Source organism: Dendrobates tinctorius, unplaced genomic scaffold, assembly GCF_039654945.1.
Source record: "Dendrobates tinctorius isolate UK_male_01 unplaced genomic scaffold, ASM3965494v1 ptg000008l, whole genome shotgun sequence".
In the NCBI taxonomy this organism is placed as follows: Eukaryota; Metazoa; Chordata; class Amphibia; order Anura; family Dendrobatidae; genus Dendrobates; species Dendrobates tinctorius.
The window spans coordinates 69,059,799-69,203,977 of record NW_027361676.1 but is presented as its reverse complement, the minus strand read 5'-3'; the positions used below and the strand labels follow the sequence as shown (position 1 = coordinate 69,203,977).

Below are 144,179 nucleotides of genomic sequence, written 5' to 3'. Positions count from 1 at the left end.
CAAACTGACAGTGTCATTTAAATGGCGCTTCCATCAATTGCGCTGGAAATACGCCCACTGGTAACCCCCGTCACGTGATCGTGGGTCACCGGTGTGTCGGCATGACCACAGGAGGTCTTCTGAAGACCTGTATGGTTGTCAGTGCCGGATTACTGTGAGCGCCACCCAGTGGTCGGCACTCATAGCAAGTCAGCAATTTTACTACATAGAGGCGATCTGACCATCGCCTCTATGTAGCAGAGCCGATCGGGCTATGGAAGCTTCTAGACTCCTATGGGGACTATTAAAGCATGCCAAAAGATAAAGAAAGATTTTTTTAAAAATATAAGAAATAAAAAAAATAAAAGTTCAAACCAATCCCTGTTTGCCCCATTTGAAACAAAGCAATAAAAATAAAATCAAACATACACATATTTGGTATCGCCGCATTCAGAATCGTCCGATCTATCAATAAAAAAGGATTAACCCGATCGCTGAACAGCGTGTTGAGAAAAAAGGTCAAAACGCCAGAATTACGTTTTTTTGGTCGCTGCGACATTGCATTAAAATGCAATAACGGGTGATCAAAAGATAGTATATGCACCAAAATGGTATCATTAAAAACCTCAGCCTGACACGCAAAAAATAAGCCCTCACCCAACCCGAGATCACGAAAAATGGAGATGCTACGGATATTGGAAAATAGCACAATTTTTTTTCTTTTTTTGCAAAGTTTGGAAATTTTTTTTCACCACTTAGATAAAAAAGAACCTAGACATGTTTGGTGTCTATGAACTCGCAATGACCTGGAGAATCTATGTAAACTTTTGACTTTGCAGTAAGTAATAAAAATGCCTTAAAATATTCTCTCTCATTATCCCGGCATTTGGCAAAAATTAATAATTATGGTAATCCTAATTGATCTAAACGGGAAAGGTTTATTCTGATTTCATGTCAGATATTGAGAAAAACATGCATATGTATCTTTATATAGTGTATGTAAACTTCTAGTTTCAACGGTACAATATATATATATAAAAAAAAAAAAATCCCACACATATTCACCTTGCTCCCATGTCCCAGCGCTCTGCTTCAGCTTTTGTTGTGTGCAATGATGCTCTGCACAGCAGACACGATTTAGTAATGTCATCACATTGCTGTCTCACATGTTGAATAGTGGAAGAAGGAGCTGGTGGCCCTCTCATCTACCAGTGTACTCACTGCTATCATTAACATGGGGATGCACATAAGAGAGACATCGGGACAGTGGGCGGGGGATGACGAACGCATGGTGTGGCCCATAGGCTATTGTGTTCATCTCATAAGCTTTCTAGGTCCGAACTTTGCACAGGACTGCCATAGAATATGTAGAGATCGGCGAACCCGAACAGTAAAGTTCCGTGTCCGTACAGAACACCTACTGTTCGCTCACGAACACCGAACATGGACTTCAGTGTTACTGTTTGGGTTCGGCTGCCCGACCATGGGGTGTTTGTCATGCTGTCGTGTGCATGACAGCGTGGCAAACACTGCTTCTGATCAGCGGTGAAATTATCTCTACCGGTCAGAGAGCCGCAGTTTCCACACTGTCAAAAGACAGTGTGAGCACTCAGCTGTGATCAGAGATGTAAATTATACCTCTGGTCATTGGTGTCAGCAGATGGGACTACAACTCCCATCATCCGACACCTACTGCCATTAATAACAGCGAGAGCATGAGCAGCTGATGGGTATATTCATTAGCCGGCTACTGCGTTGTAAATAAATAATTAAAAAAAGACAGATATAGGTTCTCCTGTATTTTTGATAACCAGCTAGGCAAAACTCACTGGGGGCTGCAACCCTCAGCTGTCAGCTTCAACAAGGCCGGTTATCAAGAATAGAGGGGTCCCCACGCCGTATTTTTTAATTATTTAAGTAAATAATTTAAAAAAATAGCGTGGGGTCCCCCCCATTTTTGACAACCAGCCTTGCTAAAGCAGACAGCTGGGAGCTGGTATTCTCAGGCTGGTAAGAGGCTGAGGATATTGCCCCCCCAGCCTAAAAATAGCAGCCCATAGCTGCCCAGAAAAGAAACATCTATTAAATGCACCAATTCTGGGCAGCTCGGAGAGATCCACGCTAGCACCGCAAGAGTTTTTCTCATGGTGCTAGCAAGGTCACTTCAGTTCAGCCCGGCTGGGAATGCAGCCTCAGTGACCAGAGGAAACCTCAATGGCATCACCGCTGGTCACTGAGTCTGCTCTCGCAGCAGTTCAATCAGCAGTGGTTCTTAGCCTGGATGGACGCATTTTTGCACCGTTCAGGTTGAAAACAGTTTTTCCCCCAGAAATGGATTATTGCGTGGGACAGAACGACTGACAGGTGAGGGATATTCTTGTTTTTTATTTTTGTTCTCTTACAGAAGACGAGAGCTTCGGTGTAATTAGGTGTTAGGTGAGTATAACTGTGCTTGTTATTTTTAAATAGAAATGTAAAAGTGTGTTTTGTTTTATTTCTAATAAAGGACTTTATTCTTGCTGTGTCTTTACCACATATAGCTATAGAATTAGTAATAGATAGGTGTCTTATAGATGCCTCTCCATTACTAAGTCTTGGGCTTGATGTCACCTGACAATACAAAGGTGACATCAATTCCACAATATTAACCCCACTTGCCACCGCTAGAGGGCAAGTGGGAAGAGCTGGGCAAAGCGCCAGAATTGGCGCATCTAATAAATGTGCCTTTTCTGGGCATTTGTGGGCTGCTATTTTTAGGCTGAGGGGGGCCAATATCCATGGCCCCTTGCCAGCCTGAGAATACCAGCCCCTAGCTGTCTGCTTTAGCAAGGCTGGTTGTCAAAAATGGGGTGAACACATCCCATTTTTTAATTATTTATTTAAATAATTAAAAATATGGCGTGGGGACCCCTCTATTCTTGATAACCACCCTTGTTGAAGCTGACAGCCGAAGGCTGCATCCCCCAGCTGTGAGTTTTGACTGGCTGGTTATCAAAAATACAGGGGAACCCTTGCCGTTTTTTTTTAAATTATTTATCTATAGCGCATGAGCCAGCTAATGAATACACCCATCAGCGGCTCCTGCTCTCTCTGCTATTAGCAGCAGCATGTGTCGGATGATGGGAGCTGTAGTCCCACTTTCATGCACATGACAGCGTGACAAACACTGCATGTTCGGGCCCCCCATTCAAATGAATGGGGTCCAGGTACTCTTTTGGTACCCGAACCCGAACTTTTTGTAACTGTTTGGCCGAACCCGCCGGACGCGAACATCCAGGTGTCCACCCATCTCTAATTATATAACATGCTAAAAGAAACTCAGAGAACATGAATGGCAAACATGGACATGTGAATAAAGCTTTACAGAATGTCATACTTGTATGAATAAACAGATAGAAATCATATATTAGCGCTATTACTTTTAGGTTCCACACGTTACTATATACATTCACTGTAAGAGGTTTACATGTAGCCTGACAAAAGAACAGGGCTTCATTTCTTGTTCAGGACTGGATGAGGAATTGAAGACTGTAATTTTATAGCAAACAGCTAAATGTAGAAGTTTTGTAATAAACTAAAGTCAATGATGGGCACAGCCTTCGGTTAGACTGGATGATTGCCCTCATCTTGTACTCGTCTGCATTTTACCTCAGGGCTGAAGCAGACGAAGATGCAATGATTTTCTGTCAAGAAGCTGCTATAATTGACAACTCAGTTAGGACTTTGCTAAAGGGGGAAACCGTGAATACCGAGTGTTGAGTAACGCCATACTCAGCTTTCCTCACCAGCATCCACCTTTCAGATGTCTTCTCTGCCTAGTGAAAGGACAGCAAACATATCTTCTATCTCATAAAGTGTCATCTCTTATTAAGTGGTTATCTGCCCCAGGGAGTAATGGACACTCGACATCGTAGATGCAATTGTTAAGGAAATGTAGCAACTTTCATACTAGAGCATTAGCTAGACTTATATACATGCAACCAAATCTACAATGGTTTTACCAAATATATATTTTCCATTTTCTTTAAAGGGGTATTTCCATCTTACAAAGTGATGTCATATCACTAGGATGCACCAATAATTTGTGATTAGTGGGGTTTCGGACTTGTTACCCGCACAATCCTATGAGTGAAGAAGATTCAGGCAATTCTCCTGACCGCCTTCTGTGCAAGAAATTAGAGTTGACCCAATACAGACACAATCAAAATTATTCATCTCCCATAGCAAAATACGTTCATTGGCAAATGGAACTTTTCTGCTGTTTGTAATAAACCAATGAAACAAGAACAATGTGATTAGCTGTACACATCTATTTATATAATTGCCTTGTAATGTTTTTATTTCCCGTTCAGTCCAGATGTCACCTTATGCCAGAATTCCAAGAGGAGGAAGTTCACCGACCACCATATTGGGACACCCAAGTGATGGGTGTCTCAATATGGAAACTGCTGCTGGTACCAACTTATTGCGCGGTACCACCAGCGGAACACCGTCACACTACACACACACTCACGCACTCTTAGGGTGTGTGCACACGTTGCGTTTTTTTCTGCGGCTTTTTCTGCAGATAAACCGCATCTCTTGGTAGAAACCGCAGGGTACAATATTCCTGCGGATTCCTAGTATTTGTTAAGCGGATTTGATGCAGGTTCTAGTGCGTTTTAGCTGTGCGGATTGTGGAGAGAGAGAGGGAGAGGGAAAGGGAGAGAGAGATATTTTATTTGTATGTCCCGAAACGTAGAATGCAGCTGCGGCTCCGCATAAAGAAGTGACATGCTGCGGAAAATAAACCACAGCGAATCTGCGCGGAATTTTCCGCAGCATGTGCACAGCGAATTTGGTTTTCCATAGGTTTACCAGGAGGTCCCTTCCAACTCTACCATTCTATGATTCTATGATATTACTGTAAACCACATGGAAACTGCTGCAGATCCGCAGGACCAAATCCGCTGCGGATCCGCAGCAAAAACCGCAACGTGTGCACACACCCTTACACTCACACTCTCACACACTCACGCACTCACAGTCACATACACTCACACACTCTCACACACATACTCACTCTCACACACCCTCACACTCACACACTCATGCAGCCTCTTGTGCGGTACCACCAGCGGATCACCATCGTCCTGCGCCTGTGCGAATTCCACGCAAGTGCATTGAATCATTCGGCTGATCCCGGTGACAGATGCGCGACGTGGCTACAGGCAGAGGAAGCCCGTCACATTAAAGGAGTTTTCCCACGAACGAAAGTTCATTTTAAAAATTGTCTGTGTCTGACCGTGTACGGAGCATACCACATCTCCTGGGCAGGGGAGGATGCAAAAGACAATACTGACATTACAGCAGGGGGATCACAGAGGATTCATTTTGTGAGGTAAAATATTTCACTGACTGTTTTTAAACAATCTTTCACCTCACAAAATGTATCCTCTGCGATCTCCTGCTGTAATTTCAGTATTGTCTTTAGCTTCCTCCCCTGTCCAGGAGCAGTGGTATGTTCTGTACATGGTCAGACACAGGGGTGAGACAGAGCACAGGGGGGACACAGCTCAAACAGGACAGCACATGATGGGAGAACACAGCACAGGAAGGAGAGAGACAGCAGACTAGGGGGATAGCACATGGGGTAGACAGGTCAAAGAAGAGAGCACAGACGAGAGAAGTCAGCACATGGGGAAAGAGAGAGTGGATAGGTGGGTGAGCACATGGGGGAGAGAGATTCTCAACACTGCAAAGCCTGCCCCCATCTAGTTTAATATGAATGGTTTCTCCAAATTTATGACCAAATGACACTTTGACCCTTTTAAAGCAATATACCGTACAGGTAAGTGATTGCTGGGGTGCCTGACTATGGAGAGGACCATTAATGTGTTATACAATAATTCAGAAAGCTGATAAATTAGAAAAAATGTGCCATATATTGAGGAATTTTGATGCAAGTGTTTCATTATTAGCATCAGGTGTGTACATACACCCAGAGCAGCCAGGGGTTTGCTGCCCGTATATTGTTTATTGGTGCCATACACACAATGCATTCTAATAAAAACTGGGAAATCCTAGCATCAAATGCAGCCTTTTAGGCCACTTTCAGTCTGTATTTATAAGCCAAAAACAGGAGTGGGTGATAAATACAGAAGTAGTGATGTGTTTCTATTAGACTTTTCCTCTATTAGACTTTACCTTAAATAATGCTAAGAAAACAAGTTCATAATAATTTAGAAACAACCATACTAATGTTTTAACTCAGGAAGAGTTCAGAAATCAATATTTTGTGGAATAACCATGATTTTTAAAAACAGCTTTCATGCGTCTTGGCATGCTTGCCACCAGTCTTTCACACTGCTTCTGGCACAAAAATGTAAGCAGTTCTTCTTTGTTTGATGGCTTGTGACTATCCATCATCCTCTTGATTACATTCCAGAGGTTTTTAGTGGGGTTCAGGTCTGGAGAATGGGCTGCCCATGACAGGGTTTTGATGTTGTGGTCTCTTAATTTTTGCCAGAGCTGTATATACACACACAAGTGCTTCTCACTAAATTAGAATATCATCAAAAAGTTAATTTATTTCAGTATAAAAAGTGACACTCATATTATATAGAGTCATTACAAACAGTGTGATCTATTTCAAGTGTTTATTTCTGATAATGTTGATGATTATGGCTTACAGCCAATGAAAAGCCAAAAGTCATATCTTAGTAAATTAGAATAATTAACAAAAAACACCTGCAAAGGGTTCCTAAGTGTTTAAAAAGGTGCCTTAGTCTGTTTCAGTAAGCTCCACAATCAAGGGGAAGACTGCTGATTTGACAGATGTCTAGAAGGCAGTCATTGACACACTTCCCGAGGAAGGTAAGCCACAAAAGGTCATTGTTAAGAAGCTGGCTATTCTCAGAGCGCTGTATCCAAGCATATTAATGGATAGTTGAGTGGAAGGAAAAGGAGTTGTAGAAAACGGTGCACAAGCAACTGGGATAACCGCAACCAAAGGCTGGTGTTTGGGGCAGGCAAACAAGGCAGATTCCTAGGGTCCCCACCCACAAAGGAGACTCCCTGCATCTGCAGCCCCTTTATGAAGTTACCAGAGGGTGTACAGCAGTGAATAACGCTGTGCATCCTCTGTAGTCCTGGAGTGTCTCTCCCAAACACCCCTCTAGCCCCCTCTGTCTTTCTCCCTGCAGTGTCAGGTTAGAAGTTGAAAATGAGGGGGAGGGGCCCAATTACAGCACAGCAGAGATTAGAGCCGATCCAGGAAGATGCCTGCAGCTCTGTCTGTGTCCTCTCTTCCTGAGTCATCATCATGGCTGCTCGTAAAGCAGTCCTGGGAATGGATCTGTACAAGTGAAGCCGCAGAACCTGGTAAGTATACATATATATGTGTATCTACATGTGTACATGTGCAGCATAAAGTGTGTGTATATGTGTATATAATATGTGTGCATATATACAGTATATAGTATGATTGTGTATATCTGTGGTGCATGTGAGTATATATATATACATGTACATACAGTATATAGTATGTGTCTATATATTATATTTGTATACTTCATGTGTGCATTTTATTGTGTAAATATATAAAACTGTATATGTATGTGATCATACTGTATATACTGTATATAAACTGAATGTTTCTGTGTGTATATACTTTATATATGTGCTTATACACACTGTATGCATCTGTATACTGTATATACTTTATATATGTGCTTGTACACACTGTATGAGTCTGTATACTGTATATGCATTATATATGTGCTTGTACACACTGTTTGCATCTGTATACTGTATATATGTTGTATATGTACTTGTACACACTGTATGCGTCTCTATAATGTATATACTTTATATATGTGCTTGTACACACTGTATGCTTCTGTATACTGTATATACAATATATAGTGTATGTTTCTATATTTATAGAGTATATATAATGTGTGAACATGTATAGTGTATACTGTATCTGTGCATATGTGCTACATATATAGTTCTGTAATTGTAGTGTCACCATAACAGGGATCAGTAGTTTACCATATGTCTAATGCCTGTGTCTCACTTTAGGGCCTGTTCACACTGTCTTTCTTTACTGAGCCCCGGTGTGTTCTGCCTGAATCCCCTATAGAACCATAGATTGCAATGACAGGAATGGAGTTCACATGAATCCCACATGTGATGTTTTTTTTTGAACGTGTCCATCTGTTCAAACAGCCACAGAAAAGTGAACACTTTTAGACAAAAAAACACAAACAGACTCTGAGGGTAGGTGCACACGATCAGTAGTCGCTACCGGTTGGACGCTGTGTACTTGTGCAGCGTCCAGATGTAACAGCATAGTGGATGGGATCTCAAGAAATCCCATGCCCACTATGCGTTCACATATGCCCGTGGATCACCCGCGGAGACGGACATGAGGCGCGTCTTTCCAGATCGCAGGATGTCTATTTATCTTGCGGAGACGCGATAAATCTCACCCGTACAATGTACTGGACGCGGTGAATCCGCACGGTTCAGTGATCACATGTGGAGTCACCTGCGATTAATATCCGGCAGCGGACATGTACTGCGTCCAAAGAGCTGCCAATTACTGATCGCATGCACCTACCCTAAGAAAATAAATCAGTCAATTTCAGAAAAAAAAACAAATTCATTTGACCTCTGCTGGTGTCAGTGTCGTCTGTGGCCCTGTCGAGAATTTACGTGAATCCTATTTTAGGGTATATGCACATGTTGCGGATTCTGCTGCGGATTTTTCCGCGCGGATTTACCTGCGGATTTAGTGCGGATTAGCCTGCGGATTTCCTCTGCGTTTTGACACGTGCGGATTTCTATAATGGAGCAGGTGTCAAACCGCTGTGGATTCTGCACAAAGAATTGACATGCTGCAGATTTCAATCCGCAGCTAATCCACACGGAAAAATCTGCAGCATGTGCACTGCATTTTTCGATTTCCATAGACATTAAAGGTACTGTACAACGCAGCTAAAACTGCTGCAGATCCGCAGGGCCAAATCTGCTGTGGATTCGCAGTAGAATCTGCAACGTGTGCACATACCCTTAGGGGGATTCAGGCAGAGCCCCCAGACGCACTGTAGAAGCGCAGTGTGAACAGGACTTAATATACTATTGTATGGAATAGTGCAGATTACTAAACTATGTTTCAGTACAGCAGCCAGACATGGACACCGTCCACAAGACACTGTTTTCTTTAGAAATCTGTTGCTGTCATATTTCAGCAGCGTTTTTTTCCCTATTCAAATGAATGGGACACGAAAAAGCTACAATAACGCTGAATATTTACTACCAACACTATAGATCAATCCGCAGCAAAAATGGTGCATGTGAACAGTCTCTTAATGAGTTTTCTGAGAATGTAAAAGTAAGTAGCATGAAATGATAAACACCTGCAGCTCCAGCACTGATGCTCCGGGGGTCTCCGCCAGTCTCAGCACTGGGTTGCAGGGGTCTTGTGGCTATGGGGGTCTCTGCCAGACTTAGCACTGGGCTGCAGTGGTCTTGTGGCTCCAGGGATCTCTGATAGTCTCGGCACTGGGCTGCAAGGGTCTTGTGGCTCCTGGGGTCTCTGCCAAGCTTAGCACAGGGCTACAGGGGACTTGTGGCTCCGGGGTCTTCGCCAGTCTCAGCACTGGGCTGCAAGGATCTTGTTGCTCCAGGGGTCTCTGCCAGTCTCGGCACTGAGCTGCAGTGTTCTTGTGGCTCCGGGGGTCCCTGCCAGTCTCGGCACTGGGCTGCAGTGTTCTTGTGGCTCCGGGGGTCCCTGCCAGTCTCGGCACTGGGCTGCAGTGTTCTTGTGGCTCCGGGGGTCTCTGCCAGTCTCGGCACTGGGCTGCAGTGGTCTTGTGGCTTCACCTTATATTATAGTTGCAACGTGAATAATAACCATCAGGGACCCCAAGCCATCGGTCACGGAGCCAGAGGGGATTTAGGAGAGTAGTTTGGGGGACATGTAGGACTTTTTTTAATCGCTTTATATTCTGCTGTTTGTGAGGTAGGATGTAGAAAAAGACAATTCTGCTAATGTTTTCTATTACGTGACTGTACGGCCCCCTTCACACGACCTATGTCTATGTTTTTCACAGATGCCACGTTTCCCCTATTTGACCTACGGTGCTGCTCTTACGTCCATGTTTTCCAAGCAGTACAGATAACAAGGGCCAATACAAGTCTATGGGTCCATGTAAACATGTCGCCTGTGTGCCGTCCAGTGTTTAACATGGAAAGTGTATGAGAAGCTTTGTAATTTCATTTCCATTAATCATACCGGAAAAACACGGATGGCACATGGATGGCACGCTGTTTGAAAACGCTGGTGACACCAATAATCGGTGTAACATGTACGTATTTTATATGGACATGGGGGCCCCATTTTGAATTTTGCCTAGGGCCCCAATTTGTCTAAAACCGGCCCTGCCACAGCCTTGAAAGGATTGTTAAGAAAAGGTCATTCAAAAATTTAGGGGAGATTCTCAAGGAGGGAACTGCTGCTTGATGGAGTCATTGCTTCAAGAGCCACCACACACAGTGGTATCCAGGACATGGACTACAAGTGTTGCCTTCCTTGTGTCAAGCCACTCATGACCAATAGACAACGCCAGAAGCGTCTTACCTGGGCCAAGGAGAAAAAGAACTGGACTGTTGCTTAATGGTCCAAGGTGTTGTTTTCAGATGAAAGTAAATGTTGCATTTCATTTGGAAATCACTGTCCCAGAGTCTGGGGGAAGAGTGGAGAGGCCACAATCCAAGCTGCTTGAGGTCTAGTGTGAAGTTTCCACATTCAGTGATGGTTTGAGAGCCATGTCATCTGCTGTGTTTTATCAAGACCAATTCAGCGCAGTCATCTACCTGGAAATTTTAGAGCACTTCATGCTTCCCTCTGCCGACAAGCTTTTTGGAGATGGGAATTTCATTCTCCAGCAGGACTTGGCACCTGTCCACACTGAATGAAAAGAAGAAAGTAATTCAGCTCACCCTTATGATGGTGTCCTCACAGCCATGAGAAGCTTTATCCGAGCAAAGAAACGTCTCTGCCTGACGTCAAATACTTGAGTATGAAGAAAAAAGGTGTCCAGCTCAGGAAATAAAATCATATATCTTTATTAGAATAGATTTAAAAAGTAAGCTGCTTTGTTAGACCAGTACATACTGGGGGAAGGAATATCCGGAAAAAGATGCGTTTCGAACACGTGTAGTGCTCTTAGTCCTCAGTTTTACAATGAGCAGTCTTGCAGAAGCTAAAATACGCCCCAAACAGGTGGGAAACAAGGTTGAGAATGATTGCTCCACAGAAAAAAGTTTTTTAACACTTAAATGACATCACAAAGAATACATACAATATAATCTAAATTACAAAAATACACAACATGTACAAATAATATAAAAAATAATCAATAATGCAACATAATTTCTCTTTTCAAATTCAGACCCAGAGGTACTCGAGTATTTAATAATTAAATCCAGAAAGCCTCTCTGTCTCGCAATTTCTTTTCTCTATCACCCTCGCGTACATTACTGTGCACCTGTTCTATTGCAAAAACACTAAAATGTGTGATTTGTCTATTGTGTAAGTTTATGAAGTGGTTAGATGCATTAGATACATGACGGCTAGTAGGCTGAGTGATATCATAAAGATGCTCCCTAATCCTGTCTTTTAATCTCCTAATGGTGGAACCTACATAAAGTAATCTGCATGCTAAGCATTCTATTATATATACAACATGATCTGAGTTGCAATTAAGAAAGCTTATTATTATGTACTTCTTTTCATTTTTTGAACAGGAAAAAAACGAAGTTTTTTTGGAACGTGAACAGGTTTTGCAGGGCAATTGCCCACATCTAAAAAACCCTGTAGTAGACAGTCAGGTAGAAGGATTTTTTGTTTTAACAGTGCCATAAAAGCTGGGAGATAATGAATTAGCTAAAGTTGGAGCCCGTCTGGACACAATCCTGATACCATTTTTTAATATGGTGTCCATAATCTCATCATCCCTCAAAATATGTAAATTTCGATATACAATGTCAGAGATTGACCTAACATGAGTGCTATATGTAAGAACCAAAACTGGTTGTTCTGAATGAGAATTATATTTATGGATTTTAGTACAATTCTGGCATTTGAGATCTGGATTGGCAACCGGTGTAATAAGTGTAGTTCTAGGTTTATTATCGACTATGCTAAAGGCACGATTCACAATCCAATCTGGATATTTTCTGTTTTTAAGACGTTCTCTGATGTTACTTTTTTTTTTATCAAAAGTTATAATATCGCTGCAGTTTCTCTTTGCTCTGGTGACCTCACCTACTAGGATTGAAGAGATCGTATGTGGTGGATGAAAGCTGCGTGCATGGAGTATGGTATTTCCTGCGGTTTTCTTATGATAGGTACAACTACTGATGGTATTAGAAGAGGTACCAATCAGACATAAATCCAAAAAATTAATATTTTTTTTATCAAAAGTATAAGTAAATTTAAGATTGAAAGGATTGTTATTGATGTAAAATTACTTTCTTTTTTTCATTCAGTGATCTGCTTTTTCATGCTCCCCTTTCTACCAATGACTGTGAAACATACAGCCACATACTAAGTAAGCTGCTATCTTTGTTAATCACAAAGAGAACATTTACCGAATTGATTTTGGGAAGGATGTCTTGGTTCTGGTCTTAAAATCTGACATATTTTTATTATCATCTTTGTTTGCTCCAGTACTTTACCTTTCCCGACCCCACTTTATCTTCCACATGGAGACACTGATCGATCCGTCTCGAAGAGAACGTGCTGCACAGGTGCTTAACTCGGTGGCAGCATCAAGTAAAAATGCAAACACCTCTCCTAATATATTAAACACTGTGTTTGCAATAGAGAAACTTTCTTTAAATGAGATACGCATATGGTGGGATCAAACTACGCTTGAAAATTACATCTCATAGAATATTATACCAAGGGGACTAAGAATAAGGAAAATTCCAACTACGGTCTATAATGATGCTTTTGTGTCTGATTGGAACACCATATTATCTGAGTGCTCCACGAAATTAATGCAACTTATAGTGAAATATGAAAATGAGGAATTGTCTACTATTAAGACTAATCTTTACAAGGATCTGTTGTCCTTAAAATCCAGTGTCAATGTGGAGGAATACGAAAATTTTCAAAAAGACTTAAAGTCTAAAATACATTCCCTAGAAGACTCTATTATTTCAATAAAGAAAAAAAAATTTAGTAGGGATGTATTTGATTACACAAATGAGTCGCCCCCGCGGGCTTCACCCAGGGCAGTGGGGTACTCGGTACCGGGCCGGTGTCAAGGCGGGAATGTGTCACAGCAGCGGTGACCCGGTCCGTGGCCCTGGGCGCCCAATATCAATGGCGGTGATGTTAATGGTGTTAGAGTTTATATGAATAGTTCGTGACGCCACCCGTGGTGTTTGGCAAGTAAGATGGTAAGCCAACGCTGCATACAGATCCGCTGGGACTGATGGTGTGGAGCAGCAGAGATGGTATAGCTCCCCACAGGTAGAGCTGTAGTCCCAGGGCAGTGTAGGTGCAATGGATGAGGAGAGGCGCAGAATGGTATGGAGGCTGGTACCCAGGTGTAGTGGTGCGGGAATAACTGGAGGACACCAGAGTATGCAGTTCCAAAGCTTTACTCACTGTTTGCAGTTCACACAACTGCCTGCCTCCGTACTGTGTTCTCCAGGTCAGGGCTCCAACCAACCTCCAGGCAGGATAGAATTCTCCCCTCCACACTCCGCCAACATGTACCTTCCTGAACGACTCCTCCAATGCGCCTTAGGTGCGAAGCACTCCAGTACTTAGTTACCCTGGAATGCCTCTCTTTAGGTGTTCCTAGTCTTTACTTGTATGACAGACAGCTGTAGCCTGCTCGGGGACTCCTCACTGCATCCCGGCTCTCTATTCAGTTGCTGTTGTGTCCCAAGTCTATGATGGGAGCAAGGCGTTAGCGGCTCACTACTCCTCCGGTATCTGTTGCCGGACATAAAGTTCCAATCAAGCTCGGGGACCGGGCCCCGGCCTTTGCGCTCTCTGGACTGGAAGGGTTCTCTTTCTCAACCTGCTTCCCATCGTCCTTCTATTCTCCTTCGTCCCGATCTGTTCTATCTCTCTCTTATGGAATCTGTAGTCTTCAGTCTACGTCTCTTTCTCCTTCTCTTCCTTCCCCGAGGAGCTCGTTCCACTAAGACCAGTCCTCAGCCTCTCCTGACTGACTGCCTTCCTCCGCCTTGAGCTCCTCTCAGGCTGACCTGCTGTCAGCCTGCTCTCTCTCTGGGACTCACCCCAGACTGACCTTCTGTCAGACTGACTTGAAATCCTACACCTTCCCTCTCTTTTATATCTAACTCCACCCGCCTCCCCAGCACCTCTCGTGTTACGAAGCCAGGGACCACAAAGGCACCCTATGACCTTTCCAGCATAAAGCATGGATGGGTCCCTGCTGAACTATCCTGTGTGTGGGGTGCAGGTGTGGAGCGTGGTCAGGAGTTCCCACCTTACCTGGATGGTGGGGCACTACACCTTAGGAGAAGGTGCATTACCTCTGTGGCGACTGAAGCCTCAGGGGTGCCACATACCCTCCCGTTAAACACAGCACGTCCGAGGGCTGTAAGACAACAAAAGGTACAATACAGGAACACACAAAAATTTTTAAATGCTATTCAACAATACTTATCTAATCTTCCCAATATAGGAGGCACATTTCTTAAGCGCTACAAACAAGCTAACTTCCTATCTTAATATCAAAAATTTACTTAAGTGCAATTCTTAATTCAAAGTGCTATACTCAACACATTTTCTTTATTACATTTTCTATCAATTATTCTCTTTTTCTTTCTTTCTTCTACTGGATGCAAGACACTGACCATCTACTCTTGGCCTGTCACCTGTCACTTTCAATTCTTCAGTCTTTATTCAATTCTCACATTCTATCTCAAAACTTGTCTAATTCTCTGTATCAAATATTCTCATAAAACATTCAAAATTCTTGTAAGGTGCTGAACACTGCTCCCAGCCGGGATTTCTTGCAGTGTCCCTTGAGGTAGACATCATTCTTCGAAAAGTGTCCATGCAGAAACATTATCTTCGCAAAGAGTCTTTCTATATATAAAAACCAAGAGAGAGCACCCAAAGGGGTGCAAGCTATTTACAAGAAAGTTTTGGATCACACAGCGTTCATGATCTCCACAGTTCCATTTGTAGAAACAGGCAACAAAAGTGCTACCGGAAAAACATGATAGCAAAAGCAACAAAGGACAACTGGTGCAACAAACCCTCCTGGGTAACGAGATTTAGTAAATGTAAATTTCAATTGTGGTCCCCTCCTGGGGTTCTGGAAGCTGAACTGGAACTGTCCTCATCTTGATTCCGGTTCCTTACTATGGGGTCTTGTCTGGTACGAGGTCTAGCACCTAGGGCTTCTGCAGTGTGTTGGTGCTGATGAGCAACTGCCTGGGGACTTGGCAGTAAAGGGATCCCAAGATCACCATCCCAAAACGATCCAGATCCCCTCTGACCTGTCCTCTCCATTCTTGAGATTGGGTCAGAGCCTTCAGCCATGGCGCCAGGGAGATTCAGTTCCCCGCGCTCCGCAGGCCTCCTTCCCTCACTCTCCAAAATGGCGTTCTGGTGTTCTTCTTCTTGCTCCGCCCTTCTGCTCGCCACTGGCTTTCTCTGCCCCTCCTTCCGGGGGCGGCGTCTTCTTCCCGCGCCTCCATACCAAGCCAGTATATGAACCCCTCAGGGGGTGGGCCATGCATCGGTCACATAGTAATTGAGGCAAGGACGGCCCAAGACTCTTCGCGGTCTTTTCTTAGGACCTCCCATCTCTTCACGCCCTTCTCCGCGCCAGTAGCCATTTCTAATGTCCATTTTACAGTCTATTAAATTTGGTCTTCTGCACATTTTCAAAAGTTGTAAATCCAAGGCACACAGAACCTGGCATCGGGTCTCATCATCCTGTTCGTGACGCCAAAATTGGGTCGCCCCCGCGGGCTTCACCCAGGGCAGCTGAGTACTCAGTACTGGGCCGGTGTCAAGGCGGGAATGTGTCACAGCAGCGGTGACCCGGTCCGTGGCCCTGGGCGCCTAATATCAATGGCGGTGATGTTAATGGTGTTAGAGTTTATATGATTAGTTTGTGACGCCACCCGTGGTGTTTGGCAAGTAAGATGGTAAGCCAACGCTGCATACAGATCCGCTGGGACTGATGGTGTGGTGCAGCAGAGATGGTATAGCTCCCGACAGGTGGAGCTGTAGTCCCAGGGCAGTGTAGGTGCAATGGATGAGGAAAGGCGCAGAATGGTATGGAGGCTGGTACCCAGGTGTAGTGGTGCGGGAATAACTGGAGGACACCAGAGTATGCGGTTCCAAAGCTTTACTCACTGTTTGCAGTTCACACAACTGCCTGCCTCCGTACTGTGTTCTCCAGGTCAGGGCTCCAGCCAACCTCCAGGCAGGATAGGATTCTCCCCTCCACACTCCGGCAACATGTACCTTCCTGAACGACTCCTCCAATGCGCCTTTAGGTGCGAAGAACTCCAGTACTTAGTTACCCTGGAATGCCTCTCTCTAGGTGTTCCTAGTCTTTACTTGTATGACAGACAGCTGTAGCCTGCTCGGGGACTCCTCACTGCGTCCCGGCTCTCTATTCAGTTGCTGTTGTGTCCCAAGTCTATGATGGGAGCAAGGCGTTAGCGGCTCACTACTCCTCCGGTGTCTGTTGCCGGACATAAAGTTCCAATCAAGCTCGGGGACCAGGCCCTGGCCTTTGCGCTCTCTGGACTGGAAGGGTTCTCTCTCTTTCTCAACCTGCTTCCTACCGTCCTTCTATTCTCCTTCGTTCCGATCTGTTCTATCTCTCTCTTATGGAATCTGTAGTCTTCAGTCTACGTCTCTTTCTCCTTCTCTTCCTTCCCCGAGGAGCTCGTTCCACTAAGACCAGTCCTCAGCCTCTCCTGACTGACTGCCTTCCTCCGCCTTGAGCTCCTCTCAGGCTGACCTGCTGTCAGCCTGCTCTCTCTCTGGGACTCACCCCAGACTGACCTTCTGTCAGACTGACTTGAAATCCTACACCTTCCCTCTCTTTTATATCTAACTCCACCCGCCTCCCCAGCACCTCTCGTGTTACGAAGCCAGGGACCACAAAAGGCACCCTATGACCTTTCCAGCATAAAGCATGGATGGGTCCCTGCTGAACTATCCTGTGTGTGGGGTGCAGGTGTGGAGCGTGGTCAGGAGTTCCCACCTTACCTGGATGGTGGGGCACTACACCTTAGGAGAAGGTGCAGTACCTCTGTGGCGACTGAAGCCTCAGTGGCGCCACACAAACAATCAAGTATATAAATGGGGCAGATGGGAAAGACAACCTACTCCACCCAGATCAATACTAAAGAAGCACACTCGCTCTTTTTTTTCTTCTGCACATCGAAATCAAGTAACTTTTTCCTCTTCAGATTTAGAATCAGATGTCTCTGTAGAGTCTTCTCATAACCCTGACAATAATACACATCAAGCAACTCAGGGTAATAAATCTCAAGTGAGTTATTATCATAAACAAAAAAGGTCATATAATGTTTCAAAAAACGCACCAGGAGAAGCGGTAGGAAACACCGCAAACATTCCTTCTATATTCAAGAACAGACTGAGAAGTCAGTCCAAGACATCTCGGTAGACGTAATCAACTTATCTTCTGTTGTGCTTTCGGAAGTTGAGACTACAGTGTTATCATTGGGTTTGAATTTTTCTCCCACAAATACCGATTTAAATATTTTCTCCATTTTTAAAGACATAAATAAATTTGTCAGGGATCTGACAGTGAAAAAAACATTTTTTTTTGGGAAGAGAGGACACAGGTACTTACACTGGTTTGTGAAATCAATGAGTTTGCTGGCAAATGTTTTTTTGGAACAGAATGGATTGTTATCCCTTTTGGATTTGGACTCGGATCCCACTGATATGATCACGAAAGACATCAATGTGATATCCACTTTTAAGACAAGAAATCCTTTTTTTTATCCGATACATAACAGGACAGAATCCAAGGAACGTTTTTTGGACAATATTGAATGAGATTTGCGTAGCCTTGTGGCAGAGGCTCCTTCTCGTTCTTATAAATACAATTTATCGAAAAAAGAACAAAATGCTTTAACTAAATTAAAAACTAATACTGATATTATTATTAAGATGTCGGATAAAGGTGGATCGGTGGTGGTCATTAATAAATCGGATTATGCTAATGCCATCCATAATATGTTATTAGACAGTGATATTTATCACTTTCTTGAATTGGATCCCTCAGCAGAGTTCTCAAAAATCTGTAAATGTTTAATTGATGAGGGACTCAACCAAGGTTTTCTCACTGAAAATCAAGCTGAATATTTGCACATACAAAACCCGGTTGTCCCGATTTTTCATGCATTACCAAAAACGCATAAAAATATCTTTCCACCTCCCATGCGTCCTAATGTATCGGGAATAGGATCTTTCAGTGAACATCTAGGGGAATGGCTAGACACAATTTTACAACCAGTAGTTCAGAGAACACCTGGTTACCTAAAGGATTCCAGAGATGTATTAAGTATGTTTAATGGGGTTACCTGGGATTCTGAATGGTTATGGCTAACTTGTGACGTTGTTGCTTTATATATGTCCATCCCGCATAAAATTGCTTTGCATGCCGTCCAATTCCATTTACACAAATACAGTTCATATAATTATGAGCTGCAATTGTACATTATTTCAGTTCTTGCTTTTCTTTTATCTCATAATTTTTTTGTTTGATTGTTTTGCTTTTTCTCCAAAGAAGTGGAGTTTCTATGGGAGCTAAATTCTCCCCGTCAGTAGCGTATCTGGTCATGGCATGGTGGGAGGAACAGTACATTTTCTGTGCAGGAAATCCATTCTTTACCAACATCAAATGGTATTCTAGGTATATACAGTAGATGACCTGCTACTAGTATGGTAGGGAGACTTGGTTTATTTAGAATCATTCCAATTTTACATCAATAACAATCCTTTCAATCTTAAATTTACTTATACTTTTGATAAAAAAAATATTAATTTTTTGAATTTATGTCTGATTGGTACCTCTTCTAATACCATCAGTAGTTGTACCTATCGTAAGAAAACCGCAGGAAATACCATACTCCATGCACGCAGCTTTCATCCACCACATACGATCTCTTCAATCCTAGTAGGTGAGGTCACCAGAGCAAAGAGAAACTGCAGCGATATTATAACTTTTGATAAAGAAAAAAGTAACATCAGAGAACGTCTTAAAAACAGAAAATATCCAGATTGGATTGTGAATCGTGCCTTTAGCATAGTCGATAATAAACCTAGAACTACACTTATTACACCGGTTGCCAATCCAGATCTCAAATGCCAGAATTGTACTAAAAACCATAAATATAATTCTCATTCAGAACAACCAGTTTTGGTTCTCACATATAGCACTCATGTTAGGTCAATCTCTGACATTGTATATAGAAATTTACATATTTTGAGGGATGATGAGATTATGGACACCATATTAAAATATGGTATCAGGATTGTGTCCAGACGGGCTCCAACTTTAGCTAATTCATTATCTCCCAGCTTTTATGGCACTGTTAAAACGAAAAATCCTTCTACCTGACTGTCTACTACAGGGTGTTTTAGATGTGGGCAATTGCCCTGCAAAACCTGTTCACGTTCCAAAAAAACTTCGTTTTTTTCCTGTTCAAAAAATGAAAAGAAGTACATAATGATAAGCTTTCTTAATTGCAACTCAGATCATGTTTTATATATAATAGAATGCTTAGCATGCAGATTACTTTATGTAGGTTCCACCATTAGGAGATTAAAAGACAGGATTAGGCCTGTTTCACACATCCGTTTGTCACCATCAGTCAAGATCCGCCGATTTGCAAAAAAACCGGATCCACCATTTTGCTTGGCGGATCCGTTTTTTTTCCCATTGAGTTGCATTACCGGCGGATCTTGACGGATGGCCATCCGTTGGATCCGTTTTTTTGCGGATCCGCCAAAATTTTGGCATCCGCCAACATGCCTGGACAGACCATGCAACGTTTTTTCGGGCGGCCAGATCCGCATTTTACGTTGCGCATGCCCGGAGGACTTGCCTCGGCCGCAAATTTAACCCTAAACTCTGTTCTGGCGGCTGAAAATTCTCTCTCTCTCTCTTTCCTTTAAGTTTCTTCCTTCGCCAGATCCGTTAAAACAACGGTCCGGTGGCAAACGTTGAGGTCAGTACTGGAACGGATCCGCTTTCCGCCATTTTAGCGGATTTGAATGACACAAAAAAACTGATATGTGAAACAGGCCTTAGGGAGCATCTTTATGATATCACTCAGCCTACTACTCGTCATGTATCTAATGCATCTAAGCACTTCATAAACTTACACAATAGACAAATCACACATTTTAGTGTTTTTGCAATAGAACAGGTGCACAGTAATGTACGTGGGGGTGATAGAGAAAAGAAATTGCGAGACAGAGAGGCTTTCTGGATTTATTTATGAAATACTCGAGTACCTCTGGGTCTGAATTTAAAAAGAGAAATTATGTTGCATTACTGATTATTTTTTATATTATTTGTACATGTTGTGTATTTTTGTAATTTAGATTATATTGTATGTATTCTTTGTGATGCCATTTAAGTGTTAAAAAACTTTTTTCTATGGAGCAATCATTCTCAACCTTGTTTCCCACCTGTTTGGGGCGTATTTTAACTTCTGCAAGACTGCTCATTGCAAAACTGAGGACTAAGAGCACTACACGTGTTCGAAACGCGTCCAGTTTTTCCGGACATTCCTTCCCCCAGTATGTGCTGGTCTAACAAAGCAGCTTACTTTTTAAATCTATTCTAATAAAGATATATGATTTTATTTCCTGAGCTGGACACCTTTTTTCTTCATACCTGTCCACACTGCCAAAAGTACCAATACCTGATTTAAAACAACAGTATCACTGTGCTTGATTGTCCAGCAAACTCGCCTCACCTTAACTCCGTAGAGAATCTATGGTGTATTGTCAAGAGGAAGATGAGAGACACCAGACCCCACAATGCAGACAAGCTGAAGGCTGCTATCAAAGCAACCTGGGCTTCCATAACACCTCAGCAGTGCCACAGGCTGATCGCCTCCATGCTACGCCGCATGTATGCAAAAAGAGCCATGACCAAGTTTTGAGTGCATTAACTGAACATACATTTCAGTAGGAGAACATTTTGGATTTTAAAATCATTTTTCAAGCTGGTGTTATAAAGTATTCTAATTTACTGAGATAATGACTTTTGGATTTTCATTGGCTGTAAGCCATAACCATCAACATTAACAGAAATAAACACTTGAAATAGATCACTCTGTTTGTAATAACTCTATATAATATAGGAATTCCACTGTTTGTATTGAAGAACTGATATAAATTAACTTTTTGATATTCTAATTTAAAAGCACTTGTATATTACATATATACAGAGACATACAGTATATAGAGAGAGGAAATCCAAGGCATATGCGTATTTCACACTTTGCAATGCAGGTGGGAAAATGTCATGCAAGCCTACTCGCAGGGTTTTCACAATATCCGCAGTGGAAAGACACGGTTGGAAATGTACATCATGTATGTAAGGTGCAAGCAAAAATCACAGGTGTATAGTTGAAAATACAGTGCAGTTGAGTCTTGTAATTCATCATTTGCATTACAAAGGGTTAAATCTGCAGTGACATCCGCGGAATGAATTAACATGCTGTGGATTAATTAAACCTCATTCACACTACTATAAGAGTATGTTCACACGAGTGTATAAAAAAAATCAAAGTCTCATCCAGAAAAACTCAAGACGACTTTTTTCTCACTTGTCAACAGTGTGCATCCATGTTTTTAACAGCAGCAGCCATTAATTATCTATAGGGCCTTTTATACTTTCCCATGTTACAGAATTGCAATGTATCTGTAAATATCAGATGCTATACTGTGGCTCCGTTTCTGATTTTATTTTGCACACCCTTAAACTTGAATGGGCGAGTCTCACCCGATTTACGGAAATAACTAGTGCATGCTGCTATTTTTTCACACGCTGATTCGATCAGTGACAAAAAATCTCTCATCTGCACGGCCCTATTGAATAACATTGGTTCGAGTTCTGTCCATTTTTTCACGGGCAGCACTCGGACTGAAAATACAGGCATATGCGCGAATCCTAATACAAAGTGGATTTTCCATATGCAACTCTGCTGCGTATTCACTCTGTCAAACAAATTATAGATAATAATGACCATAATACTAATGACCATACACAATTGGTGTCTGTGTGTAAAGTTCAGTATTTCACAGTTTCATGTAGGAGTATTGCTTTCCATAAAACATAGTGTCATTTCTTGGAGCTTTCTCTTCTCTTTGAAGTAATTTGTTAGACAAGTTGTGCCTAGTTTTTCTGCACTATTGGGCTTCAGGCCCCGCAGGCTCCCGTAATGTAAAAGGTATGTCCCTTGTTACAGCACAGACCCCATTAGTTTATTGTAATTGCACTTTCTGGTCAGTGCTCCCGTGTCTCCACCCAATGACCTAAGCTAATAATGTGGAACAAATCATCTTAATGGCACACATTTCAGGATCTACCTATGGTGGCGGCACATAAGAGCTAACAATCCTGTATGCTGGAGTAATCTGGGTGCAGGATCATCAGTCATAACCAAACTGAAAGGCATTCTCTGCATTGTAACTACAGGGAAAGTAATCTTCAGATGACTGAAAAATCTCAGCAGTTTCTTACGTCTGACCCATGCTGCCTGCTTTGTGGTGTCTCTCAGGAGTAGAGATGAGTGAATATCTTCAGCTCCCTCCTTATTCGACAAGCTATAGCGCTTACCGAAGAAGCTGCAGCAGGAACCCGGACACCTGGAGCGCTCCCGATGACCAGCTGTCCGGCGCAGCAGCTGCACGTGTCACGGCTGTGTGACAGTCACAACACATGCATGGAGAGCCTGTGTATTGTTACTGTCACACAGCAACGACACATGCAGCTGCGGCACCGGACAGCTGGTCATCGGAGCGCTCCAGGTATCGGAGTTCCCTCTGCAGCTTCCTCAGTAAGATAGCCAGTAACCAAAAGAAAAAGAGGAGCTGGTTGCCTAGAGGGAAAAATGCACACAGATAAGGCTTGCATAGGATATCAGTCACACAGTGCGGTGCAAAGTGTCTGAACAGCCTATTGATCACGCCCATAGTATTAGCAGGCAGGCTGTTCTGCTGTGGCGCCCCTGAGGGTCCAGTCGCCACAGAGATGCTGCACCTCACCCAGAGGTGTGGTATCCCACAACCAGGTAAGGTGGAGACACCCGATCATCATTCCATCCCACACATACACAAGTAGTGTAGCAGAGCACTCTTTATGGCCCCTGCTTGGAACACGAAGAGTGCTGGGAGGTGGGCGGAGCTTAGCTTAGAGAGGGAACAGGATAGAAAGCAAGGTTGAGATTCCTCTGAGGGAGGGAAGGACATGTCTGCAGCAGCTCTACAGATTAGAGGCTGCTGGACAGATTGGATTACAAAGGAAGCTCCCTAGGAAAGAAGGTTCTTCTGGGACACAGTTGGAGCGTACTCCCTGTGGGTCCCTTCTCCATGCTGACTACAGGACAGGTGGAGGAAGAAATTGGTCGCAAAGGGAACGGCCCCTAGCCTAGTTCACGTACCTCAGGGCGCTACTAGCAAGCCGATAGCTTTGGTTACTTTATGGACCATCGCCCCTACCACGGTTAGTCCGACTGGAAAGGCAGCTATATAGGAACACAGAAATGGTGAGGTGTTGTCTGACAGGATTCGCAGCAGCTGGCCTAGAACGATAAGGCTGCGTTCACACGTTGCGTTTTTTTCGCGGCGGTTTTAAACGTGTGATTTTGCCACGAAAACAAGCATCCCATGCAATCCTATGGGATTCCGCAATGCTGTGCTAATGCTGCGTTTTTTTCCACGGCGGAATTGCTTCACGGTAAAAATGCAGCATGCTCATTAATTTAGCGGAATCGCGGCGATTCCGCCCACATAGGAATGCATTGTTCTGCTTACTTTCTGCATGTGGCTATGCACACCATGCAAAAAGTGAGCAGAACATGTGCGGATGGTACCCACGGTCCGGAGGAGAGGGGACTGTCCTCCGGGCTGTGGGTACCATATCCCAGTAAAAATAGAATTAAAATAAAAAATATTGTTATTCTCACCTTCCGGCGTCCCGCGCAGCCTTCCTACCTCTCTCCACGCTCCTGGCATCTTCCGGTCCCAGTATTCCTTTGCGAGAATGACCGCGATGACGTCGTGGTCTTGCGGGAGTGCGACGTCTCGCAGTCATTCGCGATGATGTCGCGGGAGCCCGTTGTCTCGTGGTCATTCACGCAAAGGATTACTGGGACCGGAAGATGCCGGGCGTGTGGAGAGAGGCGGGAAGGCTGCGCGGGATGCTGGAAGGTGAGAATAATAATATTTTTTATTTTTTTTAATTATTTTTTACATCCTATCTTTTACTACTGATGCTGCATAGGCAGCATCAGTAGTAAAAAATTGGTCACACTTGTCAAACACTGTGTTTGACGAGTGTGACCAACCTGTCAATCAGTTCTCCAAGCGATGCTCCAGATCGCTTGGAAAACGCTAGCATTCTGCAAGCTAATTACGCTTGCAAATCGCTAGTTTTTCCACAGGAAAATCGCGGGAATTTAAAATGCGATTTTCCCACGGAATGGAATTCCGGAATTCTCTTGGTAACTTCTGCGGGAATTCCGCTGCGTGTGAACTTACCCTAACTGTGAAGTGCTGGAGAGGAAGGAAGGAGTTAAAGCAGCATATTGTGTGGAAGTTGTCTGGACCCCTTACCTGGAGAACGCAGCATTGAAGCGGGCATCTGTGTGCACCAGACTGTGAGTAAAGCCTTTGGAACTACATGCAATTGTGTCATCTGCATTATTCCTGCGTCTTCAACTCAGCACTGCTACATCCTCCACTCCACACTACCTCACCAGCTACAAACTCATCTCAACTGCCCTGGGACTATAGCTCTACCTGTGGAGAGCTTTTACAACTCTGCTGCATCATAACATCTGTCCCAGAGAAGCAACACTGCAGCACTGGTCACTCTGACCAGAAACCACAGGTGGCGTCACAAATTTCTACATATAAACTTTATTCTCATCTAATTACATCCATTTTACATGACCGCCTGGGGCCACAGACCGGGTCACCACCACTGTGACACATCCCTTTAAGGACGACCGGCCCGGTACAGAGTATCCCATGGCCCCTGGGGCGCGTCACTGCACTATATACATGCATCACAGGAAAAAACCAAGCCAACATAAAGAGGTCTAGCTGCATCCTGCAAAAATGATAAAAAGTGCAAAAAGATAAAAAGACATGGAGTATTAGTTACTATTTTGGCCAAGACAGATAAGCTCGCAATCCAAACGTCAAGGATCCCCAGATGATAATGCATCCTGCCATAGAGCAAAAACTGTGCAAACATTCCTTGAACAAAGACACAAAGGGTCAAGGTCATGGCCTGCAAATAGTCAGGATCTCAATCCAATTGAAAATCTTTGGTGGAAGTTGAAGAAAATGGTCCATGACAAGGCTCCAACCTGCAAAGCTGATCTGGCAACAGCAATCAGAGAAAGTTGGAGCCAGATTGATGAAGAGTACTGACACTCATTGAGTCCATGCCTCAGAGACTGCAAGCTGTTATAAAAGCCAGGGTGGTGCAACAAAATACTACTGATGTGTTGGAGTTGGAGTTTTTTTTGTTTGTTTTTCACGATTCCATAATTTTTTTCCCATAGAATTGAGTGATTCCATAATTTTTCCCCTCTGCTTGGTCTAAAAAGTAACCATTACTGACTACCACATTTTTTTGATCTTGATTTCTTTTAGTGTTTCTTAAAGCCAGAAAGTTGCCATTTGAAATGACTTTAGTTTCGTGCCATGTCTGTGATCTGCTTTTTTTTCTACAAAATTAAACAACTGAATGAACATCCTCCAAGGCCGGTGATTCCATCATTTTTGCCAGGGTTTGTATGATCCTTTCACCAATCTCAGCCAGACAATGGTTTACAGAGAGGTTTATCCCCGCATTAGACAAAGCTATTGTTACTCTGGTGAGGGGAGATAACATCCATCAGCACTATGTGCCTTTTCCATGCTGCCAGGCAGTTGGTAGGATTTACTGCTCCATGTCTTTCATCCAGGGAGGATGTGGATGGGCCATACCGATCACAATGCCACTGTAAGGCTGGGTTCACATCGCGTTAGGGGGATGCGTTTAACGCATCCGTTACAAAGGGGCACTAACGCTATGTAACGGATTCGTTAACGCATCCATTGGCCGCCAGCAAAGTAACCCAACGCATCCTAATGCATGTTGAAATTGGCATGCGTTAGCAATGATGCGTTACTTTGTGACGCACCTTCGAACGCGGTCTACCATGTTTTCCAGCGCACTAGGCCTAACGACCTGTATGGCTAACGCATGGTAGCGAAATGCTACCATGTTTTAGCGCATACATTAGCACTAGGGGTAAAAAAATATGTAAAAAATGACATCAGTGTTAGCGCATCTGTTTAACGGATCCGTTAAACGGATGCCCCTAACGCAATGTGAACCTAGCCAAAGGGTATGTGCAAATGGTCAGTATTTGCAGCAGATTTTTCTGTTGCAAGTAGAGTCCTCGGTAAAATATACGTGTTTTCAATGTGTATTTTGCATACATTTTTTCCCCAATTCATTTGAATGGGTGAAAAACGCTACAAAAACAAAATGACATGCTGCAGCTTATGAAACGGCTTCAAATCTGCAAGAAAAAAATGAGCAACGTGAGCATGTGATTTCAGAATTAACTTTACTGGTACAGTAAAATGCTGCCTTTTTTTTCCAGCAAAAATGCAACATCTGAGGCTACGTTGATGAGATTTAGGTGAGTTTTCAAAATTGCAGAGTTTTTGCAGCATTTTTGCACCCATTAGGTAAAAAAGGTTACTTGCTTTTTATTTTTTTAAGAAAATACTGAGTGTATAAGCTCATTATCTGAATATTTTTGTTTATTTTACTCATTTATAAAGCACCATTAATTCCACAGTGCTTTACAGATATTATTAGCACTGTCCCCGATGGGGCTCACAATCTATCAGTATGTGGCTGTGTTCACACGTAGCTTTTTTTTTTGCGTTTTCACGGCAATTTTAAACGCGCGATTTTGCCTCGAAAACACAAAAAAAAAGCATCCCATGCAATCCTATGGGATTCCGCAATGCTCTGCTAATGCTGCAGATTTTCCCGCGGCGGAATTGCATAGCGGAAAAATACGCAGCATGCTCATTAATTTTGCGGAATCGCGGCGACTCTGCACCCATAGGAATGCACTGTTCTGCTTACTTTCCGCATGTGGCTGTGCCCACCATGCGAAAAGTAAGCAGAACCTTTGCGGAAGGTACCCAGGGGGAGGAGGAGAGGAGACTGTCCTCCGGGCTCTAGGTACCATATCCCTGTAAAAAAATAGAATTAAAATAAAAAAATCGTTATATTCTCACCTACCGATGTCCCTCGCAGCGTCACCAGGCTTCAGCGATGCTGCCGGCAGGTCCCGTTCCCAGTGATGCATTGCGCCAATCACCTTTGATAAAGTCGCGGTCTCGCGAGACCGTGACGTCATCAAGGGTCATTGGCGCAATGCATCACTGGGAACAGGACTTGCCGGGAGCATTGTGAGGATTGGGAACGCTGCGTGGGACGTCGGAAGGTAAGAAAAAACACCATTTTTTATTATTTTTAACATTAGATCTTTTTACTACTGATGCTGCATAGGCAGCCCCAATAGTGTAAAGTTGGTCACACTCGTCAAACACTGCCGATTATGACATGCGTTAGCGATGCGCTACGTTATGGCAGTCTATGGGTGTGTTAACGGATGCGTTACATCGCGTTAATGCCGCTTTGTAACGCAATCCATTAAACGGACTGCCATAACACAATGTGAACCACCCCTTAGGGATAGTATAGGATTTAGCCCACTATGGGGGGCACAATAGAGTAAGCTAGGAGTAGGTTAGACCAATAGGATTTAGTTAGTTAGGAGTGGCCAACTTAGGGTAGTTTGGGGAGCTTCCTGGGTTCAGGCAGAAGGGACTGGGAGACTGGACAGGACAGTTAAGTTCCGTAACGTTTAAGGAGAAGAGCTCAGTTGTCCAGGGCCTATGGGCTGACTGTCATGCGGTGGTGGAGGAATACAGGGCAGCATCAATTTGGTAGCAGCTAACTTCATGGGAACAACTCTAAACGTACAAGGCGAAGCAGACAGAGAACTTCTGAAGCAGGTTAGTCTGACCAGTCATGAAGCTGCGGTACTGAAAGCGATGGTACGACCCTGTGAAATTCCTGGAGGAGTGATGGACAGTACAGGAAACGGAATGATGTTATTTTGTGAAGAACCTCGTGCTGTTTCTGTGACTAAACTGGGCGAGCTGAGTAAACTTGTTTTGTTAAAACTGGAGTTGGACTCTGCCTTTCATTACATGTGCTTAAAGGAAAGAAGCCCCAGCAGACTGAGGTGGACCCTGATGTACATGTAAGTGGACCACCAAGTGCACCACAGAAGGGAAAATGTGTTTATGTGGCGGGAGGCCAGGGTATGCCAGAGCAGCCACCGTTAGCCACGACTACCCTCCTGGCCCATGTTACACTTGGCGTATTATGACAGGATCCATAAACCTTGCAATGTGAAGATGCCTTTACTGTGACAAAGAAACATGCCCTGAATGTGACAGATGCCCTGAATGTGACAAAGATGGCAGAAAATGGCACGTAGACTAAGCACAACTTCAACCCCACCCCTTGTGGGCATCCTAACATGAAAATGGCGCAAAATTCCGTTTGACAGAGACAGTGGCCCAGGGCCGAGATGCATCACCTGGTGAATGGTGCCCGCCCATGGTGGTCACGGAGCGGTGAGTGGTCTCCAGTCCCAAACCCTGGAGCGTGGGCCCTTTCTCCGTCCCTTGGCCCAAGAAGCAGCAGGAGAAGACGATCTGAGCCAAGCTGCGCTGACCAGGGCGCAATGGCCGGACAACGGAACAGGGAACTGCTGGTACATACCAACCTGTCGCAAGGGTACGGCTTTATCCGCGAGGTGGACACCGACAATAAGGTGTTTGTCAACGCCAGTTCGGTGAAATTTCAAAGGCCCCTGAGGGAAGGAGACTGGGTCACTTTATTCAAAGAGGATGGCCCTCAGGGATACTATGCCATGGCGGTTGATTTACTCCAGGAGGACGATTTAGAGCTGCATGCGGGCCTGGAACAGGCACAGTCGGCCCCCTGTTCACCTGGTCGTTGAACGATCAAGGTCTGCCCATCCCGTCACTGCAGATGGGGAACATGACACCTGCGGCAGCGGAGCTACCGTCACGCCTTAGAGCACGGGCACTGAGTCTGCTGTGGGACAGAGTAGTACAGGACCACCGGGAAAATGACTGGTAAAGGCCCTTTAAGAAATAAAGGTAGTGTTTGTTGAACTTAAATGGAAAAAAAAACAGGACTCTTCCGCATCCTTATGGGCAGAGGAACCCTATAATACTGAGATCGGGTGCAGTTGTCAAACCTAAATGGAAAACGGGACTGTTCCGCGTCCCTGTGGGCTGTGGTGCCCTGTAACCCTAGTTGGGTGCAGTATGGCCGGTAGGGGCCACGGTTGAACGTTGAACCTTGTTTTTCTTCCCCTCCCCCAAGTTTTGTTGCGCTTGTGACGCCTCCCCTGCTTGATTGTAGGATCCTAACCCTGAGGGGTTATGTGCCTTTGGACTGAAAACGAACTGTACGTGGCTGCTGCAAAGGACTGTGTTTTAGCTTGCTTAACCTGAACTTTATTCCTAGGTAAGAGCAGCACTTGTCCGTTAAAGGGCCATACTCTGTACAAAGGAGGGAGGGGGAAGAACTATGGACTGTGTCTGCAAGGACTGTGGTGAGTCCTAACTGTGTACAGTTAATGATAAGTTTCATGAAAAATAAATGGACTCCGTGAGAGCAAAGACACTCATATTTAGACTGGTGGTGCTAGCTGGAGGACTGTAACTGGGCACGTGTTTAAAGCCACTATAAAAAAAAAGCAAAAAATAAAAAAGGACTCTTGCGTAGAACCAAAGAACTTTTTCTGGATGTAAAAGATTTTATAGAACATAAATGTGTTTTAATATTACCATATACCTTTTGTATTTGGACTGTGAATTCCTCATTTAATCGTTTGTGTACCTGCGTTGAGTATTAAAAGTAGTATTTTGCCAGCACTGTATGGTCAGGGATGACGATATTTCAAGGAGGGAGGAGTGTAAGGGATATGGGGCCAGTTCAATGCCCTGCACTCCTTGCACACATTCCTGACGTGTAAATATGTCCTGACAGAAACAGTATATTCCAGGTGTTGTGTAATGTGTGTGTGTGTATGTATATATATATATATATATATAGAGAGAGAGAGAGAGAGAGAGAAAATGGAAATGGTTGGTGATATCAACTTCCTGTTTGTGGCACATTAGTATATGGGAGGGGGAAAACTTTTCCAGATGGATGGTGACCATGGCGGCCATTTTGAAGTCAGCCATTTTGGATCCAACTTTTTTTTTTCCAAAGGGAAGAGGGTCATGTGACACATCAAACTTAGAGAATTTCACAAGAAAAACAATGGTGTGCTTGGTTTTAACGTAGCATTATTCTTTCATGCGTTATTTACAAGTTTCTCTTTGTTTACAACCATTGACATGTCTCAGAGGTTAACACGTGAAGAGCGGATAGAAATTGTGTTGATGTCTGGTGAACGCAGTACCCGGGTCATTGCAGATTTCAATGCAAGACACCCTACGCAAGAAAACTGTCACCATTCCCATTTATTTAGGTGAATCCATATAAATGGCCCACCCAAACGGGTTTACCTCATCACTGAACATAATGTTCTGTGTAAACTGTGGGTCCTGTTCCAATTTTTTTTGCCCATTCTGCAAATTCAGCGTGTCGATCTGGGTCATCCTCGTTGAGATGCTGCAGCAGCTGGATTTTGTAAGGGTACCATTTTTGAGTAGCTAATATCTGCCAAAGGGATGTTCGACTGATGCCAGATCGGTGTGCTGAATGTCATAAAGTTCATGGGATATGAATACTTTTTCAAGTTACACAAGGTAAATTAAGATAGTGTTATTACTGCGGCAGCATTTTGAGGCGGATGGCCAGAACATGGGACACCAGGCCTTAGTATGGGCCGGACTGCCACGGGGAACTCTACAGGAGCCCTCCCAGCCCACCCTCCTTCCTTGCTTCTTGCAGTGACCCTTGGATGGTGCGCTTCGGCTGACCAGCTTCAGGTTAGTGTTAGGAGTCAGGTTTCTGCGGTCGCTATGCAGGAATCCAGACCCTCACATTCTGCAGTCTCCTGCTCTTTATGCACTGCAGAAGAGATTGCCTTGCAGCAAATCTCTCCTGAGGCTAAATCCTATTCTCCGCTTAATGAGCATGCTCATGGGAGTCATGTGCTCAGGTCCTGCTCCAAATCTCATTTGTCCATCTCAGAGATCTGGAGGCGTGCGGAAGGTCCCAGCTGTGATAAAAGGCGCACATGGCTGTTCCGCCATGCGCTAGTATAGACATACTTGCTGCTGAGTGAATGGTTGATGGATGCATGATCTGGTAAATGACTCATTTGAAACCCCTTCCCTTTGATAATACGCTTGTGTGAGGGATTTAATTACTACCAGTGCGCTATTGCTCCTTACTCAGCTGCTAGCGTCCGACATTGCGCCTGCGCCATAGCAGTGTCGTTGAGCGGCAGTATTCACGCTGCAGTAGCAGCCCACTTGAGCATTCGCGGCTGCGACGATATATACTCTGACACACACGGTAGGTCTAGAAGGACTTAGTGACGCCATATTGGGCTATTCCTGTGACCGCTTACTGTGTGTGTTATTGCTCTGAGCTCCTGTGACCCTAACAGGCTCAGTACTTTGTTTTTGCCAGCTCTGTGACTAAACAGCGATTGCTTTGCACACCAGGGTGAAGGCTAACCCAGTGCGCACCTCCGCCATATTGCTCTGCCACCGTCTAGCAGCGGTTATACCATCTACCGCACGGTGGACCCCGAGCAGCGAACACACTTTATTTATATTTTTATTTAGTGCTTTCCGCCGTTCCTAACAGGTTAGAGGGGAGGGGGGGCTGCGTAAAGGACGGTGCAGGCAACCTAACTCCATCTTTCCCTCCGAGGGATGAGGAGAGGGACCGTCCGCCACTTTCCATCACCGCAGTCTAGCATTGGTGATGCAGTGGGGGCCGCACGGACTGTACCTAGGCCTCTGTACAGCCTAGGGTTTCAATACCTTAGGGTGATCAGGGCTGAGTCAGGCATCTTGTCCCACGTTGCGAGAGAGGATACGTGGAGGTGACACTCCATGTGCTCGTCCGTTGTTGCTTTGGGGAGATCGGACCCTCTCATTAGGGTCCGTCGCCCCTGTCTCATCTTCATGGAAAAAATAAAAAATGAAGAGTCTGAAAAAAGACCAGACGTGTGTGCCTCCTAGGACACTAAGCATGAACTGGTTTCGCCTTTGGCCAGCGTGAGGGTGTATACTGCGGAGGAGGAGCTAACCTTTTTTTGCATTCACTTAGTGTCAGCCTCCTGGCGACAGTAGCATACACCCACAGTCCTGTGTCCCCCCAATGAGGCGAAGGAGAAAAGGGGTTATATAGAAAATAAAAATATAGATTACAATGAATTGGACATTATATGTAGGCAGAATGTGTTTTCTGATAAATTTATATGAAAAGAAAAAACAATTTGTAGCCTTCTTAAAGAGAACCTCTCAGGTCCAATAACGCAATCAACCTGCAGATATAGGGTTATAGGGTTAATATATATGGTTAATACCATTATGAAGGTGCCCAGCAACCGTACCGAAAGTGCGGCACCTGGAAGAAAATGAACTTTATTCCTCGTGAGAGCTGCCAGCTTTCAGTCATGTAGGTGTGCTCGGAACAGTTACTGTAATTTCTCACGGCACTGAGCTATCAGGACTACCTAGCACTGACTGACAGCCGGCTCTGGTACGCAACCTGCCAGTCAGTTCCAGGGCATGAGCAATGACTGAAATTGCTTCGAGCATGCCTATATGTATGACTAAAAGCAGGTCACACCCGGGAGAAATAAAATTAATTTTCTTCGCGGCAGCACCTTCATAATGCATTTATATGTAAAAAAAAAAAAACCCAAAACAGTGGCATTCATATAAAAAAGAGTTATAGTATATGAAACAATAAGGCTTCGTTCACATTTTCATTACTTTCTTTCAGTCAGCAGTTCTAGTTTTTAAGCATAGAAATACTGTAGTCTACAACACTATTCAAAAATGCCACCACCCCAACAAATACCAGAGAAACCCACATCAATGAGGTCAATTAGAAAATAGGGCCATTATAAAGGTAATTGTAATGAAGCTCTCTGAGGCCTTCTTTGTAGCAGTACAAGTTGTTTTTTTTTTCTAGGCACAGTTATAGGTAAGTCAGAAATGGTCAGGTTTTTATTACATGGGACATGCAGATTTTGTATACATTTTTATTGCACACAATTCACTATTATTGTTGTGCTGGCAGGTAGTTATGGGGATAGCACAGACACCATGCTTCTGCTATTACTATTTTGTGGCGATAATTCAGTAGCTTTGTCTTGTATACATTTATATAAACTTTAAGACATTTATAAAACAACCCTCCAGTCCCCAAAAAATGAAAAATATGACTATAAATGGAAAATGTGTACCGTATATGGTGATCCATCAAATGTGTCCCGCTGTTCCCCAGTCCCCAACTCCCCTATACAGCTCACACAGCAAATCCCAATGACCCGTCACCTACATGCGCATGTGAACTTTTGTGTGTTTAGACTGGTAAGTCGCTACCAGACACCTGCACTCTTGGGATAATGAAAAAAAACAGGTGTTGAAAGTTAACAAGTTAGATCTTTCTCTCCCCTTGAAATTACTTGACAGGTGGAGTCAGGAGGTTCCTATACACATTGGCTGTCCTCTCCATAATGGGTGGATTTGGCTGCATTTTATGTAATGTGTACGGGGACCTTGATAGTCACAGACATGCATCCTGCTTCCTCTGAGGACATCTGTGTTGAATAGATCCTTCTGTGGCCTCGGTGTTGGCTGATCTGAGGGCATTAGAGGGAAGGTGCCTCTGACTTTGAAGGATCCTCTCCTTTGTAAATGGAGTGGCTGAAGGTTGGTTCAAAAGTAGGAGACCAGGAATGATGGCTATGCCATGTACTGTAAGACTTTCACTTTGGACTGAAAGTTCACTTTAAAATGCATAAATGTTGGGGTAAATGATATTTGCACATTAAGAGCCAATTTCTTAAATTGTTCAAATGGCATTATATATTCCGTGCATTTCACTGGACACTTCATTCTTACAGCACTGCACAGCTGTACATGTACCCAAAAATGTGCTCTAAAAATTGTGTTCCTTTAATACAATTACAATTTACAGTTCATTTACAATTTAATACCTTTAATATAATACAATTTGTTATTCTTTTTAGGAACATCCCTTTCTCTTTACATCTCTTAGCATTTTCAAAGATGGCATAAAAGTTTTTAAAAATATATATTTGTTGCACCCTATGTAATTGTCTGGTGTAATGCCCAGACAATCTCCAAGATAATGAGCCACTCCTTATAGCCGCTTATGTCTTTTACTTGGTGAAGCTCTAAATGAAGAACCTCACCATACGGACTCTGGAGTCTCTATAAGAACATGCTAAGACGACTCCTGTTTTCTATGGACCAGCTAACATGCAGTAGGTAGCTGGTCAGCAGACATAATACTTGGCGGCCAACATGCAAGTTGTGCATGGAATATGACATCTACATCAAAAGTGCGTTCACTTATTTGATCTGTATAAAAAAAAATCAAAAGGAAAGGAAATCACGATTATAAAGATTAGTCATAATTGATAAAACAGTTCCAAAACCTCTAAATGGTTTGTCCAATACTTTATACTGATGGCCTATCTGTAGGATAGGCCATCAATACCAGGCCGGTGGGGCTGCGTACTGCACAGCCGACCACATTTAAATGAATAGGCGCAAATCTGCAATTGTCCACCATACCCACTATACAGTTGACAGAACTGTGTAATTCTGCCCCCGCAACTTGAGCACCAAGAACACCTTAATTGGTGGAAGTGCCAAGTGTCGCACCCCCATTGACCTGATATAGATGACCTATCCTACGGGTAAGGCAATCAATGTAAAACAATAGACAAATCCTTTAAATAGTTCACATACCACCCAATAATAACTTGGACAAGTGCCACAGAATCACATGGTTCTTTATTTACATATGATTTACAGCGGAAAATGTGAACCTGCCCAAACCCAAAATCAGAAACTTTACACCCTCGCATCTGCATCAGCCTTTCTAACCTTAGCGATGATGTGATGGATGAGATGTCTTGCAATACGCATAGGCTTAGAGTTTTGCAGGACATTACTGCTTCCATATTGGTTATGTAAATCAATGGGCTTTGACTTCTTAGCTTATTGTTATATCTACATAAGCAAATTTCTGCCTTCTCCATTCCAGCTCCTGAGGCATAGGTTACCGTATATATTTGCTGACAACTTTAACGCTCTCACTCGGTTAAGTAAATGTTTGGTTGCCATTTAATATAGATATACAGCCATTATATCCGCCTCAGGTTAAACAGTGTTAACCCCACAACAAGCCGTGTGTGCTGTACAGTATGGGACTGGTTATAATACAAGGTACTTAGTTCACGGCTTTTCCATAGACGACACAGATATTAACCGATCAATACTGCAATACCTTGTATTCTACATTTGTACTTAGGGAAATATTGGCCTGAACTGGAATGTATAGATAAAAGCCAAGTCTTCATTAGATGTCCCAGTAGATCCTGTAAGGAACAAATACTAAAAAAAACTTTTCTTTGTTTTACGCAATAAAATATATTGCAGTGAGAAAATAATTCATATGTGGATTGAGCAGATGCAGATCAGGGATTCTTCTTCTCATGCGGCTTCAATGGAGTCATCGTCCACGCGACGTCCTTGGGGCTGAAGGAAAAAGCGAAATAAACAATCTGTGAGTTCCTTTGGTGAAATGACATGTTCATGATTGAGTTTATAAACTTCCCAGCAGCTCAAGATTGAGGGAATGCTGGCAGAATATTTTAAAAAGCTTTTAATGTTTGAAACCTATTTGGCCAAAACATTTCCATGCTCATTCGTGAGTCCAGCAATGATACAACCAGCGGGCATCAGGCAATGCTGCCAAATCAAATACCAGCTGGAGAAGCAATATAAGACAGCCACGAGCACAGACTGAAGACTTGTCTGCTATGGAGCAGAATATACAAGAACCCACCTTCACAAACACATGAGTAGGTAAGAAACGCTTCAGCATGTGACTGGTGTAGTTGGGGAATCTCAGCACGTTGATGTTGAGAGATGGAAGCTGCTGGTATCCTGCCATCAAAGGGTAAAAGTTATACAGCATCTCTTGCTCTGTGCCAGGTAGGATCTGTAATCGAATCTACAATAGGGGAAAACTAGCATTTAATGTGTGTAAAACACAAATCAAAAAAGGTGAAAATTTTAAAAAGCAGAAAACAGCCATTTTCAATTTTGCAACCATCCTTTATTTGCTACAGCACACCTCTGTGATAATTCTTGCTTTTAAAATATTTTTCCTCCACAGTTCCTATGCAGATCTATGTGAACCAGGTTATCGCTGCTCCAGACTAGCTAAAAATGTGGTCTATACTGACCCCGCAGTCACAAACTCATCTTTGGCTCTTGGTAACCCAGATTCTGAGCACCGTAGAGGCGCTGGTGGCCACAAAGGGTTAATACTGCACACATGGCTTATTATGTATGCTTAAGGAAACTTCTGAGCTGGATTTTCTTACATTGCCTGCTGCTGGTTAAAGAGAGGTAGGAGGTTGGGGGCAGGGTGGCTAACCGTCCAGAAATTCCTGGATCGTCTGTGACAACAGGCACTTCTCCCCGCCCACGAACTGTGAACATTTGTTATGCCTCTGTGATTATTTTAGAACTAGAGAAACATGATGATAATAAACTGCATATTTTCCAGTTCACAATGAATACAGCAGATATCTTCATATCAAAATTATTGGCTGTAATCATCCATCACTTCAAATCTTAATGATTTATAATAAATGTCTCTCAATGTGTTTGTAAAACATTGACTTTTTTTATAAGCTTAGTGAGCAGAAAACCAAACAAGTTTGCACCTAGGGGGCGAGGTGTCACAGGTTACAACAAAAGAAAAGAGACAAAGGGCCCCGTCACACATAGCAATCTCGCTAGCGAGATCGCTGCCGAGTCACAACTTTTGTGACACAACAGCGATTTCACCAGCGAGATCGCTGTGTGTGACAGCAATCAGCGACCGGCCCCCCTGCCGGTATCGCTGATCGCTGCAAGAAACCTCTGGACATTTTTTTTCGTCGCTGATCTCCCGCTGGCCAGCACGCATCGCTGCGTGTGACAGGCGGGAGACCAGCGATCAGCTGTAAAATAATAAAAAAATTTAAAAATATCACCTTCCAGCGTCCCGCGCAGTCTTCCCGCCTCTCTCCACGCTCCCGGTCCCAGTAATCCTTTGCAAGAATGACTGCGAGACTTCACGATCCCGCGAGAACGGACGTCATCACGGTAATTCTCGCAAAGGATTACTGGGACTGGAGCGTGGAGAGAGGCGGGAAGGCTGCGCGGGACGTCGGAAGGTGAGAATAACAATATTTTTTATTTTAATTCTATTTTTGACATGAATATGGCATCAGCGCTAACGAACACAGCGATGCCGCAGGCGCGGCGTCGCTGTGCTAGTCGCTGGTGAAGCTGTCTGTTTGACAGCTAACCAGCGATCACATAGCGACTTACCAGCGATCCTGACACGTTGATATCGTTGTCGGGATCGCTGGCAAGTCGCTATGTGTGACTCCAGCTAAAGAGTTTGCATGTTTCCCAGGTAAGAGCAACTAAGGTTTTAAAAGAGTCTAAAAGTAATCCTCTATCCATATGATAAGGGTTAGCTTCCCTACTGCCAGGGTCCAGTTGCTAAGACCCCCAACAATCGCAAGAACCAGACCTCTGTAAGGTGCGGTGGTTGATAAGCCTTAACGGAGCCGTGGGAGATAGTGGTCACTGCACTCGGCTGGTCTTCAGCACTCCCATAAGAATGAATCGGCAGTGTGTTTGATCGACCACAGCTCCATTTGTAAAGGGCCCTGATTCTCAGGATCGGCGGAGGTCCTAGTGAACGTGAAGTTGTCTACTATCCCATGGATAAACAATAACTTGAAATCCCACAATCAAGCATGTCTGAGAATACCAGGCTTTATATAACTACCTGTTTGAGTCCAGAAAACATAAATGCGTCGCTTGGCTCCACTGCAATTTCTATGTCCTGAACCAAATTGGTCTTATTCTGTAGATGATACTTAACCGGCAGAGATTCTCTCACCCGGCCAAAGGATGGCAGATCTGCTCGAGGTGGAACGATAAAACACTGTTGTCATGGTAAATACAGGCAAATAAGTGTTCGTCTCTTTCACGTTCTTGTAACTGTATATACTTTTTATATCGAAGGGCGCTTATTGTAACATACTTTAATCTATGTGTACTCTTTAACAATTAATAAAGTCAGACCCTTTTTAGAAAAAAATGACTACATATGAATCCTCATTTTGGGAAGTTGGCTTAAACAATAGAAGCAGGCAATAGATCCATTTAGCAATATTTTTCTAAGGGAGGAGAACGTTTAGATTCTTTAGTACACAATGTTCAGATGAACATGTTGTCGGTTCTGTAGGTAAGGGAGCACTGAACAGATTAACCCCTTAGTGATGGAGCCAAATTTTTTAAATCTAACCAGTATCACTTTATCTGGTAATAACTCTGGAACGCTTAAATCACAATGATTTTAAGATTGTTTTTTCGTGACACATTATACTTTATGATAATGGTAAATTTTGGTTGGTATGTTTTGTGTTCATAAAAAAATATCAGAAATTTGAGAAAAATGTTAAAAAATTAGCACTTATCAAACTTTGAATGATTATCCCTTTAATCCAGATAGTCATACCACAGCAAAACATTAATAAATAACATTTCCCTCCTGTCTGCTTTACATCAGCACCATTTGTAAAATGTTATTTTATTTTGTTAGCCTTTTAGGAGGTTTAAAAATGTAGCAGGAATTTTTCTTTTTTTCCAAGGAAATTTACAAAATTTATTTTTTTGAGGGACCTATCCAGGTTTGAAGTGACTTTGAGGATCATATATATATTGGAAAACCCCAAAAGTGATACCATTTTAAAAACAGCACCCCCCTGACATATTGAAAACTGCAGTCAGGTAGTTTATTAACTCTTCAGGTGATTTTCAGGAATTAATGCAAAGTGGCATGACGGAAATGAAAATGGGTATTTTTACCACCTAAATGCCGCTAACTTCTGAATAGGTTACAACAGCTGTCAGACTCTAAGGCCGCTATTTGGTCGTGAATTGCATGGAAAATATCAGGACCACACAATCATGATCTAAGGGTGCTGATGGGGATAAAGAAGGAGCCCCCACACTCTGTTAACCATTTATATCATCTAGTCACTATTGACAGCAGCATCTAAAGGGTTAAACAGATTTGGAAGGTGCAAACACTGATCGTGGCTGATGCAGCAATTTGTCAGCTACAGTGTACAGCAGACAGCTGCTGGATTATCACCTGCATGAGGATGCTAGTCTCTTATATCTCAGGTCAATTAAAAGACATATTGGCAGTCATTAAGGGGTTAATATACAGTTTTTCAGCATAATTAATGATCTAGATGTCTGTGCACCCTAGGCTTAGGAGTCCAGTGGGTGGACGTATCGAGGAGCTAATGGAAACACTCACAGGGATAGCAGTCAATCATTGAGTGAGATTGTCTACTGGACTCTTAATCCCAGCATGGAAGAATATTAAGACCAAGAAATTAAGTAATGCTGACTCTTTTCCCATAAACTGGTCTCCCTGTTTTACATACAACATGCTGCCTGCACAATAAGACTACATTTTCAAAGTGAAAGGTTCCCTATAATTCTGATATTTATAGGATCTGATTGGTGCTGGCTCTCACATAACCTGGAATGTAATTAAAAGGGCAATATAAAAGCTCAAGTAAGAAAGAGGGCAGCAAGCGGCTTATATGTGGACTAGCATCTCTTGGATACAGGGCAGTGTTCTCAAACTTGGGGCTCTACAGCTGCAGTGAATCTGGCACGATGCTGATAACTTGCATAGTTTCTGGGCTTTTATGTTGATTACATCTATAACTGTACTGTAAGCAGTGTCCATAGAGGAACCTATTCTTCAGAGCTCCATTCATTGACATTTACTGAACATCAGAAATATTCTAATATCAACCGATTACAATAACCTCATTGGACATCACTGACTTACCGGCTTGGATGTGGAGTGGAATACTCTCCACCATAACATGGGGTAATGTAACCACTGTGTTCACAACAGGGACATTTTCTGCAGCCGAACTCCTTACAAGAAGCAGAGAAAAAGGAAGAAACAGGAAAATTAAGTACAGTATACTCTGTTCTATTGAAGTATAAAAAAAAAGTTTTAAAAATTAAATAAAAAAAATGAAAAAATATAAAGGTTCAAATCACACCCCTTTTGTCCCATTCAAAATGACACAATAAAAAAAATACACAAATTTGACATCAGTGCGTTCAGAAATGCCCGATCTATCAAAACATAAAAATAATTAATCCGATCGATTAACGGCGTAACGAGAACAAAAAAATGAAAAAGCCAGAATTAGGTTTTTTTGGTTGCCGCAACATTGCAATAAAATGCAATAATGGGTGGTCCTCACCCAGCCCCAGATCCCATAACATGGAGACACTATGGATTTTTTTTCATGACTTAAAAAAGAACCTATACATGTCTGGTATCTACGAACACATAATGGCCTGGAGAATCATAATGGCAGGTCAGTTTTAGCCTTTAGTAAACTTGGTAAAAAAACAAAAAACAAAAAAAAAAACAAATGGTGGAATTGCACTTTTTTTTTTTCACAATTTCACTGCACATGGATTTTTTTTTTTCCTTTTTTCCAGTACACTATATGGTAAAATCAACGGTGTCACTCAAAAGGATAACTCGTCCTGCAAAAAACAAGCCCTCACATTGTCATATTGATGGGGAAAAAAAAAAAAGTTGTGAAGGGGTTAAGTTTTCATCTGTGCACTGTTCCCTGAGATCTGTCCATTGCATTGGATGAACTGAAAAGTTTTTTCTCTCTCACAATTTAGTTTGCATAAAGTACATCTTCAGTATACAGCTGATGGGTACTATGCAACAACTGAATGGTGCGACTATGAAATATTAATCTGTGGATGATTACACCATGTAGGGAAAATCCTGCAGATTGCTGCGCTGTGTAGGAAATCCGTAACTAATCAGATATAGAGATCTATATATTTTAATCTATATAGAGCTGGGCTTCCCTTGTGACCTACTCTTACCTCTTCCAAGAAATGATATAGCTGCCAGTGGCCACACCAGTTTGAGGGTCCGCTATGGGTGGGCAATGAAGACAGAAGCATTCGCTGGCACTCTCTCCAGTCTGTAACACAACTGGTGTAGAAACACAACAGGTCATTATTTGTTCATTATGTTTTGCTTATATAGGGCCACCATACTCCTCAGCGCTTTACAGATATTATCATTGCTGTCCCCATTGGGGCTCACAATCTAGATTCCCTATCAGTATGTCTTAGGAGAGTGGGAGGAAATCGGAGAACTCTGAGGAAACCCACACAAACACGGGGAGAACATACAAACTCCTTGAAGATGTTGTCCTTCATAAGGTTTGACCCCAGCGCTGCAAAGCAACAGTGCTGCTAACCACTGAGCCACAGTGTTAGCCGTGTATCATGTGACTCATATGTGCAAAGTATAACATTGCTATCAATAACACAAGTGTAAGCATTTATTATCATAAAATAGAAAATAACTGGTTTTGGGCTGATTTTAGGTAGATATGGAAGCTTGCATGCTTTCGCTTGGAACCAATGCCTTCAATCTTCTTCACACATTCAGTATGTTGTTGTGTGGCAAGTGGATTATAGGGGGTATCTGAAGCGGGTTTTTAGAGTAACTCCAGGCCCCTTGCTCATTTCCACTGCAGACTTGTATACCACTATATGCCAATGAAACCAGGGGAGCATCTATTCACAGCAATAGACTACATCCTCCAAAATGACTTAAGCTCCATGGGGCCTCTCTAATAGAGAGGAGCTTAAACACTCTGAAAGGGCGCCTGACCTGGAACTCTCTAATTAAGAATAAGCCCAAGGATGGGGGGGGTTTGGCACTTCCGAACCCTTGGATCTATTATTTAGCTGCGCAGGGTCAACCTATGAGGGGCTGAAGGGAAGTAGATGGTATGCGTTCAACACAAAGGATTCTGGTTCATATTTTGGGCAGGTATCCATTGGTTCAGGGTTTGGAAGCAGATAGTTTTAGGAAGTTTGGGGTGGTTTACCCCACTCTGATACTGATCCATAGGGTGTGGGAAGCAATTAAGAGGATTAGGGGTGTGGAACATTTGACTAATTTCTCACTGATATGGCAAAATGATAATCTACTGGAGTTTGTTAAAATGGTGGACTTCAAAATTTGGAAGAGATTGGGAATACATTACATTGGCCAGATGTTGGATGCGCAGAATCTGTTATCCTTTGAGAAATTACAGGAGACCTATGGGCTACCGGAGGTCTGTAGGTTTCAGTATAGACACTTTCATCATGCTTACATGACAAAGCAAAATGGTCAGTAGGATGGTTCAGACGGATATCCTGTGGATTATATATGTGCAAAAGGGGGGACAAGAGGAGTTGTGTCAGATATTTACAGGGACCTACTGTTTTCCTTCCTAGTTACCCGATCAAAGCAAAAGAGAAATGGGAGGAAGAGGTGGGAAGGATAGAGGAGGATAAAAGGGAAGAAATATTGGAATATATGCCCAAACTGTCACTAAGCGAACCGGCCAGACTCTCACAAGTATATGTACTCCATAGAGTATATAGGACTGCAGACAGATTGTACAAAGCTGGATTGAGACAGACTTTGGAATGTCCTAGGTGTCGGGCTGAAGGGGCCGGAATTTTGCATATACTATGGCAGTGTCCAAAATTGAATACATTTTGGTTAGAAGTGAGTGCTGCAATTGGAAGGGTATTTATAACTGCAGAATTAAGAGGGATCCTGTGGTGTGTATTTTGTGATACGTGGAGGAGATCCGGGCACTTAATTGTCATAAGCTGGCAATAGCCAGGTAATTGTATATTGCGAGAAAATTGATTGCCAGATATTGGATAAATGAAGAACCACCGACGTTGCAGGAATTTTATAGACAGTCTGACATTATTGTAGGCATAGAAAAGAGTATTTATGTCAAAAGGAAAAAGGGTAGTACTTTTGAAATATTATGGGAACTCTGGGTAGAGAGGTGATGACCCTCAAAAATCTATGGTACTGTATATTCATTTATATTATTGTTAAAATGCTGTTTGCGTACATTAAAAGGACGGGGGGGGGGGGTGATACTTTGTAATATTTGTACTTGTTCACTTTTGACAAATTGACTTTGTCTGCTGTTTTGCATTTTGATAGATTTTTATTAATTATCTGATTTAAAAAAAAAAAAGATGGTAGAACAAAGGTGACTTACCATTTCCCACATGTGACTCTAGCTGATCCACAGGGCTGACGAAAGATGAGAGCTGCAGTTGGCTGGATATGATGGTGAGAGCCCACGGAGAGGCACTTAGGATATCCGTCATTAACAAAAATGGGATGTCGATGTAGACACGGTCTAGGTTTTGGAACTGTCAGGGCACAAAGCTGCTATTAGGCCAGCGCACGATGGATTTATTTCTCTTATATAAGCTTGACATATAGAAAATGTAAAATGACACTAGTCTAGGGATATTCAGTGACCTGTGGCTGTGCAACATAATATTGCTATGCTGCGCTACCTCATCTCCAATAATACTGAATGAAAATGTTGTTAAACATTCTCTTTCTCTAACAAGACTAATAAGTGCATCTAATGTGTGGTAACGTGTATTACAGATCATACAGACCTTTATAGAGACAAACTTTGCTGCAACATCAAAGGGATACACAGTCTCAATGGTTACAGTCTCATCCTGTAAGGGAAATAAAGAGACAATATGGCAACCATCCAAAATTCCAACAACTTAACGGAGACTATACTTTCCATTAACTTTTCAAAACAATGTAATGTATTTTCACTTGAAGAAGAACTCTGTATCTGGTAACTATCTACCTTGAATCCTGCATTTTGAATAGTCTCCCCCTCTTTGGGCTTTTACTCATCCTGCTCTTTTCCCCCTTTGGTAGCCCATTGACAGAAGCAACAGCAGCAGTATGGATGACTATATTCAGCAATACTGATCAGTGTAGCTGTGAACCCAGCTCTGACGTGATAAAAATTACTTGCTAAAGAAGCTTTAAAATGAATATATTTCTTTACAATGACACTCTCTCTGCTCTATACTATCCCCTCTTCATTGGGTGAAATTGGAGATGTAACCAGACACCTCGCTGTCAGTCTTTCCTTGACCAAAATGGATTTGAGCTGTTCTTTTTTTTTTTTCCAATCTGTATTATGACATTAGAAGCCAGTGGGAGGGGTTTTTATTCTTGTAAAGTTCCCATTTATAACTTCAGAATAGCCAGCATATAAACATGTATGACGATTCTTAACATCTGTGCAGATTGACAACAGAGAAGGCAGAGATCGCAATTAGTAAGGCAAGGATGGTAATAAACTCTGTGAGTGCTGTGCAAACATTTCAGGAAGCGGCACCAAATTGCCCATGGCAGGGAAACTGCCACTGCAGAAACCGACAGTATATATATAAAAAAAAAGAAATTATGCAACATTGAAATATCCTTTCAAGATCTCCTGTGACTTTACGGGGCACAATGGATATAAAGAATACAAAATAAACTGCAAAAAAATAAATAAATTTCTAGACTTCCGGTACTCCCTGTTCCTCTTTTCACTGTGAATGAAAATGGCTGGATGTTTGGGGTTGTTGTGCTGCTGCCAAAAACATTTGGAGCCAATCAAAGGCCTCCATGATGGATAAGTATCTGTCTGTATCTTTCAGCATTTAATATCAATACATTGCAACACTGAGAACTGTGAAAGCAGCGGTCGGACAAGAAAACTTACTGCAGCTAATGACAGACACATCATGTTTACTTTACTTTGGAAAATGTCAAGCAGTGCCATCAGCTCAGAACTGACAGCAACCAGTGGGAGCCAGCTACACCCATCTATTGTTCAGAAAAGTCTGGCCAGAATAGACTTCATAGAGAATTGGGGCCAAAAAACAAACCTGAAAACAAACTACATGAAAACATATGAGCTGGGGTTTAGAAAAATGGCAGCAGGACCTCTGGACTAAGGAATTAAAATGTGTAATATTTGACTAACAGAAGGCAGGCTGTTTGCCGATAATGAGTTTCTGCAGGCAACAGTGAAGCATGACGGAGGGTCCTTGTAAGGTTTGGGACTACATTACAGCAAATGGCGATGGGGATTTGGTCAGGATTAATGGTGTCCTCAATGTTGAGAAATTCAGGCAGAAAAGTATCCATCATCTATTACCATCAGAGTGGCATCTGATTGGATTGGCTCCAAATTTATTCTTCAGTATGACAACAACCCTAAACATACAGCAAATGTCATTAAGAACAATCTTCAGCGTAAAGAAGTACAAGGCGTCCTGTAAGAGATAATATGGCCTCCACACAGCCCTGATCCCAAGATCATTGCGTCTGCCTGGAAAGACAAAGAAACAGAAGCATTTGTAAAAAAACACTACATTCACCCCTTCTGATGAAACGTGCGCCAAGGGGAACTTAGTGACACATGATTGACTGTGGGTCTGCATGATATATATTTTCTAGCTGCGGTTTGAGAAACCTTGATTTGATGATATATGACTACAACAATGCACTGTGCACTTTATTTCTTTGATTTCAAGTGATCATATAGATAATTATGTTCCCTAAAATGAACCATTATTACATAGGTCCATGACCTATATGCACTAGGCATCTTATATATCAATAATGATCTATATATATGGGTCCCACCACCATAGATGAGGTTTATATATTTTCTATTTTTGTGACATGTAGATTTGATTCCTTTTTGGTAAATGTATATGCACTCTACTATTATTATTGCATAAACTTCCCTTGGCATTTTTTTGTGTTTTGCTACCTCACAACCCTGAATTTCACAGGTTTTTTGAGGGTTTGCATCAGTTCATGTAACGAGCAAGTCTACACATTAACATTTGGGTTCCTTTTTATTATGAAGAAAACAAATAATAGGACAAAATTACTGAAAACTTAAGTGTGCATAACTATTCACCCCCCTAAAGTCAGTACTTTGTAGAAACTCCTTTTGTGACAATTACAGCTGCAAATCGCTTTCTATAAGTCTCTATGAGGTTTCCACATCTTGCCACTGAGATTTTTGCCCATTTCTCAAGGCAAAGCTGCTCCAGCTCTTTCAAGTTAGATAGTTTCCTCTGGTGAACATCAGGGTAAGTGCACACATAGTTTTTAGGGTGTGCGGATTTTGTTGGAAAATACGCAGGACAAAAGTCCTGCGGTTTATCTGCGGATTAGCCTGTGGTTTTGCCCTGCGGTTTCACACCTCATAATGGATAGGTGTGAAACCGCAGCAGAAACCGCACAAAGAATTGACATGCTGTGGATTGTAACCCGCGGAAAAATATGCAGCGTTTTTTTTTTCCCCATAAGAAATAAAGGTACTGTACAACGCAGCAGAATCTGCTGCGGACCCGCAGAGCCAAAACCCCTGCGGATCAGCAGCAGAATCCACAGTGTGTGCACATACCCTCAGTCTTCAAGTCTGACCACAGACTATTAATTGGATTAAGGTCTAGGCCACACCAAAACATTTACACGTTTCCCCTTAAACCACTTGAGAGTTGCTTTGGGTCATTGTCCTGTTGGAAGGTGAACCTCTGTCCCAGTCTCAAATCAGTGACAGACTGAAACAGGTTTCGCTCAAGAATATAACTGTATTCACACAATCCATCTTCCCTACATCTCGGACAATTTTTCATGTCTCTGCTGCTGAAAAACATCCCCACTGACACGGAGATACCACGACAGAGAGGGGCCAGAAGATTGCAGCGTCTGGTTACACGAAATCCTGCACTGATAAGAACTGCTTCACCATCCTATTAAACAGTGCAGTTTTTCCTTGTTTTGTCATTGCGAGGGTTAATCAGTTCAGCTGATCTATTGGCACGCTCCATCCTGAATTGTCCTGTGGCTGTTCTGTGTTGGCCATTTCCCTCTGGTATCTATGCTCGCTACTGGCACTTGGGAGTAGCCAGTGATAGTTACAACTTCCTGGTTTGGTGGTGGAGAGTTCTGAATTAGTAGCAGTCGGTTGGCATTGTTTACACGAGATATCTGAGTAGATTTGGTATTTTTGTATTTATCTTAATCGTCTCCCATTTGATTTACCCCTCTTCTGTTCCCTTGATTTCCACTCGGTTGTTTGGCGAGTGCATTTGTATGATTGCAGTTTTCTTGTCTATCAGGTTTGTGTTTTCCTATACACTTCTGTTCCATACCTTCCTGGGTGGGGGATAAAACAGATCAGTGTGCATATGGGAGCATAGCAAGGTAAGAGAACCAAGCTTCACCATTTTCAGGGGTAATAAGGGCCATGGAGTTGGAGTCGGAGACCATTTTGGTTGAGTCGCAGTAGAAGCCAGAGTCGGTGTCATGGAAATTGAGGAGTCGGAATCAGAGTCGGAGGTTTGGCTTACCGACTCCACAGCCCTGGTATGAGAGAGTTGAAGTCGAAGTTGGTGTCATGGAAATTGAGGAGTCGGAGTTGGAGGTTTGGCTTACTGACTCCACAGCCCTGGGGTTAATCTGGTGTAAAGGGATAGCCTAGGGTCCTCCTAGGTTGAGGGACAGGGAAAAGGCCAATTGGCCAGGGGAAATCCTGCTACAGTATCGTGACACCTTCAGCATGATGCTGGCACCGCATTTCACTGTGGAGAAGGTGTTCTTGGGGTGATAAGCGGTGTTAGTTTGGCGACAGACATAGCGCTTACCTTTGTGGCCAAAAAGGTCAATTTTAATCTCATCTGACCACAGTACCTTCCTCCATACATTTGGGAAGACTCCCACATGTCTTTTGGCAAACTGAAAATGAGCCTTACAATTTTTGTGTGTAAGTAAAGGCTTTTTTTCTGCCAACTCTTCTATAAAGGCCTCTATGAAGTCTATGACTTATTACGGTCATATGGACTGATACTCCAGTCTCTGCTTGGGAACTCTGCATCTCCTTCAGGGTTACCTTTGTTCTCTGTTCTGCGACTCTGATTAATGCCCTCCTTACCCAGAAGGAGAGTTTTGGTGGAAATACCAGGGGTCCTAAGGTAAGTAGAGGCTGCCCACACTGCTATTTACCTATCTGATCTAATATTGAAGATACCAGGAGTGCTGGGGTAAGAGGATGCTGTCTTTCTGATCAAATACTGGAGATACCTGGGGTATAGGTATAGCCAAGTCATAGCTGCAGTGCTTCCTACTGCACATGCTAACAAGCTTCTGTCCTATTAACAGCCTAAGAAAGTCAGTGTAACAAGACAGTGGACAAAGGAATTAGGTCTTGCATTAACAAGGGAAAATAGTCTTGAATTAGAGAAGAGGCATTTAATTTACATTACGAGAACTTACCCTGTGACATCTGCAGACAATCTCTTTGCCATCAACAGAGGCGTCTATCAGGTATGAAACATAAACTAGGAATACTCGTGTTCCCACAGTGCTACAGCGGATGTACAAGGGCAAATCCATCTACATAGTAACAGAACAGTTATTACATTGATGTATAGAAAATACAGAATTAGTCAAGTTACTAAGCCCCAATAAAGTTCCTTTTCCGCTATTGCTGTCAGTGAATAGAAGTTACTAAGCCTGAATATCTGCAGTTCTGTGTAATGTAATATTGAGGACTGTATATTTAATAAATAGAAATTAAATGATAAAAATTAATCAATATTAAAGAGGCTGTCCACTACTTCATCACTGATGACCCAGCCTCAGGATAGGTCATCAATATCTGATCGGTCGGGGTCCAACACCCGGCACCTGTGACGATCAGCTGTTCTCTGTGTCGGTGGCCTCCGGAACTGCTCAATTGTGGAGCTGCTACGCCTCTTGATAGTGTCCGCTGCAGGGTGCACATCCGACTCCTATTGATCTGCATAGGAGGCGGATGTACAATACCAAGCTGTGCTCAGAAGACGGAGCAGCACCACAGTTATTTCCAGCCGGCAGCTGCTGCTGCTGACACAGAGAGCACCTGATCGGTCGGGTTTCAGGGTGTTGGACCCCGACCGATCAATGAAAAGTAGTGGACAACCTCTTTAAGAATACAAGAAACTGATATCTAGTGAATATATAGAGCATAGTGCCTCCTAGTGGTTACATCACAGGAATGTAGATAATACTACATATGTAAATGATAAAGTAGAGATATCTATGTGTACTGTGTGCATTTTGCTGGGGCAGTCACTATCTAAGGCTAGGTTCACATTTGCAGATGGACGAGCTGGGGACTTTCTCCGTGAAGCTCCGCCCACTGCCGCACCTGCTCCGGTCAGCTCCGCCTACGTCTGTATGCGGCCTGCGTACCTATCTTTAACATTGGGTACGCAGGCAGTGCGGATGTATGCAGATGCCTCCGTATGCGTCGTTTTGACGATGTGGCGACCGCATCAAAACTGCAACATGTTGCGTTCAACGCGGGTCGCAGCACCATCAAAACGACTCATGCAGAGGCATCTACTTACATCCGCACGGTCTGCATACCCAATGTTAAAGATAGGTATGCAGGCCGCATGCATACATAGGCGGAGCTGACCGGAGGAGGTGTGGCAGTGGGCGGAGGTTCACAGAGGAAGTCCGCAGCCCTCCACAGCTCGGCTATCCGCAAATGTGAACCTAGCCTAATATACATAACGCAGCACAGATTTAATACAGATTAATACACATCAGAGCCAAGTTACAATAAAGCTCCACTTTAGCTGTTCTTTATATATTTTCGGTAGGGATTGATAATGGTTACCAAGCCCTTTATAAAACATTTGAACTGTACACAGCAACCACATGGCTTAATCTGCCTTCAATCCCTATATAAATATGTGTACTCCATTACATGAGTATATAGCTGGTGAGACGGGTCCATGTTTGCCTTCCTATTACAGAGCGGCAGGTTTAGCAGATTATTATTTCCGCAGCACACAATGGCTCAGTTCTCATTAGAAAGGTCACACAGGCACCTTTTCTCCAGGTTGCAGGTTTCCTATAGGGATGTCAGTGAGCAAAGCCGGACTTGAGTCATCGCACATTTCTGTTCCCTGAAGCGTAACCAGAGTCTTCTGGGTGAGATTGGCGTCCTGCCCTGTGAGAGACATTGTTTTCCTGGGTTACTGTACAATACAGTCTATGTTGTGGGGTCAGATAAGGTGACAGAACAGCAGTAATGAAGCAGCGCTTGACAGGACTAAATTCCTATTTATAGGGAAGCTATCATCAGAAAATGACTTTTTGTTTTTTAATCAGAGTTTTTGTTACATATATTTTTAAAAACATCTTTTGCAATTTTTCTTTTCATATCACAATCTGTGGCTTTGTACATGTGTTGTTTCCTTAAACAATAGAAAGATAGAGTCTAAAAATCCCCAATGACCAGTATTTTTTACTTTTAATACACATTACGACATGTAAAAAGAATTAAACAGTGCCTCTTGTACATTTAAAATACAAGAACCTGATTTAAAATGAATAGGGCATTTCCTGACAATAGCTACCTGGTAACATTTAGATTGTCATTAATATGAAATCTAAGCATTACCACATGTGATAGTTGTGATATGTGATTACTGACTTATACTTAGATCAGATCCACAAACCGCAATTATGTTTGGTTTTTTTTCTCTCCTTTAAAAATCCGAACCACGATTAGAACAAGAAAAATAAACAGGCATAATTACTTTTTATTAATTTTGTGTTGACAGCAACAAAAAAAAATACAATAAAATACAGAGAGTTAATACAAGAAGTTTGTCTGTACTTGGTTTGTAGAGGGGTCAGTATTTTGGTTGTAAGGAAATCGCTAGTGAACAAAGAGCGCAATTGGAGGTCATCCTGACTATCGCGGTGATCAAAAGGCAGTTCCGCTTACCTGATATGATTTTGTGACATAACTCTGAAAAGGCACATGGTTCCAGCTGCTGCAGCCCTTCAGGTTGGTAAAACCAATGTGGTATTGATAGTAGTAGGGAAATGGGTGTTCTGTGCTGCCGTGGTACGTCCGATCAAGGAGTGAGAATTAGACAAAGTTATTGACATTGCAATTTATTCTCTATGCATTTCAAAGTGTTACAACTTCTTCAAGAGAACCACTCTGTGAAGTGATTCTTAAGGCCCCGTCACACAAAGCGATCTTGCTGTCGAGATCGCTGTGTGTGACGGGGATCAGCAACCGCCCCCCCTGCCGGGTATCGCTGATCGTGCTCGATCGGCCTGGGCCATTTTTTGATCGCTGGTCTCTAATGTAAACAGCGGGTATCCAGGAGCCGCGGCTCCTGGATACCCGCTGTTACCTTGGAAACCGACGTACACGCTGGTTTCCAAGGTAAAAAGCGGGTATCCAGGAGCTGCGCGGCTCTTAGATACCCGATGTGTACGCCGGTTTCCAAGGTAAACATCGGGTATCCAAAAGCCGCGGCTCCTGGATACCCGATGTTTACATTAGAAACCAGCTTGCTCGCTGGTCCTGATCACTGGAGGGGCTGTCTATGTGACAGCTCACAAGCAATCAGCCTAACTATGCCCCAGCGACCCCATCCATGTCGGATCGTTGGTGGGATCGCTGGGACATCGTTATGTGTAACGGGAGCTTTATTCTGAAGAAATTTTAATACTTTGAAACGCGTAGATAAATTGCAATGTCAATAACTGTGTCTAATTCTCACTCCTTGATCAGTCGTACACCACCAGCGCAGATCACCTGCTATTTCACTTCTACCACCAGTATTCTGGTTGGTGTATACAGTGGCGGGGGAATAAGTATTTGATCCCTTGCTGATTTTGTAAGTTTACCTGCTGACAAAGACATGAACAGTATAATTTTAAGGGTAGGTTAATTTTAACATTGAGAGAAAGAATATCAAAAATAAAATCCAGAAAATCACATTGTATAAATTCACATTTTGCAGTGAGAAATAATTATTTGATCCCTCTGGAAAACAAGACTTAATACTTGGTGGCAAAACCCTTGTTGGAAAGCACAGCATTCAGACGTTTTTTGTAGTTGATGATGAGGTTTGCACACATGTCAGGAGGAATTTTGATCCACTCCTCTTTCCGGAGCATCTCTAAATCATTAAGATTTTGAGGCTGTCCTTGGCAACTCAGAGCTTCAACTCCCTTCATAAGTTTTCTAAGGGATTAAGCTCTGGAGACTGGCTAGGCCACTCCATTACCTTAATGTGATTCTTTTTGAGCCACTCCTTAATTATCTTGGCTGTATGTTTTGGGTAATTGTCTTGCTGGAAGACCCAACCACAAACCATTTTCAATGTCCTGGTGGAGCGAAGGAAGTTGTCATTCAGGATTTTACGGTACATGGCTCCATCCATTCTCACATTGATGCGGTGAAGAAGTCCTGTGCCCTTAGCAAAGAAAGACCCCAAACCATAATGTTTCCACCTCCATGCTTGAAAGTGGGGACGGTGTTCTTGATTTCTCTTCCTCCAAACACGGCGAGTTGAGTTAATGCCAAAGACCTCAATTTTTGTCTCATCTGACCACAGCACCTTCTCCTAATCACTCACAGAATCATCCAGGTGTTCACTGGCAAGCTTCAAAACAGGCCTGCACATGTGCCTTTTTGCATAGGAGGACCTTGCGGGCACTGCAGGATTTTAAATCTTTATGGTGTAATGTGTGATCAATGGTTTTCTTGGTGATTGTGGTCCCAACTACCTTGAGATCATTAACAAGTTCCCCCCGTGTAGTTTTGGGCTGATATCTAATCTTCCTCATGATCAAGGTTACCCCACGAGGTGAGATTTTGCATGGTGACCCAGATCGATGTTGATTGACAATCATTTTGTATTTCTTCATTTTCTTATTATTGTACCAACAGTTTTCTTCTTCTTACCTAGTGTCTTACTAATGGTTGTGTAGCCCATTCCAACTTTGTCCAGGTCTATGATCTTGGCCCTGACATCCTTATACAGCTCTTTGGTCTTGCCCATGTTGTAGAGGTTAGAGTCTGACTGATTAATGGAGTCTGTGGACAGGAGTCTTTTATAAAGGTGACTATGTAAGACAGCTGTCTTGCTGTGTTTAATGAAGGTAACAAGTTGATTAGGAGCATCTAACTGGTCTGTAGGAGCCAGATGTTATGATCCAGTCTGAGGTTTGTTTTCTGCTATCCTCTCCCTGGACTGGTCATGCGGGGGTTAATCCCCTGTGCCTTGTTTCAAATCTGTTTTTGCTATTTCAGTTCGCTTCGGCCTGCAGGCGACTGATTGTTCTTGCTTCCAGGCTAGAGCAGCTGACCCGTATACCCTAGTATCCTTCTGCCTCTGACTTCCCGTATTAGTGTCTGACCCGTTCCCTATCCCTGACTTTGTGTACATTTGGTGGTTTCCTTACAGTTTATGACTCTGCTAGAACTCTGAACCCCGCTTCCTGTTTTTCTGTCTCTGATACCACGTTACCGACCGGCTTATACCCCCGACTCCCCTTTCCGTCTCACATCTTGGACACCGCGTTCCCATCTGGCTCTGACTTCTCTGTACTTCGTCTTCCTGTTTGTTGCTGACCCTGCCTGTCTGACTACTGTCGCCTCCTAGTGGTGGCCTGCACGTCTGCGCTGTGGTGATACAAGGTGAGTGCCACCCTTTTTCCCTTACCAGCGCCCCCTGGTGAAGGTTGTGCACAACTGCTCCGCAGTTGCATTACGCTAGAATGGTTGGTAGGGGATCAAATACTTACTTCTCACTGCAAAATGCAAATAAATTTATATAATTTATACAATGTGATTTTCTGGATTTTATTTTTTTATATTCTACCACTTAATGTTAAAATTAACCTACCCTTAAATTTATAGCACACCAGAGAAGTATTAGTCCGCACAGTGAAAAATCCAAGCCTCAGCACATTTGTCTACGAATTAAGGCATATTCAGATATACAACAGCTATTGCTCCAGCAGAATCCGGGTGCCTCTCCAATAAGACGAGACATACAATTCCAGGTAGAGAAGAAGTGGATAGCACTCACCAATAAAAATCACTGTTTATTCCAACGATTAAAACATTGACGATGGGAGCGGGAGTGCAAGAGACGACGGCCGTTTCGCGCTGAGGTTGCGCTTCTATGGGTCACACATGTCTAACCGTGGCACCCCTTTTCCCATGCTAACAGAATTATAATGTTCTCTGAACCTCATTTAGAGAGGACGTATAGTTTTTCCAATATAAAAGGATTTGCAGGAACAAAAAACTATATATACCACATGGGTTGTTTTACAAGTGATGAAATCACAAACGGTATGAGATATAGCCCCAACCTGCAGAGTACGACCCACTACATGGTAACAGCAATAAAAACACTGACCACACTTGAAATTACCTTGAGGGACATAAGTTTTTAACCAATTATCACGTTCCTTCACCATCTGTTTTTTCACGACAATGTCCCCCAAATTGGTACTGCGCCAATTTGAAATAATTGGACCCTTGACACCACGTCTGCAATATCTCCATCTCGCTCCAAGATATGCCAATTTTTACGGATAGCAGACCGTATTATGCCATCCATTGGTCCAAATTTAAAACATAAAACAAATCTTTTACCTTGTTTATGAACCCTTATTCCACCGCATTTCCCCAACTGAACTTGATTAACCCTTCCCAAAGCCTCATTCAAGAGTCTATTAGGATAACCCCTGCAGCGGAATCTATCATACAACTCCCCAGATTGTTGTACAAAACACTCTGGGGTATTGTTAATCCTTTTTAGCCTCAGCACTTGGCTGTATGGTAGAGAGAGCTTAACCGTGAGATGGATGGTAACTATCAAAATGAAGCACCGAATTTGTTGCAGATGGCTTACGATAAACCCTTCTACAGATGTCACCATCAACAATCTTTACCTGAACATCTAAAAAATCCAAAGATAAACTGCAAAACTTAGAAGTGAACGACATATTCATGGAGTTAGAAGTATTTAGATATTCCACAAAATTGTCAAAGGACTCACAAGTTCCATCCCATATCATGAATATGTCGTCCACATAGTGGATACACAATTTAATATGCCTCAAATAATTATTTCCCACAGAAGCACAACCTCAGTGCGAAACGGCCGTCGTCTTCTGCACTCCCGCTCCCATCCTCCCGACGTTAATGTTTTAATCGTTGGAATAAAGAGTGATTTTTATTGGCGAGTGCCATCTGCTTCTTCTCTACCTGGCCTTAAATTTATAGACTGTTCATGTCTTGGTCAGTGGGCAAAGTTACAAAATCAGAAAGGGATCAAATAATTATACTTATTTATGATGCAGATAAACATTCAGTGTGAGGCCATAACATTGTCTGTTGCTGAAATTCATGCATTACCTACATAATAACAATTCTGAAAAAAATTAAGTATTTCTTAGATCTTCGAGTCATTGTGTCGCTCCCTTAATGTTCCTCCAGCAAATTTAGGTATAAACTAAGAACTATTAATAGGTCTCTGATCTTGTGCAACAATTGCTGACAATGATAACAGATTGTGTCCCAACACAATGTTAACAGTAAAATGACTTAGTTTAAATAACGCTAACTGTACTTTTTTTTTTTTTTTTTAAAAAAGGTACCAATATTTATGAAAGCCACCCACCAAAAACCTGGTCACAGATTCCCTTTAACAACATCAAGATTGTGAAGATTTGGGGTCTCTTCAGTGAATGTGCAAGGGGATTGCAAGTATCAGGAATTAACATTGTATCTATTGAACTTTATATTTTTTAGTAGGTATTGTGTATCTAAGTGTTTGCTTGGGTCAATTTTGCCACAAATATATAATTTTTTTATGCATTTTATTAAAAAAATAATACGCTCTAAAGTGAAGTGCTGGATGGTAAAATTGACATCCAGCACTTTACTTCAACGCATATTATTTTGCAATAAAATGCAATCCTTCCTGTCGCAGCCAATTTTCACCTTTCCAACCAGGATAGATTTTTTAAATCTGACCAGTGTCACTTTAAATGACAATACCTCTGGAATGCTTCTTCATATCCCAATGATTATGACAATGTTTTTCATGACACATTGTATTTTATGTTAAGCCCCTCATACACAATAGATATCTGCTGACGGGACCATTGTTTACCGGATAACCGTCTCCTATGCACATAAGAGCTTAGACTCGCCAGGCGGTCCTGTGACTCCTCTGGCGGCGACTCAGCTCAAGTAAAAAGTATCAGCAGTTTAAAAACAGACATGCCGTATCCTTATCTCCCCCAGACCACCATCTGTAAGGGTAGAGTCAGGAGGCACCCATACACATTAAACTATCTCCAGATTCAGACAACGTTATTCTAAATTGTATGGCGGCCATTTGTAGTTAATTTAGGTTGACATGATTTGAGTAGAGATGGGCGAGCACGAAGAGTAAAGTTTGGCGTCCGTACCGAATACCTACTGTTCGGGGCACGGACACCGAAAACGGACTTCACCAGGAAGTCCGTGTTACTGTTCGGGTTTGGCTGCCCGAACACCGGGTGTTTGTCGCGCTACCATGTGCATGACAGCACGGCAAACACCACTTCTGCTGTGGTTCCCACGCTGTCAAAAGAGAGCTGTGATCGGAGGTGTAAAGCTCACCTCAGGTCACTGCTGTCAGCTGAAGGGTCTACTGATCCCATCATCCAGCACCTGCTACCGCTAATTACAGTGAGAGCAGGAGCGGCGGATGGGAGTATTCATCAGCCGCTCCTGCACTGTAAATAAATAATAATAATAATACATAAAAAAAAAAAAAAAAAAAAAACGGCTTGGGTTCCCCTGTATTTCTGCTAACCAGCCAGACAAAACTCACAGCCGGGGACTGCAATTCTCAGCTGCCAGCTTCAGCAAGGCTAGTTTTCAAGAATAGAGGTGTCCCCATGCTGTTTTTTTTTTTTTTAACTATTTAAATAATTAAAAACTGCACGGGTTCCCCTCCATTTTTGACAACCAACCTTGCTCAGGTTGGTAAGGGACCATGGATACTGCCCCCTCCAGCCTAAAAATAGCAGCCCGTAGCTGCCCAGAAAAGGCATATCTATAAGATGAGCCATTCTGGCACTTTCCCTGGCTCTTGCCACTTTCCCTGTAGCAGTGGCAAGTGGGGTTCATATTTGTGAGGTTGATGTCACCTTTGTATTGTCAGGTGACATCAAGCCCACGGATTAGTAATAGAGCGGCATCTGTAAGACACCTATCCATTACTAATCCCATAGTAACATTGTAAGAAAAAACAAACACCCAGAAAAAAATCCTTTAATTGAAAGAATGATACAGACTCCTTTAATAATCTCAATTAAACCATACTTACGATCTTTCTTAATTCCACCGAAGCCCTCGATCTCCTGTAATAAAACTAAAATAAAAAAAACAGGGATTTTTGTGATAAACTCACCGTAAAATCCTTTTCTCCGAGACGCTCATTGGGGGACACAGGTACTGTGGGTGTATGCTACTGCCGCCAGGAGGCTGACACTAAGAGGATGGAAAAAAAGGTTAGCTCCTCCTCCGCAGTATACACCCTCGCCTCGATTGCAGGCGGAATCAGTTCGGTGCAAAAGCAGTAGGAGATCTACAAGACAAAATCAGCCTCAATGTAGGTAACATGCCTAGAAAACCCACCTGGTATCAAATACCTATTAATAAGCAAAAAAGGAGCCAATTGGCTAACAGGGTGGGTGCTGTGTCCCCCAATGAGCGTCTCGGAGAAAAGGATTTTACGGTGAGTTTATCACAAAAATCCCTGTTTCTCCTTCGCCTCATTGGGGGACACAGGTACTGTGGGACGTCCCAAAGCAGTCCCTGGGCGGGAGTTAATTCACCGGTCCAAGCTACATGCACCTACTGTGTAAGAGTGCGCCACTGCTTGGAGAATCCTTTTACCCAGGCTGCATGTGCTGAAGCCAGCCTATGGACATTTGTAATGTTTGGAGAATGTGTGCCAGCTGAACCAGGCTGCCGCCTTGCCTACCTGCTCCGCAAATGCCTGGTGCCGCAAAAATCCGCGAGGTGCCCACTGTTCGAGTTGAGTGCTCTCTGATCTCTGCTGGCATAGCTGCGGTAGGATTCCTAAATTATCAGGTGAATCCACCCGGCTATGGTCGCTGCTGAGGCATCAGGTCCCTTCGTGCGACCTTCAGCGAGCACGAACCGCGTGTCTGTATGACGAAAGGATGCCGTCCGTGACACGTACCTCCTGGGAGTTCTCCCCAGGTCTAACACATGCAGAGCCTTTTCCACATGGTATACTGGTGCCGAGAAAAAAAGGAGGGCAAGGCAATATCCTCGTGAAGACGAAATGAGGAAACAACCTTTTGCAGAAAAAAGGGGGAGCTGGCCTCCGAACCACCTTCTCCTTGCGAGATATCAGGAACGGAGCGCGGCAAGATCGAGCTGCCAGCCCCGGGACCCGCCTGATTGATGTTATCACCACGAGGACCACCACCTTCCAGGGGAGGTATGTCAAAGATGCCAATTGTAGTGGCTTGGATGTAGTTTCCTGTAAACGCCTAGGACCAGGTTAAGGTCCCAGTTGTCCCGAGGGGTCCTATAGAGGGGTACCAAGTGTGAGACCCCCTGGTTGAAGGTCCATACCTGCAGATTGGTAGCGATTCTGCGCTGAAACAGGACGGATAAGGCAGACACTAGTCTCCTAAGGGAACTTGGAGCTAACCCCGAGTCCATGCCGGACTGGGAAAAAAGAAAAAACGCCAAAATATTGGGAATAAAGAATCCCAATGGAGAACGACCGTGGTCCTAAAACCATGAAGAGACAATCCTCCAGGTGTGGTGGAAAATATGTACTGAGGCGGGCTTCTGGGTACTAACCATTGTAGTGACCACATTGCGTCCGAACCCAGCCTGGGCTAGAAACCAAGATTCAATGGCTAAGGCGTCAAATCTAGGGCCCCTGGATTCGGGTAGTAGCTCGGGACCTGAGAAGGTAGGTCTGGGCGCCCTGGCAGTTGCCAGGGAATGTCAGCGAGTAGCTGCACCAGGTTTGCGTACTACGCCCGCCGAGGCCAATCTGGGGCCAGAGGCGTCACTGGAACCACCTTCTGCCTTGATCCTCTTGATGATCCTTGGGAATAGCGGCAGCGGGGAAAATAGGTATGGGAGGTGAATACTGGTTGCATGGCAGAACCAACGCATTCCCGGCGCTTGTCTGCGGGTCCTGGGACTGAGGCGACCAACGCGAACACCCTGGCGCCTACCCCGGAAACCGTCCGTTCCACATCCGGCAATCCCCAACATCTGGATACTTACCGAAAAAGACCTCGGGGAGTAGTGACCATTCCCTGGACACAAGACCTTGCCGGCTGTGGAAGCATGCCGCCCAGCTCTCTGTGGACAGCCAATCAGTGAGGGATGTGCCTCACTTCGCACCTGGCTGCTATGCTGTGAATGCTTCCCTGGTGATTTATGTTAGCCACTGCTGTGGCGTTGTCCGCCTGCTAGAGAATGCTGAAAAAAAATTGCGGAGCCAGCCGGGCTGCTTGAATTTCTAACAAGTTGATTGAGATGCATGTCGCCTGTGGCGACCACTGTCACTCGCAATGGTGAGAAAGACTGCTCTGTAGCCGAGGAAACCGGTGTCGGTTGTGACCACCACCCCCTGGTCCGGTGAGAAGTGTTTCCCCTGAAGACAGGAGGAACTGACTGTCCTCCCTCCAAGTGCCTGTCTGACTTACCCGGGCAACCGGCACTGGTGGTCAAGTGAGAACAGGTTCTTGTCCCGTGATGACAAGAGGGCATGCTGCAGGGGGTGAGGATGGAGTTGGACAACTGGGATTGCTCCCATTGCTGCCACCCTCTTCTTTACGACCGTCATGCAAAGACGAAAGGTAGGAGGGACTGGCTGACGAAGTATCTGGACTCCTTGCCGAAGAGCTAGGGCCTAGTCTTGAGGAAGGATCACCAACCCTCGGGAGGTGCTGAAGATCATCCTTAAAAAGGAACTCCTTCGAACTGGGACCGGGGATGATCTCTCCAGGTTGACCAACCACCTTAAGACACAAGAGTATCTAGCGTGATGTTGATGCTCTCATCGCATGCTCGATATGAGGGGCCCTTGATCAAAAAGGTCGTCTAAACAAGGCAAGATGACTATGCCCTGGGAGTGCAGAATGGCCATGACGACCTCCCTGACCCCTGTGGACACTCCGGGGGCGGTAGCTAGCCCGCCCGAAGGGGAGAGCTGCGAACTGAAAATATAGGCCGCTGATGTGGAGAGACAATGATGACATACAGGTACGCGTCTTCGATGTCACTAGAAAACCTCCTCCATGTTCTATAGCCGCTATGACCAAGTTAAAAAACTCCATCCGGGACCGTCCTGATCCTGACAAATCTGTCCCGAAGTTCAAGGACCAGAATGGGCTTGATAGCCCTGTTCCTTTGGGGACCGTGAACAGGTCAGAATAGAAACCCTGACCTCTTTCGCTTTTCGGCCCAGGGATGACAGCACCGTGTTTCCGGAGTAACTCGATGGGGGCTGTTTGACACAGTCTAACTTGTACCCCGAGGATACCAGCTCCATTACCCATGTGTTGTGCACGAAGGAGAGCTAAACATGGTGAGGCCAGAGTAGGCGACCGCCTACTCTGCTGGTGTCGCCCGGCACTTGTCTCGCGCTATTAGGCCGAAGATCCTCGGGCTCTAGATCCCCTTGATCTGGGGATGTTGGTATCGCATTCTCCCCAATGGGTTGGCTCCATATAAGACTTCATGAGTCCTAGTTGGGGCAAAATGCAACTGGAGTAGGTTGCTGAAGCTCCCCTCGGGTTGCGAAAGGACCAAAACAGTGTCTGAGTCAGGTGATGAAAAAAGCTGCTTAACCCTCTATGAGGGAGAAAACTGTTTCTGCCCCCTGTGGGGTCAGAAATAAGCTGGTCCCAACCTTTCACCAAACAGGCGACTATAGCCACGCTCAGCCTAGAATGGCCGATGGCACCCCTCTGACAAGGGCAAAAAGACAGGGACTTCTTGGTGGTTAAATCTGCACGCCAAGTCCTCCTGATTAGCAATATCTGCTATCTCCGCAGGCAGGTCCATACCCTGCAAGGCTCTGTATAATGATTCAGACCCAAAGCCCATGGCCTTAACTACCCAAGTTGCAGCGAACGAGGGAGAAAGTGCTGAACCCGACGCCTCAAATACTGAGCGAGCTAGGCTCTCTATGAGACAGTCGGTGGGATCCTTAATAGAGGAACCGTTAGGTATGGACAACAGGGCTTTAGAGGCCAAGCACGACACGGGTGGATCTACCGCCAGGGATTCCACCCACCTCAAACGTTTTCTGGTCTAAGAAACGCCTGTCCGGCCGTTCCCTGTGTCGCTGTACTATGTCGTCAACTCTGGGTGAGCGGCAATTACTCTATGAAGCTGCTTGACCCGCTTACATGACACCCTATGCCCTGAGGCCAGGGTGGATTTATTTGTCAATACCCAGGGTCTGGGATGACAGCCTCGATAAGGCTGTTCATTGTCTGCTGGCAACTCAGAGTAATTAAGTCAAGGGGCTCGTCCGAGTCGTAATCCGAATTCTCGTCATCGACTACTACAGAGGAATGCCGACCCTGGGGGTTTCAGGAGCCCTCCCAGCCCACATCCTTCAGCGCCTCACCCCTGGAGCTCCAGCTGATCCTCAGGTTAGGGGGAGGGAAGGGGGCTGCATCCAAATCAAGGACGGTGCAGGCACCCTAGCTCCATCTTTCCTTCCAAGGGATGAGGAGAGGGACCGTCCGCCGCCTTGCAGCACCGCAGTCTAGCCTTGGTGGTGCAGTGGGGGCTGCACGGACTATTCGTAGACCTCTGTATAGCCTAGGGTTTCGATACCTTAGGGTGGTCAGGGCGAGTCCGGCATCATGTCCTGCATCGCGGGAAAAGTTACGTGGAGGCGACACTCGCACGTGCTCGCCTGATGTTGGTTTGGGGAAATCGGACCCTTTCAATAGGGTCCGTTGCCCCTGTCTCATCTTCATGTAAAGTAGAAAAAAAACAAACAAAAAATAAATAAAAAAAAGTCTGGAAAAGAGACCAGATGTGTGTGCCTCCTAGGACACTAAGCAAGAACTGATTCCGCCTGCAATCGAGGAGAGGGTGTATACTGCGGAGGAGCTAACCTTTTATTCATCCACTTAGTGTCAGCCTCCTGGCGGCAGTAGCATACACCCACAGAACATTTGTCCCCCAATGAGGCGAAGGAGAAAACAACTATATACCATACCTGTCCATCGTGCTGTCCCATGCCGTAATCCATGTCTGGGGGATAAACAGTTTTCAACCTGAACGGTGCCAAGATGCGGCAACATCACTGAGGCTCCGTTCCCAGCCGGGCTGTACTGAGGTGACCTCGGTGAGATCCCCGCTAGCACTGAGAGAAGAAAACTCTTGCGGTGCTAGCAGAGATCTCACCGAGGTCACGGCTGTTCAGCCCAGCTGGGAACGGAGCCTCACTGACCGGAGGTAACCTTGATGATGAGGCTCCACTCACAGCAGTTCAATCACCAGTGGTTCTCCGTCCGGAAAGTCGCATCTTGGCACCATCCCGGTTGAAAACTGTTTATCCCCCAGACATGGATTACGGCGTGGGACAAAACGATGGACAGGTATGGTATATTGTTTTCTTATTTTAGTTTTATTACAGGAGAACGAGGGCTTCGGTGGAATTAGGCGTTTAAATAAAAATGGAAAACTGTGTTTAGTGTTACTTCAAATAAAGGACTTTATTTACCATGTAACTATAGGATTAGTAATGGATAGGTGTATTATAGACGCCTCTCTATTACTAAGCTGTGGGCTTGATGTCACCTGACAATACAAAGGTGACATCAACCCCACAATTATGAACCCCATTTGCCACTGCTACATGGCAAGTGGGAAGAGGCGGGCAAAACGCCAGAATTGGTGCATCTAATAGTTGTGCCTTTTCTGGGCAGCTGCTAATTTTAGGCTGGGGGGGCAATATCCATGGCTCCTTACCAGCCTGCGAATACCAGTCCCCAGCTGTCTGCTTTAGCAAGGCTGGTTGTAAAAAAAAAAAATGGGGGGACCCCACGCCGTTTTTTTCCCATTTATTTAAATAACTAGCTTGGCCCGTGCAAAATTTTCGCACATTGGTCTTCGGGGGCGCAGGCAATTTCAGAAAAAGCAAGCTGGTCAAATGTAAATGTATTTCATGGGCTGATGAACACATACAGGTATTTATATATGTAGATTGGTAATACAATAAATTGTTTTGATAAGTAGAGGCCAAAAAATGTTTTCCGGTTGAGGTGCCACCTGAAGGTCATTGTGTCTTTCTGCAGGTTTATGAAAATAAATGTTTACCTTTCAAATGGTGAATCATGTGTGTGTGTGGAGCAGTTTTGTGGTAGTGTGCTTTGGGGTACTGTGGTGCCACCTGCAGGTCATTTTTCCTTACTGCAGGTTTATGAAAATTAATTTTTAAACTGTATTTTGTGATCAAATTGTGGATGTGTGGTTTATTTGGCTATTTTCTTGCTGAAGGGGGCAAGTTTACCTTTCAAATAGTGTATCATTTGTGTGTGTGGGTGCAATATGAACGGGGATAAGGAATCACCGAAAAACAATGTTTAGAAATAATAGAATAGATTAAAAAAACAGCGTGGGGACCACTCTATTCTGGATAACTAGCCTTGCTGAAGCTGACAGCTGAGGGTTGCAGCCTACAGCTGTGAGTTTTACCTGGCTGGTTAGCAAAAATACAGGGACACCCACGCTGTTATGAACAGGTCACCGAGGAAGATGGCAGGAATAGGCTAGGCCACCAGGAAACCAGAAAGGTTGGTAACTTAGCGGATTGCAGACCCCTAATCCTAACAACACAACTAACAGTAGCCGTGGAGTGTACCTACAATGCCCTAGACGCCTCGTCACAACCGGGCCTAAAGCAAGAAAGGTGAAATCTGAACTGCCCCGGAGTAGAACCTCAAAGAAATAGAAAGCCCCCAAACATATTGTCGGTGAGACAAGATGAAACACAAACGCAGGCAGAAAACAGACTGAGCAAATGGTGGGGCCCAAACTGACTAGATAGGATAGGAAAGGAAAGACACTGTCTGCAATTACGCTAAAACCCTAAAAAATCCAACACGTCTGATGAACCAAAAAACACTGAGGTCTCAAGACCTCTCCCCCACTATATCAGCATTCTGGTATGAACTGGCAGCAAAGCAAAAGAGACTAATGTAACAGGGGACTGAACAAACTGACACAAGCTGTAACATAAGGAGCGGGGTCCAGCACTGCCCCAGTGTGAAGCATGCTGAACCCTCGCAACAAGCAGAAAGAGGCAAAACCAGATCAGATGCAAAGGATTAGCAAATGAACAACTTAAATGAAAAAAGCAGGATCAGGGCAGGAGACATCAGAATGCACAGGAAAACTAATCACCAGCAGTGATTGAAGGAAGCCTGCTGACTTAAATACTCCAATCAGTAACCCCAGATGTCCAATCATCCTCACCGGGTGGCAGTCCTCTGTCAATCTGGCCAGCTCCACTACCCACAGTAACCACCAGAGGGAGCCCTGACTCAGAAGTAAGAGAATTCACACACCACGCTGTTTTTTAAAAAAAAATTATTTATTTACAGCACAGGCGCGTCTGATGAATACTCCGATTCGCAGCTCCTGCTCTCACTGTATTTAGCGATAGCATGTGTCAGATGATGGAATCAGTAGTCCCATTAGCTGACACCAGTGACCGAAGGGAAGCTTTATACCTCCGATCACAGCTGAGCGCTCACACTGTCTTTTGACATCGTGGGAACCATGGCTCTCTGACCGTCGGGGATGATTTTACTGTCGATCAGAAGCGGTGACTGCCACGCTGCCATGCACATGACAGCGTGGCAAACGCTGGATCTCCAGGCCCCCACATTCAAATGAATGGGGTCTGGATTCGGGTACTGTTCTGGTACGTGAACCCAAACTTTTTGCAACTGTTCGGCTGAACCCGCCGGACCTGAACATTCAGGTGTCTGCCCATCTCTAGATTTGAGTTGAATTATGGAAATATCTGAAATTTGACAAAAAAGAAACATTTTTAAAATTAAACTTTTTATGCAATTAAAACAGTTTTAATGGCATGAAAAGATGAGTTTTCAATTTCTGTGCTCGTAGGCAATAAGAATGAGCGAGCTTCCCTTGAAGCATGACTGAGCTGGAGATGTCCAGGGGAAACTTTTGAACGCCCCAGCTCATTGACTTCAGTTAAAAAAAATACTCAGGGAAAAGTTATGTTGCTAAATGATTTTCTCCAGGAGATGGGAACCGGTGTTTATGTTGCACGTTTACCTAGGCTGAATGATCGGTTATGTCGATGGAACAAAGTGAAGGGCCAAGGTAAAAGAGTGCCTCCAGGGCCAGCTAAAAGAGTGGCTCCTCAAGGAACAATTCAGGGAGTATAGTCAGGTAGAGCGAAAGAGTTTAAACCTGGGAATAGGGGACAGGTGTTTGTGCCCATAGTGGAGAGTAAGTTCATCGCCAAATGGCAGGGACCCTTTGAGGTGATGGAATGCGATGGTGAGGGCAACTATAAAGTTCAACAACCGGGGAATGCTGATGCCCTGTCAAGGGTGCACTGTTAATTGACAGAAGGTGCCCAGCCCTTAGCTTTGGACGGGGGGCGGGCCTGAGGAGTAAGTATGCAGCTGGTAAGGTCGTGGATGGGGTGTGTGTGTGTCCGAGGTATCTATTCTCATCCTCGGTGATGTAGGTCCCAGAAAAGCAGGCTCCAGAACAAATACTGCTGAGAAATTTTTTTTTAATGGGCATGGGTTTTAGAAATGGCAACTAGAGCTGGGAGAGATTGGCCATTCCTATACCTCCAGTTTCAGGCCTTGAAATGGCCAAGTTAAAGGAAATCTGTCACCTCATTTTGGCGCTCTATGTAAATGATTTGGGGCCGGTCCGATGGGCGGTGTTTTGGGTCCTTTCCTCCACCCCTCTTTGGCCGCTGCCCGCAATATTTCAGGGAATCCGCCGGTGAACTATGTCCCGGAAGACAGCTAAATACTTCCGGGACATAGTTCATCGGCGCATGAGCACTAATGCTTTTCGGCTTTGCCCGCAGTTGGACAAAGCATACTGCGCGTGTGCGAGTCAAGATTGCAATGCACACGCGCGTAATATGGAGGACAACTAAGCAAATTCCCTGAAATATTGTGGACAGCAGCCAAAGAAGGGTGTAGGAAAGGACCCAAAACACCACCCATCGAACCGGACCAAATCATTTACATAGAACGCCAAAATGAGGTGACATAGATTCCCTTTAAGGCAGCCCAGGTGCTTCATTCAGTGTCTGGGAGTAGATCTGGAAACACCTTTTGAGACTTGGGCCTGTGTGAATGTGAGAAGACCTATGCCTACTGCGTGGACTGATTATTTTCTATTTATCTTTGTGCTGGAAAAACTGTTTTGTTTGGAATCTTATGTACGTTAGTGACCTTTAATAAATCTTCCAGTTGCACCAAGAGACTGTTTGAGCGCTACCAGCTGCCTGAAAGCGAGTGAATCTCCACAGGGTGTAGTGTGCATTTTGAACCCACAAGGGGCATCACAGAATTTTATCATGCTGGTTTTTCTCCACTAAAATGTTACGTTATCACCAAATCTTTTTACTCGGCCAATAGGAGAAAATTGACCCCACAATTTGAAACATAATTTCTCCTGGGCACATTAATGTGGTCAGAAACTACTATTCGGGCACACTGCAAAGCTTTAAAGGGAAAGAGTGCCATTTTGGAGTGCAAAACCTGCTGGAATGGTTTGCGGATGCCATGTCAGATCACCAGAGCTCATGATATGCCAAACAGCAGAAAAGCCTAAAAAATAACCCCATTTCACAAACTGTACCCCACAATATATTCATCTAGGGGCGCAGTGAGCATCTTGACCACCGCAGTTGTTTCACAGAATTTTCTTTCAATGGGCCATAAGAATAAAATACATTTTTTTTCATCGAAAATGTGGTTTCCCGTTCGTCTTATTGGGAGACACAGTAACCGTGAGATAGTCTGCTGCCACCTGGAGGCTAATAATATTCATGCAACTAACTGAATGGATTGATGGTACTTCCTACATTTCTCCTTAGCTTGCTCTATGCACCTGCATTGGCTGGCCTCGGCGCCCTCAGTCACAATCCTGTCTGGGCCTCATCGTGTTGTCAAACCTTATCAACCCTTGGACCAGGTAAGTTGATTGCTTTTGGGGGGACTTGATGCTTGCAGAGTTCCAGCAGCTCCCCTTCACTTCTATCAACAGTTGTTTTTCTTTCTTAGTAGTCCCTGAGTCTTCTCTGGCCCTCATAAAGTCGGAGTCCAGAGAAAACCGAGCACGGTTGGCTATCCAGCCTGCCCCATTATGCTTGCATCTCGAGCAAGGACCAAGCAATGGTATCCATTTCTTCCTTCTGTCAATTGAATAGGACCCACAAAGTCTGGGTATGAGGAGGTGCCTTTCCCGCCAGCATGGGTCCTGCATTTAGCTCTTGTTTATCCAATATCCTGTTGGCGGTTGTTACCACCTTTGGTACTATCGTAACAGTCCAGTGTCACATCCACCAGTGGGACAGCACCAGAACGGCCTTTGGCAGAGGTTTTTCTGACCACCTTACAGAGCGAGTCAGAACTACTAGCTGATGACTTATAGCCAGGCAATCCTCACAGAGGACACTGCAAACCTAAAAGTTTATTCAGACTGCCTTTTTCTTGGGCAGTGTTGGATGCAGGTGGTTTACACTCATCTAGGTTTCTTTAGCCGATAGGAGACCACTGATCAGGATACAACAGGAGTGATGCTTCCTGGGTAGGGCGGTACTTTTTATATATATAGGCTATTGAGGCCTCCCTTTGAGGCAACTAGTGTCCACCTTATCTTAGTCTTTTTACCAACAGTTTTTGGAGGCCTGGGTTGTAAAGTTTAGCAGTGCTTCCATCTGTTCACCTCCTATGGGATTCCTTCTCATTTTGGTGTTAAGGCAGCTCATTCAGATAATCGACTTCTGACACATTGCCTCAACCTACAGGGTGTGTGGAGATCTTAGGCCTCTAACTGTCTCCCAAGTAGCAAACCACCTCCAGTAGAGCTTCCCAAGGTAGGTCAAGGACTGGTCAGGACAGATGTCTGGCCTATTCCATAGCAATCTTGGTCCTTCCTTATGAGGGCAGAATTCTCCATTCCCAGGTTGGTAATTTGCATGCTGGTTTGCTTAGGATTCTTTAGTTTTAGTCCAGAACTCCTGTTCATCGTGGTAGATGCCCCTAAACATCTCCTATACTATCCAAAAAGGTCTTTCCCAGGCTTGTCCTCTCCTACTGAGTTTCTTTTTGGTCATTTAGTTTACCGGCAGGACTGCCTGGTCTACAATTCAGAAGACTCCTGTCCTTTCAGATTAGGGTTGTCTGACTAGGTTTAAAGTACAAGAGCCCTAACAGATAACTTTTTGTCTCAGATTTTTCATTTTCACAAGGAAACAATAGGTGAAAATGGACCCCCCAATTTTCCATGCAATATCTGCTGAATGTGGCAATACCCAAAATGTTGTTGGAAACTAGTTTTTAGCCACACGGCAGGGCTCAAGAGCTATTTAACTTTTAACATGCAAAATTTCCTTGAATAGTCTTGCAGTTACCACTTGCAAGGCTGCAGAAATAAAAAAAAAAAAAAAGTGACCCATTTTTGTAAATTACGCCCCTGTAAAAATACATCTGTGGGTACAGTTTTCCAGAGACTAATCACTCAGTGGATAATATGCAGTAAAAGTTGTAAATCTGCCATTGTAGTGACCAATATACTGTGCCCAGCTTGTGCTTCTAGAGACATGCACCCTGTAAATTCAGTAGGTCCTTCCCGCTACAGCAAAGCCAAACTTGTGAACGATTTGGGAACTGTGTGCGGCTCAAAAGGGAGAGGAAGCCATTTGGCTTTGAAAGCAAGTATTTTGCTTAAATTTGTTTGTACTTTTCTGGTGTCTTTGAGCAATCATTAAGGGTAAAAGAATAAAGTCATCTAGTCACTTATACTGCATGAGAAACGGATTAAAATTAAATATAACCAATTCTTCACCTGCTGTTGATTTGTTCATTCTGCCTCCCAAAGATCGCAACAAGGCTCGGCTCACATTATCCTGCGCTCTATGCTGAGCGCTTCAGATGGAAACCCCAGTAGAAGATTCCCTATAATGAGGCAGATGGAGGCGCTGTGAACACCATCTGGCCTATGATCCAGCGATGTCCGACTTTTTAGGCATGCATAAAAGCGCCGTCTACCACAGTTTTGTGCATGTCTGAAAAGAAGGACAACGGTGAACAGAGGCTAGACGGAGTCCAGAGTAACTCTGCTGCCTCATTACAGTGAATGGATCCCTCTGGCGTTTCATCTGAATTACGTCACGCAGAGATTTAGATGGAAACCCCAAAGTAGGTGCTCAGCGTAGTGTGCCAGATAAATGTGATCCCAAACGTTATGTTAAATGTTCCCAGCAAAAGCTCCAAATCAATCCACAAAAAAGCAAGTCTCCACTCAAGTCCGTCATCTGTTAACGGAAATAAAGGGGGCTGCCAAGTTACTGGTAGTACAAAGGCTAAGGAAAAGTGAAATGGCTCCTCGCCTCCCAAAATAAATTAATCAAATTCTGCATTCCCAAATCCAAATGCTTCCTTCTGAGCAGTGTACCCAAACCACATTTAGCTTCCACATTTGGTATTTCTGTAGCGATGATAGTCCGCCTAATTTTTGGATGCATATCTCCAAAAGCATAGGCTGGGCACTACAACGAGCTTGACATTGCATCATACTGCCCACTGTAATGGCAGATTGCAAATTTCACTCGGCAACATTCACTGTAGCTTGTTTCTGAAAAAAAACTGGGAAATGTCAAAATAGTCACTGCACATGAAGATAAATTCCCAAAGTGTACAACTACAAAATGGGGATTCTGCTCTTCTAGCACTTAGAGGCTCTGCATATGGAGTCAGCAAACTATTCTAGGAAAATCTGCGCTCCAGGAGGCAAATAGCGCACCGTAACTATAGAGTCTGTACTGTACAGCCACATACGGGGTATTTCCACATTCAGCAGAAATTGTAGGACAAATTTTGGTGCCATTTTTACCTATTTCCCAGTGTGAAAATGCAAAATCTGGGCCTAAAACAAAATTGTGGTTTTAAAAATGTAATTATTTTTTCTTCACTGCCAAAAAGTATAAAACTCTGTGACACCCCTGTGGGGTCAGTATGATCACTACACCCCTAGATGAATCAATTGAGAGGTGCAGTTTGTAAAATGGGGTCACTTATGGGGGGCTTCTATTGTTCTGGCACCTCATGGGCTCTCCCAGTGGGTCATGGCACCCACAAACCATAACAGAAAAATGTGCACTATAATATGATTCTCCTGAGCTTTGTACTTTGCCTAAAAAGAAGTTCCCGATTACATGTAGGGTATTGACGCATTGAAGAGAAATTGCATTATAAACCGAGAGGTCCTTTTTTTTTTTTTTTTTTTTTTTTTATACTAACCCTTACAAAAATTAAAAACTTGTGGCTAAAACAACATTTTAGTAGTAAAAAAGTAATTATTCTTTCTTCACTGCCCAATTATATAAAAAATTCTGATAACATGCTCACTGAACCCCTAGTTTAATTAATTGGGGAGTGTAGTTTGTAACATGAGGTCACATATGGGGGGGTTGTGTTTCTGGAACCTCATGGGCTCTGCCAATGTGACATGGCACCCCTCAAACCACTCCAGCAAAATCTGAATTCCAATATGGCAATTTTACCCTTCTGAGCTTTGCACTTTGCCTCAAGAGTAGTTTTCAACCAAATATGGAGTATAGCGTACTCCGGAGAAATTATACAACAAATTTTGGGTTACATTTTCTCCTGTTACCCTTGTGAAAATAAAAAATTGAGGCTAAAGGAACATTTTTTGTGAGAAAAATTAGATTTTTTATTTTCACGGCTCTATGATATAAACTTCTGTGAAGTACCTGGAAGTTTAAAGTGTTCAGCAAACATCTAGATACTTTCCTTGGGGGCGGTTTTGTTTCCAAAATGGGGTCACTTGTGGGGGGATTTCCAATGTTTAGGTACTTCAGGGGCTCTCCAAAACGTGACATGGTGTCCGCTAACAATTCCAGACAATTTTGCGTTCAAAAACCCGAATTGCACTCCTTTTCTTAAGAGCTCTGCAATGTGCCAAAACAGCAGTTTCCCTCCTCCACTTATAGGGTATTGGCATACTCAGGAAAAATTGCACAGTAAATTTTGGGGTCCATTTTGAAAAAAAAGAATATGGGGCTAAAGTAAAATTTTTGTGAAAAACATGGATTTTTGTGAGTACCCACCGTAAAATTCTTTTCTCCGAGACACTCATTGGGGGACACAGATACTGTGGGGGTATGCTTCTGCCGCTAGGAGGCTGACACTAAGTGAAAAAAAGAGGTTAGCTCCTCCTCCGTCGTATACACCCTCGCCCCTATTGCGGGCGGAAATCAGTTTGGTGCCAAAGCAGTAGGAGGACAACAAAATCAGCCTTAATACAGGTACAACATATCTAAAACACCACCCTTATATCAAATTAGCAAATGCATATAAATTTAAACAAAACAAGAGCCAACTGGCTAATAGGGTGGGTGCTGTGTCCCCTAATGAGCGTCTCGGAGAAAAGGATTTTACGGTGAGTACTCACAAAAATCCATGTTTCTCCTTCGCCTCATTGGGGGGACACAGATATTGTGGGACGTCCTAAAGCAGTCCCTGGGTGGGAGATTGACTCACCGATCCAAGCTACATGCACCTCTCGTTTAAAGGTGCGCCACCGTTGCTTTGAGAATCCTAACCAGGCTCGCATCCGCCGAGGCCTGAGCATGGATATTATAATGTTTGGCAAATGTGTGGAGGCTGGACCAGGTTGCTGCCTTGCAAACCTGTTCCGTCGAAGCCTGGTGCTGAAGCGCCCAAGAGGCGCCCACTGCCTGGGTAGAGTGCGCTCTGATCCCTGCTGGAATTGGCGTGCCTCTAATGCGGTAGGACTCCTGAAGAGTCCAACGAATCCATCTGGCTATGGTCGACTTTGAGGCAGCGAGTCCCTTCCTGCGCTCTTCAGGGAGCACGAACAGCGTGTCCGTCTGACGAAAAGGTGCCGTCCGCGACACGTACCTCCGGAGGGCTCTTACCAGGTCTAACGTGTGAAGAGCCTTTTTCCACACGGTGCACCGGTGCTGGACAAAATGAAGGCAAAAACAACATCATTAATGTGAAATGAGGACACGACTTTCGGCAGAACAGGAGGGGCTGGTCTGAGGACTACCTCATCCTTATGGAAAGTGAGGAACGGAGCTCGGCAGGATAGAGCCGCCAGCTCTGAAACCCACCTGATGGAAGTGATGGCCACTAGGGGAACAACTTTCCAGGAAAGGTACCTCAAAGAGATATCCTGAAGCGGTTCAAAATGGAGCTTCCTGCAGAACACCTAGGACCATGTTAAGGACCCAGGCGTCCATAGGCGCCTTATAGGGAGGTATCCAGTGGGAGACTCCCTGGATGAAAAGTCTTCACCTGCAAATTGGTAGTAATTCTGCACTGGAACAGGACTGATAAGGCCGACATTTGTCTCCTGCGGGAACTTGGGGCAAAGCCCGAGTCTAAGCCCGACTGGAGAAAAGCCAAGATGTTGGGGATCGAGAATCTCAGCGGAGAAACACCGCGGCCTCGACATTAAGCAAACAACACCTTCCAGGTGTGGTGGTAAATTCATGCTGAAGCAGGCCTTCGGGCGCTAATCATTGTAGCGACCACCTAGCTCCCGAACCCTGCCTGGGTTAGAATCCAAGATTCAACGGCCATGCCGTAAAACACAGGGTCCCTGAGTTCGGGTGGCAAATCGGCCCTTGAGACGGTAGATCTGGGCGCTCTAGCAGGCGCCCAGGCACGTCGGCGAGCAGCTACATTAGATCTGCGTACCACGCTCGACGGGGCCAGTCTGGGGCCAGCAGAATCGCCGGCCCCCCTTCCGTCTTGATCCCTTTGCTGACTCTCGGAGTAGTGGCAGTGGGGGAAATAGATATGGGAGGCAAAACTGGTTTCATGGCAGAACCTTCGCGTCCATCGCGAATGCCTGCGGGGCCTGGCCTGAGCGACATATGTGGGCACCTTGGCATTCACTCTGGAAGCCATCAGGTCCACATCCAGAGCTCCCCACAGTTGACAAATCTGCTGAAGAACTTCGGGATGCAGAGACCACTCTCCGGATGCAAGACCCTGCCGGCTGAGGAAGTCTGCCGCCCAATTTTCCACGCCCAGGATGTGGACAGCAGAAATCACCGAGAGGTTTGCCTCGGCCCACTGAATCATAGAATCGTAGAGTTGGAAGGGACCTCCTGGGCCATCTGGTCCAACCCCCTGCTCAAAGCAGGATTCGCTAAATCATCCCAGTCAGATGTTTGTCCAGCCTCTGTTTGAAGACTTCCATTGAAGGAGAACTCACCACTTCTCGTGGCAGCCTGTTCCACTCATTGATCACTCTAACTGTCAAAAAGTTTTTTCTAATATCTAATCTGTGTCTCCTCCCATTCAGTTTCATCCCATTGCTTCTAGTCTTTCCTTGTGCAAATGAGAATAAAGTTGATCCTTCTACAATGTGACAGCCCTTTAGATATTTGTAGACAGCTATTAAGTCTCCTCTCAGTCTTCTCTTTTGCAAACTAAACATTCCCAAATCCTGCAACCTTTCCTCATAAGACAGGGTTTGCAGACCGGTCACCATTCTGGTCGCTCTTTTCTGAACTTGCTCCAGTTTGTTGATGTCTTTTTTAAAATGTGGTGCCCAAAACTGGACACAATATTCCAGATGAGGTCTGACCAAAGAGGAGTAGAGGGAAATAATGACTTCACGTGATCTAGACTGTATGCTTCTGTTAATACATCCTAGAATTGCATTTGCCTTTTTTGCTGCTGCATCACACTGTTGACTCATATTCAGTCTGTGATCTATTAGTATACCCAAGTCTTTTTCACATGTGCTGTCACTTAGCCCTATTCCTCCCATTCTATATATGCTTTTTTCATTTTTATTGCCCAGATGTAGTACTTTGCATTTCTCCCTGTTAAAAACCATTCTGTTAGTTGCTGCCCACTTCTCCAGTTTATTTAAATCTTTTTGAATCCTCTCTCTCTCTTCTCTAGTATTAGCTATCCCTCCTAGCTTTGTGTCATCAGCAAATTTAATCAGTTTACCCTCAATTCCTTCATCTAAATCGTTGATAAAGATGTTGAACAATACAGGGCCCAGGACAGAGCCCTGTGGTACCCCACTTGAGACATTCTTCCAACTGGATGTGCAGCCATTTACGACCACTCTTTGTGTCCGATCACTAAGCCAGTTATGAATCCACCTAACAGTTGCCTTGTCCATTCCATACTTAGTCATTTTTTCAATAAGGATTGTATGAGAGACTTTGTCAAATGCTTTGCTGAAGTCAAGATATACTATATCTACAGCATTTCCTTGATCCACCCAATCAGTGATACCGTCATAGAAGGAAATTAAGTTAGTCTGACATGACTTATTAGTTACAAACCCATGCTGACTCTGTTTAATCACTTCATTCTTATCCAGGTATTGACATACATGTTGTTTAATAATTTGTTCAAAGATCTTTCCTGGTATAGAAGTCAGACTCACCGGCCTATAGTTGCCTGGGTCCACCTTCTTCCCCTTTTTGAAGATAGGAACAACATTTGCTCTTCTCCAGTCTTCTGGCACTTCTCCTGTTCTCCAAGAATTTTCAAAGATTATGGAGAGGGGTTCAAAAATTTCTTCTGCTATCTCCTTCAGTACTCTGGGGTGTAATTCATCTGGACCTGGAGACTTGAATTCATTTAGGTTAGCTAAGTGTTTCCTCACTATCTTTCTGTTTATAGATATCCTGGATTCTTCTATTCCCTTAATAGGACAGTGAATAACAGTTGATGTTACATTTCCTTTCTGAGAGAAAACAGATGCAAAATAGGAATTTAAAAGTTCAGCCTTCTCAACATCCTGTCTTACCATTTCATCATTTTCATCCTGTAAAAATCCTATAGCATCTTTGACTTTTCTTTTACTTTTGACATATCCCCAAAATCCTTTATTATTGCTTTTGACATCTCTTGCAAGCCTCAATTCATTTTCAGCTTTAGCTAATCTGATTTGTGCCCTGCAGGTTCTGCAGACAGCATTATATTCTTCTTTAGATATGCCTCCCTCTTTCCATTTTATAAACATTTTTTTCTTCCTTTTTAGCATGTGCTTAAGTTCTGTGTTCATCCATCCTGGTTTCCTTAAATGCTTCCTATTCTTCCCTCTTTTCGGAATTGTTAACAACTGTGCTTTGAGAATTTCATTTTTCAAGATTTCCCATCCTTCCTGGACATTTTTGTCTTTAAGGATATCCATCCATTGGATCCCTCCAATTCTCTTTCTGAATCCCTTAAAATCTGCCTTTCTGAAATCTAACCTTGACGTCTGAGTCTTCACAGGTCTTCCGCCTCTAGTTATCCAAAATTCTAAAATAGCATGGTCGCTACCTCCTAGGGTCCCAGCCACTTTTACCTCCTCAACCATTTCCTCCCTGTTTATAAGGATTAGATCCAAGGTAGCAGTTCCCCTTGTTTTCTCCCCTACCTTTTGGAAGATAAAGTTGTCAGCAAGAGAGGATAAGAATTTCCTTGACCTGTTTGTTTTGCCTGAGAGAGATTCCCAACAAATGTCTGGATAGTTGAAATCTCCCATGACAACTATGTCATATTTTTTGGAGAACTTGGCCATTTGATGCATAAAGAGTTCATCCATATCTTCAGCTTGCACAGGCGGCCTGTAGTAAATGCCTACAATGGTGTCCTTTCCATTGTTCTGTCCTTGTATTCTTACCCAAACAGTTTCCACAGAACTCCCAGTCTCTGAAGCTTCAATCTCTGTGCAGATATACGCGTTTCTAACATACAATGCGACACCCCCTCCTCGTTTATCAAGTCTGTTTCTTGCAAATAAGTTGTATCCTTCTAGTCTTGTATTCCAATCATGTGTATTGTCACACCAAGTTTCAGTGATTCCAATGACATCATATTTCTTTTCCTGTGTTAGTAGTTCCAGTTCTCCTTGTTTGTTGCCCATGCTTTGTGCATTAGTATAGAAACACTTTAGTTTGTGATTGGTTTCTCTTTCTCCAATATTTTTATTAATTAGATTCTTTTGTCTTTGTTCTTCCTTTCCACTTCTAATAGCAGAGTTCTCAATAGCATTTGTCAGGTGTATGGCTTTTTCTGGTCTTTTGCTTCCCTTCCCATGTTGTTCTAGTTTAAAGCTCTCCTTACAAGTGTAGCAAGGCAACTTCCAAATACATGTTTTCCAGTCTTCGTAAGGTGCACCCCATCTCTAGCAAGTAGTCCATCGTATAAGTAGTTCACTCCGTGATCCAGAAATCCAAATCGTTGCTGACGGCACCATCGACGTAGCCAGTTGTTCACCTGCAGAATCTTATTCCACCTCCTTGTTCCATGGCCATCCACTGGGAGGATGGAAGAGAAGACCACCTGCGCTCCCAGTTCTTTCACTTTCTTGCCTAAGTCTTCAAAGTCTCTGCAGATGGTTTCCAGGTCGTTTCTTGCGGTGTCATTTGTCCCCACATGTAGAAGAGCGTCCCCCACCTCGCACATGGTTGCTCTGCCGCGGGTGCCCCTCTGACGAATTATGTAAGCCACCGCAGTGGCGTTGTCCGATTGAATCCGGACGGGGCGGCCTGCTAGAAAGTGAGGAAACTTCTGCAGAGCCAGCCGAATTGCTCGTATCTCCAAAAAGTTAATTGGGAGGCGTGCCTCCTATGGCGACCACCGTTCCTGAGTTGTGTGGTGGCGAAATACCGCTTCCCAACCGAGGAGACTGGCGTCGATTGTCATTATCAGCCCATGACCTGGGGGGAAAGGTTTCCCCTAGGCCAGAGAGGAACTGGTTATCCACCAACCGAGCAACTGCCTTACTTGAGAGGACAGTTGGCACCACTGATTGAGCGTGAAAGGATTCTTGTCCCAGGCTGACACAAGGCGTGCTGCAGGGGGCGAAGATGGAACTGGGCGAAAAGTATCGCTTCCATTGCTGCCACCATTTTGCCTAGGATCCTCATCCCGGATCGGATGGTACGAGGGACTGGTTGGCGTAGTGTCCAGACTCCCTGCCGGAGACTAGCGCCATTTCCTGAGGAAGAATTACCAACCCTCGGCAAGTGTCCAAGATCATTCCTAGGAAGGAGATCCTCTGAGCTGGCACAAGGGATGACTTCATGTTGACCAACCATCTAGGCGGGCAAGAGTATCTAGCGTGATGTTGACACTTTCCTCGCATGCCCGTATTGACGGGCCCTTGACCAAGAAGTCGTCCAGATAAGGCAAGACGACTATGCCTCGAGAATGCAGTGTGGCCATGACAATTGCCATAACCTTTGTGAACACTCGGAGCCGTGGCAAGCCCGAAGGGTAGAGCTACGAACTGAAAATGTTGAACGCTGATGGCGAAGCGTAGAAACCTCTGAGGAGGAAAATATGGGAATATGCAGAAATGCGTCCTGGCTGTCTATTGAGGCCAAGTATTCTCACTGCTCTATGGCCGATATGACTGAACAGAGACACTCCATCCGGAAATGTCTGATCCTGCTGAATTTGTTCAGAAGCTTCAGGTCCAAAACAGGCCTGATAGACCCGTCCTTTTTGGGGACCGCAAAAAGGTTGGGATAGAACCCCTGAGCTCTTCCGTGTTCCGGCACTGGAACAATGACTCCGTTGTGCAGGAGCGATTTGATGGCTCCCAATAGAGCCCTTGCCTAGCTATCCACCCTGGGAAGCCGGGAAAGAGAAAAACCATTTTGGAGGGTATCTGACAAATTCTATTTTGTAACCTGAGGCCACCAATTTCTTTACCCATGCGTCGTGAGCGACACTGACCCAGATGTGGTGAAACCAGAGTAGGCGGCCGGCCACCTTGCCTGTGTCATCTGGTAAAGGCCTCGAGTCATTTGGCCGACGATCTTTGGGATCTGGATCCCCTCGATCTGGGCCGCTGAGTATGCAACCTCCCCAATGGGTTGGCTCTATATGAGACCTGCCGCTCCCTATCCTGGCTGGGGTGGCCTGAGGCGGTGGAATTGGCCGCTGTAGTCCACCCGGGGTTGCGAAAGGCCCAAAAACGTGCCTGAAAACGGGTGACGAAAAAGCGTTTTGACCCTTTGTTGAGGGAGAAACCCGCTCTTTCCTCCTGTGGAGTCGGAGATAAGTTGATTTAACTTCTCCCCAAATAGGTGGCTGCACTGATAAGGCAGAGAAGTCAAAGACTTCTTAGAAGTAGAATCGGCTCGCCATGTCCTTAACCATAGGGCTCTTCTGATAGAAATTGCATTAGCGGCAGCAAGTGCCGAATAATTGTCCGCATCCAAAGACACATTGATTACATAGTCTCCGGCCATCGCCATCTGACCTGCGACCTCCAAAATCTCTGCAGGTAGATCCTGCTCCTGCGCGACCTTGTTTAATGTTTCTGAACATGATATCATGGCCTTGGCTACCCAAGTTGCTGCGAATGAGGAAGCGAGCGCTGACCTCGACGCCTCATATACTGAGCGAGCTAGGCTTTCTATAAGGTGATTCGTGGGATCCTTAATCGAGGAAACACTAAGGACGGATAGCAGGGTCTTAGTGGCTAGGCGCGAAACCGGAGGATCCACCATCGGGGATTCCATCCATTTTTTACGGAGATCCGGCGCAAACGGATACCTTGTTTCGAGTGCCTTTTGACCCGAGAAACGCCTGTCTGGACGTTCTCTGTGCCGCTGCACTATGTCCTCAAACTCCGAGTGAGAGGAAAAAAATTCTGTGCGGGAGCTTCACTCGCTTAAATGCCACTTTATGCCCCGTAGCCGCTGCAGGACCATCTTCAATCCCCATAGTCTGATCGATGGCTTCTATGAAGCTGTCCACTGTTTCACGTGACCCTGGAGTGTCCAGGTCAAGGGGCTCGTCTGAGTCGCAATCTGAGGTCTGCTTGCTGTCAACCACTGGTGATGGGGAGCATGAAGCAGAACTTACGGATGCCGAAGCATCAGATGGACTGGGCGACACCGTGTGGACTCTTTTCCCCCGGGTCTGCCTGGAATGAGAGCGGCCCCTGCAGGCCGAAGGCTCTTGTGAGGTGGAGGTTCCCTCTAAGGCCGGCGAGCCACTGTCCCTGCCCCTATCTGGGTCCTGAAGGGACTCAACTGCCCTCGTAAGCGGTCATGGACTGTGTTAGAGATAGCCCACTCCGGGGGGTCCGGGACCTCGGTCGCATGGGAGGGCTCCTTGGCGCGTTTGGAGTCACCGACTTCGCATAATTTTTGGCTCTGTGCTTGTGGAAACCTAACTCCAGAAGAAATGCATGCGGCATAAAGGAACGTGTACCCTAATTTAAATGTGGGTTGAGGGGACGGGACCTCTAAACGCCCATAGCGTGTCTCTAGGGTCGCGGTCACACTTACCCCGTCCTGTGTCCCAACGTCCGCTGCCTCTGCGCTGCCCTGCGTTCCTTTCCTCTGGGTAGGCCGGGACGTTCCTCTCCCGGACGTGGCCTACCCTGCCATGAAGCCGGTGGCTCAATTTGTTCGGCGTCCGCCCTAGCCCGGGGGGCGGCGTCGGAAATGATGTCATGCCGGGGGTGGGACTTCCACCCGCGGCCTAGTCATGGCCGAAGCCGCGGGCTAAATTTTGCATGCCCGTCCGAGGCGGGGGAGGTCGTGCTGCCGATCCCTGCCGCCGGTACCCAGCGTCCACGCCTAGCGGAAAGAGGTAGGAGAGGGAAGGAGGAATGCCTTACACTTCCTAAGATGCCTGGAGCTTCAGTGGATTCCCCAGAGCGCTGCCGCAGGGCCCTCCCCAGCCCTCCATACCTGTCTCCGGATCTAGCACACCAGGTAGAGGGGATGGGGTTAATTTCTGGACGGTGCAGGCACCCTAGCTCCGTCTAACCCCTTCAGGGGGTGAGGAGAGGGACCGTCCGCCGCCTTGCAGCACCGCCGTCTAGCGTTGGTGGAGCAGTGGAGGCTGCACAGACTAGTCTTGTGCCTCTGTACAAGCCCAAGGTTTCAATACCTAGGGGTGGACAGGGCTAAGTCCGGCATCGTGTCCCACGTCGCGGGAAAGGATACGTGGAGGGACACTCGCACGTGCTCGCCCGTTGATGGTTTGGGGAAATCGAATCCTTTCAATAGGATGCATTGCCCCTGTCTTATCTTCATAAAATAACAAACAAAAATAGAAGTCTGGGGAAAAAGGCCCAGATATGTCCCACGGTGCGGGAAAGGATACGCGGAGGCGATACTCAACGCGTGCTTGCCCGTTGATGGTTTGAGGAGATCGGCCCCTTTCAATAGGGTCCGTCGCCCCTGTCTTATCTTCATGGAAAAAAGAAAAGGAAAAAAGTCTGGAGAAAACCAGACACGTGTGCCTCCAAAGACACTAAGCATAAAACTGATTTCCGCCCGCAATAGGAGCGAGTGTGTATACGACGGAGGAGGAGCTAACCTCTTTTTTTCACTTAGTGTCAGCCTCCTAGCGGCAGAAGCATACACCCACAGTATCTGTGTCCCCCAATGAGGTGAAGGAGAAAAAGTAAATTGTTCATTTTTCCTTCCACATTGCATTAATTCCTATGAAGCACCTGAAAGGTTAATAAACTTCTTGAATGTGGTTTTGAGGACTTCGAGGGGTTCAGTTTTTAAAATGGAGACACTTTTGGGTATTTTTTGCCATATACAGTAAAACTCCCAAAGACAATTCAAATGTGATGTGGTCCCTAAAAAAATGGTTTTGTAAATTTGTTGTAAAAATGAGAAATTTCTGATCAAATTTTAACCCTTCTAACTTCCTAACAAATAAAATAATGTTTTAAAAAGTATGCTGATATAAAGAAGACATATGGGAAATGTTAAGTATTGTGTGTGACATTTTCACCAAATTTCCGTGTTTTCACAAACATAAGTCATATCAAATAAATTTTTACCACTATCATGAAGTACAATACGTCACGATAAAACAGAATAATTGGGATCTGTTGAAGTGTTCCAGAGTTATTACAACTAGTGATGAGCGAACGTGCTTGGATAACGTCTTATCCGAGAATCTGGGAGTGCGTGTATATTATGGTCGAGTCCCTGTGGCTGCATGATTTGTGGCTGACATATGTAGGGATTCCCTAAGCCGGCTTCACACTTTGTTGAGGAGAGCCTTAAGATCAAATGCTTAATTAACCTCAAGACATAAGAGATTGAGGGGAACTAACCAAAAAGTTTATTATCTCACCTTACATGAGCTTTTTCAGATCAAAGTGTGACACTAAAGATGGCTGCCATTTCCTGTTTCACCACACCATGTGCTCCATGGATCCGCCCACGATGACCCTGATGACCTCATTGATCTGCCACTTCCTGTTTCACCACACACCATGTGCTCATGGATCTGGAATTTTCTGTTTGTTTACACATCATGTGCTCCATGGATGCGCTCACGACAAAGCCCACTCTGATGACCTCATGGACCAACCCAGCCTGATGACCTCATGGACCCGCCCATGGACTAGCTCACTGCCCAACCCACTAACCAATGGAATACTTCCGAACATTCCCATTTTTGAGTTAACCGAGCCCCCTTACAGGGGATATATAAACCTATGTTTGAATCAATAAAGCTCTCTCTCTCTTGCTCTCTTGGAGCTGTGCCATAGATTGATCAAAGAGAGGTTACATCCGACTGAGTCTCTGATGTGATTCCTTTAGTGCGCACTGATCAATACCCATTGGATCAGGAGCAGGCAACTAGTGAACATTTCCTATTGTTCAGCCTAACAACTTTTCTAAGCAACTTATGAAAATGTGCATCATAAGCCGTTAAAGAGGTTATCCCAAAAAATAACATATTACCTATCTTCAAGATGCTCCACTCTCGAGATCGGACAGGGTCCCTGTGGTCTGATCATACATTTATCACCTATTTTGATCTGTAAGGCTAGCTTCAGACTAGCGTTTTGGCCCGCAGCACACGGCCGCCGCTAAGCCCCGCCCCCTGCAGCACCCCCTCCGGTCATCTCCACCTAGTGTCGCACATCGCAGCATGCGATCTGCACACACTATCTTTAGCATAGGGTGCACAGACCGTGCACTGGCCGTGCGCTAGTAGGATTTTAAGTGCGCTGCGCCCTTTTGACGGTGCTCAGAGTGCACTAAAATGCAACATGGTGCGTTCGGCGCAGCGCACGCAAAATCCTACTAGCGCACGGCCAGCGCACGGTCTGCGCACCCTATGCTAAAGATAGGGTGTGTAGATCGCAAGCAGTGATGTGCGACACTAGGAGGAGATGACCGGAAGGGGCACAGCAGGGGGCGGGGCTTAGTGGCGGCCGTGCGCTGCGGGCCAAAATGCTAGTCTAAAGCTAGCCTAAGAACATATCCAGACTTGGGGAGAACTTGTTTTCAGTAATTCAATAAAAAGGAAAGGTTTTGGGACATATACCATAGATGCTTCACCTGGCTCATAAGAAAGCAACACTTGTAAGTACACTTTGTCAAATTTAGAGTATGTTCACATATGGCTGATTTCTTGTAGACATATCTGTAGGGTCATTCGGTTTCATACACGGGGAAGTTTCTGCTGTATGTGATTACCTGGTTTAAGTCCTGCCGTGAGCTTCACATCTCTGATGACCGTGTCTTCCTGAGACTGTATAGTAATCAACAAGCAGTACATCTCATTATTTAGTGCTGGGGGCTCGTGACGCAGTTGCACTGAAACCTTAGGTACTCTTGAAATAATCCTAAAAAGAAAAAATATACTACTATAAGTTACCTGCTGGTAAGTCCAATAAATATGTGATATTCTACAGCACTTATCTCTTACATGGTGCTGGCCTGGATAATGATGCCGTCCCAGTGCACTTCAGCATCAGGTAGTTTTGGTCTCCGTTTAAAGGAGCGGGCCGCCTGGACGGCTTCCTGAGCTGAGGCAGCATCTCCCCCACCTCCCCTCCAGTTGAGAATGACACAGCGGCCGGTCTCACTGCCCAGGATTAGATCTACTGACGTTATCTGAAAAGTGAAAAAATTATTCCTTATCATAAAGGTCGAATTATTAAAGATGACCTTTCAGCAGTTTGAGCATGTTAAACTGGCCATATCATAGAATAGCGGCTACACAGAGGCGTAAAACATATTTTTCTATTTCTATTCTCCCTTACAAAAATAGCTTGAAAAGTTTAGGTTATAATTTACATGGACGCTACTAGAGATTTATCTCTGTGGACGTCTACCTCTTCCACTGCATGAGAGTGACCAATCATAAGGAGACAGCAGCAGGGGAGAAAAGGGCACACCCTAATCTCTTCAATGGTATCTGCAGCTAACTGTGTAGCAGAGCCGAGTTATGCATCATTTAAAACACTTCCAGATCTCATCTCCTAGCAGTCAGTGTAGGGGGAGGATGAAAGCTCACAGCACTATGAAATGAGATTTGGAAGAGTTTGTAATGATACACAACTATGCTGAAGCAATAGTGTAGAGATACAGCGTGTTCTTTTTTCCCCTGCACGTTGCCGGCTGCTTATGATTAGCCAATTTCATGCAGGAGAACAAGTATACGTGCAAAGAGACAAATCTCCGGTTCCACCCAATTGAATTATATAACAAAGATTTATAACTTTACAATCTAATATCTACACAAAGGAGTAGAGAAATTAAAAGAAAAAACACATTTTACTCAGCTCTGCAGCCACTATTTCATGATGTGGCCAGTTTAACATGCTAAAACTAGTCCCGTCTTGAAATGATAGCATTATTTAAGCTAAATATTTTTACATTTTACAAAAATACAGACATTACACACTTCATGCCCTTAAAACAAAATACTTATGCACCGACATATTAGACAATATATAATGTGGAACATGTAGAAAATGACAATGCACACAATAGTACATGTACAATATGTCATAAAACAGATCTATCACTGGATCACAGCAACCCTTCTCTTTCCCTAGGATTCATTTGTATTACCATGTTACTGGGTTGGGTGTGAAATTATGTATGGATATATTACATCAGTGCTATAAAACAAGCAGAAGCTCTAACCTGGATATAACCCTTCTCATGCTCCATAAACCGGTCTACATTCCTAATATATATATTGCAGCACCTGCGATTGCTTCATTGACTCAGACTTCAGAAGTGTCAACACAGTAGAGAAAGACTTAATGATCTATGGGAGTGAATGTTGGGACCCAAACCAATCCCAAACAAAGCCCTCACTAAATGTAGTGAAGGCCAAGTATTCGCACCTCCACCCCACTTATTCTTTGTGATACTTCAAAACATTAGATAGGCAGAAAGGAGGCACACACAGCTTTAGAGAAAAGAGGAGATGCTGGCTGAACTGGAACTGTCCAAGATTCAACATGTACATGTTGAATAATTCAAAATATAGCATAGCACCACCATACTCTGCTATCGCCCATAGATGAATGGAGCCAAGGTGCGAATGCTTGAACTCCAATTCATTCAGATTGGGTTCTGCATAGCTCCATTCTCAGAATTGTTGGGGGTGTCAATGGTTGGACCCCAAATGATCAGTAAGTTATCCCCTACTTACCCTTTTATGCCTGTTTCTACACATTGGATATAGGGTGGAGGATAGGCATTTAGAGATGACTGCGCTGCTGTAGATGATGGCAGTTCTACAGTTCAAGTAGATTTATGTAATTTTGTTAACGCTTTTTCAAAATACTGCAGAGAGGGTATCCTAAACTACAGAGAGCCCTTATTTTGAAAAAGGGTTCATTTTGAACCACAAATCTACTCTGCCGGGTTTGGGAAACAGGATGGTCCGAAACATCCAGGGAAGAGGACTGGACTCCCGTGGCAGAGGTAGGATTAGGCAGCCGTTCTATGACTGATAACAAGGTCTGGGATACTTTGGTTAGGTCAGCGACTAATTGAGAGAGAGCTGTGACCCACTCGGGGGGGGGGTTTGGCTGCACACTGGTTGCGAGCAGTGGGTGGCTCCTGAGGGGACAGCATGGTGGATGGGCTGCAATCCAGGCAGAGGGACGAGGTCTGACCAGAGGTAAACCTTTTGTTACAGGAAAAACTTGCAAAGTGCAGCACAATAGGCGGAGGATGGGAATGAGACTCTCTGGGGTAAGGCATAGGGAAAGACAAATGTGCCAGAGGGAGCTATGCTGGGGATATATGCCCTGGTAGCAGTGCTTACTCAGACCCTGAATCCTGTGGTCCTGGGGAAGCTGATGGAAACAATGGTTCATCTGAACCACGAACTGTGGCGGTTGAGTATGAGCCGGCGACTAGAGAATGGCACCGGGAAGAAGGAGGAAGAGGTAGCGAAAGAAAAGGTGCGCAGAGTTCCCACATGCTGGAAAGCGAGGAGCGCACTGATAATATGAGGGCAGTGGGCGAAGGAACGCAAAAGAGTCAACGCGTGTGACTAACCGGGCTTCCGGAGGCACGGCCCGGCCATCGGAGATGGCCCATCGAAGAGTACCAGCGTGGTGGAGGCCGCAGCTGGTATAGAGGGAAGAACTAAAATGGCTAAATGTGCAAGAGGCTTTTCACGGTGGTCGAACAGATCATGACTTGGGGAAAACTAGGAACTTCTTATTTCTTCTGTCCTTTTGTTATTTTATTATTTGGAGCCCCCTTCACTGCCACACCTGTCCTGGAAAAACCCGGCTTGAAGATTCCAAATCCTTCTTCGTAAAGGAAGACGGACATCAGATGTCGCGGGTGCATCCTAATGTCAGCAGCAAATACCAATGGTTTCCTGAGTGTCCCCAATGAAGCAATATAGAAAATACATTTCTTTTATACACTAAACAAAATACTTAGTTTCTCACTCACCTCAACCTTCTTACCAACATCTTCAGTTTTAGCAACAAACTTGAATGTGAATTTTCTGGTCTTTCCAGGCACCAGACACATGGTTCCCTGTGCGGACTGCTCCAACACATCACTGGATTGGTACTGCTCTTCCACCACACAGTACTGGTTGTATTCCTTGTCAAGAAAACAACAGATAGGCATAACATGGCAACAGTAGGAATATTATATGCTCAGCTACTGTACTGCAGCAAATGGAATATTACCAGTAAGTAGTATGTCCACTTGTATAGTTTCTACAATATCAGAGCAATAATACATACAAATTCTAATATAAAAATCACTCCAACGACAAACACAGAACAGGGCAGCTGCATGGGATTCAGATTTCCCAGAAATTGCTGTCAGCGAGCTGTATATCGTCATCCACCAGAGAATAACAGACCATTGTTAATACATCATATAAGTACTGGGAGAAAACTATTTCTTTATTCTTATAATAAATAATATTTGCTTAATGAATTAATGTGAAATGAAGTATTATAGTGTCATGATAAGAAAAGCATTCCTGTAAATTGAATACTACGTCGTGGTGATCACAGAGGCAAAGATGCACTATGGGAGCCAAAAGTAACCCTAATAACTCCAACTTTGGCAACGTAACCCCTTATAGTCAACAATCGATAGCAAAACGCTTTTCTTAACCCCATCCCCGAATTCCAACCCTCACTCACACACATGATGGTAGCAATGTATCACACGCACGATCAGGCAAAATGGAACCTCCTCCCATGAAAAAACTGTCCGGATGCCAACGGCGACGTACTGAACGTCCTCGTGTTTGAAACATTGGCATGTTTATCGAGCCCAGTCTAAGGCAGGAAATCATTGGAGATTGCTAATCTTACAAGTGTATTACAGTAAATTGTACAAGTGATCAAACCAAGTCCCTTGAGAGGAAAAAAAAAAAAAAAAAAAAAACACCGTTACCTGGTTGCTGAAGCCAACGCAGAGCTTGGAGAAGCGGATGGGATGCGGACAATCAGTCTTTAAATGCACATACAGCTCCACTGGAGTATCAACATGAAAACTTGGGGCCTGGAACTTAGCCTTGCACTGAACTGAATGGAAAGAGTTAAAAACAAATAATTGAAAAGTTAATTAAAAGTCGACAATGAGCGGTATATGATTATATAGTATACATATGACCCATCAAACATACCAAACGGGACAAAGTCCTGCACTTCAATGGTGAACATATTACTACCCGCCAAAGAAACCCTATCCGCCCACAGACGATGTGCCAGCTTCACCATGGATGCGTCACAGTCCGGCTCGGGGTCAGGACTCTCATTCTGGAGGTGGAAGCGAATATAATCACTACTGAGCCCGCATACAAAATCCATCCTGGTGTAGTAAGTGCAGACTCACCATTAACACCATGATGAGGTTCTTCTCAATCCTGGACTTCTGATCATCTTTTAATGTTGATGCTGTTGGGAAATAAAAAAACAAACAAACAAATGTTTTCAAAAAGTATTATTAAAATGTGGCCCTGATTAAATAAAACATATCGTGCTAGGGTTGTTGGGCAATGCCATGGTCACACTGGGTCATCTCAAGCAATGCGAGTAATGTAGTAAGTGTGAAAGGCAATCTGTCACCAGGTTTCAGCTACCCCATCTAAGAGCAGCATGATATAGGGCCAGAGACCCTGATTCCAGCGATGTGTCACTTACTGGGCTGCTTGCTTCAGTTTTTATTAAAAATTATTTTCTCTGCTGCAGATGTAGCAGTTCTCCGATTGCTGAGCCCAATATAACCCCGCCTACATCACTGACTGGCAGCATTCTGTCACTGTGCATAGGCATAAAGCTGCCGATCACTGGTGGAGGGCGGGGTTATATAAAGCCAATGAATACGGAGGACTACATGGCTAGTGATAATCTGATGATAAAATAGTGAATTTATAAAAACTACACAAAACATAGATACAGCTTGAATCAGCGTCGCTGGCCCTACGTTACACTGCTCTCAAATTAAATAGCAAATATTTTCTGACAGATTCCCTTAAAGACGGGCAGCACGATGGCTCATTGGTTAGCACTGCAGCCTTGCAGCGCTGGAGTCCTGGGTTCAGATCCCACCAAGGACAACATCTGCAAGGAGTTTGGATGTTCTCCCCGTGTTTGTGTGGGTATCCTCCGGGTTCTCCGGTTTCCTCCCACATTCCAAAGACATACTGATAGGGAACGTAGATTGTGAGCCCCATCGGGGACAGCGATGATAATGTGTGCAAACTGTAAAGTGCTGTTAGAATGTTAGCGCAATTAGCATGTTAGCGCTATATAAAAAAAAACATGGATTTTTGTGATAACTCACCGTAAAATCCTTTTCTTCGAGGAGCTCATTGGGGGACACAGGACAGTGGGTGTATGCTACTGCTGCCAGGAGGCTGACACTAAGTGGATGAAAAAAAGGTTAGCTCCTCCTCCGCAGTTTACACCCTTGCCTCGATTGCAGGCGGAATCAGTTTGGTGCAAAAGCAGTAGGAGATCTACAAGACAAAATCAGCCTCAATGTAGGTAACAACATGTCTAGAAAACCCACCTGGTATCATAAATACCTATTAATAAGCAAAAAAGGAGCCAATTGGCTAACAGGGTGGGTGCTGTGTCCCCCAATGAGTGTCTCGGAGAAAAGGATTTTACGGTGAGTTTATCACAAAAATCTCTGTTTCTCCTTTGCCTCATTGGGGGACACAGGTACTGTGGGACGTCCCAAAGCAGTCCCTGGGTGGGAGTTAATTCACCGTTCCAAGCTACACCCACCTACTGTGTAAGGGTGCGCCACTGCTTGGAGAATCCTTTTACCCAGGCTGCATGTGCTGAAGCCAGCCTACGGACATTTGTAATGTTTAGAGAATGTGTGCCGGCTGGACCAGGTTGCCGCCTTGCATACCTGCTCCGCCGATGCCTGGTGCCGAAGAGCCCGCGAGGCGCCCACTGCTCGAGTTGAGTGCGCTCTGATCTCTGCCGGCACAGCTGTGTCGCCAGTGCGGTAGGATTCCTGAATCATCAGCCGAATCCAACTGGCTATGGTCGCTTTTGAGGCAGCAAGCCCCTTCCTGCGACCCTCAGGGAGCATGAACAGCGTGTCTGTCTGACGAAAGGATGCCGTCCGTGACACGTACCTCCTGGGAGCTCTCCCCAGGTCTAATGCATGAAGAGCCTTTGCCACCCGGTGTACTGGTGCTGGGAAAAAAGGAGGGCAAGGCAATATCCTCATTAAAATGAAATGAGGAAACAATAGTCTGCAGAAAAAGGGGGAGCTGGCCTAAGAACCACCTTCTCCTTGTGAGATATCAGGAACGGAGCTCGGCAAGATAGAGCTGCCAGCTCCGGGACCCGCCTGATTGATGTTATCACCACGAGGAACACTACCTTCCAGGGAAGGTATGTTGAAGATACCTATTGAAGTGGCTTGAATGTAGCTTCCCACAGAACGCCTAGGACCAGGTTAAGGTCCCAGTTGTCCCGAGGGGTCCTATAGAGGGGTACCAAGTGTGAGACCCCCTGGCTGAAGGTCTATACCTGCAGATTGGTAGTGATTCTGTGCTGGAACAGGACAGATAAGGCAGATTAGTCTCCTAAGGGAACTTGGAGCTAAACCCGAGTCCATGCCGGACTGGGAAAAGAAAAGCAAAAAAAAAAAACGCCAAAATGTTGGGAATAGAGAATCCCAGGGGAGAACAACCGTGGTCCTGACAGAGAATGTCAGCGAGTAGCTGCACCAGGTTTGCGTTCTACGCCCGCTGAGGCCAATCTGGGGCCAGTAGCACCACTGGAACTTCCTTCTGCCTTGATCCTCTTGATGATCCTTGGGAATAGCGGCAGCGGGGGAAATAGGTATGGGAGGCGAATACTGGTTCCATGGCATTCCCGGCGCTGCGGATCCCGGCACCGAGGCGACCAACTTTGCGCCTACCCCGGAGGCCGTCAGGTCCACGTCCGGCATTCCCCAACATCGGCATACTTGCCAGAAAAAAAGCTCAGGGTGTAGTGACCATTCCCTGGACACAAGACCCTGCCGGCTGAGGAAGCCTGCCGCCCAGCTCTCTCCGTCCGGAATGTGGACGGCCGAGATCACCGAGTGATTCCTCTCAGCCCAGTGAGGGATGTGCCTCACTTCGTACATGGCTGCTCTGCTGCGGGTGCTCCCATGATGATTTATGTTAGCCACGGCCGTGGCGTTGTCTGCTTGAATCCGGACGGGGCGGCCTGCTAGAGGATGATGAAAACGTTGCGGAGCCAGCCGGGCTGCTTGAATTTCTAACAATTTGATTGGGATGTGTGGCCCCTGCCGTGACCACCGTCCCTCGTGATGGTGAAAAAGACTGCTCCGTAGCCGAGGAGACCGGCGTCGGTTGTGACCACCAACCCATGATGCGGGGGAAAGGGTTTCCCCTGAAGACGGGAGGAACTGACTGTCCTCCATCCAAGTGCCTGTCTGACCTGGTGAGAACGGGTTCTTGTCCCATGATGCCAAGAGGGCGTGCTGCAGGGGGCGAGGATGGAGTTGGGCCAATGGAATTGCTCCCATTGCTGCTACCGTCTTCTTTACGACCCTCATGCAGAGAAGAAAGGTATGAGGGACTGGCTGGCGAAGTGTCTGGACTCCTTGCCAAAGAGCTAGGGCCTCGTCTCGAGGGAGGATCACCAACCCTCGGGAGGTGCCGAAGATCATCCTTAAAAGGGAACTCCTCTGAGCTGGGACTGGGGATGATCTCTTCAGGTTGACCAACCCCCTAAGCGGGCAAGAGTATCTAGCGTGATGTTGATGCTCTCCTCGCATGCTCGATATAAGGGGCCCTTGATCAAAAGGTCTAAATAAGGCAAGACGACTATGCCCCGGGTGTGCAGGATGGCCATGACACCCGCCCTAACCCCTGTAAAACACTCCGGGGGCGGTAGCTAGCCCGAAGGGGAGAGCTGCGAACTGAAAGTATAGGCCACTGATAGCGAAGCGTAGAACTTTCTGATGTGGTGAGACAATGGGGATGTACAGGTACGTGTCTTGGATGTCGCCAGAAGCCAAGCCTTCTCCCTGTTCTATGGCAGCTATGACCGAGCGGAGAGACTCCATCCGGGACTGTCTGATCCTGACAAATCTGTTCAGAAGCTTTAGGGCCAGAATGGGCCTGACAGTCCTGTCCCTTTGGGGACCGTGAACAGATCGGAATAGAAACCCTGACCTCTTTCGCCTTCCGGTATGGGGATGACAACGCCTTGTTTCCGGAGCAATTTGATGGCCCTGAACTAGTCTTGTGCCCGGGACTCCAGCTTGGGAGGACGAGAGAGAAAAAAATCGTCTTGGGGGCTGTTTGACAAAGTCTAACTCGTACCCCGAGGATACCAGCTCCCTTACCCATGTGTCGTGCACGAAGGAGAGCTAGGCATGGCGAGACCAGAGTAGGCGACCGCCTACTCTGCTGGTGTCGCCTGGCACTTGCCTCGAGCCATTAGGCCGAAGATCCTTGGGATCTAGATCCCCTTGGTCTGGGCTTGTTGGGATCGCATTCTCCCAATGGGTTGGCTCTATATGAGACTTGAAGATCTCTGTCCTGCTTGGGGCAACCTGTAACGGCGGAGTTGGTTGCTGAAGCCCCCCTGGGGTTGTGAAAAGGACCGAAACCGTGTCTGAAGCAGGTGACGAAAAAGCTGTTTAACCCTTTATTGAGGGAGAAAACAGCTCCTGCCCCCTGTGGGGTCAGAAATAAGCTGGTCCAACCTTTCACCAGATAGGCGAATGCAGCCACGCTCAGCCTAGAATGGCCGGTGGCACCCACATAGGCGGCCGCTCTGATAAGGTAAAGAAGTTAGGGACTTCTAGGAGGTTGAATCTGCACGCCAAGTCCTCCTGATTAGCAATATCTGCTATCTACGCAGGCAGGTCCATACCCTGCAAGGCTCTGTATAATGATTCAGACCCAGAGCCCATGGCCTTAACTACCCAACTTGCAGCGAACGAGGGAGAAAGTGCTGAACCCGACGCCTCAAATACTGAGCGAGCCAGGCTCTCCATGAGACAGTCGGTGGGATCCTTAATAGAGGAACCGTTAGGTATGGACAACAGGGCTTTAGAGGCCAAGCGCGACACGGGTGGATCTACCGCCAGGGATTCCACCCACCTCAAACGTTTTCTGGTCTAAGAAAGGCCTGTCAGGCCGTTCCCTGTGTCGCTGTACTATGTCGTCAACTCTGGGTGAGCGGCAATTACTCTATGAGGCTGCTTGACCTGCTTACATCACACCCTGTGCCCTGAGGCCAGGGTGGATTTATTTGTCAATCCCCAGGGTCTGGTTGACTGCCTCGATAAGGCTGTTCACTGTTTCCTGGTAACTCAGAGTAACTAAGTCAAGGGGCTCGTCCGAGTCGTAATCCGAGTTCTCGTTATCGACTACTAGCGAGGGCGAGCGAGAGGCAGAGCTCACGGATGTCGAGGCACCGGACGGACTGGGAGACGCTGTGTGGGTTCGATTCCCCTGCGTCTGCCTAGCGAGAGAGCGGCCCCTGCAGGCCGTAGGCGCCTGTGAGGTGGAGGACCTCTCCAAGACAGGCGAGCCACTATCCCTGCCCCTATCTGGGGCTTGAAGGGACTCGATTGCTCTCGTAATGCCGTAGACTGCGACAGAGGCAGAGCCCATTCTGGGCGGTCGCAGGGGAGGGTTCCTGGGCACTGCGGACTAGCAGATTTAACAGATTTTTCATGTGGGAAGGCAGACCGACAGGAGGTGCACGCAGCATACAGAAACGTGTAGCTCTTAGCTGCTCTGGGCATGGTGACCCTGCTAGGTGATATGCCTGCAGAGTTCTACTGCTTAGCCTCTAGCAAAAAAAAAACGAGGGTGGCCTTCCTCCTTCAGGGGTAGCACTTACCCCAGCCTTGGATCCCCTTTAGGCGTCCAGCCTACCGAACCGCTGCACTCTTTTCCAAAAAGTACGCATCGGCGTGTGGGCGATCCTGCAGGGAGAGAAGGCGCCGCCAGTGACGTCCTATGGGCCGAGCTTCTGCTCGAGGCCTAGAGCCGGCTGAAGCCGGGGACTACATTTTTCGGCACCCGCCCGAGGCTCCGGGGGCAGGTCTGCCGGAAGTACGCGCGTCATGGGTGCGGGACTTCCGCCCGCGGCCTAGTATCGGCAGAAGCCAGGGATTAAATTTACGGCGCCCACCCAGACACGGGACCACCAAGAAACCGAGGCCTGGTCAGGACATGCACTGCCGAGTGCTACCTGTTGTGAATTCGCTTTCTGGCCTCCCTCTGGTTATTACTGAAGGTAGTGGAGCTGATCAGATCAACAGAGGGGTTGCGAGTTCTCTTTCTGGGCTCCCTCTGGTGGTTACTGGATTTAATGGAGCTGATCTGATTGACAGAGGCTTGCCACCTGATAATGATGACGATTGGAGATCTGGGGTTTCAGATTGGGATTTAAGACAGCCAACTCCCTCTATCCCTGCTGGTGATTTGCTTCCTGTTCCTCCTGAGATCTAATTTCTCCAGCTCTCTCCCTGCATGTTCAGCTAAGTGGTTTATTTGCTATTCTGTTTGCATTTGATCTGGTTTTGTCTCTCTCTTCTTGGTGCGGGTCAGCCAGCTCCAGCTGGGGCTGTGCTGAATCACCGCCCATATGTTACTGCTTGTGCCAGTTTGTTTTATCCCCTGTTAGATTGCTATATGCTGAAAGCAGAGCAAAAAGAGACCAGAGTGCTGATATAGTGGGGGGCGAAGTCGTGTGACTTCAGTGTTTTTTGCATCAGACGTGTTGGACTTTTTGCAGGGTTTTTTGCGTGATTGCAGTGTCTTTCCTTTCCTGTCCAGTCAGTGTGGGCCCCATCATTTGCTCAGTCTATTATCATATCTGTGTTTATGTTTTCATCTTGTCTCATCGACAATATATGTTTGGGGGCTATCTATTCCTTTGGGGTCTGCTCTGGGGCAGTTTAGATTTCCCCTTTCTTGCTTTAGACTTAGTTAGCTCTCCGGCTGTGCCGAGGCGTCTAGGATCATCATAGGTACGCTCTGTTTTCTGTGGCTTAGCCTGGACCTGCTCTCCTCCTCAGTGACCCATTCATAACAGCTACCGCTGTGGGGGGCGCATGCTGGCGCCCGACCACTGCTGCCGCCCAGGGGAATGCCAACCCTGGGGGTTTCAGGAGCCCTCCCAGTCCACCTCCTTCAGCGCCTCACCCCTGGAGCTCTAGCTGATCCTCAGGTGGGGGGGGGAGGCTTCGCTGCATCCAAATCAAGGACGGTGCAGGCACCCTAGCTCCATCTTTCCCTCCAAGGGATGAGAGGGACCGTCCGCCGCCTTGCAGCACCGCAGTCTAGCCTTGGTGGTGCAGTAGGGGCTGCATGGACTATTCGTAGGCCTCTGTACAGCCTAGGGTTTCGGTACCTTAGGGTGGTCAGGGCGAGTCCGGCATCATGTCCCGCGTCGCAGGAAAGGATACGTGGAGGCGACACTCGCCCGTGCTCGCCCGCTGTTGGTTTGGGGAGATCGGACCCTTTCAATAGGGCCTGTCGCCCCTGTCTCATCTTCATGGAAAGTAAAAAGACAAAAAAGTCTGGGAAAAAAGACCAGACGTGTCCCACGTCGCGGGAGAGGATACGTGGAGGCGACACTCGCACGTGCTCGTCCATTGTTGGTTTGGGGAGATCGGACCCTTTCAATAGGGTCCGTTGCCCCCGTCTCATCTTCATGGAAAAAATGAAAAAAATAAACAAGTCTGGAAAAAATACCAGACGTGTGTGCCTCCTAGGACACTAAGCAAGAACTGATTCCGCCTGCAATCGAGGCGAGGGTGTATACTGCGGAGGAGGAGCTAACCTTTTTTTTTTTTTTCATCCAGTCACAATAAATCCAAAACAGCTGCATTTTTGGTTACAGGTTGGAAGTTGCTTGTGATCTCAAGTCAAGTCAGGGGCTTCTGTGTCTTATGTGCGACAAGTCTGCGATTTTAGAGGATTATGCGATTTTTAATGATTATGGCAAAACCCACAATGTATGGAGTAGCCCCCGCAACGACATTAGGAAGCAGAGTAATGATGGCATAGTGTCAGGTAGGGGGACTACTTATCACAGGAGTCACTGATGATGTAGGTAGTTTTGCAGGGACTACCAAAGTGGCTGCTCGACAAGAGTCCTGCAAATCTTTTTGCTCACTTTACCAAACTCCACATGTTGCCTTCAGGTCATTGGGACACTTTGGAAATAATAGGAAAATAAAAGGCTAATCCCACCATTACTGAAGAGCGGACGGTCAATCTAAGGGAGTACATGCCTCTTCCCAGCAGTTCCAGAGAGTAGGTGATGTAGTCCTTCAGTTGTGCCATGAGATAAGCACATTTCAGAGCGGTGGTGAGTATGGAGGTGAGTAGGGTCCACCACCTCTCACTGCGGTAGTCACACATCACATAATCCAGCAGCCTGGGAAGCAAAGTGGATATTAAATGTTATACAGTGTACAGCAGGTAACTTACATGCAGGCTGCTATGGACAGAAAGAAGCACTCTAACATATTTTCAATGCATGTATAATGATTAGCTGCCATCAACATTGTTATTTCATCCCTCCTCAGCTACAGCAATACATTCTCCATGTTTGTTATAGGATAGAGTCATGTGACCTCCAGTCTGACAACCAGTCCAGTACGTGCGCTAATGTGTAGACAGGAAGTCAGTCTGTGACTTCCTGTGAACTACAGGATAACCTCATAACCGGTCAGATCCCTCCATCCACAGCTCAGCTCTACTCTCCTCCCTACCCCTCAGTATGTCCTCCATGTAACTAAAAGTATAGGTAAAAAAGACAAACTATCCCAGCGAGATGAAATCGTGAAAAAAAGGAGATTTTTGTGTACTCACCGTAAAATCTCTTTCTCTTAGCCTTTAATTGGGGGACACAGAACCGTGGGTGTTATGCTGCTGTCCACTAGGAGGCGACACTATGCATAATCTGAAAAAGATTAACTTTGGCTCCTCCTCTGCAGTATACACCCCTGGACGGCGTCAGCCTTCTCCAGTTTTGTGCAAAAGCATTAGGAGGAATATACCAGAAACATAACCATGCCTGTAAAAAAAAAGGCTACTATAAACAGGCTCAAACAACAATATGAGAACCAAACCGTAACAACGGCCCGCAAGGGCTACAGGGTGGGAGCTGTGTCCCCCAATTAAAGGCTAAGAGAAAGAGATTTTACGGTGAGTACACAAAAATCTCCTTTACTCTGTCGCCTTATTGAGGGACACAGAACCGTGGGACGTCCTAAAGCAGTCCCTGGGTGGGAAGCAGTGGACGAATATTGTGCCGACAGTCCCCTAGACTTGGAGTACTGCCGCCTGCAGGACCCGTCTACCCAGGCTCGCATCCGCTGAGGACTGGGTATGCACTCTGTAGTGTTTTGTAAATGTGTGCAGGTTAGTCCAAGTGGCTGCCTTAGGCTAGTTTCACACTTGCTTTTTTTTGCAGCGCGTTTTTCCCGCAAAAAAAACGCATTGAAAAAACGCATACATAAGCATACAACTGCTGCGTTTTTTTCAAGCATTTTTATGAGCATGCATGAAAAAAACGCAGCGTTTTTATGCGTTTGTATGCGTTTTTACCGCGTTTGCGTTTTTTTCCAACATTTTTAGGTGGCCCCTCACACTACCCAAACCATGACTTTACTAACCCTAACCCTGACCCTAACCCTAACCCTGACCCTATCCCTAACCCTAACCCTGACCCTAACCCTTAACCAAATCATACTTAACCCTAACCCAAACCCTAAACCCTAACTAACCCTAACCCTGACCCTAACCCTAACCCTGACCCTAACCCTGACCCTAACCCTTAACAAAACCATACTTAACCCTAACCCTGACCCTAACCCTGACCCTAACCCTTAACAAAACCATACTTAACCCTAATCCTGACCCTAACCCTAACCCTGACCCTAACCCTAACCCTGACCCTAACCCTTAACAAAACCATACTTAACCCTAACCCTGACCCTAACCCTGACCCTAACCCTGACCCTAACCCTTAACAAAACCATACTTAACCCTAACCCTGACCCTAACCCTGACCCTAACCCTTAACAAAACCATACTTAACCCTAATCCTGACCCTAACCCTGACCCTAACCCTAACCCTGACCCTAACCCTTAACAAAACCATACTTAACCCTGACCCTGACCCTAACCCTGACCCTAACCCTGACCCTAACCCTTAACAAAACCATACTTAACCCTAACCCTGACCCTAACCCTAACCCTGACCCTAACCCTTAACAAAACCATACTTAACCCTAACCCTGACCCTAACCCTGACCCTGACCCTAACCCTTAACAAAACCATACTTAACCCTAACCCTGACCCTAACCCTGACCCTAACCCTTAACAAAACCATACTTAACCCTAATCCTGACCCTAACCCTGACCCTAATCCTTAACAAAACCATACTTAACCCTAACCCTGACCCTAACCCTGACCCTAACCCTGACCCTAACCCTAACCCTGACCCTAACCCTTAACAAAACCATACTTAACCCTAATCCTGACCCTAACCCTGACCCTAACCCTTAACAAAACCATACTTAACCCTAACCCTGACCCTAACCCTGACCCCAACCCTAACCCTAACCCTGACCCTAACCCTTAACAAAACCATACTTAACCCTAATCCTGACCCTAACCCTGACCCTTAACCAAACCATACTTAACCCTAACCCTGACCCAAACCCCAACCCTAACCCTGACCCTAACCCTAAACCCCCTTAACTAACCCTAACCCTAACCCAAACCCCTAAATTCCATGGTTAAAAAAAAAACCGCATATGCAAAAAAACGCATACATGAGCATGCCAGTGCGCACATATGCGCATCCATAGGCTATAATGGCCATTTTTAGCGCAAAACGTGCGCATATGTGCGCATGCGCTTTTTTGCAGGGCCAAAAAATGCAACATGCTGCGTCTGGAAAATACCAACGCACACCCCAAAAAAACGCAGCGCATGAAAATCGCATACATGCGCTTACCAGTGCGCAGGTATGCGCACCCATGTTAAATATAGGGGAAAAAACGCATGCGCAGGTATGCGTTTTTTTCCAGCGCTAAAAAACGCAAATGTGAAACCAGCCTTACACACTTGATGTGCTGAGGCTTGATGCCGAATGGCCCAAGAGGCCCCTACCGCCCGCGTAGAGTGTGCCGTGATACCGGCCGGAAGAGGAGAATTGTTGAGGCGGTAAGCCTCTTGAATGGTGGACTTGATCCACCTAGCAAGGGTGGCTTTGGAAGCCGGTAGGCCCTTGCGAACGCCTTCTGGAAGAAGGAAAAGTGAATCAGACTTCCGGAAAGGAGCAGTCCTAGACACGTAAACACGCAATGCCCTGACAAGGTCAAGCGTATGCAGAGCCTTCTCTACCCTATGAACGGGAGCCGGGCAAAGAGACGGTAGTGATATTTCCTCATTGAGGTGGAAGCTGGACCCGACCTTCGGAAGGAAGGATGGTACTGTACGGAGAACCACCTTGTCCTGATGAAAAACCAGGAAGGGTTGTCTGCAGGAAAGAGCTGAAAGTTCAGACACCCTGCGTAGCGAGGTGATTGCCACCAGGAAAACCACTTTCTGCGATAGAAAGCGGAGTGAGACCACCCTAAGGGGTTCAAAAGGAGGTGACTGTAGTGCTGTCAAGACCAGGTTGAGGTCCCACGTCTCCAACGGACGTTTGTAGGGGGGAACCAATCGGGAAACCCCTTGGAGAAAAGTCTACACTTGCGGCTTGTTAGCAATACGCCTCTGAAAGAGCACTGAAAGCGCTGAGACCTGGCTCTTCAGCGAGCCCAGGGATAGCCCGGCGTCCAGGCCTGACTGAAGGAACCCGAGGGCCTTTGGAAGAGAATAGGGAAGTGGAATCTGCCCACGAGAGTCGCACCATGTGAAGAAAAACCTTCCAGGTACGATAGTAAATCCTGGCTGAAGTTGGCTTTCGAGCCCTGATCATGGTTTTAACAACGTCCGGTGAAAAACCTGCTTGGGTCAAAACCCAGGTCTCAATGGCCACTCCGTCAAATTGAGAGCCCCTGAGTTCTGGTGGAAGAACGGGCCTTGTGACAGGAGGTCGGGACGTGTGGGGAGACGCCAGGGAGCGTCTGCTGTGAGTTGCACGACGTCGGCGTACCATGTACGCCTGGGCCAGTCTGGAGCGATCAGAATGGTGGGAACACCCTCTTGTTTGATCTTCCTCAGGACTCTGGAGATCAGGGGGAGGGGTGGAAAAATGTACAGAAGCTGGAACTGGGTCCAGTCCTGAACCAGGGCATCTGCTCCGAGCGATCGCGAATCGCGCGTCCTGGCCATGAAATTGGGAACCTTGGCATTGAGATGGGATGCCATCAGATCCACGTCCGGGGTCCCCCAACGATGACAGATCTGACCGAAGACTTCGGGATGGAGAGACCATTCCCCAGAGTCCATTCCTTGTCGGCTGAGATAGTCGGCTTCCCAGTTGTCCACGCCCGGAATGTGGACCGCAGAGAGTACCGACCTTGCATCCTCCGCCCACTGTAGGATACGCGTTACTTCGGTCATCGCCTGGATGCTGCGGGTGCCGCCTTGATGGTTCACGTATGCCACTGCCGTGGCATTGTCCGACTGTACTCTGATATGAAAGTCTGCCAGCAAGTGATGGAAGGCTTGCAACGCCAGGAAGATGGCCCGAATTTCCAGGATGTTGATGGGCATGGTCGATTCCCTTGGTGACCACCTGCCTTGCGCTCTGTGATGTAGGTGCACCGCGCCCCAACCCATAAGGCTTGCGTCGGTGGTCAAAACCTTCCATTGACCGGAAAGGATTTTCCCCTTGCAAGCGAGGTTGGCTTGAGCCACCAGTGCAGGGACCTCCTGGTGTTTGCTGATAACCGGAACTCCCTGTCGAGGGAGAACGGATTCCTGTCCCAGGACTTGAGGATGGCCAGTTGAAGGGGTCTGAGGTGAAACTGGGCAAATGGTACCGCCTCCATTGCTGCTGCCATCCTGCCAAGTACTCTCATGGTATACCGGAGAGATCTGGGGGACTTGCGGAGGAGTGTGTGAACTCCCAGACGGAGAGCCAGTGCCTTGTCCCTGGGGAGGATCACCAGACCCTTGGAGGTGTCGAATAGCATCCCCAGGAAGGTCAGAGACTGACTCGGGGTAGTCGAGGACTTCTGTAAATTGACTAACCATCCCAGGCGCGTCAGAGTGTCGATCGTGATCGAGACGTTGACCTCGCAGTCCTTGAGGGTGGAGGCCTTGATGAGAAGGTCGTCCAGGTATGGAACGACTACTATGCCTCTGGAGTGCAGAACATCCATGGTAGCTGCCATCAATACAAAAATGGTGGGGGGAACAAGAGGCGCAATAGTGCCCTATCACTAGTGACACTAGAAGTATGAGCGGTATAATACAGTTCCACTCACCTATTCCAGTTGTGTAACCCACAACTGGCTTGAGAGCATATCACAGAATCAGATGCAGGACCTCCACCAACCACTCGCACGTGGAAAAACCTTCAGAAAGTTGTGGGAAGCAGGGTGTGTTGCAGTCCGCGCTGCCGAGATTCACAAATCACCTGGGATGCAAGATGTTGTAGCAGTGTACTCCTTTATTTCCTCCTACGCGTTTCGGCGCCCTTCCTGGCACCTTCCTCAGGGATAACTTATACATAGGAGTACACTGCTACAACATCTTGCATCCCAGGTGATTTGTGAATCTCGGCAGCGCGGACTGCAACACACCCTGCTTCCCACAACTTTCTGATGGTAGCTGCCATGACCTTTGTAAATGTTCTGGGGGCCGTGGCCAGACCGAACGGGAGGGCCACAAACTGATAATGGTCTTGGTTGATTGCGAATCTGAGAACCCTCTGATGGGCGGGAGCAATTGGTATATGCAGGTATGCGTCCTGTATGTCTATGGAGGCAAGATATTCTCCTTTTTCCATAGACGCAACGATTGACCGGAGGGATTCCATGCGGAAGTGACGAACTCGAACGTACTTGTTGAGTTGCTTGAGGTCTAGTATGGGTCGGATGCTGCCTCCCTTCTTGGGCACCACGAACAGGTTGGAGTAGAACCCTCGGAAGCGCTCTTCTGCTGGGACTGGCACTATGACTCCTGCTCGCAGGAGGGAAGAAACCGCTTGACGGAAGGCCTGAGCTTTGAGCGGGGATTTTGGAGGGACAGATGGAAAAAACCTGTGCGGTGGGCTGGTAGTAAACTCGATTTTGTATCCTGAAGACACTATTTCCTTGACCCACTTGTCTTCTGTAATAGGCAGCCAGACCTGCTGAAAGAGTAGCAGTCGTCCGCCAACAAGTGGGGTGTCTTCGAGAGGGCAAGAGTCAGGACGAGGGAAAAGTCTGAGGTTTTCCTCCTTTAGGTTTTGCCTGGCTTGCCTTTGATTGCCAGTTCCTGTCCGGCCTCTGTGCCGCCGTGTGTTGTCCCTGCGGGGGGAACGATTACGGTTTTGTGCTGGGCGTGAGACGGACCAGCCCGAAGAGTTCCGAAAGGATCGGAAACGAGATTGATTACGCCTTTTAAACGTGCGTTTTGGTCTTAGTTGAGGGAGGGAAGTACTTTTGCCCCCGGTAGCATTGGATATCATTGTATCCAGCTTTTCACCGAAAAGACGGCCACTGAAGTACGGGAGATTTGTTAGGGACTTTTTTGAGGCCGCATCCGCTTTCCATTCTCTTAGCCAGAGAATACGCCGGATTGTAATGGCGTTTGATGCTATTCCCGCTATTCCTCTTGCAGAGTCCAACGCTGCAAGGACCATGTAATCTGCCACCACTGCAATTTGCACCGCCTGGTCCGCCATCTGAGGATTTGAAGCTTGAAGGCCCTTTTGCAATAGAGCAGCCCAAGCCATGATGGCCTTGGCTGCCCAGACTAAAGCAAATGCGGGAGCCAAAGAGGCACCTGCCGCTTCAAAGATTGAACGAGCCATGCGTTCGACTTGTCTGTCTGCCGTGTCCTTGAGGGTTGATCTGTCCGGCAGCGAGAGAAGCGTTTGTGCTGCCAGCCCAGAGACTGGAGGGTCCACTTCAGGCGGATCTGTCCAATCCTTGGTGTCTTTCTGTGGAAAGGGGTATTTTGCTTCCAAATACTTGCGATTGGCGAATTTTTTCTCAGGCTGCGAAAAATGCTTAGAAAGGATTTTTTGGAATTCCGGGTGATTAGGGAAGACCTTCGATGGTTTCTGAACACTTTCAAAGGAAATGTTGTGTTCTGGTTCTTCCGGGGTTGGATCTGAAATGTCCAGCACCCGAAGGATGGAAGAGACGATATCCTCAACTATCGCAGTATTGCTAGGGGGACTAGGGAGCAAAGCGTTCTCTGTTTCGTTATCTGAATTGGAGTCACATATGCCCTCTGAGTCCTGCGCATCGCTAAGGAGCTCCCTAGCGGGCGAACTAGAGCGGAGGTTTCCCGTAGTCTGGGATCATTGTGGAGATCCGCATTGTCCTTCTCTATCAGGGGACGGCCTCGGTGACCTGAGGCCACTGTGTCTTTCCCTGGAGGGGGAAGACCTATTGCTATGTGAGGACACAGCTGAACGCGACCTGTGGGTCCGCTTACGCCTCGAACTGTCGGAAGCGCCCTGATCATGAGACCGGACGTCCCTGGGTAACGTTCATAGCGGAGACATGACCCTGCAGTAATCTGGAGGTCAGGTTATCTATAGACTGTGTCATAGACTGCGACATCTGAGTTGCCCATTCCAGCGCAGTAGCGGTCGCAGAAGCGTTGGTAGGGACTTCTTGGGGTTCTGCTCCGTTTTTTTGGGTACAGTCCCGGCAGTGCGGATACGTGCTGCCGCTGGGGACAGTGGCCTTGCAGGCTGTGCAGACTGCATAAAAGCAGTCTTGCCTGGTTCTTTTCTTTGAGCCCGACATAGTACCTAGGCTGATTAATAGAGACCCTACAGGGGTATCTACGCAGAGGAAAAAGGAGTAGGAGAGCGCTATAGGTTATAGGAATTCACAGCTGAGTACCAAGGACCCAGCTGTGATCTTACCCCACCGGTGCTCCCCTTAGGTCCAGCGCTGATAAGCCCCATGTCCTGTGCCCCCCGGAGACTCTGTGCTGCCTTCCTCCAGGTGCAGCAAGATGGCCACCGGATTCTGAGGTGGAGAGGGAAGGGGGCGGAGAGCTGGAAAAGGGCGCGCTGGGCCATGTAAAAGCGCGCCCTTCCTGCCTCGATCCGCCCCTTCTATGACACTGCAGTGTCATTTTCGTCATCCGGGGGGGCGTGCCAGGGGCGGGCGGGGAAAAGGCGGCGGCTTCGGCTAGGCCGAAGCCGCGGTCTAAATTAGAGGCCTGATGCCCAGGAGGGCTCCAGAGCGGCGCGGTAGTCCGGGAGGGGGTCGGATTTGCACCGGACCCCCCCAGAATGGGCGACTGGCTAGCGGTGGGGGCAGCAGTGCTAGCGGTTCCTGTGTGGGGGGTCCCTGGAGCGCCATGGAGCCACTGCTGCTGCTGCAGAGGCAGGGGCGCAGAAAGCCCTGTCTCTGCTGTGCCACGTCTGCCTGCACCCTCCCCCGGCCCCAGCAGGATCCCACAGCTGGGCTGGGGTCCCTGGTGCAGAATGCTGTCTGTACTCCGACCCTACCTGCAGCGTCTCAACCTAATGCCCCCTGCGGGGGATTAGGGAGGGTGCGTCTGTCACCGTCAGGGGGTCTTCATCCTTGCCTCAACCTCAACCCAGACCCTGAAGGGGGTTGGGGAAGGAGGGGGGGGGTCTCAACTTCGGACCAGTACCCGAGGGACTGGGGAAGGAGCGACATGGGGGACCGCCATCTCTACTTCAACTGGGCACCCCTAAAAAGGGGGCCAAGGAAGGAGCCATGCCGGGAGTCTCGCTGGAGACCCACTTTTCTTCATCTGTTCCGACGAAAGGAAAAAAAGAAAAAAAGGTGTGCCTCCTTGCGACACTAAGCAAAAACTGGAGAAGGCTGACGCCGTCCAGGGGTGTATACTGCAGAGGAGGAGCCAAAGTTAATCTTTTTCAGATTATGCATAGTGTCGCCTCCTAGTGGACAGCAGCATAACACCCACGGTTCTGTGTCCCCCAATAAGGCGACAGAGTAATTCAAGTTTATTGAGAAAACATTAAAAAAAGACGGTGGCACGATAACCAGCATCACACTGACCAACGCGTTTCAGCTTAGAAAGCCTTATGCATGGCACAAATGGTAAAAATACAGGTGGGTCGGGGAGTCTCATTGAACGGTTGTCTCTGCCACCCGTAGCAACCAATCATGTTGTAGCTTTCATTTTTCAAGAGCAGAATACGAAACTCAAGCTGCTGTATGATTGGTTGCTAAAGGGGGAAAGGACAAGTACAGAGCAGCTTACATTTTGGATTTTGTTCTGGTAAAATGAGAGCGGTGCTATGAGAGCTTGTATCTCCGGAATTGTACCGAGTTGGAGAATCACGCTACCTGTTCATTTTTACTGCATAATGAAAGCTGTAAAAAAAAAAAAAAAGAAAAAAAGGAAATCCAGAGAAACAATTGCAAAAATCTGTCATTTTGACGAATTTGTTCCTGTGTTCAAGGATTCAGGAAAATACTTTGGCATACATTTGTGAAAATAAACAGAAGAATTGATTTATTTTTGAAGATTTCAAAAGGATTTACAAACTTGAAAACTGACATTTTGACCACTTTTGGTCTTTCTTTAGGCCGTCTTTGAGGAGGTGATCACTACATACACGTAATATGGACCCAGTAACACCATGCTAGCGGGTTTCTAGTACATAGAATGTATGCATGCTAAAATGAATGGTGTCATTCAACAGTACAACTCATCCCACATAAAATCAGCCCTCATACAGCTATGTCGACATGAAAGAAAAAAAATATATGGCTCTTGGAAGAAGAGGAGGAAAAAAATTAAAGAAAATAGGGAGTTAATAGCTAACGTGATACTATATTGGCAATCTTGTTTTTTTATTTTACTCAAGGGTTTCATTATGCGGTAATCCTGTGTGTGAGAGATGATATTACTATCAGCTAAGAATACCAAAGCGGCGCTGGAAACAAAGAAGATGGCGATCAGTGAGTATATTATTACACCTATCCACAAATGCAGGAGGAAAGTGGCACTCGCCGCCCCATAAAATGTCCTTTTATTTGGATTCACATAAAGCAAGAAGCAGGAGAGTGAAAAGCGGAGTCGCACTGGACGACGGCCGTATCGCGCTGATAAGCGCTTCTACACTACGGACCCGTAGAAGCGCTTATCAGTGCGAAACGGCCGTCATCCAGTGTGACTCCGCTTTTCACTCTCCTGCTTCTTGCTTTATGTGAATCCAAATAAAAGGATATTTTATGGGCGGAGAGTGCGACTTTCCTCTTGCATTTGCGGATTTGGACATTGCCTTGGTTTCTTTTCCATTCCCTGAGTCGGTGCCGAGTTGTTGTCCTGGAAGAGCACAGCGGTGCCGACCTCCTGTGTTCACTTGTATATTACACTACATATACAGTCACACATGCTAAGCACATAAAAATGTGAATAAGAGAGAAGCTCTAAGCATTGATTCACTTACACATAATTGGGACTATGAAGACAAACATAGCACAATGTAATAAGAAATGATTGTGTGCTTATTTGAAGCTTCACTGCTGTATACTACTATAAAAACTTATTGAAAAGATCCCTTTTAAAGCGTAACACTTACTTCAGGGCCTTAGTGTAGTCTTTAGCATAGTAATATTCTTCACCCATCTGTACCACTGTGAAAGAAAGAAAACAAGAGATCCACAAAGAGTGATCATATGTATTGGACATGGGGTTAAAGGGGTCGTCTAGTCACAAGACAATTGCACCTACAGATCAGCTGTAATAAGCTCCAACCACATGTGAACAGCGCTTCGGAGAGCAGCTCCATCGTATGTGTAGCAGCCATGGTTGGGTACAATGTATTGGCCACTACATACTGTTCAGCTCCATTCAATGCTTTACATCCCACCACCTGTTGTGAGTTCATTTTCCCCTTCACTACTGAGGCCCGAGGAACTCCCTCTTCTGGTGAAGAAAGGTAGTGAGCCTGATTGTCAAACACCTGGGGCTGATGATGATGACTGGCTGAGTGGAGTTAATGACTGGATATAAGGCTGCCGACGCCCTTCTGGCCTGCGGGTGATTTCTCTGTGGACTTCTAGGAAACCAGTCTGATTCCTGCTCATCTAAAGCTAAGATTTCTGCTTTGCCTTTTTGCATTAGTGTTTTGTTTTCCTTGCTTTTCTGGATTCTGCCATTCCCTGCTGGGGTGAGCTGAATCTCCTTTTGCCTGTTGCTCTGTCTTCAGAATATTCCTGAGTACTGACATAGCCTTTTTTGAAGCCTAGCGTCTTCAGGGCCTTTTTTACTGTCAGTTGTTGGCTCTTATTTTCATAGGGTTTTTCACGGATTGCAGACAGCAGCCTTCCTGTCCTTTCCTATCTAAGCTAGCTGGGGCCCCATCTTTGTTCAGTCTATCTTTCTGTCTGTGTTTTGTTCTTTCTTCTTGCTTCACCGTCATTATATGTGGGGGGCTGCCTTTTGCTTTGGGGTCTGCTCTGGGGCAGTTTAGATTTCCCTTTCTGTCTTTAGGCTATGTAGTCCTCCGGCTGTGATCGAGGGGCCTAGGGCACCGTAGGAGCCCCCCACGGCTACTGCTAGTTGTGTTGATAGGTTCAGGGGTCTGCAATCCGATAACTGCCAACTTCGGTGACTCAATCATAACAACCACTGTTGGAGCTTACAACAGCTGATCGTTGAGGTACCGGGGGTCTGCACTCCACCAACCTGATACTAGTCTAAGGATAGGTCGGCAATATCTTGTGCCTGGACAGCCCTTGTAAGGCCTGTTTCACACATCCGTTTTTTGGCATCCGCCAAAGTGTGAAAAAACGCATCCGTTTCGCCACAAACGGATCCGGTTTTTTGACGGATCCGCGGTAGCCGCTAATGGAAGTCTATGGGACAAAAAACGGATTCGCCAAAAAAATGGCGGATCCGTTTAACGGAAAACGACGGATTTTAAAAAACGGAAGTGTGATCCAGGCCTAAGTGTGAATATTTAGCATTATGTGGCAGATATTTCTCCCACTACATAACCCAGAAGGGACTTCAATAGGCAGCTTGTCACAAATTGAAGCAGGTTTGGAAAATGTGGTTTCTGTAGCAAGTATTGGTCTGTTAGAGAAGCAGAAAAAAACTGTGGCACTAACCCTGTGACTAAAACTGCCCTTTATTAAATGTCTGACACAGGATACCGAAGGAAAAAAGTGACAGGAGCGGAGCTTGGATAATGCGCTTGGCAGTGTAAACCGTCCATCACTTTTTTCCTTCGGTATCCTCTGTCTAACATTTAATAAAGTGTTTTCCTTCTTTTGCTCCTTGGAATTCGCCTTTTATCTGTTGAGCATCACACGCGGCTGCGATATAACTGACTTGATACTTAGAAAGTGGCCATACATTCACCTGCAGCTCCTCTACGCTCTTCACTGCTTTGTTTGGTAGCGCTCCGTCCTATTTCCTTTATTTGTATCTACATTGGTCCGTTTGATCACCTACCAGTGTTAGGAGAAGTCAAAGCCAATCTCAAGATTCTTAAAAGACTTGATTAGTACTTACTCAGGTGGCTTTTCATTCGAGGGCATTTGTACTTCTTGAACTGAGCTACGGCATTGCTGAGGAGGCTGATGATCAGTTCCTAATCAAGAAGACAAAAGGTAAGTAATCGCGTCCAGCCAAAGCTTAGAGAAAGAACTGACAAGCGCGGCTCACCGAATGGATGACATCCCGCTCTTTTTGCTGCAGTGCAAGTATACCGGCCTTCTCCTTCTCTGGATCAGAGAGATCAAAACCTGAATAGCGGATAGAATAGATATCCATGACATGCACTACTAATGGTGCCCGGTCGCAACACTACAGCTGCCTCCCTGTCATATACCTTGGAATAGAATGATGGAATCTTCTGTGGCAAACAGAATGTGATTCTACCAACATTCCACATAAAGGCACATACAATGGGGGCTACACTACCCTGTAACGGGGGTACCCTGAATGCTGCTATCCAGCTATGGCCCTGGATCTCAAGTTAAAGGGAATCTATAATAATAATAATAAAAAAAAAAAAATTAAAAATCAAGATTTTATATTAAATAAATAATATTTATTGATATATTTCAATCTGAACAATGCAACAAAAACTTTACAGAGATCAGTTTTCTCCAGGCCGGGTATACTATTGATCAAATGCTGGGTGTTTTACTTGTTACTCACAGGGTGTGGGGTTGAAAGTGGCACCATTTTGCTCTTTTAATCATTACAATTCATATAATAAAAATTAAGCAAATGCAATAACTAATAATTCTGTATATGCAGATTCCAAATATATAATCATAGGTTAGCGAGCATTGGGTCTGCACTTTCAGAGTTTAATCTTTGTATACCAAGAAGTTTGTCACTCCCAAAATGCACACTAAATAAACAAGCTCAACAGTGATATTGGGGACTAAAGGGGGTTTTACACATAGCGATACCGATTTTGTGACGTTATAGCGATATCGCTATGTGTGATAATTACCTCCGACAGGCTCCCCCCGCCGTCCGTCGCTGATCGTGCGAGAATGTCCGGCTCATTTTTCGTCGGGCGCTTCCTGCTCGCGCCGACGAGCGATGCGTGGAGACGGGCGGGAGGACGTCAGGATCGCTGTGTGTGAAAGGTGAGTATCGTGCGCTGCGTCGCTGCTGCATCACTGTGAGGTCTGCCTGTGTGACAGCTCACTAGCGATCATTTAGCGATGCACCAGCGATCCTGACCGGGTCGGATCGCTAAATGTAAAGGGGCCTTTTAGTCCTCTCAATTTGCATTTTTGGGACTTCGCTTGCCTCTGAATGAGAGGGCTTGCTTACCCAGAGCGAGTGCTGCCTGAACTCATGCTGTGTGTGCCTGGGGAGCTCAGACACTGCCTGGTGTAATCTCTTCTTGAAACCTCTTCTGAAGCTGCTAGCTCATTACAATAATGTAGTGAGAGGAAAATGCGCCTGCCCGCATTCAGTGTCAGTGAGCAGACACATGGGCCGAGCTCCAGTAGCACTCGTTTTGGGGAAGCAAAGGCTGTCAATCAGAAGCAGAGAAAGCCTCCAAAATGCAAATTGAGGGGGTGTATAGGTACACTGAGCTCTTTCCTCACCAATGGAGCAATGAAGCCCCCTCGTTTGCATTTTAATTATAAATGTGTAAAGTGCTAGCATGATTTTTATAGGGGCCACGTCTCCTGTATCACTAGTTTAATATGAATTTTAGGGGCGACAATCTCCCTGTGACATCTAAGGACCCAATTCATGGGTCCATGGATGCCACCAAGTGTCTGAATACAAAGCCGACTCACTTAATATTCCTTGTCTCCATGCCCTCTGTCCATAGAAGTCCAGCACGTTATTAGGAGTCTCCAGAGGATCTGGACTGGGATATGCTACAGAGGGCTAAACATACAACACATGGAAAAAATGTAAAAGAATAACAATACAAAGTAACGGTAAAAGAGACACAAAAGAAAAATTAAGTTTTACAGTATGGCAAGTTATCTATGTCTAAAAGAGAAATATTGCAGAGAACAATGCCCTAAGCGCCCAGTACACGAGAGCCATTATAAATCAGCTACGTCATCATCTCTACATTCATAAAAGTAATCGGGACAATTACATAAAGAAACATTTAGAAATTACCAATGATAAAGTGAATACATACATCGTGATTGCACAGAAGGCTTGCTAGGTGCTTGCGCTCCTGGGCATAATATGCAGCCTGCTGGTAGTAAAATCCAGGATTCTGGGTTTGGATGGCAGTCAGCCCAAGCTTAATAGCTTCGTCAAACAAATCTCCAAATGCCTGAAATCTTTAAAAACAAACAAAACTAAATGTATAATTTTTGCTATTAGACTTTGTAGAATATCCAAGAATCAGCTAATGCAATCTGTAGAAAGCGCCATACTGTTTTGACATCCAGGCCGCGTGCTCGAAGGACAATTCAGCACTGCCCATCTTCTTCTTACACAAATCGATGTGCTTTCTGAACTGTGCAATGGCGTCCAGAGGAGTGTTGTGCTGGAAACACAAGCGGCAGATCTGCAGTAGAAGAGAGAAGAGAATGAATGGTAGGATATGGATTAAAGTTACCCAATCATCTGCCCATATAGAAAAACACTATGACTGGCTTCAACGGTTATGTGACATCATAATATCACGTGACCGCCATGAGAAACAACACTGACATTGCAGGAACGGCGCTGATCTGGGAGGCGAGTATTTATTTGTTTTTTATTTTTTTAGATATGGGGTACTTTAGCAGTGGACAGCCCCTTTAAAAGCAAAGTAATGGCTTTGAAAATAGTTGTCCTTTATAGAAAAAAAGGTTTGAAAACACAGCATTATAGAGGTCAAAGAGGATTTCAATCATCTTTCCACGGATCCTTAATGGATGTACATATGCAGTGCTATACTCCTAGGGAAAGAGGGATTATACCGCAGCTAGAATCTGTAGACTACCGTAGTGGCACAATTCAGGGCAGTAATCCCCCGCTCTCTACTACGTCATTTTATTAACAAGCAGAATGTTTAGACTTCAAAGAGATGACTTGTAAAGTCTTATTTCCAGCTTTCCTCGGCCGCCTCACCTTATAGTTTATGAATCCAGCCATGGTCTTTATTTCCAGCATATTTGTTTCATGAGCCCTCAGTTCATGCACCAAGTTATATGCAGTCCTGTAGTTCCTAAATATAGAAATATTCAGTGAAAATTAATTAAATGGACACTGCAAATAGTCATCCAAACACTGACTCAGGCAGCAAAAATACTCAGATTTACAATTGCCCCAAAACTAAATGATAATGATGACAAGGGAGTTTAGGTGGCGTTCTTCGGGGTCCGAGTGTAAGTGTGTGACAAGCCCACTCACCTTAATTACTTGAGTGCTGCACCTTTCTACCTCCTGGTCAGGTAACCGATCGGGTTTGAATAAATGGGTTGCTGGTGCATCGGGAAAAGACATAGGCGCCGTGCACTGCGAGAAGAAGTGATGGCGAGATGGACTTAAAGGCGAGTCTTATATTTGATCGGTACCGATTTTAGGCTTTAGATTAGGGACTTCATCGGGTAAGATACTCTGATATGGATTTGGAAAGGTCCGAAGTAGTAATGAGTGAGTATGCTCATTACTCGAGTTTTCCTAGCATGCTCGGGTGATCTCTGAGTATGTCGATGTGCTCAGAGATTTAGTTTGTTTGTACCGCAGCTGCATGATTTGTGGCTGCTAGACAGCCTGAATACATGTGAGGAATGCCTGTTTGTTAGGAAATCCCCACATGTATTCAGGCTGTCTAGCAGCCGCAAATCACATAGCTGCGGTGACACAAACTAAATCTTCAAGCACATCCAAATACTCGGAGCTCACCCGAGCATGCTCGGAAAACTCGAGTAACAAGCATACTCGCTCATCACTAGTCCGAAGCTGAAAACTGGCTCATGCCATTCAAACATAAGACTTGCCTTTAAAAATACAAATCTGGTCCTCTCTTCTTCCTGTGGCGGACACCGCATGTCTTTTGCCGATGCACCAGTAACCCATAAATGACAAATATGGCCCCGCACAGATCTGTACACCGGGGGAGGATGAGGGCACAACATCACATGGGGATGGATCTGGAAGGCGCTTACTTCAAGGCATTCTGTGTATCTTGCTTCAGCTCGCTGAAGAACGCAATCTTGAACTGATGCCTTACAAACAGTAGCTGTAAGACAGATATAAAGAAATGTGATAAATTGGGTCAAAAGAAAATTAAGTAAAAACACAATTGTCAGAAATTAAGTTTAAAAAGGAAAACGAGACAGAGAGCTAAAGTGACGGCGTGGATTCTAGAGACGACACGAGCACTGCATCCGTCCCCAGCCCAGCTAAAACACCACGGGAATAAGACTTTACTAAGCTGTACACAATGTAAACCCCAGATTCAGTACACACTGTAGATGATGGGTCCCCGGCCTGTGGTTCACGGGGCCATGATTTGAGGTTGGCTGACAGTTTGGTGCAGCCAGCTACAGGTCGAACAAACACGTCTCCTTACAGCAGGAAGGGGAAAAATATGAAATACTGGAGACAGGATGATACTGCCAGTTACATGAAGCTGGATGCAGTAGTGTAGGGAGTGTGCTTGGTGCAAGACTACAGAATGGGGGGTAACGTGAGGACCCCTGGATGTGCGTATACAGTTGTTATACTGGTAATGGGGGGCTCTTGATGTCACTACTCTGGGGGGGACAGGATGATTCTTGCACCGTCTCTTAGAGCTGAATATGGCTCAAAGAAAGTAAGAAAGTTTGGACACTGATGCAGTAGACAATATAATGTATCTCACTCAGTAATTTGAAGATGTTTCCATCCTATTCAATGATCTTGCCTTCTCCCAAGGACGAGGTAAGTGCCATATGAGAGTCTTGTGTTACTACTGAGACTTTCAGAGCGGCACTGGCAAACAATCTGACTATACCCGTACCTGATGGGTGGTTTTATTCAAGAACTCCTTGTGAGATTTTATCCTTCGGATTTCAGTGTAGTAGTAGGTCTGTGCGTGTTCATAGAAGGCATTCTCTAATCTAAGTGGAGGCAACAAGGGAAAGTTATTAATCATGTCAGGCCTCAGGAAATATAGAAAATTGCATGTAAATGAATGTCCAAGGATTGGTATATGTAGGCCAACACTGCCCAAAGGAGCAATATTCCATCCCCCACACCGTCGAGATAGTGCTTCAAGGTACTCTGCTGGTCTCCTTTATCTTGATTCCATCAATCATGTGACATGTCCGCTGCAGCCAATCACTGGTTGACTGCAGCTGTCACAGGTCAGCCTTCAGCATCATCACCAGGGCTGTGGAGTCGGTAAGCCAAACCTGCGACTCCGACTCCTCAATTTCCCTTACACCGACTCCGACTCCACGACTCCCACACATATTGCTTATATTTAAGTGAAAAATTTATTGTAGTACAATGTGAACCTCAGACATTTAATCATTTTTATGATCCAATAATCAAGATATTTAGATAGAACAGAATATATATTGGTGTACTACCCGGTTTTCATTCTTTTTGGTACAGATACGATATGGATAGACAGATATAGATAAATGGATAGATAGAGCAGATTTCTAATCTGCTTTTGCTATTGAAAACATTATCTATGAGCTCAAAAACCTTTCAGGTGATGCGGTTTTTTAAAAAGATGATCAGCTTTTGCAGCTGAAAAACGTATCCTCAAAAAACACAGGAAAAACGCTGTGTGTGAATGTAGCCTTAGATCAGGAATAGAACAGCCATTTATAGGGCATTTCATAACTTTCCCAAACTCCTATGAAAAAATATTCAGCACATCCTGCATTGAATTACTGTACCCAATTTATTATATATTTTAGGAGTCGGAGTCGGTCCATATTATACCGACTCCGACTCCACCAAAATGAGCACCGACTCCGACTCCACGACTCCGACTCCTCAGCCCTGATCATCACTGTAATCAGATGCACAGAAACCGGCGGGGGCCAGTGAAGCATCAGCATGGGGGCGCTGAAGATGGCCAAGTATTAGCCCTTTTGTTATTTATATACAATTTCCCCATGATGGAAGACTCCTTAAGTCATTCCCATGATCACAGTGCAAATTCTACACAAAGCTACACAAGCTATAGCATAAATAAGGTGCAAGTATAATACTGTCATGGACTGAAAACGAGATATTACTCCTATCTCTGCTAGTTATACATTCTATGTGTGAATGTAAAGGGCATGTCACACTTAGCGATATCGCTGCAATATCGATATAACTTGTGACGTTATAGCGATATTGCTAGCGATATCGCTATGTCTGTTACTTACCTCCGACCGGCTCCCCCGCTGGTTATCGCTGATCGTGCGAGAACGTTCAGCACCGCTTCTCGTCGTCATCTTCCTGCGGCGCTTCCTGTGGAGAGATGAGTGTGGAGCCGGGCGGGAGGACGCAGGATCGCCTAGTGTGACAGGTAAGTAGCGACCCCCGTCCCCAGTGATGTCGCTGGTGAGATCTGCCTGTGTGGCAGCTCACTAGCGACCACTTAGCAATGCACCAGCGATCCTGACCACGTCATATCGTTGGTCGGGATCGCTGGTGCATCGCTAAGTGTGACAGTACCTTTAGCGCAGTATATAGTCACATACCGGATTATGTAGCCCACCAGGTGGTCCGTGTGAGGCAACACAAACAGTGACTTCCCGGAAAGGTCGCAGGCATTGCACAGGGCAGCAGCTCTTTCAGATGCAATGAGATCTTCACCTGCACATGGGAACAGAAAGTGATGCCATCAATAGTTAATGGGATTCTCTGGTTACTGGTGGTAGGGGTCCGGCTGGTTGATCAGCAGAATGGGCACTTGTGTCCCTGATGTGCAACTTTCATCCCCACTTTGAATGAAGCAGCAGGTCTGACACCCGACTACCAATTTCCTAAGGAATGAATGGAGCGGTGGCTTGAGCTGTGCACTGCTGCTAAACTACGGATAGTAACAGGTCGTCCTGGTAGACATTACTGGCCCCATACTCATTCAGATTTCCACTTCTGCACGTTCCTTAGCACGCACAGATTTCATATACATCACAAGCATGTCCACATACAGTAATACATGTTCGCTGCTTGTTATACACCCAGCACAAGGCTGTAATAACCCATCAGAAGTTCTGTATGGATATACAGCTATGGCTCCATACCTGGTGGTAAAGGCGTCTTCTTCTGAATGAGAACCACGGCCACCTTTGTGTTTCTTCCCTGCAAGCTCTGCCTGTGGTACAGATATAGAACACGGCGTTGATATCCATAGTGTACAATGCAGCAATAATATATACATCGAGAACAAGAAATGGTATACAAGAATGTCATACTGTACACACCTGCCAGGGAGATCTTATCTGTATCATAGATGTTATGCTGACCTACACAGGACATACCCTGGGAGAGTAAATCTTACATGAACTTTCTGCATCATTGCCTTCGATTGGTGGAGGTCCAAGTGCTGAGACCCTCATCAATCTCTAGGACTAAAATGGCTTCTTGGTCTCCTTGAAGCGCAGTGTACAGGCTGCGGGAAGTAGCAGACTATACAAGGATTAGCCTCTCTCGCCCAGAACATTTGTAGTCTCAGCACCAAAAACCCCTCTAGCGTATCCATACGGCACAAAGTTTTTTGTTTCTAAATGGAGGGTATTAATTATTATGCATTGAATATATAGTGCCATCATATTCTGCAGGGCTTTACAGACATTATCATCGCTGTCCCCATTGGGGCTCACAATCTAGATTCCCTATCATAAGGTCTCTGGAGAGCGGGAGGAAAGTAGAGAACCGGAAGGTGGTCACGCAAACATGAAGAGAACATACAAACTCCTTCCAGATGTTGTCCTTGACAGAGTACGCTTTAAGGAGCTGAAAAAGACAGGATGAAAGTTTTGACATCGTTCAGGAAAGTAGAAAAAAACTGGTCCCAAAAAATTCCAAAATTATAGAATTAGTATGTAAAGATATACCGGTATGTGGGAATGCAGCTTGAAGTGAGTGAATGAAACAATATGTGTTATCAGATAAAAACCCGTCCTGATCTACCCCTGCTTACCCCTAATTCCTCACATGAGACCCTATGTATATGTCCCATTAGGCCATATGGGCATATAAAGGGTATTCCGACCATTGGGCTCCCCCTTTACATGCCGGCAAGCTGGAGTCGGTGTATCCATACATCACATGGACAGCATTCATCTTAGTGGCAGACATGTAAAGCCTCTAACGTAGGAGCACACAAGTCTATTTTAGGAGGATGGGACCAGCCAGATGCAGTAGGGGGCAGAGAAGCCACGTAGACTCTAGAATGTCTATGGCCAGATTCAGGTTTCCATCACCTTTACCTTACAATTTCCACTCGGGTCGCACATTCGGACTGTTTCTCCTTCCACTGGCCCTCATCCCAGTCAAGTTCATAGAACACGACGACTAGAGCCGGCACGAGGTTAAGGTGTTTATTCATCCAGCCGGTCTTAAGGATCCCTTTGGGGATGTACCATTCATACGACGTTCTCTAAAGGAAGCAGAACTACCATTAGGAAAGCTTACACTTCTGGCCTTACACATCATATCTGTCATTCAGAACACCTGACTCGAGTCCACGTGTCATTTACAGTTGTATTTAGTGGCAGCCAACTGGGAAAGCTACGATCAATGACTCTGTCCCTACACCTCGCTTTACACCGCAGCGCTCCCTATTCAGACTGGCTGCGCCATTGTCAGGGAATCAGTATATACTGAAATATTTGGCATTACAGCGAGAATATGAAGATTAAAAAAAAAAAATTGCTGGATATTTCAAAGCTTAAAATTTGTCAGCAACAAATGGAGATGTCAGCTCCCACCCGAAATGCTGGTAAGGCGACTCTGAATATAATCTGTTCCAAGTCTGCAGCGTAACGGACTCTTGTGATCACATCCAAATACTGAACCCCAAGAAGAGTCGCACCCGGCGTCATACATGTCACAGACTGCACGTTCTACCTTTGTTCGGCATTTGGGGTATTCATGATCTCCAGGTAGCACTTTGAAAGAGATGGGTACGCGGTCCGCTCGTCTATTTGCACAAAATGCATCCCAAATGGCGCGATGAACAGCGTTATAGGTCACATCTAGGCCAGTGAGGGTCACAAAGGCCATAGGACGACAGCATAGCTCCACAGGAAAATCCCACTGTGTGGGGCTCATTTTGGAACTCGGTGAGAATACCTGAGAGATAAAGAAAGGCAAAACCCTAATTGTATTTATTTGTATAGGAAACATGCCATAAATGCATGGAACATATCGGGATTTTTTATCTAAAATATGGTAAGAATGAGCCATCGATGGAAGGGATTTATTAGGTTTGCAAGATGTCCCCTATTGAGAAGGGTACAAAGAATGGAGAGAAAATAGGACTGGAGTGCAAATAGGGTCTAAGGCTACTTTCACACATCAGGTTTTCGGCGTCAGGCGCGATCCGGCGTCGTGCCGGAATGCCGGATCCGGCAAATGTTTGTAAAACCTGATGTGCCGGATCCGGTTTTCTGCCGGATCCGTCTTGTTCTTGACAGACAAAACCGGATCCGTCTCATCCGGTTCATCCGTTTTTCGACGGATTACGCCGGATCCGGTTTTTAAAATTGACCCTTGTGGCCCCTCAAGGCAGAGTACACTGGCAGGATGACAGAGTGTGAAAGATTTGTGCCCTAACCAAACTTGTGTACCTTCTGGACCAACAGTATATACCTTTGCCAACCAAAGTTGGCTATCTTGTCATGGTCTTACTATTTTTAGCTTTAGGCCACAGGTGTGTACCTGGTTGTGTTTTATGCAAAGTATTTCACCTTTTAACAAAAGTTGTGTACATTGTTAGGAAATCACCAACAATAAACACAACTTTTTAGGTGAAATACTTTGCTTCAAACACAACCAGGAACACAACTGTGGCAAAAAGCTAAAATTTACCCACAGTTATATACCTGGTTTTGAATACCTTTTTACCTTTGAAATACCCTGTATTTAACCTTTTTTTTAAACATAGTTCGCCGCAGAAAGAAAAGACAGACAACCATTGTGAAACGATAATTTAACTTTTATTTAAAATTTTTTTTTTTTTGTAAAATGTTTTTAAAGTGCAAAAAACTTTTTTAATAAAGGTTTTAAACCCAATGGGCATTTTTATTAAAAAACACACATTACAAATCTGTGTAGTGTGGGGTGGAAATACTGCTGGAGGGGCTGCGGGACACTTCGACACTGGGTGTGTGGAGAGAGGACTGGGATCGTGGTGGGGAAGGAACAGTTAGAGGTGAAGGTGTGGAAAAAGCTACAGAATGGGTGGACATGTTGGAGGCAGAAGAGGTGGTGGGCGGTGGAGTGGAGGGTTGGGCAGGGACTGTAGGAGCAGATGATGTTGATGGAAAGTTGTACGGGGAAGGAGTTTGGTACGGGGAAGGAGTTTGGTACGGGGAAGGAGTTTGGTACGGGGAAGGAGTTTGGTACGGGGAAGGAGTTTGGTACTGGGGAGGTTGCTGGTATGTAATAGGAGGGGGAGGATGGAAAGTGGCTGGAGGGGGTGTAGATGTAATAGGAGGGGGAGGATGGAAAGTGGCTGGAGGGGGTGCAGATGTAATAGGAGGGGGAGGATGGAAAGTGGCTGGAGGGGGTGCAGGTGGAGGAACTACAGTGGTGGGAGGTGGAGGTTGGGAGGTAACCTGCAGTAGAGCACCGTGGCACGAATGCATTACATGCATCTGCTGGGTAGGAGATAGTGTTGCCATGCGCTCCACAACAGACCTGAAAAAGGTGTGGTTTGGCGAAGATCTTGCTTCTGAATGCATGGTTTGCAGAAGTGTCTTCACCTCCAGAATGCTGGAGTTGATCTGCTGAAAGCCTGCGGAGATTTGCTCTGACAAGACTTTTAGACAGTTCTGGAAAGATGCATTCAGATGCAAGAACTCTTGCGCATAACTCTTTTCCTGACCCCTCTGCCGCTGCCGCCCAGTACCCGCAGGTGTACTAGAGGTGGCAGGGGCAGAAGGGTGGGGTAAAGGGAAAGCGATCTCCTCACCAGCAGCTTCATGTAATGTAGGCGGCCACGATGCTCCTGTGCTGGTGGATGGGACAGATGGGTCGAATGTGTGGGAAGGCTGGGAAGGTGCAGATGTACCGGGGCGGTCGAAGTGTCCCTCGGTGCCGGTCTCCTCAGGGATCGCCTCAGAAGGGTCCAGTCATGCAGGCTCCCGAGTGCTGCTCACCGTGCTGTGGAATAAAGAGAAAAAAAAACAATTAAAATACTGACATGGTATGGCCCTGGCTGAAAAAAAAAAGTTACATCTAACATTTTTTTTCACATGTGGTGTGTAATATTTACCTTCTGGTGAGCATTGTTTCCCGGAGGAACGACAGGGCTTGTGCGTACTTGTACTTGCTCCTGCGTCCTCCAGATCCACTCGGGGCCCGCATCTCTTTATTGAACTCCTTCTTGAAACGATCCCTCACAGACCGCCACCGATTCACAATTCTGTTCCCTGAAACGAGAAAGGAGTGGTTAGTATACAACATCAGTGTTTCACAAACTCCAGTCCTCATGGTCCCCAGGGGTCATGTTTTCAGGATTTCCATAGTAAATAGAAATCCTGAACACATGATCCGTGGGGACCACGAGGACTGGAGTTCGGGAAACACTGGTTTACATCAAGCAACCGGTACTGTATATACTTACGCTCTTTAATCTGGGCCCGAACATCGAGGTCCTCCCAGCGGCCCACAAGGAGCGAACAGATTTCCTCCCAGAGTCGTCGGGTAACGATAAGGTCAGCGTGGCGGCGGTCAGCCATATTCCAGAGCGGCTCCCTTTCTCTGACGAGATCGATGAGGTGGTCCACATCGAGTCCTCCATCCTCACCGTCAGAGTCGGGAGCACGCTGTGAAGGCTGTTAAAGAAAAAGACAAAAATAACATTAGCCTCCACAAAAGAAATGAAATAAAAAGTGCAAAAAAACAAAGCAAAAATATTTATACTTACACGCTGGTGACCGCCGCGTTGCTGTCGCCGACGACCCTGGGAGGCACTGCGAGGACCTCGTGGCCGAGCACCAGATTGGGAAGACTAGAGAAGAAAACAAAAAATGTTATGTCTTTGGATGTAGGCATTTGTTTGCTGTGTGTGGTCTGCAGAACATTGTTTTCTATGTGTTGTGTGTAGTGTGATGTTGTGTTTCTGCGTTTGATGCAAAAAACTTACCAATTGTGAGCCCACTCCAGGTGTCTGTCCACCCCTTCCTTCTTCTTCTGGGAGCTCCTCTTCATCTTGTGATTCCTGTTTTGAAATAAAAGGCAATGAATAGACATATATTACAGAGATGATGGATTTTGGAAATAAAAACTTACCGTCAAACGCTGACGATGCGAGGGAGGGCTCCCAGAAGAAGATGTGCTGTCCTGTTGATGGCCAGACTCCATGGCTGTGGGTATTGCTGCTGCTGTTGCTGCTGCTAGTGATGCCATTTCTGCTGCTGCTGCATCTCTTTGGCGGCTGTTGAATAAAGAGAAACAAAGGGCCAATGAATATCTTGATATTCCATGGCCCTAGTTTGGAGGAATGGGGGATTTGATAATTACCGTCTCTCATCTGCTGCTGGACTCCCCTCCTCAGCATGTTCCATTTGCTGCTCCATTTGGGGTGGTGCTGCTGCTGCAGATGTCTGCTGCCTTCTCCTGCTCCTGGTTCTTGGCTTGGGTGGCATGTTGGGTGTGGATGAGGGTCCCATTGTCTTGCTTTTATATATCTCCTGTGGCCAGAGCTACTGAGCATGCTCAGACCAAAAAACCGGATCCGGCCGCCGGATCCGGCGCATTGCGGCGCTCATAGGCTTTCATTGTGTGAAAAAGCCGGACGCGCCGGATCCGGCGTGTCCGGCTTTTTCGCCGGAGACAAAAAACGTTACAGTAGCCGTTTTTTCCAGACGCCGGATTGCGACACATTGCCGGATCCGGCGAAAACCGGATGAAACGCATGGCCATCCGGCGCGATCCGGCGCTAATGCAAGTCAGTGGAGGGGAAACCGGATCCGGCATTGCATTTCGCCGGATCCGGTTTCTGTCAAAAGCGCCGGATCGCGCCTGACGGCGAAAACCTGATGTGTGAAAGAGGCCTTATTCAGCTGCTGCGAATCCACGACTCGTCCGACCAATTGAAATGAAGATATGGGACATTTGTGGGGTTGTTTCGTGCTGCTGATTACGGAAGACGTCAAGTACCAGGAAATATTAAGCATGCGTTCTAGCCTACGCGTTTCACATATCTATGTGGTTGTTTCTGAAGAAGTGTATTATACTTCGAAACGCGTCGAATAAAACCGCGTGCTTAATATTTCCTGGTACTTGACGTCTTCAACAATCAGCATCCTGAAACAACTCCACAAATTTTCCATCCCTTCATCCCTATCGAGAATGGTACTCTGCAATTCCCAAAAGCCCCATGATGAATGAATGGAGTGGTGGTGGTGAGCATGCTTGACCTCCACGTCATTAAGACGGAGTTCTGCGGAGCCCCCTTCTCAGTACTGGTGGGGGTCCACAAGTGGTCGGTCCCCTCCCTTCAGAAATGTATACCTTTCCTTTGTATAGATGATAAATTGTAAATATGGGCATCACCCCTCTAAGTATAAAATCTACAGCATACCTACATTTACACCAGAGATTGATACCTGCTGCAGATTTACTCCTAGTGTCCCCCGATCCGCTGTTTGCTGACCTGCGGTTGTTTAATAGCCTTTTTACACAGGCCGACCCCACATCAGATCCGCTCTGAACACGGGTCTTGTCTTCAGATGACTATGTGCTGCTGAGAGCCAGGATACTGTGAGCAACACAAAAGAGAATATTCCGAGCTTTGCTCCTTCGTGGGTTCATTGGCAGACTGTGTACACTGCAAGATGATCAAGAAGCAAGTGGTCCTAGGAAGGCTCATTCACCGTCAGTATCAATGCACCTTGACACTTAAAGGGATATTCCAGCCTGAGGGATTCAGCAGCTATTCATTGTATGGGTGATATGACAGTGTATATCGGCGAGGGTCTCGAGAGTATCCTGGATCCTTCTTCCTTCCAGCCATTTGGACCGATGCACTTGGCTGTGTACATCAGTGCCATGGCCTATGCACAGAGCAAAGGCTCCTCTACCTCTGTGGCCGGAGGAAAGGGGGGTCAGGTTCTCCAGTTCTGTATATCTATGGGGTCCCTTCTGATGTAGCCCAGATTGCTGGAATGGCAGGGGTGTTGTTGCAGATTTGGAACCCATGGAGCCCACATGCAAAAGAAGCTGGGTGGTCGTTAGAGGGTTAAGGAGAAAAGGATTGTAAGCAAAGCTATGAGGGAGCAGGGGTACAGCTCATCCCAGGCCCCCGGGCCACCTAAGGAGACAGCAGCATTACAGGACACCCGTGCCTTATTACACAGGTCACCTGAGCCTTGGGGCCCAGGAGCTTCAGGACCCCTGTGATGTGACCATACAACCAGGGAAGATAATGAACATGACATGTGATTCCTCACACTGACAGCCCGTCCCCAGAGCACACCCTGCCCCAGCACGCTGTATACCCTGCACCTGTGACGTCAGAGCTCCCGGACAGCTGTGGTGGGGGCTGCGGGGACACACGGCCTGGGCCTCAGTACATGTCCGCCTCCTCCCCGGGCTGGAGATCCTCAGAAAAAATGCGACCACCCCGGATACACAACACTCAGCGGTCTAGTGATGTGTCGTTCGTGAACGATCCCATACAAAGAGCCGGCTCCCTGCTGTGAACGAAATGAGCCGGCTCTGCAGGGTGAACGAGCCGTTGTTTTTTTTTCCTGGCGCCTCAGCAGCTTATCAGACCCAGCTGAAGCCTGACTGTGACTCATCTGGGGGAGGAGCGGTCAGGAGAGGAGGAGATGGGGATAAATGCAGGGGAGTTAACCCTTCAGTCCCAAATATATCCTGCCAGTTCCTCCATGGCATATATGGTGTGTGACTGTGTGTAAGAGGAGGGACGCAGCACATTGTCATCATCACCATCTGCAATGACCTGTGCGTTCCCTTTAGGCCCAAATAAAGATATACTTCACTGTCCCCTCATACATGGCATATACACACAGTATATGGTCTGTGCAGGAGGAGAGGCTCCGCAGATTGGTATATCATCTCATATTGTTAGGCCAGGTTCACATTGCGCTTATGGCCCTGCGTTAACGTTAACTCCCCCGCATTTATCCCCATCTCCTCCTCTCCTGACCGCTCCTCCCCCAGATGAGTCACAGTCAGGCTTCACTAAGCTGGGTCTGATAAGCTGCAGAGGGGCCAGGAAAAAAAAAAACGGCTCGTTCACTCTGCAGAGCCGGCTCATTTCGTTCACAGCAGGGAGCCGGCTCTTTGTATCGGATCGTTCGCGAACGACACATTACTAGTGGTGGAGCCTGGCTGAGCTGGTTGGGGTGCGGGCTGATGTGACGCCTCTGTGCTGGGAGCCGCAGCCTCTGCACGACTGACAGCATGGCTGCCAACGAGGACCAGGAGGTGAGTGGCTGATCCTGTGCAGCGTTATATGAGGGGGTCTGTATTACCAGAAGAGCACGTGACGTGACCCCAGCTTAGAGCAGCGCCCCCTGTGGCCTGTCCTGTCTGATGCTGCAGACAGTCCTGACCTCAGGCCTTAGACAGACATCCATGTAGCACGTACGTGGTCTAGTGTGATTCCACAGATCACATGCTCCTTGTAGGCTATGGGGCTGTTCACATGTCCAGGTTTTCCCATGGATCGTATGTCCAGAAATCATGGAGACGTGTCCATTTTTGTTAGCACAGATGAAAAGTGCCAATACAAGTCTTGGTCTGTGAGAATCACGGCCAGCACATGGATGGCCTCAGTGTACGATCCGTGTGATGTCCGTAATTGACACTGTAATGTGTAGGAGAAGCTTTGTTATTTATGTATCCGTACGTGAAAACCACTGCTGACACTGATGGGGAAAAACGGACACACAGACGGGGCGCGCTGGTGGCATGCACCGACGACACGCAGCCGGGGCGCGCTGGTGGCATGCACCGACGACACGCAGCCGGGGCGCGCTGGTGGCATGCACCGACGCCAGGCGGACGGGGCGCGCTGGTGGCATGCACCGACGCCAGGCGGACGGGGCGCGCTGGTGGCATGCACCGACGCCAGGCGGACGGGGCGCGCTGGTGGCATGCATCGACGCACTGATGACACACTGATCTAAAACACTAATGACACTTGGACTATTTTTATGCATATGTAACATACAAGGATGTGTGAATGAGGTCTTAAGAGGAACCTGTCGGCAGGATTGTGCACAGTAACCTACACACAGTGTCAGGTCGGCGCCGTTATACTGATTAGAATGATACCTTGGTTGATGAAATCTGTCTTGTGCTTCTTTTTTAATCCTTGTTTTCAGTTTTGTGTTAATGATATGCTCGTGTCCTAAGGCGGGGCTGGGGTATATGGTGCTTTGATTAGATATTCATAATGCAGACTGCTGACAGGTCACTGATCCCTCACTGACCTGCCAACTAGTTTGCATAATGTAATTCTAATGTGTGTATTTAAAAAAAAAAAAAAAAGTCACTTCATTAAAATGGCGACACCTGCACACTATCTCTTGTCTGTTAGTGCCTATTACATTGCTGTGATGAATAGGGGCTGCAGCAACAAGGGGCGGGCAGATGCGCTTGCACAGTAGCATCTATCACAGTGGTTCCCAAACTCCAGTCCTCACGGACCCCAACAGGTCATGTTTTCAGGATTTCCTTAATATTTCACAGGTGATGGAAGTATCATCAAGGCATCAAGAATTCTCTCACATGTAACACTATGGAAATCCTGAAAACATCACCTGTTGGGGTCTGCAAGGACTGGAGTTTGGGAACCACTGATCTTTCGGAACACAATCCTTCTGACAGGTTCCCTTTAACCCCTTCCTGACCTATGACGCCTACATAGGCGTCATGAAAAGTCGTGCCATTACGACCTGTGACGCCTACATAGGCGTCATGATAGAAATCGCGTTCCTGCGGGTCGGGTGACAGGGGTCACTGAAAGGTCACCTGACCCGCAGGTACAGGAGGTCTTGTACTTCACTTCACCCCGGGGGGGGGGTGGCTTTGCCCCCCCGTGGCTACAATCGCTCTGATTGGCTGTTTCACTTTCAACAACCAATCGGAGCGATAGTAATATTTCACCAATGAAACTTGAGTCCCAGCGTCCCTCCATCTTCCTAAATGGCGGGCGTAAGGCACAGTGCGCTTGCCGAATCGGCCGGCCGGCAGATTTATTCATTCATTCCAGGTTAATTTTGATCACTGTGATAGACCCTGTCACAGTGATCAAAATAAAAAATAGTACATAAAGCCTCCCCCCCTTATCACCCCCATAGGTAAGGGAAAAAAAATGAAATAAAGAAAATATATTTATTTTTATTTTTCCGTTAGGGTTGGAATTAGGGTTAAGATTAGAGTTAGGGGTGTGTTGGGATTAGGGTTATGGTTGGGATTAGGGTTAAGGGTGTGTTGGGGTTAGGGTTGGAGTTAGAATTGAGGGGTTTCCACTGTTTAGGCACGTCAGGGGGTCTCCAAACGCGACATGGCGCCACCATTGATACCAGCCAATTTTGCGTTCAAAAAGTCAAATGGTGCTCCCTCCCTTCCAAGCCCCAACGTGTGCCCAAACAGTGGTTTACCCCAACATATGGCGTATCGGCGTACTCAGGAAAAAATGGCACAACAACTTTGGTGGTCTAATTTCTCCTGTTGCTCTTGGGGGGGAAAAAATTGGGGGCTAAAAAATTATTTTTGTAGGGAAAAAATGATTTTTTATTTTCACGGCTCTGCGTTATAAACTTCTGTGAATCACTTGGGGGTTCAAAGTGCTCACCAAACATCTAGATAAGTTCATTGGGGGGGTCTAGTTTCCAAAATGGTGTCCCTCGTGGGGGGTTTCTACTGTTTACGCACATCAGGGGCACTGCAAACGTAACATGACGCCCGCAGACCATTCCATCAAAGTCTGCATTTCAAAACGTCACTACTTCCCTTCTGAGCCCCGATGTGTGCTCAAACAGTGCTTCTCCCCCACATATGGGGTACCATCGTACTCAGGACAAATTGGACAACTTTTGGGGTCCAATTTCTCCTGTTACCCTTGTGAAAATAAAAAATTGGGGGCTAAAAAATTATTTTTTATTTTCACGGCTCAGCGTTATAAACTTCTGTGAAGCACTTGGGGGTTCAAAGTGCTCACCACACATCTAGATAAGTTCCTTGGGTGGTCTAGTTTCCAAAATGGGGTCACTTGTGGGGGAGCTCTAATGTTTAGGCACATCAGGGGCTCTCCATACGCAACATGGTGTCCGCTAACGATTGGAGCTAATTGTCCATTCAAAAAGTCAAATGGCGCTCCTTCCCTTCCAAGCCCTGCCGTGCGCCCAAACAGTAGTTTATGACCACATCTGAGTTATCGGTGTACTCAGGAGAAATTGCCCAACACATTGCGATCCATATTATCCTGTTGCTGTTGCCCATGTGAAAATGAAAAAATTGAGGCTAAAAGAAAATTTTTGTGAAAAAACAAAGTACTTTTTCATTTTTACAGATCAATTTGTGAAGCACGTGGGGGTTCAAAGTGCGTATGCATCTAGATAAGTTCCTTGGGGGGGTCTAGTTTCCAAGATGGGGTCACTTGTGGGGGAGCTCCAAAGTTTAAGCACACAGGGGCTCTCCAAACGCGACATGGTGTCCGCTAACGATTGGAGCTAATTTTTTCATTCAAAAAGTCAAATGGCGCCCGCCTGTCATGATAACTTGTTGGTGCTCCCCGATTTCTTCATAGGTGTGCGGATGAGACCCTGTATGTGTGAGCACGAGAACATGTTTCATTGACAAACCCCTGTCAGAGATTGACAGCGGCATTTTAATGGTTAACAGCAGCGATCAGATCTCATTTACAGCCACTGCTGGGACAGCACTTTTAAGAGGGTAGCAAACAAAACAGTATCCTTGTACCCTTAGTTTGAGGGTTGGAGATTAGAACATGTAGGACATGCAATGAAATAATATTTAGAAAGGAAAAAAAACAAACTGTTAAATGTATAGACCTGAAAATGACATGAATGATGTCGGCAGGTCCCTGCACAGGGATGACAGCGTGCCGGCGGCTCTTTATTGAATGTCGTGGCACCTTCAGGAATAGCAGTGCATGCTTTGATATGACATAGATGCTTGGGTGATAAAAGGCATTTTCGAATAATGTGAAATAGAGTTTTTCTTTTTTTTTAACAGTCATGTTATTGCTCTATTTCAGATGGAGTTGGAAGCTCTCCGATCTATCTATGAAGGAGATGATTGTTTTAAGGAGCTCGGACCTACCGTGTTTCAGTATCGGGTAATATAGCTCTTTGTATTGTTATATCCATTAATTATGGCTTAATATATGAACTATTGCCAATAAAACCCACATTTATTTTTCAAGCTGTAGAAGAAACTATTGAGCCAACTCAGTTTATATTTAAAAGGTTATTCTGGCTTCCCTCATTTTCGCACTAGGAGGTGAGTGGGACTAAAGCGTGCTGGGTGTGGTGCACACGATCAGCAGGGATCCTGCATTTATCTTATCCTACTGAATGGGACAAGTGCACTATCCCACTGTCCTAACTAATAGAACAAAAGGTATGATCTCTGCCGATTACACTCCCGACCCAGCACATGTCAGTAGACACAATGTCACTGGCCCCCTAGAGAATGAGTATTTGGGAACCAAGAATTTGATAATTCTTTCTCCTTTACTATTTTACAGGTTGGTGACATCGGGGACCATAAAGCCTTTCTTGTTGAAATATCATGGCCAGAAACCTACCCCGAAAGTGCCCCCAATATATCTATGAATGCATTTTTTAATAATCAAATGTAAGTCCTGTATTATACATTTCTGTTTGTTCTGGTATTTCTGTTCTTTTCATCCTTTTTTTTTTTGTCTGCTTTAGTTCTCCAGCTGTGAAACGGTGCATTGTAAATAAGTTACAAGAGCAGGTGGAGGCTAACCTCGGTACATCGATGACTTACACCTTATTTGAATATGCCAAAGACAATAAGGAAGAATTAATGGAGAGCCATCAACCATTCAGTAACAGTGTAGTAAGTATTGTACAGAGTGTTTTTTATTATTTGGGAAGAGACACAAGGGAATGATGTGAAGTGCAGCACAGGTCATCACTTATTGACAGCTTGACGCTTACATCTATTTTCAAACATCTTGTGATCATTCTAAGTCTGAGTTCACACGGTTCTTTTGATGCGTTTTCCCCAGGCGGAAATGGGCCAAAAACACCATGGAATCCTTATGCAAGCTAATTCAATGACATTCCTGAAGTGTTGTGCACATGATCAGTAATTTTCCTTTAGCATCTGCAGTGCATTTTTTTTTTTTTTTTTTGCAACATGTCAATTCTTTGTACATTTTTGCGGCGTTTTTCACCCATTGACTTCAATTGAGTCAGTTAAATCCGCAGCAATGTTTTGCGCATTTGCTGAGTTTTTGTTTGCGTTTTCACGGGCTTCCTATGGTGTTTCCCACACTGTCATCTGTGTGATAGTGTAGCAAAAACACCGGTGCGATAGTTCTTATCGGTGGTGACGCTACTGTTGGTAAGACTGTTGGTCAGAATCCTGCGGAGTCATGCTGTCAGATGTCAGCGCGACCCGCTGTAACGCTACCGCCAATAAGACTGTCAGTCAGAGCGCTTCAGGGTCATGCTGTCAAATGTCAGCGTGACCCCGCAGCAGTGACCCGTGGTAAAAAGCTTACCGCAGGTCAGCAGGCGTGGGTTGATGAGACTACTCCAGCCAAAAATTGAAAAGGTTATGTGTCTCTGAAAATGGCAAAGAAAAGTGTTTTGTTTTGTTTTTTTTTACACTAAAAAGACAAAAATAAAAAGCAATGCATGTTTGGTATCACCGTAATTTTACTGACCTGGAGACAAAAGTAAATCGTCTCACAAAAACCTAAGCCCTCATACGTCGGTGTCGACGGAAATATAAAAAACTTATCTCTAGAAAGAAAAACTGGTAAAAATGGAAAAAAAAAAATCAGAAAGTAGCCTTGTCGGGAATGGGTTAAACATATACTTAAGCGATTCCTGAGCATATGAGAACTACAATATGTACTCTACAACGTGGGCATTCCTGCACAGACATCCAAGTATATACTCTACATAATTGTTCGTGCAATTAAGTAACTGATTTTATTTCAGATTCCTCCCATTTTATCATCTACATCCATTTTGCTTTTGAATTTTTCCTATGTGCAAGCCTACAACAGCATTTACATTTATCATGGCCAAATGTAAAAGATCCTTTGATCGTAGTTCTCCCTACTGGGACCTCCATTAGGGTGGGAGGGCGCATCCTTTATTGTGTGGATTCTTCTAGGAATCATTAACGGCTCATCTCCCACAACTTCTATTCTTACTATATTATGGAGCATATTCCCAGCCCTTTTTTTTTTTTTTTTTTTTAAATCATGGAAGATTGCTTTATCTTTGTTGAAAGAAAATTTTTTTTTTTTTTTTAATGAAAAATTAGTTTTTCTGAAAGTGCTTTAGTAGCATCCTTGTATCATTGCATCATTGAATTTAATACGGCAAACGTGATGTAGATTTTTTTTTTTCTTTTTTTTTTCTCTTGGTGCTTTGCTTGACTTTTGCTAAAATATATTTCATATATCTGTGTGTGTTTTTTGTTTCTATTTTTCTATTCTAGACATCGATTGGAAATGACTGCACAATAGAATCAGCAAACACAACTCAATCTAGCAAGAAAAAAGACAAAAAAGAGCAGTTGACAAAAGCCCAAAAGAGGAAACTGGCAGATAAGACAGGTAATTTGTAATGGAGATGTACATGACTTCCACAACTATCGTTATCATGAAAACTGGTCTGGGTCATGACACTGTGGTAAGATTAGGGCTTCCTCTCTGCAGGTATAAGGAATACTATATGCATGCTAAAGGGGTTGTGCCACAAACAAAAGTACACTTTAATAACTAGATCTTGGAATAAAGATAAACTCCACAAATGGATGTGTTTCCAAAAAAAAAGAAAAAAAAATGTTCCTGTGCTGAGATAATATACTGTGTAATGGTTGTGTCTGACCGTACAATGACATGGTCTGATAATACCGCAGCTCCTGGGCAGGGGAGGAAGCAAAAGGGTATACAGACAGGACATGACAGGTACACAGCTGATTATTTTTTGGAGGTAAAATATTGTTTAACAACAGGTTGGGAAATGTACCTGTCAAAAAGAATTAACTACGATCCCCTACTGCAGGGGTGGGGAACTTCAGGCCCTAGGGCCATTTACAGCCCTCGATGACCTTTAATCTGGCCCCCGGGCAGATTCTCAGGGACCACAGTACTTTGGCAAGGAGTTATATTTTGATTGCCACCAGCTCATTAATTTCTTCTTCCTCAGTGAGCACACATGCAGTGTTCACTACTGAACACTGAAGGGCATGCAATGAAAGATTACGTCCTGACACCACTGCCAGAGTCAGGATGTACTTTATGGGCGGAGTATGTATGGCCCCCGAAGGATGGTATAAATATCCAAATGGCCCTTGGCAGAAAAAGATTCCCCACCCCTGCCCTACTGTGATGTTCCTGTGTGGTCTGACACAGCCATTACACAGTACACAGCACAGCAGTGGCACATTTATAAGATTATCTCTGCACAGGAACATTTTATTTAAACACGTCTAATTGCGGAAAGTATTATTATACCAATATAGGTTGAAATGTATTTTGTACGTCGCACAACCCCTTTTAAGTATAGAGGAACTTGTAGTTCTGTGAGCTGTTTATCCCTTTAATACTGCATTTGTCTTGTACCTTTTGCAGGCTTATTTTTGCAAGATGAATTGTATTATTCAGTGTCACGATTGAATGATAGCTTATTCAGTAACTTTTTCTGGGGAAAAATGGAAAGGAATAGCCATTTGACGTTAATCATACTACCAAATAAGTACATTATGTAGTTGATTCGCACGTCCCAATTGATCGTCCTCTTAGCTGATGGCATCCGTCGCCATACTTTTGATTCGCTGGACTGGTGTGACGCCGTTGTTTTCGGTGTGACATTACGCCAGGGCAGCCAATCAAAAGAAGAGCTGCGGATGCCGCCTCCGACTCCATGTCCAGTGGCCATATGACACTGTCGTGGACTGGAATGTGTGAATTGATTTGCTCCACGTCTAGAGTATTTTAATCCTATTGTGCATTTAAAACATATTTTCAAAAACACACTCTTAGGTATCTGCATCCTGCAAGCAAAATATGTTGTACTAGCTGAAGAGCCTGGCGTTGCCTGGGCATAGTAACCAACTGTGGTTAGTTACAACAAATTATAATGATTATATTGCACATAAAAACCGTGCATCTAATCCTATCCTGTGTGATACTGACTGCTGAGCCGTGTATCTAATACTATTCTGTGTGATACTGTCTGCTGAGCCGTGTATCTAATCCGATACTGTGTGCTGAGCTGCGTATTTAATCCTATCCTGTGTGATACTGACTGCTGAGCCATGTATCTAATACTATTCTGTGTGATACTGTCTGCTGAGCCATGTATCTAATACTATTCTGTGTGATACTGTGTGCTGAGCTGTGTATTTAATCCTATCCTGTGTGATACTGACTGCTGAGCTGTGTATCTATTCCTATCCTGTGCAGGGCTGTGGAGTCGGTAAGCCAAACCACCGACTCCACAACTCCGACTCCCACATATATTATTATATTCAAGTGAAAAATTTATTGTACAATGTGAACATCAGACACTTAATCACTTTTATGATACAATAATCAAGATATTTAGATAGAACATACAGTTGTGGCCAAAAGTATTGACACCCCTGCAATTTTGTCAGATAATACTCAGTTTCTTCTTGAAAATGATTGCAAACACAAATTCTTTGGTATTATTATCTTCATTTAATTTGTCTTAAATGAAAAAAACACAAAAAGAATTGTCCTAAAGCCAAATTAGATATAATTCCACACCAAACATAAAAAAGAGGGTGGACAAAAGTATTGGCACTGTTCGAAAAATCATTTGATGCTTCTCTAATTTGAGTAATTAACAGCACCTGTAACTTACCTGTGGCACCTAACAGGTGTTGGCAATAGCTAAATCACACTTGCAGCCAGTTGACATGGATTAAAGTTGACTCAACCTCTGTCCTGTGTCCTCGTGTGTACCACATTGAGCATGGAGAAAAGAAAGAAGACCAAAGAACTGTCTGAGGACTTGAGAAACCAAATTGTGAGGAAGCATGAGCAATCTCAAGGCTACAAGTCCATCTCCAAAGACCGGAATGTTCCTGTGTCTACCGTGTGCAGTGTCATCAAGAAGTTTAAAGCCCATGGCACTGTGGCTAGCCTCCCTAGATGTGGACGGAAAAGAAAAATTGACAAGAGGTTTCAACGCAAGATTGTGCGGATGTTGGATAAAGAACCTCGACTAACATCCAAACAAGTTCAAGCTGCCCTGCAGTCCGACGGTACAACAATGTCAACCCGTACTATCCGTTGGCGTCTGAATGAAAAGGGACTGTATGGTAGGAGACCCAGGAAGACCCCACTTCTTACCCCGAGACATAAAAAAGCCAGGCTGGAGTTTGCCAAAACTTACCTGAAAAAGCCTAAAATGTTTTGGAAGAATGTTCTCTGGTCAGATAAGACAAAAGTAGAGCTTTTTGGGCAAAGGCATCAACATAGAGTTTACAGGAAAAAAAGAGGCATTCAAAGAAAAAAACACGGTCCCTACAGTCAAACATGGCGGAGGTTCCCTGATGTTTTGGGGTTGCTTTGCTGCCTCTGGCACTGGACTGCTTGACCGTGTGCATGGCTTTATGAAGTCTGAAGACTACCAACAAATTTTGCAGCATAATGTAGGGCCCAGTGTGAGAAAGCTGGGTCTCCCTCAGAGGTCATGGGTCTTCCAGCAGGACAATGACCCAAAACACACTTCAAAAAGCACTAGAAAATGGTTTGAGAGAAAGCACTGGAGACTTCTAAGGTGGCCAGCAATGAGTCCAGACCTGAATCCCATAGAACACATGTGGAGAGATCTGAAATGGCAGTTTGGAGAAGGCACCCTTCTAATATCAGGGACCTGGAGCAGTTTGCCAAAGAAGAATGGTCTAAAATACCAGCAGAGCATTGTAAGAAACTCATTGATGGTTACCGGAAGCGGTTGGTCGCAGTTATTTTGGCTGAAGGTTGTGCAACCAAGTATTAGGCTGAGGGTGCCAATACTTTTGTCTGGCCCATTTTTGGAGTTTTGTGTGAAATGATCAATGTTTTGCTTCATTCTCTTTTTTGTGTTTTTTCATTTAAGACAAATTAAATGAAGATAATACCAAAGCATTTGTGATTGCAATCATTTTCAGGAAGAAACTGAGTATTATCTGACAAAATTGCTGGGGTGTCAATACTTTTGGCCACAACTGTAATATATTTATTGGAATACAGCTTTAGAACACAAAAAACTGTAATAAATTGTAAATATCTAATACACTATGTAATATCGATTTACATATATAACACTGTGTAATAAACTATGTAAGTGGCAAAAAACAGTTTTCAACAAAAAAATACTAAATAACATTTGTGCAGTCTATGAATTTGTCCTAAGAAATAGAATTGCCTCCATCAGATCCTCCTTCATAGATGACCTCAAATCTGACCTAATAATTTTAAGGCCAGAGAACAACCTCTCTACACTAACTTGGGTTGGAGGCAAAGCCGTAACCACATGGGCAGCATCTCTAACAGTTTCCGGGTATAAAGGAATTGCCTCATGCACAGTCAGTTTTGATGAACGGTTGAATTTTTCTATTTCTTTGAGAGCAAGTGAAACATTTTGCTGAAATATGGTTAATCTGCTTGTTATAGGAGACAGAGTGAAGTCTTTTTCCTTGCGGCAACGCTTTGCCTGCTCCATGTCATACAAATACTTATCAAAGTCAAACTCCTCATCTGATAAGGATGAAGATATGGCAGCAGTAGCACTGTCAGGACCCAAGTCCTCTTGCACCTGGCAGTCCTCCTGTAGGCCACTCATCCTAACTGCTACCTCAGTCAGAGCTTCTTTTCCTTTAGTAAGCTGTTGATCATCAAGCAATATACGATGACTTGGATCCACATAAACAGCTGCCAGGAAAATTTTATTTTCCAATAGCTGTGTCTCTCTCCGTTTCATTGAAGCAGAAATGCCATCTGCGATTAAACCTCCTCTTTGGGACAGGCAAAATAGCAAGTTCTTCCACTCCCTTATGAAAATGCCAGGAGTTAAATCCTTAGCTTGTAATTTTTTAGTCACGGTAAATGGGGTGGTTAAGCAATTCCTTCAATTCAGCCACCTATGTCCATTGACCTTCATTTAGGGTTACCTGAGGGTTCGCCATATCTGTAAGAAACGGTTTTAGTTCAAGCAATCGCTCAATCATTAAATAAATGCTGCCTCACCGAGTGGCTTGATCAACGATTGCCCCTTTCCCAGCACGTCTCTTCAAGATGGAATCAATTTTAGGGGTTCTGGCGGCAATAGCCAATTTCCTCACTTTTCCAATCAGATTTCCAGCATGTCCCTCTTGCAGCCTATCTCTTATTGCCAGCTGCAGCGTGCGCACAACACAGCGCATGTGATGAATAGGAAAGTGTTTTGAAGCAGCTTCAACAAGATCATCTATTTGTAAAGTATAATTTTGCTGTTCTTCTGTAGTAATATCTGTTTGTTCCTCAGTTACATGAACAGCACTGTGGCCTTCCATCTCAAACATACTGAATCCTAAATTTTCTTCTAGCTGTTGTTCATTATTCTCATTCATCAGTTTAATTGTACTTATCATGTTTGAAGCATTGTCCGTTACAATAGCAAGAACCTGTTCTTTTTTTGAGTTCGTAATCTTGCAGGACTTTTTCCACTAAGGCCTGGCTGCTGTGATGAGCTTTAGTATCTTTTACTGCCACTGGCTTGGTAACAATTTCTTTGTCACAAACATATCGGACATTGATGGCAAAATAGTTCACTCTGTGACGTGTGCAGGCATCCATTTTAAGAAACATGAAGCGTCTTTTGAGAGTCTTTTTAAGATCTTCCTTTTGTTTAAGGGCCTCTTCAATCACTAATTTTCTAGTACTTTCTCTTTCTCTTTTCCAGCGGGCCATTTCTCCATTAAGAGCTGTAAAAGCTGGTCGTGCAAATAGTGATAATGGTACACCGTCCTTCACAACAAGCTGTAGGAGCTGTATTTTAAACATATCTGCTGTCATTGTTACAGTAACTTTGTCACAAAATATCTTGTTAATGATGTTTGAGATGCTCTTTCCTCCTCCTTTGCCTGGCAGGAAGTGCTGGGCGTGAGTTTCTTGGTGCTGCTGTTATCTTTCTCAGTCACAGCTTTGAAAACTTCTGGGTGGAAGCGTTGTAAATGTCTTTTTAGATTGGAAGCTCTTGTAGGAGCATTTTTTTCACTGCCTGAGTATGCCCTGATTTTGGCATCACAGCATTTGTTTTCCTCTGGGTCACTTGTCATACATTGACACACAAAATATTTTTTATCTTGAGTCACTGTGAAATGCTCAAATACAGCTGACTTCATGGGGAGCTTCTTAGACATTTTGTAATCATATAAATTCACTCTCAAAATAATTTTGTCCTATAAAATAATGTATATTATAATTCCAGCAAGGATAGGGAACCATGTACAGTGGGGAAAATAAGAATTTGATACACTGACAATTTTGCATGTTTTCCCACCTACAAAGAATGGAGAGGTCTACAATTGTACACTTCACCTGTGAGAGACAGACTAAAAAAATCCAGAAAATCACATTGTATGATTAAATAATATGCATTTTATTGAATGAAATACGTATTTGATACACTAAAAAAAACAGAATTTAATATTTGGTACAGAAACCTTTGTTTGCAATTACAGAGGTCAGACATTTCCTGTAGATTCTGTTTCTCTCAGTTGAAGTGAACCTATGATTAAAAATTTCAGACCTCTCCATTCTTTGTAGGTGGGAATCGACAGTGTATCAAATACATACTTCCCCACTGAATAATTTTAGATAGAAATAAAACAAACTTTGCATAAATCAATAGATGACAAATATAAAGTTTGTAAAATATGTTATTAGATTGCTTTACTTTGAATTTCCAAGGCTTTTCTTATTAGGGTACAGCTCACTAAATGCTTCAGTCTATGAAGAGGGGAGGAGGGAGGGGGCAAGTTTGTTGTGTATCATACTCCAGGAACAAAAACTGATAACAGAGCTACTAACTTGATGTTTTGGCCTCTATACCTATACAAGTCCTCATATAAGTCCTCATCAATCCTGTTGCTGTATTTTCCCTGTATATTGTATGTATATTGTATAAAAGCTAGCTTCCCAAAAGTTTTTCTTCCCAAAGAAAAAACAAACAAGCATCAAGCATACAGAGAGACATACAGTATACTGGACTATTGATTTATGCACCGTTTATTGAAAGTTTAAATATGCTTTAAGAAGTAATTACCTTAGGCCTGTTTCACACTTCGGTTTTTTCGTGTCAGTTAAAATCCGCCAAAAAGGCGGATAGCGGATCCGTTGCTAACTGATGTGAACGGATGCCAGCGGGGGGGGGAGAGAGAAAAAATCTCTGTCCGCCAGGGTTAAATTTCCTCCTGACTTCATTCCTCCGGGCATGCACTGTATCAAAATGCGGATCCTGCAGTACAAAAAACGTTACATGGTCCGTCCAGGCATCTCGGCGGACGCAAAAAAATTGACGGATCCGCAAAAAAAACGGATCCAACGGATGGCCATCCGTCAAGATCCGCCAGTAATGCAAGTGAATGGGGAAAAAAACGGATCCGCCAAAAAAAATGGCTGATCCGTTTTTTTGCAAAAACGGCGGATTTTGACTGGTGGTCAAAAACGGAAGTGTGAAACAGGCCTTAATCTTGTTATCCTGTTCACTCTAGCAATTCTTCTGAGATAACTGCCTTCCTTCTTTCTGAATATGTTTACTTGTCTGTGTTGTACCCTTGTCTGTAGAGAAGGAGCTTCACTGGTGCTAGAGTTCACCACTGACACCTCAGCTGCTGCGAACCTCATACTGCACACCCCTACACTTGAAAATAAAGCCTGCACCTTAAGAAGATGTGGTGATGAATGCAGTGTATTTATTCCAACTATCAATTGATGTTGATGTTACTGAAGACGAGCAATGCCTGTCCTGGGCGTCCTTTTGGGCAGCTATGAGGTGTACCTGACTGGTGCTAAAAAAAAAAAAAAAAAAAAAAAAAGAGAGTTAGTCTCTGTGCTATCCGGCTTTCATTGTTTTTGGGACAGATAAATGGATGGAGCAGATTTCTAATCTGCTTTTGCTATTGAAAACATTATGAGCTGAAAAACCTTTCAGGTGATGCGGTTTTTTTAAAATCTGATCTGCTTTTGCAGCTGAAAAACATATCCTCAAAAAACGCAGCAAAAACGCTGTGTGTGAATGTAGCCTTAGATCAGGAATAGAACAGCAATTTATAGGACATTTCATAACTTTCCCAAATTCCTATGAAAAAATATTCAGCACATTCTGCATTGAATTACTGGACCCAATTTATTATATATTTTAGGAGTCGGAGTCGGACCATTTTATACCGACTCCACCAAAATGAGCTCCGACTCCGACTCCACAGCCCTGATCCTGTGTGATACTGCCTGCTGAGCTGTGTATCTATTCCTCTCCTGTGTGATACTGACTGCTGAGCCGTGTATCTAATCCTGTCCTGTGTGATACTGGGCTCCCCCTGCAGTCTGTGTCAGAGGGTGGTCTGTGTTGGCATGGTAATAAATTGTGTTATTTCCGGCTTTACAGAAGGACGATAACACCATAGAAATAAGAATAAGTAGCCTCAGTTACCACAACTGTCTACAGAGAAAACTGTTTACTGATAGCATCCAGTCACAGCTCATTTTTCATCTTTTAAACAGCTCTGGGACAGCGTGGCGAGTTTTGAGTGGCGACTTTTGTGTTTTGACTTTAATGTGGTGAGGTTGGTGTATGTGTGGTGAAATGTGTGCTGAGGGTGGTATATGTGTTGAAGCACGTGGTAGTGTGTGGCGCATTTTGTGTGTGTGTTCATATCCCCGCGTGTGATGACTATCCCATGTCGGGGCCCCACCTTAGCAACTGTACGGTATATACTCTTTGGCGCCATCGCTCTCATTCTTTAAGTCCCCCTTGTTCACATCTGGCAGCTGTCAATTTGCCTCCAACACTTTTCCTTTCACTTTTTCCCCATTATGTAGATGGGGGCAAAATTGTTTGGTGAATTGGAACGCACGGGTTAAAATTTCACCTCATAACATAGCCTATGATGCTCTCGGGGTCCGGACGTGTGACTGTGCAAAATTGTGTGGCTGTAGCTATGGCTGTGCATATGCCAATACATACATACACTTTTTCCCCATTATGTAGATATGTAGATAGGGTCAAAATTGTTTGGTGAATTGGAACGCACGGTTAAAATTTCGCCTCGCAACATAGCCTATGACGCTCTAGGGGTCCAGACGTGTGACTGTGCAAAATTTTGTGGCTGTAGCTGCGACGGTGCGGATGCCAATCCCGTACATACTTACACACACACATTGAGCTTTATATATTAGATTTTTTATGGAGGACAACTTTTTTTTTAATCTTAATTAAACGTAATGTTCCATTTATTTTTCTCCTTTTGAAGGACTGCAGCCTGTGATCTCTTCTGTGTAATACGTATTTCTATGTTGGTGACTAGTGATAAACTGCCAGGAAGACTGAGGCCTAATAGTCAGAGGCCTGTGGTGGACCAGCGGCTCTCTGTGGCCACAGCCCATGTGAAGGGCCGACAGAAGGAGCCATTTCCCTCTGTCAAACAGTTTGGATGCCACGGCCACTATTAGCCAATACATCTAAGGCCTCTTTCACACTTCAGTTTTTTACAATCAGTCACAATCCGCCAGGTTTTGAAAAAAACGGATCCTCAATTTTCTTTTGAGGATCTGTTTTTTTCCCCATTGACTTCCATTATTGGCGGATTGTGACGGATTGCCGTCCGTTGCATCCGTTTTTTTGAGGATCCGCCAAAAGTTGCTGTCCGTCACCATCCTCAAAGATTTCAAAACGGAGCTTGCAACGTTTTTTTCTCTGGCACTGATTTAACCCGAAATTCTTTCTGGTTACCGGACAAAAAAAAAAATTCTCGCGCTCTCTCTCTCTCGCGCTCTCTCTCTCTCGCGCTCTCTCTCTCTCGCACTCTCGCTCTCTCGCGCTCTCGCTCTCTCGCGCTCTCTCTCTCTCGCTCTCTCGCGCTCGCGCTCTCTCGCGCTCTCTCGCGCTCTCTCGCGCTCTCTCTCTCTCGCGCTCTCTCGCGCTCACTCTCGCGCTCACTCTCGCGCTCACTCTCTCGCGCTCTCGCGCTCTCGCGCTCTCGCGCTCTCTCGTCAAAAAAACGGACAGGTGGCATCCGTTGTCATCAGTACTATAACGGATCCGCCATCCGTCCTTTTGGCGGATTTTGATTGATGCAAAAAACTGAAGTGTGAAAGAGGCCTAAGGAGTTAAATGATAGGAGGCCAACTTTTTTATACCAGCTTTACAGCCGCAATAAAGCCTGTAAGGGGTGAAAAGCCATTTCGCTAAGTCATTAGTTTTTATGCAGATTTTTAAGCACTTTGACTATTTTACATAAAATGGTTTACAGTCTTGTAAGTTTTTTTTTATTTTTAGGAAGCAACGTTTTTTGTGAACATGTCTGCAGCTAAATACATCTGTCGATATGCATGGTTACAAAGTTATTGAGCGGTTATGAAAACTGAAATATCTTCTCATAGCTAATAAGAAACCCACAAATAATTCTTTCCTCATACACCTTTTAGACCACAAGGGGGAGCTACCACGTGGATGGAATTGGGTTGATGTAATTAAGGTAAATCTTGACCATCTTCTAATGTTTGGGAAATGGTAAAATATTTTCTTAGTTCTTATTGTATTGTTTCTCATTTCTTTCTTTACCTTGGCTGGTATTGACACGGCGGGATCTGCGGTGGCACATTTTTCCAGCATGTAAGTATCAAGTTGACTAAAATCACTGTGTAATGTTGAGGTCTATATGTTCACCTTTTAGTATATATGTATGCATGTGTATAGATATATATTATACATTTTTTATTTTTTTTGCTTCGGTGCTTTTGTAGCTGAAGTTGAGACAAAAGATGAGTTGGTGCGCAGCAGTCTGGCTCTGAGGTCCGGGCTGCTCCCGTGCTGCATGGTAGATGTCTTTCTAGGGAGATCTTTGCCATGTGCTGTCCATGCCGTGCCATTTGTATTAAAATCCAGTGTTTTCCCACTAAGAGAAATTTAAGACAAAGTTCAGAAAAAAGTATTTTCAGTTTATATGCGGTCTGTGTGCACAAAGGACCGTACATGCACAAAAAATGGCAGACAGGCCTGTTTACATGAGCAGTATTTCTATATTACATTTTTCTGTACTAAAAAATAAGCTCAATAGGTATGTAAAAATGCAGGGACTATAAAGACACTATTGGCAATGCATTCATCGCTCAAAGATCCATTGTAAAAATGAAGCCGGAAAATGAACGGAGCCTTCTTGTACTGTTACCTGCAGGCATGACCTAAACCAGATATTGTGCAAATCTGGTAAATGGACAAGACGATCACATAGTTTGATTTGAAGAAACTTTCAAGACTCACAACTGACAGTTTTTCATAGCCTAAGATCAGACAAGTATATGTTCACATTTTGCTTTTTTGCGTTTTTTTGGTTTTTTTTTTGCAGTCAAAATCTGGTCTCTTGGTAGTAAAAAAAAACAAAAAACCCTGCAACCAAAACACGGGATCAACAAAACTTTTTGCTGTTTTCTTGCTGAGTTTATCTTGCGTTTTTCAGGATTCCAAAGTTCAGCTTTGCTTCCACAATACATGAGCAATGCAAGGTGTTAGTGCACCAATGCAAGACGTATGTAAAACATAAAACATTTTTCCAAAAAAATAATAATAATAATAATCTTTATATATTGCCAACCTATTCCGCAGCGCTTTACAAGTTTCAGTTTCAAAGCACAAGTCATAAGTAACAACGTTAACTAACAATACATTTAAAGCAAAATAAGACGACCCTGCTGGTGAGCGCTTACAATCTACAATGAGATGGGAGAGATACAGAGTACAGGTGTGTATTTACAATGATGGTCCAGCCATTTTGAGGGAGTGAGGGATAGATGAGATAGTGAATGGGCTACACATGCACACTTACACATAGAATGACTTTGATTAGGCCGCTCTGAACAAATGCGTTTTGAGGGAGCGCCTAAAACTGTGCAAATGGTGGATAGTCCTATTTTCTTGGGGTAGAGAATTCCAGAGGATTGGCGCAGCGCGGGAGAAGTCTTGGAGTCGGGAGTGGGAGGTGCAGATTAGTGCAGAGGTTAGTCAATAGTCGTTTGCAGAGCGCAGCGGTCGGTTCAGCCTATAGACAGAAATGAGGGAGGAGATGTTGGGGGGTGCTGCACTGTGGAGAGCTTTGTGGGTGAGAACAAGTACTTTGAATTTTATCCTATAATGAATGGGCAGCCAATGTAAGGACTGGTGAAGAGCGTCCGAGTACCAATTAGCCAGATGGACGACCCAGGTTGCTGCATTAAGGACAGACTGGAGAGGGTAAAGTCAAGTAACGGGGAGGCCAATTAATAGAGCATTACAGTAGTCCAGGTGGGAGTGGATCAATGCGACAGGGTTTTGTTGTTTCCATGGTGTGAAAAGGACGGATTCTAGAGATCTTATTTAGGTGTAAGCGGCAAGAGATTGTATATGGGATGTGAAGGAGAGATTGGTGTCAAACATAACACCAAGACTGCACGCCTGGGGTGTTATTATGGTGCCACCCACGGAGAGGGAAATGTCAGATTTAGAGAGGATAGATGGCGGGAACAGAAGAAGTTTAGTTTTTGAGAGGTTAAGTTTCAGATAGAGAGCGGACATGATGTTGGATACTGTGGACAGATAGTCACTGGCGTTCTGTAGTATAGCGGGGGTAAGGTCGAGGGATTACGTGTATAGTTGTGTGTCATCAGCATAAAGCTGATAAAGGTACTAAAAGCCAAATCTGCTGATGGTCTGTCCAATTGGGGCTGTGTAGAAAGAGAAGAGAAGGGGGCCGAGGACTGAGCCCTGAGGTACCCCAACAGCGAGAGGAAGAGGAGATGACGTGGAGCTAGTAAACAAAACACTGGCAGTTTGATCAAATTATTTAAATTGAGAAACAAATGGGAAACAAATGGATTGCTTTAAAAAAAATAACGTGCAAAATAGTGACACCAGGCCACCCTCTGAAAGCCTTCACCCCATTGTGTGTGCAGATGCCCTGACGCCTGCCTGCTGCTATTCCTGAGCAAGCTCTGCACTTGTGTTGAATCCTCTTTTGCAGACGATCTCGTTCCTGGCACTTGCTGGACTTTCTTGGACACCCTGAAGTGTCAGTTCAATGCTTCACAGCAGTTAAACTTCTCTCTTGGAAGTTATTGATGATCTCCTAAATGGGTGATTTTACATTTGCATTTCATAAAAAAAAAAAAAATGTGTTTAACCCCTAAACTTTTTAGCCACGACTGAAGCTTTGTAAGTACAACTCTGAACTATAATTCAGTCTGTAACTTGGGACCCATACAAAGATTCCCTCTGCTTTTCATGTATATTAGTGACATGATTGTTTGGTAAGGAAATTACTATAACTTTTCTATAAATCTTCACAATGTGTTTCTGGCCTGTCAGCAGTGCATGGTACAATTTTCCACATATGTTTCTAGGTAAAACTACTTGAGAGTTTAAATTGAGACTGGTTAGCATCCCTAGAGAAGATTGGTATTCTACGGAAGAACATTTTTTCCCAAACTTGTGTAGAATAGTTCCTGCTCAGTGTTTCTTTGCTTATTGCACTTTATTATGTAGAGTAAGATTTCCTAACCAGTGCTGTATTTTATATTTTAGCTGACCAAAACTGGCTCCACCGAGGATGACTAGATGTCATGAAGACTTTTTTTAACAACACGCTACGTGACTGCAGGTCGTCATCTCCATTTTTTTTCTTATATTACTTTGGTAATTTATTATAAAAGTCACATTTTATAAGAGAAGCCCCTTTTGTAGGCTTTCTGTTTAATAAAGATGTGCCGTGTTCTTGTATTTTATTCAGAAAAGTGTATTTGTCCAGTTTGAGTTTGTGAAGATAAACTGAATGATGTGCGAGAGATTTATAAACAAGGTGTGGAAAAGGTAGTCCTACTATGGGGAATCAGTCACCAAGTTCATCCGCCTGTGTTTTCATCAAATCCTTAGTTTTCGTCTGCAGTGTTGAAGTCCTCTCCATTATGTGCAGCTTAGGAATTGGAGCAGAGCTGGGGATTTCATGAAAATGTCAGAAAGTGGTGCAGCACTAGAATCGGAGCCTTTGCCACTACTTAATGCAGCCCTTAGGACGTCAGTGATTTTTTTTTTTTTACTATTTGGGGGGAAAAAAACAGACCAATTTTCATGAGCGTTTTGGATCAGATTTTTACCACTATTTGGTCAGTGTGTCATCTGTGGATTTTCTTGTATGAAAAGAAAAAAAGACGCCGCACACATATGGAAACCAATTCTCGCCCTACTGTTGATTTCTTCATTCTGCCTCCCACAAATCGCAGGAAGGCTCGGCTCACATTTATCTTGCGCTCAATGCTGAGAACTTAAATCTCAAATGGAACCCCCAC

General features: G+C 45.0%; 2 protein-coding genes across 4 annotated transcripts; one reads left to right on the top strand and one right to left on the bottom strand.

The window, feature by feature from the left end:
- Positions 1 to 35,406: 35,406 nt before the first annotated feature.
- TRAPPC11 (trafficking protein particle complex subunit 11) lies at positions 35,407 to 123,068 on the bottom strand. 3 transcript variants are annotated; one of them, XM_073578229.1, is made up of 31 exons: positions 122,882 to 123,068; positions 121,984 to 122,204; positions 117,275 to 117,499; positions 116,635 to 116,804; positions 115,447 to 115,517; positions 114,901 to 115,015; positions 113,211 to 113,310; positions 112,375 to 112,448; positions 111,335 to 111,431; positions 110,653 to 110,786; positions 110,409 to 110,556; positions 110,050 to 110,143; positions 108,440 to 108,519; positions 108,287 to 108,365; positions 106,347 to 106,401; positions 95,912 to 96,057; positions 88,001 to 88,062; positions 87,792 to 87,924; positions 87,560 to 87,690; positions 86,591 to 86,746; positions 83,583 to 83,770; positions 83,351 to 83,499; positions 50,594 to 50,715; positions 48,987 to 49,106; positions 44,291 to 44,356; positions 43,876 to 44,032; positions 41,666 to 41,777; positions 40,584 to 40,675; positions 38,493 to 38,626; positions 36,483 to 36,650; positions 35,407 to 36,172 (listed from the first exon to the last, which is right to left on the bottom strand). In XM_073578229.1, the coding sequence occupies exons 3-31, from the start codon at positions 117,476 to 117,478 to the stop codon at positions 36,128 to 36,130; spliced, it is 3,402 nt and encodes a 1,133-aa protein (XP_073434330.1). In that variant the 5' UTR covers positions 117,479 to 117,499; positions 121,984 to 122,204; positions 122,882 to 123,068; the 3' UTR covers positions 35,407 to 36,127. The 3 variants fall into 3 exon arrangements, with proteins under 3 accessions (XP_073434330.1, XP_073434332.1, XP_073434323.1); XM_073578231.1 differs by having other exon boundaries at positions 121,984 to 122,135; XM_073578222.1 differs by lacking the exon at positions 121,984 to 122,204.
- A 575-nt stretch (positions 123,069 to 123,643) lies between these two features.
- RWDD4 (RWD domain containing 4) lies at positions 123,644 to 143,613 on the top strand. Its single transcript, XM_073578234.1, has 7 exons — positions 123,644 to 123,829; positions 127,632 to 127,712; positions 128,124 to 128,233; positions 128,311 to 128,461; positions 130,085 to 130,202; positions 140,292 to 140,478; positions 143,419 to 143,613. The coding sequence occupies exons 1-6, from the start codon at positions 123,806 to 123,808 to the stop codon at positions 140,378 to 140,380; spliced, it is 573 nt and encodes a 190-aa protein (XP_073434335.1). The 5' UTR covers positions 123,644 to 123,805; the 3' UTR covers positions 140,381 to 140,478; positions 143,419 to 143,613.
- The last annotated feature ends 566 nt before the right edge of the window (positions 143,614 to 144,179 follow it).

Excerpts from the sequence above, each read along its gene's own strand:
- TRAPPC11 (XM_073578229.1), bottom strand. The coding sequence starts at position 117,478 with ATGAGCCCCACACAGTGGGATTTTCCTGTGGAGCTATGCTGTCGTCCT. Across the intron at positions 115,518-116,634 it reads ACCCGAGTGGAAATTGTAAG|GCAGAGCTTGCAGGGAAGAA; the intron begins GTAAAGGTGATG and ends TCTGTACCACAG. Across the intron at positions 115,016-115,446 it reads GAAGACGCCTTTACCACCAG|GTGAAGATCTCATTGCATCT; the intron begins GTATGGAGCCAT and ends TCCCATGTGCAG.
- RWDD4 (XM_073578234.1), top strand. The coding sequence starts at position 123,806 with ATGGCTGCCAACGAGGACCAGGAG. Across the intron at positions 127,713-128,123 it reads CTACCGTGTTTCAGTATCGG|GTTGGTGACATCGGGGACCA; the intron begins GTAATATAGCTC and ends ACTATTTTACAG. Across the intron at positions 128,234-128,310 it reads GCATTTTTTAATAATCAAAT|TTCTCCAGCTGTGAAACGGT; the intron begins GTAAGTCCTGTA and ends TGTCTGCTTTAG.